The sequence below is a fragment of the Mustela putorius genome, unplaced genomic scaffold, assembly GCF_011764305.1.
Source record: "Mustela putorius furo isolate JIRA1106 unplaced genomic scaffold, ASM1176430v1.1 tig00000585_pilon_pilon_pilon, whole genome shotgun sequence".
NCBI lineage: Eukaryota > Metazoa > Chordata > Mammalia > Carnivora > Mustelidae > Mustela > Mustela putorius.
In genome coordinates, this window is record NW_025421424.1 from 5,751,530 (window position 1) to 5,895,708 (window position 144,179).

At 43.0% G+C, this 144,179-nt stretch overlaps 1 protein-coding gene and 1 long non-coding RNA gene across 4 annotated transcripts; one reads left to right on the forward strand and one right to left on the reverse strand.

The window, feature by feature from the left end:
- Positions 1-13,509: 13,509 nt before the first annotated feature.
- SLC22A15 (solute carrier family 22 member 15) lies at positions 13,510-93,031 on the reverse strand. Of its 3 annotated transcripts, none has more exons than XR_006607271.1 (12): positions 92,853-93,031; positions 77,562-77,774; positions 51,810-51,942; positions 51,025-51,189; positions 47,691-47,820; positions 41,857-42,072; positions 35,509-35,649; positions 33,215-33,300; positions 20,409-20,529; positions 18,872-18,948; positions 15,687-15,875; positions 13,510-15,363 (listed from the first exon to the last, which is right to left on the reverse strand). XR_006607271.1 is itself a non-coding variant. In XM_004771085.3 (12 exons), the coding sequence occupies exons 1-12, from the start codon at positions 92,937-92,939 to the stop codon at positions 15,274-15,276; spliced, it is 1,644 nt and encodes a 547-aa protein (XP_004771142.1). In that variant the 5' UTR covers positions 92,940-93,031; the 3' UTR covers positions 13,510-15,273. The 3 variants fall into 3 exon arrangements, 2 of the variants coding, with proteins under 2 accessions (XP_004771142.1, XP_004771144.1); XM_004771085.3 differs by having other exon boundaries at positions 18,876-18,948; XM_004771087.3 differs by lacking the exon at positions 41,857-42,072 and having other exon boundaries at positions 18,876-18,948.
- Positions 92,212-113,927, forward strand: LOC106003641. The gene is made up of 3 exons (XR_001176244.2): positions 92,212-92,483; positions 103,795-105,665; positions 112,202-113,927. It is a non-coding gene; the product is annotated as an uncharacterized LOC106003641 (long non-coding RNA).
- Positions 113,928-144,179: the final 30,252 nt, after the last annotated feature.

A 144,179-nucleotide genomic window follows, 5' to 3' on the forward strand; every position in this document is an offset into this window, starting at 1 on the left:
TTAATCTGAAGGGTGGTGCATAGAATATGTAACTGAATTTGTTTTCCTGGTCCATTATCTAAGGCTTCCTTAGGTTTATATGATTTAAATGCTGAACATACCCAGGGCAGAGCAAACTCTTTTCCTGAGAACATCCAAAGAATCCTCAAGGATCCTTCTCTCTCCCTTGTGGCCCAGAGCTTGGTGAAACCAGGGCCCCTGGCTTCCTCTCTGCAGTACCCTTGTAGAGGTCTTGATGAAACAGAACACACAGAAACACACCCTTCCCAATGACCTCTCTCACACTTATCCCTCCAAACAGGTTCCAGCGTGGGAAGAAACGAGATGGGTTGAGCAGGGTTAGAGTAAGTGATTTTTTATAATCCTTCTCCTCCTACCCCAGCCGGAGGGTACAACCTCCTCCGGACCCCAGCCGCCTCAGAAAAGTGGAGTGGGAGGAGGGAGACAGTTTCTAGGCATTCCTCATTGGGAAATGCAGATCTTCAAGTACAATAAAGGAGAGGGGAGTAGTTTTACAAAAGTCTTACCTCCTGAGCTACGTGATTACTTGCCAAATAAAGTGGTTCAGATAAAGATAATGTTTTCTTGAAACATTCTAGATCAGCTACATTTTTGGAAAAAATACGACACCATGAGAGTTTACTTCTTTTTTTTATCACTTTTTAAAAACATGTGTACTAAGTCCTTGTCTTAAAGGACTGTCTTTGGCAGTTCCTAAACGGTACCATTTACTGAAGCCCTCCTACTTGGCAGTTGGAATTGAACCTACATATTGCGTGGTAATCAGCACAACAGACTTACGATGAAGATGGTATTATTAACATTCCATGTAAGGAAGAAGAAAATGAGAGTAAGCCTACCTGCTTCTAAAACCATATTCATGTGGTATTATGAAGACTGTAAAATGTACTTGAAATATCTTTGAGGAATATTTTGATCTATTCCAAAGCTAACATTTATTACACATCAAATAAAGATGTTTAATGACAAATTGTGGGGGGGTAATGGTGGCAGTTGGGAAGGCCTAGTTGGTTTGCTCTGCGGTTTGAATTGTGGCTAATCTGATAAGAGGAGAGAGTATTTGTAAGAGAAAATGTTTACATTTCCCTTTGCTGTTAGCAGCAAGCTGTTTCTCCCCAGATGACAGGTTTTAGCCCGTTAATTAATTTTAATTATTGGCATAATTAAAGGCATACACTGAGAGCTTAGAAGCTATATGACTTAGACTTCCCTTGAAATCACTAGCAGAAATCTCAGCCTCAGATCTCACTTCTCAAGAAATTCCTCCTTGAAAAGGAAACCCTTCCTGTTACTAGCCAGTTTCCCAGACTTGGATCCCAGAGATTTTTTAATCCCTCCCCCAGGCCTTTTCACCTTTGCTGTACTTCAACCCTTCCCACATCCCATTGTAGGTCAAAGACTCTGGGAAGGCTCACTGGTTTGGCAACCCGCCCTAAATTTTTTTTTTTTTTTTAGGGTTTTATTTATTTGACAGGGCACAAGCCGAAGGCAGGCAGAAGGAGAGGGAGAAGCAGGCTCCCCACTGAGCAAGGAGCACGATGTGGGGCTCGATCCCAGAACCCTGAGATCGTGACCTGAGTCAAAGGCAGACGCTTAACCAACTGAGCCACCCAGTGACCCCTCACTGATTTTTGATAATGCCAAGCCTCTAACAGGCACACAGTAGGCCACAATAAATCTTTCCTGAATGAACTTGGTGGAATGGCAAGTTAATAGTAGCCCTAGAGTGAGTATCAAAAGTAATGCCGAAGGGCAACCGAAGAGACAAAAAGAACTTTTCTATCTCCTCTAGGAGATCATAACTGGATTTGGCCCATTAATGAAGAATCTGAATCTTGACAAGCTTCTCAATCCATATTATTATGTTTTTTCTCAATCCATATTATTGACTGACAAATGTGTTTCTCCATTCATTTAATTCTAAAGAAAAAAAAATCTCAATGGTTCTAAAATACAATAGCTAGAATATTTCTTAAAATGGTCTGCCTACAAAAGGAGTCCAATCAAAATGTCTGAGCCTTTCTCTAAAATCAAGAAGGCAAGAAACAACAAGTATTGGCAAGGATGTGGAGAAAATGGAGCATTTGTGCACCGTTGGTAGAAATGTATATTTGTGCAGTCACTGTGGAAAACAGTAAGGAGGTTCCTCAAAAAACAAAAAAATAGAAATACTATATGATCCAATAACTTCACTATTAGGTATTTACCCAGGGAAAAACAAAACACTAATTCAAAAAGATATATGCATTTCTATGTTCACTGCAGAATTATTTACAATCGCTAAGACACGGAAGCAACCTAAGTGTCCACCAAAAGACAAATGGATAAAGAAAATGTGTTGTATGTATATGATGGAATATTACACAGCCATAAAAAGATGAGGTCATGCCATTTGAGACATGGATGGACCTACAGGGTATGTTACATGGAATAAATCAGACTAGAAAGACAAATACCATATGATTCATTCATAAATGTAATCTAAAAAAATAACAAATGGGGTGCCTGGGTGGCTCAGTTGGTTAAACATCTGACTCTTATTTTCAGCTCAGGTCATGATCTTGGGGTCATGAGACTGAGCCCCTTGTCTAGCTCTGAGGTGAGCATGACACCTGCTTGGGATTCTCTGTCTCCCTCTCTCTGTCCTGCTCTACTCGTGCTCTGTCTGCCTCTCTCTTTCTCAAAAAAATAAAAAATAAAAAGTAAAAATTAAACTAACAAAAAGCAGATTCAGAACTGTAAGTACACAGAACAAACTGCTGATTGCCAGAGGGTTGTGCCAAATGGGGGAGAGGAAGAGGAGATACAGGCCTCCAGTTATAGAATGAGTAAGTCACAGGAATAAAAAGCAGAGTCTAAGGAATATAGTCAGTGATATTATAATTACAATATAATAGAACAGATGGTCGCTCTATTTGTGGTGAACCCAGCATAATGTATAAACTTGTCCAATCACAAAGTTTTATACCTGAAACTGTCACGTTGTATGTCAACTACATTCACACACACACACACACACACTCACAGTCTGAGTTTTGGTTTCAAGACCCATGTCTGTTCTCAGCTTAAATGTTCTTGCCCTGAAGCTTGTCTTTGAAAGAGAAGTGTCCCCTTTCGCTTGAATTAACTCTTTCATAGAGGCAGGCCCAAAGGGATAATTAAGTGCCTGGGTGTTGGCAAGAGACAAAGGGGGATCTAGACCTAGCACAGTCACCTACTAGCTGTGCCCTTGAAAAAGTTACCGAATGACACCAAGTCTATTATCTTCATCAACCGAGGAGGGATTATAAACCTCCTTATGAGTGTTGTTCTGAGAAGTATGACATCACCATAGAATGTATTTAATATGGTGACATGGCGGGCGGAATTTGATGCACAAAGGTTGCCATCCCCACTGCCAACATTATCAGCCAGCAGCTCATGGAAACAAGACCTGGCTAGAATCAAGAACCCTGCAAGAATCAGAGTAGTATAGCAATCCCTTAAGAAGTGAAGTCAGATGATCCAGGCTTTGCCAATTATTATTTGCATGACTTGGGAAAGTTACTTAACTGTCTTCTCATTCATAAAAATGAAATCAATAATATACATTCCAAAGTTTTCTTCTGAGGATTAGGTTTGCCAAGGAATATAAATTTTTAGAACAATGCTCAATATGTGTTATTTCTTTTAACTTAGAACCTAGATTAGAATACAGTACCTAGTAGATACTCAAAATATTTGATGAATAAATGTGATTTCTTTTTCGCTTCCTGAAATAATCCCTAGAATACTAGAAACTAGTTAAGGGAATCTTTTGATGTTTTGTGCACATCTTCCAGGATAAACTTGAAGCTATCTGGGGTGGTATGAAGTGCTTAAAAGAAATTGAGACACACAAAGCTTGGGTGGCCACCCCATTTCTTACTGGATGCTATTTTATGACACCTTTTCAATTAAACTTGATTCTATTCTTGTACTTAACTCAAGTATCTTGTTCCACAAGACCAAACCAACATAAACTTTACTCCTTGAAAAAACTTTCCCCCAAATTCTCAGCTGCCTCCCTAGGCCTCTCTCTCTTCTCATCAGCCCACTCCCAGCCTCATCCCTCTCCAGATGGACTGGATTGGGAAGATTATAAATTCTTTCAGTGTGGGAAATTTGTCTCTGTGTGAAGATGTTTGGGAGGCTGTTTACAAATTAATGAATAGCGCCTTCTGGGATGTTGCAGACTGGAGAAATAAAGACAACTATTTATTGTCCAACTTCCCCCTAAGGCTTTATTCCCAGTTGTTTTCAGGTATGTCTTCATCCCTTTGACAAAGCATTCCTCTAATAAATCAAAGGTGACCTACATATTAGTCAACATACAAGAGCCAGTCTTTCAGTTACCTAGCAAACAGAAAAACCTAGACATTGATCCAACTCCTAATGATTTTTTTTTCCCCTGAATGTACTGATGCCAGGAATCAAACTGAGACCTTTTCTAAACCTTTTACATGTTTCCATTAGATGGACTTTTTTTAGAAGACCTGGATGTTACAACATTGATGGTTATACCAAAAATTCCTTAATTTAGGAATTAAGATCATACTCTCTATGGGGGCAGGGAAATGTCTCCATTTAAAAAAAAAAAAAATCACCAAACTCTTATTCTGGGGCGCCTGGGTGGCTCAGTCAGTTAAGATCAGCCTTCAGCTCAGATCATGATCTCAGGGCTCTGGGATTGAGTCCCACATCAAGGCTCCCTGCTCGATGGACAGCCTGCTTCTCCCTCTCCACCGTTGGTATGCTCTCATGTTCTCTCTCTCTCAAATAAATAAATAAAATCTTAAAAAAAAAAAGAATAAAATCTTAAAAAAATTTATTCTGTAACAGGATGAATGGCATTTGGTAATAAGTCTATAAATACATGGACAAGATTATTATTATTAGTTTTTTATTATTTTTACAACACCACTGACTATATTCTCTCTGCTGTACTTTACATCCCCATGACTTCTTCATTCCGTAACTAGAAACCTGGACCTCCCACTCTCCACATCCCTCTACTCCTTCCCCTCTGCCAACCATCAACTTGTTCTCTGCATTATAGGGTCTGTTTTTGATTTTTGTTCATTTCCTAAATTTCACATATAAGTAAAATCATATAGTATTTGTTTCTCTGACTTATCTCACTTATCAAAATACCCTCTAGGTCCATCCTGACAACATCCTTGTTGTTACAAACAAGAAGATTTCATTCTTTTTTTTATGGCTCAGTAATATCTCATTTTGTGTGTGTGTAAATATGTATACACACACAAAAAATGGGATGTAAATATGTATACACAAACAAAAAGTATATACCACATCTTCCCATATTTTGACTATTGTAAATAATGCTCCGGGTGCCTGGGTGGTTCAGTCGGTTAAACAGCCGACTCCGCTCAGGTCATGATTTCAGTGTCCTGGGACTGAGCCCTGTGTCTGGCTCTTCGCTTAGTGGGGAGTCTGCTTCAGAATTCTCTTTCTCTCTCTGCTCCTCCTCCTCTCTAAATTAAATAAATGAATCTCTAAAAAAGTAATGTTCCAATAAAAAAGGGGTGCACATATCTTTTTGAGTTGGTGTTTTCATTTTCTTTAGGTAAATTCTCAGTAGTGGAATTATTGGACCAATATTTCTATCGGTATTTCTATTTCTATTTTTTATTTTTTCTATTTTCTATTTCCATTTTTAATTTTTTGAGGAATCTCAATACAGTTTCCACCGTGGCTGCACACATTTGCATTCCCAACAGTGCACGACGGTTCCTTTTTCACCACAGCCTCTCCAACATTTGTTATTTTGTGGACAAGATTACTTAACAGTCAACCCTTCTTTGCTTACTTCCATTTTCAAAACAGACATCTCTTGTTAAAGGGGATCATTTCTCTCTGGGATGTGTTCTATTCCTAATTCTAATTTTATACAAAATGGTGAGATTAGGTAGCAAGAAGATTAAAGTGGAATAAAGGTCTTTGTGGTTATCTACAAGTAGCTTTCACAGTTAAGCAATCCATAGATCCCCTTCTCAAGTTAATTCTGGGAAAGAACTATCCATTTGGAGTCCCTTACTTGACAGACCAGTTATGCTAATCTTGACTGTTTTGTGTCTGGGCATTCACTTAAAATGTTTAAATTTAAAATTAAATTAAGAATTAAGAAATGTTAAAATTCCTATTGTGTCACAAATACGTGCTCATTCTGGGATGAGTAAGATACCAACCTTGTTTGCTTTTGAATGCAGTGTAGCAACGGAGCTGATGTGGAGGAGTGGCGAGATATTTATGCATCCTTCAAAAATATTTGAATGCCTCGGACACAGGGGTCCCGTGTAATGAGCCAGCTTTAGTAAAAACTGAAGAAAGCCATGTACCTGGTTTTCATAGAGATTACGGCCTATGAGCGGCTGAAGGAAGACATCATCATTTATTAAATTACATGATAAGTTCTATAATGGAAAAGCATAGGATGCCTAAGAGCACATAACAAAGGTAGAGGTAATAACAGAACTGATTTTGATAAGAGACTGCTGGGAACTGTGAAGACACAGCAGCAAATAAAACTCAGAAACGAATTCTAGTAGATTTATTCTTTTGTTAGCAGTTCATTCTTTCAAACTGTAATTTAAAGACTCTTGGCTTAGCCAACAGGGTCAGTGAGATGAACAATAAATATACATTTGAAGTTCTTACCCATGGTCTGGGTCTGGCTTCTTTAACGATGATGAGGTTATTCCATAGAACTTAAAATTATACACTAATGAGCCAGTAGGTCCCGTCTGTCTACTTGGGAGCATGACACTTGACAATGCATACTTAAGTATATAATGTATATTTAAAACACCTGCGATAAACTACGTAATTGCCCCCAGACACCCACATTCTAACCCCCAGAACCCGTGAATGTTACCCTTTATGGCCAAAGAAACTCTACAGATGTGATTAAGGTAAGGATCTAGACACAGAGAGATGAGCCTGGATTATCTAGGTGGGCCCCGTGTCCTTATTTAAGACAGAAGCAGAAGATCAGAAGTAGGTGGCTACCTGGTCATAGAAGCAGACACTGGAGTGCTGAGCCAAGACCAAGCATGCCATGGACTCCGCAAGCTGTAAGAGACAAAGCATGGAGTTGTCCCTGGAGTATTCAGAAGAAACCAGCGCTGCTGACATCTTCATTTTAGCCCCTGAAGACTCATTTTGGAGTCTGATCTCCAGAACTATAATAGAACAGACTTGTGTTGTCTAAAACCACTAAGTTTGTGGTAACTTGTTAGAGCAACAGGAAACTAATACGATCCCCTATTACTTACGTCAACAAAAGAGGACCTTGGGAGTCTTTACAGAAAAGTGAGTGTGACTGGCGTTTCCTGACCACTTGTCTTTTCTGTTTCCATTCCTCCCGTAAAAGCAAAATACTCTTTGTTCTCTTCCTCTCCCTTCATTATAGTGTCCATTCAGAGGAAACTCCAATGGAAAGATTAATTACAATAAATAATACGGGAAGATTACTCAAAAGCGAACTGCTGCTCTCTGTCAGTCTCCTTCCTGATAAACTTGAGAATTCTGCTTTCCAATCTAGGCTGTGTTAGAGGCAGGTATATTGGAGACGTAATGGTTCATTTCAGATTACTGTTTTTCTATTTGTATTATTGAGATTAGTGTGTGTGTGTGGGGGGGGAGACAGGAGGCTTTAAATTATTTGCTGATGACAATCAATCTTTATTGCCTCAAAAAGGATCAGCAACGTAGTGAGATGCCCACCTTGATACTACCGGTATTCCTTCAGTGCCCACTGAAAGAATTAACGTGGGGAAGGGAGGTAAGAGAGGCAGATCACACTCCAGGTGTAGACAGAAAGACACATTCCAGTTTCTTCTTTTACATAAATGAAGCCATGAACATTTATATCCATTAACAGGTAACTCGATTGTGCAGCACAATTGGATGGATGCACACTGCCTATGATGGCAAACAGGGAAGCAAACATCCTGTAATATGAAATGCATCTATAATCATTAAGGGGGCTCTAGGAAGCCAATGGATCTGCTGTACCATCACCTGCAAGAACAGCTTAAAGCTTCCATGATTTTAAAACGCTAATGATCGACATGATGGGTATTTCACCAACTCTCCAGTGCCTCCTGGGGCTGAGTAACTCCAGTCCAAGTCTCGGGATCCACTCTTCCCCTGTGCTGAGCCCCAGGAAGGCTGACCTGCGTCCACTATCATCAAGGGGCTTTCTTGCGCATACGGGCTCCTCTTCCCTGGTTTCTGGAAGCTCTGCCCACATCTCGGTAAATCATTCATTTATTAGACTCTCCTCTGAGCTGAGTGTGTATTTTTGGCCCAACTTACACAATCATTTCATTCAATTTCTTGAAGTTATATTTTGAAGCAAAGCAATTCCGTCAGAATCTATTCTCTTCAAAATCAAATGTTCTGTAGGGTCTAGACTGAAGTTATTTTAATACTGATTTGGCTACATCTGCCTTTGGCAGTTTCAATAAATAAGTAATCTCTTCTAAGCTTTATACCACAGAGCTCTGGGGTCTCAGCTGAGAAGTTGTTTAAATGTTTCCACAGAAGCAAAGCTCTTTTTCAAAAGAAATTTCACCCTATAGAGAGGAGGGATAAATGAGAGTAACAATGAAATTTATTTTCTTTTTGCCACAGAGTATCAACAGTCTTGACTGTAAATAACACTCAAATCTCCCTAATTAGCAAGTCCTTCAGTCGCTCACTAAAGAACTTAACGAAGAAATGACTTTGATCTAGCAAAAAACCTGCCCACACTATTTTGTTCAAGAAAGTGAAGATCTGCCCATCTCAAGACATAAAACTCCTGTTTCATTATGTTCTCTGAGTATAAAATTGTATGCATTTCACTACTAAGGTATTTAATTTCATTATTTTCCTACTACTATAATCGACATTTTTATACACATCTTCTTGCACACATGCACTAGACAAGTATTAAGGCCAATATTAAGCTTATCAAATTTCACTTTTACCGAATCCACATTTTAATTGCCTATGAATTGTGAAATCACTTTTCGGGTCTTTACCAGTATTCTTTTCATTTTAAAGTAAAATAAGATATGGGGCGCCTGGGTGGCTCAGTGGGTTAAGCCTCTGCCTTTGGCTCAGGTCATGATCTCAGGGTCCTGGGATTGAGCCCCACATCCGGCTCTCTGCTCGGCAGGGAGCCTGCTTCCTCTTCTCTCTCTTTCTCTGTCTCTCTCTGCCTGCCTTTCTGCCTACTTGTGATTTCTCTTTGTCAAATAAATAAATAAAATCTTTAAAGTAAAATAAGATAGAAAATACAAAGTAATGTATGTACAAAGGGTAAGGATTATCTGGCGAAACTTTGTTTTTTATATAGATGGATATGTATGCAGATGTGGGTACTATGTGTGTCATAGTGTAAAACATTTTCCTTATAATGGGTTAGAAACAAAATATCTAAAACTATTCTGTGATAAATATCCAGAAGCACAGTTTCTGTATCATAGAATATGCACATTTTCAACCTCACTATTAACAATCCAATTGATGAATAAATTTAGCTTCTATGAGGATGTAAGCAAATTCCTTTTTCTTCATATCTTTAAAATTCGTTTTTATAACTTCCCACTCAATCTAATGGATTTTAAATATCTTAATGTTGTTTCAGTTTACATTTCTCTGACCTGCTGATGAAGTGGAGCATCTTTTCATCTGTGAATTGCCTAACAATATTTTTGTAAACTTCCTATTACTTTTCTTTCTGATTTGTAATTTTTCAAGAAAAACCTTAAATGTTATTAAAGATCAAACATCTAATAAATGACAGGGTCCTAATTTACACCTAGGCAATCTAATTATAAAACTCTTTTGCTTGTTATCCACTGAAATGAGGTACATTTCATTTTAAATTTAAAATTTCATTTTAGTTTCCAATTATTTATTGCCAGGCCATAGAAATACAATTGATTTTTATATACGGACTACATCCTGTCACCTTGCTAAAATCTCTACACCTGTAAAACTTTTTTTTAGATTTATTTATTTTAGAGAGAGAAAGTGGGGGGGGCAGGGGCAGAGGAAGAGAATTTCCAGTAGACTCCCTCCTAAGTGCAGAGCCAGACATGGGGCTCGATCTCACAGCCCTGAGATCACGATCTGAGCCAAAATCAAAAGTCAGACACTTAACCAACTGAGCCACCCAGACACCCACCTTGTACAACTTTTAGTTGTAGTAGTGTTTTTGTAAACTTTTTAGATCTTTCTATGAGGTGGGAGATGTTCCCTCTCCTCTGTTTTCTGAAACACTATGTAGAATTGATATTACTCCCTTGAATACTTGCTAGAATTCACAAGTAAAGCCACCTGGGCCTAGAGCTTTCTCTGTGAAAAGCTCTGTAACTATGACGTCAATTTCTTTCAAAGATAAAGGCCCTTCAGAGTATATATTTCTCCTTGGGTGAGAAATAGTTTGTGTCTTTCACCTAAATTATAAAACTTACTGGAATAAAGTCATTCATAATAATGTTATATCACCTATAGGATCTTAGTGATGTCTACGCTTTTATTCTTTTTTTTTTTTTAAAGATTTTATTTATTTATTTGACAGAGAGACAGTGAGAGAGGGAAAAAAAAGCAGGGAGAGTGGGAGAGGGAGACGCAGTCTCCCTGCCAAACAGGGAACCTGATGTGAGACCCGATCCCAGGACTCTGGGATCATGACCCGAGCCAAAGGCAGATGCTTTAACAACTGAGCCACCCAGGTGCCCTATGCTTTTATTCTTAATGTTGGTAATTTACTGCACTTACTCTTGATATATTCTGAATATTAATCTTTATCTCTTACAGAAGTTGTAAATATTTTTTCTTAACTTACTGCTTTTCTTCAAACTTGTGGCATGTTTAGTCATACAGAAGGAACTTTAAAATTCAGATATAATAAACATGTCAGTTTTTTTTAATGATTTGTGATTTTCATTTTTTGTCTGAGAAATCCATCTATCTGACAAGTCAGTCATAAAAACATTTTTCTGTATCACTTACTTTTTTTAAAGATTTTTATTTCTTTTAGAGAGAGAGAGAGAGAGAGTGTATGTGTGCACGTGCACCCATGAGTGGGGAGAGAAGCAGAAGGGGAGGGAAGAGAAGGAGGAAAGAATCTCAAGCAGACTCCATGTTGAGCTCAGGGCCCAACATGGGGTTCAATTCCCAGACCTGGAGATTAGAACTCCAGCTGAAACCAAGATGTGGATGCCCAACTGACTGAGCCACCCCTCTCCTATATTACTTTCTAATTGTTTTAAAGTTTTGCTTTTTTCCATTTAGATCTTTAATGCACTTGGAATTTATTTTTGTTATGGTGAAAAGAAAGGACCTAATTTTATTTTCTTTGATATGGAAACCGAGTAGTTCTCACAACAGTATTTGAATAGTTCATCCTTTTCCCACTGATATGCGATGCCATCTTTGAAAAATGCCCAATCTTTTACATGTTTGGTCTTGTTCTGGGATCTCTATTATGTTTGTTCTACTTATCTACTGCCACACCAATACTATAGATTCTTTACAAGTTTTGATATCTGGAAAGTCAAGTTGCTCTGCTTGCTCTTACTTTCCAGGATTGTCTTGATTTGGATCTTTAGTTTTCCGTATGAATACCAGAATTATTTTGCGAGGTTCTACATTAAAATATTGCTCTATCTAGATTCTATATTGTTTGATCTATGTTCTACCTAAAACCTTCTTAAGATTTTAATCGATGCTGCCCCTGTCAATGTTGCTGCTGAAATGGCCTCGGCAAAACCGAATGCCTCTGTGACATTGGACCCCAGCCGGAAAAACTGACAATCACAAGCACGGCCTCCATGTCACTCCCACCTTCCAAATTCCAGCTGTACCGGACTGATGGACACTAAATCACACCTAGAAGCCTCTGCAAGAGACTTTTATAGATACTTTTCTAATTTTAGAACCGATGATCTAGTAAGCATTTGTAATGGAAGAATAAGTCCTTTGGAAAGCTGTATTTTAATTCTGGTATTCGGGCACCTGGTGGCTCAGTTGGTTAAGCATCTGCCTTTGGCTCAGGTCATGATCTCAGGGGATTGAGCCCCAAGTTGGAGTACATGCTCAGCATGGAAATCTGCATCTCCTTCTCCCTCTATCCCTCCTTCTCCCTTGCCCTTCCCCTGCCAACTCTGTGTGTGCTCTCTCTCTCAAGTAAATCCATAAAATATTTTTAAAAAATAATTCTGGTATGTTAGTGACAATTATTTCAATGTTTTTGTTAAGAATATAAATCTAGGGGCGCCTGGGTGGCTCAGTGGGTTAAGCCGCTGCCTTCGGCTCAGGTCATGATCTCAGGGTCCTGGGATCGAGCCCCACATTGGGCTCTCTGCTCAGCAGGGAGCCTGCTTCCCTCTCTCTCTCTTTCTCTGCCTGCCTCTCTGCTTACTTGTGATCTCTGTCAAATAAATAAATAAAATCTTTAAAAAAAAAAAGAATATAAATCTAGATATTAGATACTAAGGGTACTAACAGTTTCTTCATCAATTTGACCTCCACAAAAATACCTGCCCAGATTATATTCTCTTAAACAGTGCTTCAGAAACTTTCATTTGCTTCTTATTTGTTGTATTTTACTTGCTCATTTCTAAATACTAAAGAATGTCTATACTGCTTGAAAGCAGCCAAATGACAAATACTGTATTTTCAATGGGCACTGGTTTTAACTCTCCAGATCAAGAAGCTACAACCCTGTTTCTTTTAACATATCAGTACCAAGATTATGAATAAGACTTTTGACCCTAGAAACTGGGGGTTTCCTATGCATCTTACATTTTTCTTGCTGCTTTTGAGAAGAAAAGAAATTTAATTTGGACTACAATAAGAAAAATTTAAAAAGATGCTTTTTACAAATCATCTGCACAAATCATGTTCCCTGTAAGTTAAAAGCTTTTCAATCATTTAATCAGGGCAAATATACACGGTACACATTCTCTACAATCACTGTTCTTTAACAGTTAATATCAAAAGGGAAAAAAAAAAACCTCTTCTTATAAAAGGTGGTAGAATGAAAAATTTAATAATTATGATTATTAAACTTCACCAAGATACCATCTAGAAAGAACCAGTGACCTTACTAGTGACAGCTGACTCAAGCAGCTGATAGCCTGCCTGGCCTTTTGAAGCGACATATGTATCCGCCCTCCCTTTTTCCAGTGCACAGCGGGGAAAGCAGGAGACCCAGGGATAGAACTAACGGAATCCTCGCTTATTTAGCCGGAAGCAGAGGGAATCCCGCTGCCAGCAGAGAGATGGTTTCCCAATTGGTCTTCAATTAGAACAAAGCCATAACACTGGTTGCCTCTGGGTGTTGGGCCTATGGTTTTTTTAAATTCCAGTTTCCAAATTTTCTCTAATGGGACCCATTATCTTCATAATGCAAAGAACGCTCTGATTGACCAAAGAGCACACATATGTTAGTTCATTGTTTTATTTTTAACACCCAGCCACTAAGAAGATCTTCTACGTGTCCTTTCTTCCTCTCCTGGTGGTGGGCAGGGTCTCCATCGGCCAGAGATAGACAAGCAGGATTCCACAGTTTGGGGGTGGGAGTCATATTTGCCTGGGATTTATAAAAATGATATTGCAAGTATCATTCACATCCACAGTTTTCGTGGTCAGAAACAGCAATATTTATTAGGTCCTTACTGTGCCTAGACCCCCCGTCTTCTGGACACAGCAGAGAGAAACAAACAGCAGCAGAGATGGCCCCTATGTATGAAGAGCTCAAAATAGCATCAAAGACATCAAGGACATAAAAATACTTTAACCAATACCAAGGTACAGACTGAGAGTGTAAACCAAGAGGTTAATGTGGAAGCAGCTGGGGAAGTGTCAGAGCCAGCTGGGGGGGATGCCTCCGAGACTTCCAGAAGCAGGCCCCATGACGTCTTCTCTTTACCTCCAGTGCAACTTCTTTCTCCGAGAGTTAGTAAAATGGGAAATTCTGAAGCCACAGTAAAGTTCCTGGTTGGGAAAGTGGCCTAAAGGCCTATTGCACCAACTTGTTGACTCCAGGTTAATACTCCTACTTGAGATAGCATTCAAGTTTCGAGGGAAACAGGTCCTTTCAGCATATGATTTTAGAAAACTATGTGTGACAGACTTATTTGAAAGTTGGCAGTACTTCATGAAAAAAAACCACACTTCCTATGAAATTACTTGCTTTCCACTCTGACTACAGAGGCAGGGACTGACCTGGGATTAGAAGTGTTCAAATTCTTAACGGTCGCCTAAGTGCCTCATTGCACAATGTGGAAAACAGAACGAAAACCCATGACAGATCATTTTCTTTTCTTCCTTATAAAAGCTGCCCCTTTTCAAGGGCTTGACATGTCTGTCACTCTGCGGCTGCCCTCCACCTTCATGAAGCTTCATCCCTTAGTGAGCACAGTTCTGAAGTGATTGCTGGTACTGGAATCTGAGATGGACCGGTTTCTCGAGTTGTGCCCAAGTCAGAACTGAGGAAGTGACACAGTCAAAGGGAGTGGACTGGGAGCTGCAGCCATACCTCTGGCTCTAAGAAAAATTGCTTCAGTACAGTTGGCTTTTTCAGGGGACGGTCTGTGGGGCTCAAGACACAGGGAACTCAAGCCAACCCTGAGCCCGGGGAAGCAAGGGGTGGACCCAGCTCTCATCAGTTAGGGGAAAGCTGGAGGCCTTGGGCCACACACAATGTCCTCTCTGTGCTTTTCCTCTGGCATGAAACTGGAATGTGAACACCAGTCGGCCTCGAGAGATTCCTGGCGAGGCACAAATGATAAGGGGTAGATGTCGAATATGGTATTAGGATGAAATCTTAAGGATGCTACTAAGAGGGCAGAAGGAATTTTACACGTCTGCCTTTAGGCATGATCGAGGATAAGCAACGCGATCAGACTTCCAGAAACAAATTAGCTTTCCACCCTGGCATGTGGATTGGAGCTCTCTGGCCAGAAGTCATGGTTCAGAAATGAACCTGAACTGCCGACTAATGAACAACGACTCGCTCAGTACAGTGATGTCCTCGCTCATGAAATCTCTTCTCCATCATCCTCTGTGCCTGAAAAAAGCGAGCCGCGCTGAGGATCTTCCGTGTGTGCAAGCCTGTACTCCACGACGCTCGACGCTTCCCGGGAACGCCTGCCTTCGCTAGAGGCGAGGACATCGTCTGCTTGGGACGCGGGATCCGGGGCCACTTCACTTAATCATCTGGGTTTCTTCGTCCGCATCGAAGAACTCTTCCTCTTCCTCACTCTCACTGCCTACAGTGTCGTCCTTGTCCTCAGACTGACACGGGAAAGAACCAGAATGGTCACATGACACCATGACATTTCTAAAATGAAAATGATTAACTAGCACTCAACCGACAAATGAATCTTTAGGACATCTTCTCCCCTAAGATTTTACCCTAAAGTGTTCTACGAAAGTGAATGACTCACCGGCCATCTTCACTTCTCTAAAAAACCAGCTGCTATTAACCCCACACCTTTGTTTTCCAACAGCTTTGCTTGGTTCTATTAAATGTAACCAGAACATTCTCTCCTCCCGCCCCCCCAAATTGTCATCCTCCCAAGTGATACTTGTGAATGATTAAGAAAACCACACCATACCTGTGGGGGATCCAAGGTCTGTAAGGACAACGCTTCCTCCCCCAGTCTCCGATATGAATACGCCTGAAGGTCAGAAAATGTCTCCAGCAATGGGCTGTTAAGGGTTTCTGGCAATAATAAACTCAGGAGGCCCGAAGTCAGGCCGGTGGCTCCAAAGATAATGAAGGGTAAAGACCACTGCACATATCTCTGTGGGGGCAGGGGGTAGAACAAAAACATGAAAACTCGGTATCCAGTCCCCAGCACGTGACATCAGCAGTCTGTGCCCGGGGCCTGGCCATGCTTACTATCCAGGTCATGCCTTCCCACTAGAATACACTAGAAGCCACTTCTTCCCCCATGGAGAGTTGCCCTGGAAAATCATGGAGTGGTTGCTTGGGCACGGAGACGTGGGGGTGAGTACACAGAAAGGCCTCAGAGGTATGCGGCTCAGAATGGAAGTGGGGGGTGAGTACTGCTTTCACTGCAGGCAACTCCCTTAGAACACAGGGGTCTCCACATACGCTTTGCTTGGGAGGTACCCCAAAGACGTGATCACCATAAACTTGAAAGTTCTCCACCCTCGTATCAGCCAAACCATCTCCCCACCCACCAAGCTCGCTGATTCACTAAGCACTGAGTAAGGGACAGGAGGGACTCATAGGGAGAGGTAGGGAGGGGGCTCTGGGATCAGGTTCATAGCAATCCCCAAAATGGGGAGGGGTGAGGAAACCAGAGATAAGGGAAAACACCAGATTGCCTTGCCCTAGGTGTCCCCGGAGGGGGTCTTTTTTATGGCAGTCACGTGGGATCTAACAGAGAATAACCAGACCCTTTAAAAAAAAAAAAAAAGTAAGCTGTTAAAGATGTTATCGCTGATCCTTACACAAAGGTGCTCTCAGTGGAGAAATTAAAAAGATTTAAGTTCCCTGGTTAGCGGTCAATAAAAGACCTACCCTAAAAGCTCTCAGGGGCAGCTCCCTCCTGAGAGCTTTTTTTTTCTCCTGTATCCCTGGTTAATAAAAAATATATCCCTTTCCTCTCTCCTCTGTCCACAAGATTCATTCTTCAGCTCCGCGAGACAAGGACCCCGCTCTCCCACGTCAGCAACACACCTGGGAGGACAAGGGTTAAAGGTACGAACGCCCTGAAAAGAAAAAGAAAACCCTAAAGAATCCTGGCACATCCATGCAGTTTGGAAACTACCCGAACCGGACAGGGAGATAACAGCTTTGCTTCAGAGATCCAACAGACATTCTAAGGAAAATGTACAGAGTTTCTAGAAACACAAACAGGTTCAAAGGTAACAGCACAGAAAACTGTGTGCTGCTCTCCAGCTACGGGCGGGTGGCTCTGGGGTCCTTTCTGAGCTCATTAACATTCTTGAGTTCTTATTAGGAGTTGTTTAGCTTTATCTTATTTGGGCTTCCAAATTTTGTGGATAGGACCACTATCCAGGTCATATCCTAGTTAGGATATCCTCTGCCTGATTTTTCAGAAGTAAAGAGATGATGGACAAGGCAGGGTAGGGGATGGAGGTAGCCTGGCAGAATCTCACTTCTGGATCCCACATGCACACACAGGCCCAACGCTGTGGGTGTGCTGCTGAGTCATGGGGGACACAACGCTCTCACCTCTTCTCAACTGAGCAGGAACAGAGACCCAGGGCTAGGTAGTCTAATGTTCTAGGAGAGCCAGACAGAGTCCAGAGATCTTTAGAGATAAACCCCTAATGTCCCACACACTTTACAGAATGGAACAAATCTATATTAGAGGAAGGGTCTGACCGTGTGAAATTAAGCAGGAGACATGTAAAGAGATACTCATGAAAAGGAAGTGTACTGCAAGTCAAAGATAGAAAGACAGAAAGACCAGAAAGATTGAAAGGAAGAAAGAAAGAGAACGAAAAGGTCACGGTGGGATTTCAGAGACACCCTCCTATACTAGGGAGACCAGGAAACCAAAGAGATGCTGTGAGAGAAAAAGCTAGTTTTCCCTTTGCTGCTTTTCCTGCTTCTCCGGGTGCTCAGACCTGCACCCCCACTTGACTTCACACAGGCTTATAATGCAAATCACATAGGTCCTTTTTGCAGGGGCCAAGACTTAATGATTTCTCTAGAGCAGATAACATCTCAGGAAGGACCCAGGGAGAACAACCAGGTGAAGCTATTGTATGCACATTCCAGACCACTGGAGACATTCTAGACATCTCCATGCCAAGACCCCTTGGCTCCAAGGAATAACACCGGTGCCCTTGTCTTTGTTCTAACCGGTTCCTGGATGCCTGGATGCCTGAGAGGACACGTACACCAGACCACTCCCAGGTCCCTGGACAAAGACGAGACTCCTCCAGTCACTCCGTCTGTATCTGGTCTCTCTGGATCTTCAATGAACTGTTTCACCTCCGGCCAGCTCACTTGACTGCCATGCTGCGTGAAGCCAAGGACTCTCTTGGCTGGTCCTGCAGGAACCCCCTGGTTCCTTGGACCTGGCCTGCTGGCGTGGCTAGGAGGTGGGGACAACAGCTGTCTACAAAGCACATCCAGTCACCCTTTGTTGAGTACCAGCTGGGAGGGCCACAGCAGAGACATGCGCAGGGGCTCTGTGGATTAATCCATCACAGAACCAGAACATTTCAAGACCGGAAGGATTTTCAGGGCAGCTGTTAAGTCTACCCTCTTTCTCTAGACTATGAAATTTAGAAAATGCTAAAAAGCTCTTAATAGACCCACGACTAGGCATGTTTCTCTTCTAATTTTCTTGTCTAAATGGTATGACTTTGGGCAAGTTATATAGCCTGTTTCTGCTGAATTTCTCCTCTTTAATAGAGGATAATAACTATCCCTGCCTCACATGGTTCTTGTGAAGCTTGCGACAGATGTTGAAGCGCTCGGCACAGAGCCCAGCACAGTGCAGAAGCTTCACAAATATTCACTGACTGACTTATGAATGGAGACAGGAAGGGGCATGCTGGTCTTAGCTAACTCTCCAATGAATGCAGAGAAGCAGACACTCAGAGTCTCAAGGGTGAGAGCATCCTGGGTCAGAGCCCCTGTTTCCTGAGTGATACGTAATCTAAAAGAGACAAGCTTCCCACTCGGAGCAGGCTGATCTTCAGTGGCAAATGTTTGTTACCATGTTGTAAGCAAAGGCACAAGTAATTCCAAAGCAGAGAATCCAGAAAAACAAAACCAGGAGGTACAAACCAACCAGTGAGGGGATGAAGGGAGCAATAATCCCACCAACTCGGGAGAACATAGAACAAGTTCCAAGCCCAACGTTCCTGAAAGGCATAAAAAAAGTGGAAAATCAGTAAGTTCTGGGGCGCGGGGGAATGTAAAGACCCTGTAATGGGCCATTAATAATAAATCCCAAGGTGGAAGCAGCATGGTCTCCTTTAGAGCAGTGAAACATTCTGAGATGCTGGAAATGTTCTGTAACCACACTGTCCAATATGAAAGCTGCTAGACACCTGCCGCTAAGAGCGCTGGAAATACGGCTAGTGGGAACAAGGAACTGGGTTTTTCATTTACTTCATTAAATTTAAATAGCCACACGAGCCTAGTAACTACCACACTGGACAGTGCAGTTATCACAGAGGACGGTGCAGAAATGACCATGTGAATATTTCTTGTCCAATGTTCTTAATGGGTTTTTGTGTGTGAGGTTTCCTATGAATTGATATACCCATGGAGAGCCAGAGTTTTATGATCTGAGAAGTCTGCCCATTTATTTAAATTCAACTAATTGACGATTCAAGGGTCAGGCATATGAATAGGAATTGAGCACATATTCTCAGGAAACCAGGAGCATTACCTTTGTGAGGAGTACAGCCATGCAAGTGATGGGAGGGAGCGGGAGTGAGAGTGGTTACAGGCGGGGTGGCCAGACATCACCCTTTCGCCCCAGCCTAATTGCTCTCAAAAGTGTCCCAGTTTGGACAAAATGGTCATCCTAGCATCACAGCTGGTAGCCAAAGAAAACAGGTCAGAGGAATAACTAGGAAATGACTGGCCCATCACAGACAGCCTGGGAAAAACTGGGGGGGCGGGATTTAAAATTAATAGGCAGAAAGAATCATTAAGTTTGCGGGGATGAGGGAAACATCTGGAATGATCTCTGAAAAGCCTGGGGAAGTGCTAAGCTAGGAAAGCCCTGCCTGGCCCACAAAGGCAGTTCTAAGAAGACTGAGCCACATCCCTGCCCTCCACATTTGGTTTTCAGACTTATTTTATGAGGGGAAACTTCAGACAGAGTATGTTCCCTTTGATAGGAGCGTGTCCTACTCATTAGAAACCACATTTATCAACTAGTATGGAAACCTCATCTTCACTTCTAAGTGGAATTACCTTTTTAACAATGTGTATATTTTGGGTGAAGATGTAGGTTCTGTGACAACAGGGACCAAGTCCCCTTGCCTGACAGGTGCCTGACACAGGATGGGTGACTGAATAAATCCAGTCCGCTGAAATCAAGATGGCATCCAAGCAGTCTTTGGGTGATGGGACGTGTTTAGTGTAGAGGACTTCTCTCACAATTTACATGAGGAAATTTAGCTCAAAATATAGCTACGTTTTCCTCAGCCAAGTGGGCCGAGTGCGGTCCACACAGGCAGTTTCTGGGCTTAGGTCAGCCTGCTGAACTGTTGCTGGCCCACCCTAACTATGGTCTCGGTGGAACGAGAACCATACCTCCGCTGTGGCTAGCGTCTACCGCAAAACATGCAGGGTGTGTGAGGCGCACCTGATGACCGTGGGGTACAGCTCAGAGGTGTAGATGTACACCACGTTAAAGGCCGCGCTGATCGTCAGCTTCCCGAGCAGAGACAAGGAATGGCTATTCACCACTGCAAACACACCTGTGTCTGAGGAGGACAAGGGTAAAATACCGTGAGGTCCTTCAGGGAAAAAAATGCCTTCGAGTGACACATTGACTTCTGAAGGAGCCAGAGATGCGAGTACGGATGGCGAACAGTGAGGAGGTAGTATGACAGGTTACCATTCAGGTTGAGTGAGCACACGCAACACATGCCTGCAAATATTCTCCCAGTGTCTTGCCCAACCCCCTGAAATCTTCCACAGTGGAGGTCATGGTGGGGATTAAACTTGCTTCCTCCTCAGTGACAGAGCTCTTGGAAAACTATCCTGTGGTAAAGCAAGCTTCATGGGGATAGTAAATCTTACCCAGCATGGAGGCTACTTGCCTCTCCTTCCCAACCTGGCTCACCAACCAGTGATGTGAAATGGTAGTTAGCATGACAAGCTCTAGTGCGTGCGGGGAAATAAGTCTGACGGATATAAGAGGCAGAGGGGAGGTCCAGGAAAACCACTCTCTTCAGTGTGCATTTCTTGGTATTCCATTGGAAGATAAGGAATAACCCCATTAAATGACTACCAGAGGGTATAAATCATTAATGTTCTTTAAAGAACAAGGCTCTAAATATGGAACTACTTTTAATTTTTCTTCCTGCCCAACTTCTTACTTGAATTACTAATCACTAATGATATTTCAGTTTCTGAATAGATAATTTCTTAATGTTACAGATATTTCTTAATGTTATCTCTTTACATAAAATGCAAAACTACAGGTTATAGCAGTTCATTTCCCTATCAAAAATACTATCAATTATCCTGTGGTTCTTTCCTTTATTAACATTTTTCTCCCCAGGATCTTGCAATGCAATCATTCCCTTTCAAACATACTTAACCTCTCCCTTCAATGACCCGGCAGACTCTGCTCTCAAAATAGCAATTTATTTTTCTGAGGAATAAAATCTCATTGACTGTGTTGTACTTACCCCCTTGACTAGCAGACATCTTCAATGAGTGACCAATTCTCCATTTCCCCAAATAACCTGCCCCGTAGCTCTCTACAATCTGGCTTCTGATAACACGCTCTCCTCAAAGTCTTACCCTTGAAGGTCAACAGCAAGGTCCTAATCACCAAAGTAATTGCCTCTCATTCTCCTTGACATTTCTGCCAAATAGGATATACTTGTCCCCTTCCTTGGGGCTGCTTGCATGGCCCACAGAAACCACTCCTTCCTTAAATAACTCAAAAGCAATATTCTTTCCTTCCTTTGACCTCCACTGACCCATTCAACTGGCATGCTTCAGACACACTCCTGGAGCTGCTTCCTTCTCTATCTTGTCTGCATCGAGTTACTTCAGGCTAAGGCTGGTATCCGGCTCGCGTCTGTGCCTCTCGCACCGTCTCCCATAGGACAATACTCTGCGGTGCTTGCTAAATATTTGCTGAACAAATTAGTAGAAGGACTACAATAGGGATTAATTTAGTGCAAAGAACCTGTGTTCATGCTCTCTCAACTTCTAAGGAGGGAGGCATTTAAATACTCCATCCTAAAATATGCTTCCCCTTCCTTGCCTGACTATGAAATAAATCTTCATCTACTTTAAAGATGGTGCCCTGAGCACAGCGGCCCAGGCACTGCCAAACCCGACCATCTGGGGCTTTCTCCTCTTCTGCCAGGCAATTTGGAAGAAGATGCTAGCTCTTTTAAGTACTGAATATATTATTTGAAGCCACGAGTGCTTCTGGAAAAAGAACGCTGCCTTTTGGCATTTACCACAAGATTCATGTCTGCGCTAGAGATCTAACAATCTCCTCCATTAAACCAATAATAAGGGCAATTCTTCAGTTATTTTCCAGAAAACTTAGTGTGTCGTGAAAAGGTATTCGGTAGCCTTGGCGCAAACAGCAATCTGCACATTTGCTTTACTGCAGATGAACTCTGGGACCGTTTTCAACCCGTACGGGATGGCATCTTTCAGAACTGTAGAGCGACGCTCTGTAACATCTTTAACAACAGGGTAGGAGATTGCTGTCCTGAAAATTGAATTCAAATGGCACACCACGGAAGGCTTTTAGCCAAACGCCCACAGACACCAAAGCTGCAAGAAGCCTTTCCCGTGAGACTCAGGACACTTCCGGCTGGAAGCCATCTGGGGAGCGAGGCTCCAGCTCCGTCCCCACAGAGCTCTCCATCAGCATCTGCTCGTAACTTCTCCTGCATTTCTGACACTGAAGTCCAGTCACCACCCGAACCTCAGGGAATTCACCTTATCCCCAGGTGGCCCGTGTCAATTTCAGTAGCTCTGTTTATTAGAAAATTATTTCTTATTCTTTCTGAGGCAGCTGTTGGGCAGTTGGTCAATCCTGAGTCAATGTTCAGAAGTGCTTGGCAGCCCCTGGGCTGGTTCCTTGGACATCTGACTTTGGTTCTTTATCTGAATATAAAATCAGATTATTACTGGCTACTACCAGCAAAAGTACAAAGTGTTTAAAAAAAGGAAAACTAGGGGTGCCTGGGTGGCTCAGGCGGCTAAGCATCTGCCTTCAGGTCGGGTTATGATTCCCTGGGATCAAGCCCCGTTTCAGGCTCTCTGCTCAGTGGGGAGCCTGCTTCTCCCTCTGCCTCCCCCTCTGTGTGCCCTCTCCCTATCACCTTGTGCTCTCTCTCCAGCTGCCAGCTGCTCTGCCTACTTGTGTTCTCTGTCAAATAAATAAATCTTAAAAAAAAAAAAAAGGAAACTAAACTCAATTATCTTTGAGGGGGAAAAAAGAGAATTCTCAGAACACTTGTATCTTGTATCCTTCAAAGCACTGAATTCAAGAGGTTGTAAGTTTATTCCAGTGATGAAGCTATAAGGACTATCTAGCTATCTAGAAGTTTCCTCAGAGTCTATCTGAGGTTGCCAGAACAAAAATTCTCAGCATGTTATAGTCACATTTCATTGATCCCAAATAGTAAAAATTCAACTTAATCATCTACTTCATTCATTGGATGATTATGAAATATTTTTGATTGCTCATGCATATGTTAAAAATCTTTAAGACAGCAGTATGCCCTCTGTTATGATACACACACAGGTGGGCAAAAGAACCTAGAATTCATTTACTCCCCTCCCCCCTCTTAAAGAAAAATACCATATATGCGTAAAGTTCTGTCACCATAGTTTCACCATTTCTAAAATTTCACATGAATGATATCCTTCAGTTTGTAGACTTTTGCGTCTGGCTTCTTTTCGTTAGCATGAATGGTTCTGAAATTTATCCATGTTGTTGTGTGTAATCAGTAGGTCACAGTTCAGTCCTTTTTGTCGTTGTTCAGCAATATTTCATTGTAGGAATAGGTCACAATTTGTTTATCCGTTCCTCAGCTGATGGGTATTTGGGTTCCTTCCAGTTTGGGACCATTATTAATAAAGCTACTATGAACATCTGCATCAAAGTCTTTGTGTGCATCTGTGCTCCTGCCTCCCTTGGGTAAAGGTGAGTCATATGGCACATGTACGTCTCCCTTTTAAATAAGCTGCTAATGTTTTTCGAAGGGTCTGTTCCAGTTTACACTTCTATCAGTGGGATATAAGAGTTCCAATTCTTCCTTATCATTGCCAGTGATGGTATGGTTGGTCTTTTAGATTTATTTTTTTAAGACTTTATTTATTTGAGAGAAAGAAAGAGAGCCAGGAGCAGGGAGAAAGGACAGAGGGAGAAGCACACTTCCCGCTGAGCAGGGAGCTCAACCTGGGACTGGATCCCAGGACCCTGGGATCATGACCTGCACCAAAAGCAGATGCTTAACTGACTGAGCCAAGCAGGCACCCTAATTTTAGTCATTCTAATAGGTGCGGAGTGGTAGATCTCCATTGTGGTTTTGATTTCCATCTCCGTAATGTTAAATAATTGAACATCTTTTCCCATGCTTATTGACCATTTTCTTATCCCTCTGGAGAAGTGTCTGTTCAAATCTTCTGTCCATGTTTTGTTTGTTTGTTTGTTTGTTTCTCATTATTAAGCTGCAAGAGTCCATTCTGTATTCTGGGTACAAGTTCTTTATCAGGTATATATTTTGCAATTACTTTTCTCAGTCTGCACCTTGCTTTTCTTTAGTTATGTCTTTCAAAAAGCACAAATTTTTCATTTTGAAGTCTAAGTAATGAATTTTTTTTTTTGCTTTGTGCTTTGTATGTCCTATATAAGAAATCTTTGCCTAAACCAAAGTCACTAAGATTTTTCTCCTACATTCTCTTATGGAACTTCTGTAGTTTTAGGCTTTACGTCGGAGTCTCACAAGGAGTTAATAACTGCGTATGAAGTGACAGGCAAGTTGAAGTTAAACTGCTTGCACACAGACATCCAATTATTCCAGCACCAGCTGCTGGAAAGATTATCTTTTCCTCATTGACTTGATTTGTCTTCTTTGCTAAAAATCAGTTGACTGTGTGCATTTTTCTCTATGTATGTTATAATTGGATAAAGCATTTTTAAAAGGTGATCAAAATTCCAGCCCCCCTCAAAAAATAAAATAAAAATCAACCGACCACATGCGTGGGTTTATTTCATACTAAATTCTATCCTATTATTTATACGTCCATTCCTACCTGACAATATCATACTATCATGATTAATGTAACTTTGTAGTAAGTTCTAAAATCAGGTAGGATAAGTCCTTCAACTTTATTTTTCTTGATAAAAGTTATTTTGGGATATTCTAGGTGCTTTACATCTCTATAAAAATTTTGATATTAAGTTGTCAATATCTGTCCACAAAAAAAAGGTCTGTTGGAAATTTTATTGGGTTTGACTGTGCTGAAGATAGACTGATCTGGGGTGAACTGATGACTTAAAGAAGATCTTCCAACCCTGAATGGTAATCTCTTCATTTATTTTATTATTAATACCACCAATTCATTTATTTAGTCTCTTCTTTGATTTTCTCTCATCAGTTTTGCATTTTATAGCTTTGCATAGGTCTTAAACATTATTTTGTAAAATTTATCTAAATATATCACATTTTTATTTTATTAAAAATGGTATTTTTTCAATTTTAAATTGTTGCTAATATATAGAAGTAAAATTGTGTCACAGGACTCTGTGAAACTCATTTATTAATTTTAGATTTTTTTTTGTATATTCTCTAGGATTTTCTGTGGACACTCTCAAGTAGTCTTGTGAATAAAGACAGTTTTACTTCTTCCTTTCCAATTTGGATCCCTTTAATTTCTTTGTATTACCTTACTGTATTCACTAGTAATTCCAGTACCCTGTTCCACAGAAGTGATAACAATGGACATCCTTGCCTTTGTCCTGATCTTCGAGAGCAAGTATTTGCTTTCTAACCATGAAATGATGTTAGCTGTAGGTTCCCCGTTGATACCCTTTATCAACTACTACTAGTTGCTGCTGGTTTCTGTAATGAACGGATGTTCAATTCTCATAAGTGCTTTTTTGACTAGTTTTGAAATGATCTCTTTTTTTTCCTTCTGCCTTTTTTTTTTTTTTTTTAAGATTTTATTTATTTATTTGACAGGCAGAGATCACAAGTAGGCTGAGAGGCAGGCAGAGAGAGTGACAGGGAAGCAGGCTCCCTGCTGAGCAGAGAGCCCGATACGGGACTCGATCCCAGGACCCTGGGATCATGACCTAAGCCGAAGGCAGAGGCTTTAACCCACTGAGCCAGCCAGGCACCCCTCCTTCTGCCTTTTTAAAATGGTGAATAACACTGCTTAGCTTTTGAATGTCAAATCAGCCCTGCATTGGGAGCATATCTCTTGCTTGGTCATGATGTATCGCCCGTGCTGTGCACTGCTGGATTCAATTTGCTAATATTTAGTTCAGGATTGCATCTATACGGGTCTGTGGTTTTCTTGTAAATTCTTTGTTTGTTTTTCGTATCAGGGTAATTGCTGGCCTCACAAATGAGGCTGGGGGAGTATTCCTTCCTCTTGTATTTTCTGGAAGAACATATAGAATGGCTGTTACCTTTTCCTTAAGTGTTTCAGAGAATTTACCAGCGAAGCCATCTGGGCCAGGAATTCTCTTGTAGGAATGTTTGTCCCGGCAGATTCAGTTTCTTGAATAGAGAGGTCTATTCAGCTTATCTGGGTTTTTTAGTATACTTTGGCAGCTTGTGTCTTTCAAGGAATTGACCCATTTTGCCTAAGTTGAATTTACTGGCATAAAAATGTTCAGTGTTCCCTTACAAATGCCGACAGGTTCTATAGGTTCCCCTCTTTCATTCCTGATATTGGTAATGTATGTCTTCTCTCTTTTTCTTATATTAGTTTGGCAAGAGGTTTATTGATTTTATTGATCTCAACAACCAGCTTTTGGTTTCATTGGTTTTTTCCCTAGTATTTTCCTATTTTTATTTTACTGATTTTTTGCTCTTATTATTTGCTTTCTTATGTGGCTTTGTGCTTAATTTGTCATTTTTTTTTTTAAAGTTTGTCTTCTATTTTCTTAGGAAAGAAGTTTGATCATTCATTTGAAAACACCTTTATTCTGATATATTTCTAATTAAATTTTCTCTAAGCACTACTTTATTGCATCCCACAAACTGAGATAGGTTATGCTTTAATTACTGTTTAATTAAAAACGTTTCCAGGAGGGCGGCAACCTGGTGGCTCAGTTGGTTAGGCAACTGCATTTGGCTCAGGTCATGATCCTGGAGTCCTGGGATCGAGTCCTGCATCGGACTCCCAGCTTGGTGGGGAGTCTGCTTCTCCCTCTGACCCTCCCCTCTCTCATGCTTTCTCTTTCTCAAATAAATAAACAAGTAAAATCTAAAAAAAAAAAAAAAAGCAACCCCCCCCCCAAAACAACAACAACAAAAAAAACCCACCAAAAACTATTAAAAATGTTTCCAGGGCACTGGGTGGCTCAGTCTGTTAAGTATCTGCCCTCAGCTCATAATCCCACGGGCTTAGGGCTGAAACCCCCATGGGGCTTCCTGTTCAGCAAGAAACAGCCGTTTCTTCCTCTCCATCTGCTACTCCCCCTGCTTGTGCTCTCTCTCTGTCAAATACATAAATAAAATCTTTTAAAAATATGTGTATACTTTCTAATTTCCTTTCTTCTTTGACCCATGGGTTTTTAGAAGAGCGGTTTTTAAAATCCAAATATGTGAGGTTTTCCCTGATATTTTTCAGTTACTGATTTCTAGCTTAATTCCACTCTCATAAAACAACTATTTTTGGAAGATTTCAATCCTCTTCAATTTATTGAAACTTGTTTTATGGCCCAAACGTGGTCATTCTTGGTGAGTATTTCATGTGTGCCCCAGAGGGAATGCATATTCTGCTGTGTCAGGGGAGAGCGTCTGTAAAATGGCAGTTAGGTTATGTTCAAACTCCATATCTGTAGTTACTTGCAGTCTGATTTTTCTATGAATCGTTGAGGGATCCTGAAATATCCAACTCTAAGTTGGATTTGTCTATTTACTTTTTCAGTTCTATCCAATTTTCATGTATTTTGAATCTGTCACTAGATGCTACACAATCAGTGCATTACATCCTCTTGATGAACAGACTTTCTTGTTAGGTGTTTCTAGCTTTCATCAAACACGGAAAGGATCTGACCATCTTTCCTGCAAATAATTTTTTCTTTACTTCCTCCTTCTTTGATTCCAATTACAAATACATTAGGCTTAGTGTTGTCCTACAACTCATTGATGCTTTGCTAACTTTTCACTCAATTCTTTGTTTCTGCTTCATTTTGAATACGTTCTTTCCTTTCTTAAAGACTTTATTTATTCATTTGAGAGAGAGAGAGAGAGTACAAGCAAAGGGAGTGGCAGAGGCAGAGGGAGAGTGGACTCTCCGCTGGGCTGGAAGCCAGATGTGGGGCTCCAGATCCCAGGACTGGAAGATCATGAGCTGAGCTGAAGGCAGGGGCTTCTTCTGAGACACCCAGGTGCCCCTTGCATACTTCCTTTTGTTATGGCTTTCACTGATCTTCTGTAACTAATCTCATCCACTGCATTGTTTTTCATGCAACCGATGCTTCATCTCTAGATATCACACATGTGTCTTTTATAGCCTCTGTTACTCAAGATGATCATGCTTTCCTCTATCTTCTTAAACATGGAATATATTGATAATAGCCGTTTATTAAAATTCTTATCTCCTTCTTCTATCGTCTGGGTCATTTCTGGTTTTGTTTCTATTGCCATGTCTCCTGATCATAAGTGGTATTTTCCTGCCTGGTAATACTGGCAGGATGCCATACACTGTGGATGTTACATTGCTAGGTCCTGGATTTTATCATATTTCTTTAAATACTGTCGCTCCTTACTCTGGGATGCAGTTAAGTTACTTGGGATCACTTTATCCTTCTGAGCTTTTTAAAGTACTTTGAGCGCAAGCAGAGAACAGCCTTTGGTGTGGGACTTCTTTGACCCAGGAGGTCTACCCAGAGCAGCAAACCTGGTTGAAAAGAACGCAATGTAGGCATGGCCTTGGGTTCCATGATTTGTCCTGAATGCTGCTTCCTGGCGGTCCTCTCGGGCCTCAATAGCCTCAGTAGCTTCCTCAAATGCATGCACAGATCAGTAAGCAGCCAGAAGACTCGGAGGCCCCTTCTGCAGATCTCTGGAGTTCTTCCTCTGAGTATCTTATTCCTCTCCAGTATATTTCCTAGCAAATTCTAGAAATCTTGGCCTCTCCAAGTTTTAATATTACTATCTTCTGAATTTAGGATAGCAACAGGATTTGCTGGGCTCCCCGTCCCTGCACCGTGATTCCGAGATGCTAAGTGAGGTCACAGGGAGCACGTGGTTTCCTTCCACTTGGGGATCACTGTCTGTCCTGGGCAGCCTATTGTCCAGTGTATGAAAATCAGTATTTTCTCTGGTTTTATACTTGTTTAAGGCAGGAGGCTAGCTGGTCTCCATTATGATCGTGGTCTGAAATTAAAGTCCCCACGGATTTTGTGGTCAATTCTCATACGGTATCTCCTGACTTTTATTGTTGTTGTTGTTTTTCTCTAATCATTCATTTTCTTCACCAGATTGTAAGCTCTTTGAGTCCAGGGACTAGGTCTTGTTTATGAATAGGGTCCTTCCTACAGGAGCACCAGAGAAGTCAAGTGACTAAAGAATGGGCAGACCAAGGTTGATAAAAGAAATGAGATATAAAGGTGCTCGGAGTAGAGTCTGAGGATACTCTTTCCACTGTGAAACTCGCTGATCTGGTCATGTGCTGTGACTCCCCCGTAGTCAGTCTCTGGCAGGATTGCTGCTGCCATGAACCTCCTTGCCAACGAGAGCCCAGCATCACTCTGACAACCCAAGTCCTTGAACCCTGGCCAATTCCCAACAGACCTCTCTACTGAAGAGTTAAGAAGTGGCTCTAATTAGGCAGCATTAATTTTCTAAGACAACAGCCTCACCATGTGCAGTGAATACTTTGGCTATAAAACTCTAAGAAGGCAAAAACAGCATTCCCCAAACAGCACAGATCGTAAAGTCAGACAGACCTGAAATCTGAATCCTCAGTGTGCTGCCTCCTTGCTGTGCCAACATAGACAAGTTGCTTGACCTACGTGAACTTTAGTTTTCTCATCAAATGCGGGTAATATGTAGTATCTTCTGTATATGAAGAGAACCCAGAATATAGTCAACTCTTCAGAAACGATAGTATTGGAGGTTTAATCAGGATCCTTTAAGCAAGGATAGAAATCAAAATGAATGATGAGAAATCTGTACAAAAATATTAGTGGCCACCTGGTCATACTACTCCCAGGGAGAACATTCACTTGGAGGCCAACCAATGTGCGAATATGCACCGGGCAAGACAATTTGCCTAATAATTATAAACCACAGCCTGTGGAATGCCAGGTCTCTTCTAGAGGTGTACCTGTATGTCTGTCTGCGCCTCAGACACAGAGAACCACAATCAAACACAGGTGCCAAAAAAAAGCTGGCAGGGACTGGGACACCTATGTTGGCAGAAAGAGAGTGAAGGTGTGTTTGGTGGGGAAAAGTGAGGGAAAACAGGTACAAAAAGCACTGAGAAGATGGTGCTAGTAGGATTTTTCAAACTATTAGTTCTCTTTCTTAATATATATTTATCAGAACTTTTGTAAGAAGTAGCTTAAGGCTCAGAACTTTGAACACACTGAGATTTAAAAGAGATCCACTGACATGCTTTAAGGAGTAAATATGAAAGCTTCAAAGAAAGTTTAAGGAACAAATTTTTCAGCTCAAAGAAGAGAAGATTCAGGAATAGCTGACTCTCAGAAAATATAGGAAGGATTATGCAAAAAAAGGGGGGGGATGGTGATGCTCATCTCTCTGTCTCCAGTGACGAAGCTCAGTTGTAGCGGAAGAAGCCCGTTCTCATGGCTATTAAAAATAGAAACAATTTTATAAGGATATAGTGAGATTTCTTTTCCTGGAAATCTTTAAAAATAGACTTGACATCCACTTTTCTAAGTATAACAGAGGTACATCCCCCTGAAGTACTCCTCACTCCATGTCCACCTGGGAGGCACCATCAACAAAGGGCTCACTTGAGCTTCTCTCTTAAAACCAATCACACGTAGGGACGCCTGGGTGGCACAGTGGGTTAAAGCCTCTGCCTTCGGCTCAGGTCATGGTCTCAGGGTCCTGGATTGAGCCCCACATCGGGCTCTCTGCTCAACAGGGAGCCTGCTTCACTCTCTCTCTCTGCCTGCCTCTCTGCCTACTTGTGGTCTCTGTCTGTCATATAAATAAATAAAATCTTAAAACAAACAAACAAACAAACAAACAAAAATACCCAACCAACCACACGTGAGCAGAGTGAGGCCAGGACTGGCTGAGACCACACACCTGCTTCCACTGTGGGCTTTTGCAGAAAGCACCATGTGCAGAGTGTTGGGCGGTGGGCTGATTCCCCGCAGTGCACAGCTATGTGGGAGGGGGAGAGACATGAACTGGCCCTGCTTGCAGAGGGTGACAGGTTCTAGGGGTGCTTATGGCAACAAGGAGAAAGTTTTGTCTACAAGGCGAAAACTAGAACTGGCCTAGGCCAGATAAAAACAACGGATTTCCAGGTTGTTTGTGAAAAACAAAATCTGAATCTAAAGCTATGATGATCTTGGGATGCCTGGGTTGAGCATCTGCCTTTGGCTCAGGTCATGATCCCAGGGTCGTGGAGGGCTCTCTGCTCAGTGGGGAGTCTGCTTCTCCTTCTCCCTCTGCCCCCCACTCGTGCTTTCTCTCTCTCTCTCTCTCACACACACATACACACACACACTCCTGTACCAAATAAATAAATAGATGTATTTAAAAAATAAAGCTATGATGATTTGAAGCCCACTGTGTTCTGTCAGACAAAGAGAACCAGGCCCTTGCTTCTGTAAGCCCACACCAAGGCAAGAGCGGAGGACTCTCCCTTTTCTGGCATTAGCAGATGTAACAATTTCTTTAGAGAGTCACAAACGGGCAAACTTATATCCTCTAGTTTGTGTGATTCCATGAACATCACACACCATACGGGTCACATCCTTGGTAGTGAACAAGCCTCCCTCTGGGATCAAGGCATAGAACTTGAGTTGGCGACCAGCAGCATAGTGTACCGGGAGCTACAGAACCAGAACACATAGCCTTGGGGTCTTTGGTGAGAAGCAATGACAAAGGAGAGTTTCCTATGTGATATGATGGTTGGGATGTAAATTCTCCACTATGGTCCGAGCAGCTGTCAAACCTTCCATGAAAACACCTCACCGTGATTCCCACCTGAAGTAAAAGCTCCGGGATGGAGACTTCTTAAGATCCCTAAGCCTCCCACACAGGGCCGCAGCAGCAACGTGTTCGTTATGACCCACTCCACACTGTTGGAAATCACTGGCCAACTCAGGTTTTGACAAGACAGCTAGTATGTGTCAGGTGTGCTAGTGCAAAAAAGGGGGGGGGGAAGGCTGAGGAGTGCCTGGGTGCCTCAGTGGGTTAAGCCTCTGCCTTCAGCTCAGGTCATGATCTCAGGGTCCTGGGATCAAGCCCCACATAAGGCTCTCTGCTCAGCAGGGAGCCTGCTTCCCCCTTTCTCTCTGCCTGCCTCTCTGCCTACTTGTGATCTCTCTCTGTCAAATAAATAAATAAAATTTAAAAAAAAAAAAGGCTGAGAACCATCCTTCTCTAACATAATTTCTACAGAGGGACAGAAGTCAAGTTAGGTAAGAATGCACAGCAAAGCTACAAATATTATAAAAATACCAAAGTTTCCTAAGGATGTTTTGTTCACAGTTTAAAAAAGACTGGGAACATGTCTATTGTCACCAACAGAGAACAGCACTCTTACTGTTGCTGCTGTTATGATCGGGGGGTTCCAGGGGTATAGCTGGATATGCCCAGGGTGCCAAAGCTGTCTCTGAGAACCAGGGACTCTGACCTCTGATCTATGATTGGCCAGAATGGAGTGTGCAAATCTGCAGCCCTGGACGGAGCTTCTCCCTCTGCAGAGCTAAATGGTCCTCCCCATCATCAAATAAACAACTCTAGCATCACCAGTGCTGCAGCCCAGACACCCCAGATGGTAGCTTAATCGCCTGAAAGAATTAATAGTGCACCTCTAAGCACATTATTCACCCAGAGAATAGTTCAGGCAATGGGAAGAATCTGGCCTATTATAGCCCACACAATCGCTAAATAATATGCAATCACAGAAATGAAGCATGGCATATGGTAATCTCTCTACTATATTGAGATTCATTGTAATAAAAGTGCTGTTCAAAACCCTTCTGTAGAAATCTGGAAGGCATACCTTTCTTTTCTGGAAGAAACATTATAATAAGACAAGCCAGTCCTCCTAGACACAGAAACGCCGCTAATGTCCGCTTCCGACCAAACCTAAACAACAGAAAGACGTTACACATTTCTCTTGAGGATCTTATAAATTCATCTGCTTTGTCTCCTAAACCTTCTTCCTGAAATGTCCCTGCTTTCATTATATATGCTTATCGTTGCTTAAGGAATGGGTGGCAGCTGTGACTGACCAGGACATAAAATATGGAGCCATCACAAAACCGGGGAAAACTGGCCGGATGGCAGGACCGAATGACGAGTGGGGGGGGTGGGGGGAACACAGAACCATTCTACCGACTTCTGTGAGGGTTCACATGCTGAATGCTCTCCATCTTACTTAGTCCTCACAATAAACCTGTAAGGCATGCGCTGTGCTCTCCATCTTCCAGAGAAAGAAAATGAACCATGGAGACCTGAGTCTTTAGCTCACTTCTTCTCGTGACCTGAATCTCTGGCAGCTCATTTTTAAAATTTTATTTAAAGTCAATTAATTAACATATAGCGTATTAACAGTTTCAGAGGCAAAGGTCAGTGATTCATCAGTTGCATACCACACCCAGTGCTCATTCTATCGAGTGTCCTCTTGAATGTCCATCTGCCGATTATCCCATTCCTCCCTCCCCACCCGCTCCCCTCCAGCAACCTTCAGTTTGTTTCCTATGATTAAGAGTCTTTGATTTCATCTTCTTTCATTTTTCCTTCCCTTCCGCTATGTTCCTCTGTTTCGTGTCTTAAATTCCACGTATGAGTGAAATCATACAACTGTCTTTCTCTGACTGACTTACTTCCCTTAGCATAATAACCTCTAGTGCTATCCATGTCGTTGCAAATTTTAAACACTGTAAAACAAGGCTCTCTCTCTTAAAAATACACACTGGAAAAAAAAAATTTCTTGTGAGTAAGTCAGAATTAAGTGACATGTATTGCACACTTCATCAAGGGAACTAATTTTCGAAGAATTGCTGGAGGCTTGGATGAAAAGCACTGGTATTAACGAGACTCCCTTCACGAGTGGCCTGTGACTCGCCAGGTCCCCTGTAGGAATTGCCACAGTACTTATAACCTGTATAATAATTCTACCAGGGAATTTTAGAAGCCCAAGTTTAGGGATAAGTACGCAAAAGCTTACCTGTCCAAGCCATCATCTGTCAAAGTCATCAAAGTAACACGTGGCTGAGACTAGATCTGAACTCAGTGGTAGTGGCTGGGAGACAGGACGACACGTGGGTCTCCGGGTCATTGTGCCTCATTTAACATCAGTACTGAGAACCTTCCAGTGGACAGGTGCTACGCCAGGTGGGCATGGGGGATGCAAAGCCAGAGAGGCTGCTTCCCAGGACGACACCCTTCTAAACCCTTTGTAAGGGGCCCTCAGAGGTGGGCAAGGAAGGTGTGACAACAAAAGGGAGGGGCGTCTGGCTCACTGGAGGTGATGGGGACAGATTTCTGAATATGCAGCCTGACTCGGCTCTTGGACCCTGGTGACAGCAAGCTCAGTCCTTAACAGAGGGGGCAGCATAGATGACCGAGACTGCCCCCAGAGAAAAGCTGAACAGATTCTACACCCACCCTTCATAATGCCCTGAGCCCACCACCCATGACAACAGCCCCAAGGGTAGTGCAAAAGGAATGCTGTTTGGGTGAAAATGATGATTTCTGGAGAACGGGAAACAGCACAATCCAGCTGATTCACAGTGAATGGGATTTTCAGTTGCCCTGGTCAGGGCTCAGTAACAGAAGCGACCTAATGGGGAAACTGAGGAAATGGAGTTCTCTTATTATAAAAGAGAATTCTTTTAAAAAGTAGTAAGATACCCCATGAAAAAGTAGCAAAAGCAGGATGAATTCCTCCCCTCAATGAAGTCGAGTGGGTCTTAAGAGGTAAGAAAAGTCTTTTCAGGTCCTCCAATTCTATGCTTGTGTAAGAACCTCTACATGATAGGGGCTGGGTCGACCGAGCTCCTTCTATACAGAGCCAATAATCCTTTCTCTTAGGGATAACAGACTACCCACAGACTATCCAAAACCCGGTGGTAGTGCCTTTTAATACTGGATTGAAAATCCACATAAATATGAAACCCAAGCTATATCACACTAAAAAGTGAATTCCAACTGCATTTAGTCTGAAAAGAATTCTAATCACCCTGGAGTGCTGAGCGGATACTGCCTGTCGACAAAGACAATGATACTTAGGTATTTATGGATATGAGAGTGTAATCCTATGTGGGGCCCTCCATACTCAATTCTACTCACCATTTCTGGTTAATTAAGTAGATGCAGATAGGGTAAGACGGAATCTCTATGAGGCCAGACAGGGCCAGGTTGGCATAAATATTTCCGCCGAGATCCCCTGTGCTCAGAGTGAGGCCGTAGTACACCAAGCTGCACACGAACCTGCAGTTGGGGTGAAAGACAAGAAGGCCAACAGGAAAAGCACGTGAGAATCTGCTGGAGAAGGTCCAGTCACTGGTTCAGTATAATGTCCTCTGTCTTAAGCAATCAGCTTGGCGTTCCCACAGACCTTTCCATCCCAACCTAAATGTATTCTTGGAAGTGGTTGAGTGATGCCTAGACGCTCTCTAAAGCAGATGTGTAGCTACTCCTGGAAGAATGCAGGCACCGTCTGTCCTTCCATCAAGCACACCTGCATTCAGCAGAAGACAATGACTATTCTCGCTTTATTTAATCCAGCAGTTTATAAACACTGGCCGCAGGCGACTGCTGTGTTATTGTCCAAAAGACTCTAGGAAAGAGCTCCCGAGGGGAAAGTCAACAGGGCATGGTGTTGAGAGCATGTGCTGAGAAGTGACCACCAGATGGTCGGTGGGTCACCTGCAGGCCAGAGATGACTGGCTCTCCAACCTCCTGACCAGGTTCTCGACCCACCCAGACAGGAAAGAGAAAACCGGGAGCCCAGCGGAGGCAGGATCCTCCAGGAGGGTCAACTGAGGAAGGACCTGCGTGCTGTTTCTGCAACACTTGGGGATAGGCTCCTAGGTTGCAGGCACTGGGCTGGGAACAAAGGAGCTGGGGGAGGGGGTTGTAAGCCGACCAAAGTGCCACCCTGAAGCTCCAAATCGGGGCTTTCTCAAGTAGAGGGAAGAGAAGAAAACAAACACCTGTGCCTAGGAAACTGAATTATTAAAAACAAAATGAAACAGAACAGAACAAACAGAAACAAACCACCAAAAGTAGGCTTTGCTGGTTCTATAGATGCATTTTGGAAACTACACATTTTTTTTAAAAATTTTTTTATTTATTTGTCAGAGAGAGAGAGAGGGAGAGAGAGTGAACACAGGCAGACAGAATGGCAGGCAGAGGCAGAGGGAGAAGCAGACTCCCTGTCGAGCAACGAGCCCAATATGGGACTCGATCCCAGGACGCTGGGATCATGACCTGAGCCGAAGGCAGCTGCTTAACCCACTGAGCCACCCAGGCGTCCCTTGGAAACTACACATTTTTATACAATATACTACAGGCTTTGGAAGTCCATCAGTTTTCACATTTTTGCAATTCACCTGATGGGTGTTTATTACAGGGAAGTTTCTGTTGGCTTCCCTTTTGTTTTCCTTAGAAAAAGTCGGATGAGCTGTTGCTACAACAATGAGATCAAACAGGAGAGGGGAAAGCTTTCTCTCCATCTTGCCAAAACAGCCAAATGGGCCAGGTGCCCTGGGCTATTAAGAAGGCTCTGCAGAGAGCAGGAGAGGGACGGGAGCAGAGGAGAGGGACCTCTGGAGCTCGACTGCTTAGAGGGGCCTCCCTCCCTGGCAAACAGCTGGCCGCAGCAGCTACATCCCATTATAGCTCACTGCGTGGAGCTGTCACTCGTGTACTAAGGATGATGAGCGGTGTCGAAGCCATGACATCATATGTAAGGATGCAAGGTGACACTGAGCTGTTTTGCCTGTAGCACCTACCTTGTCTGCAAGCAGTAAGCTAAACAAACATAAACCCATGCAGCTTTCTGAAGTATTTAAAGAATCCTATCTTCCCACAGTAGACATCCTCCTCTGCTATGCATTGTATGCAGCAGTGTGTGTCTACTCTGCACTTAAAATAGAAAGCACCAGGGGTGGGGTGGGGGGGCTCAGTGGGTTAAGCTCCCACTCTTGATTTTAGCTCAGGTCTTGATCTCAGGCTCGTGAGATCGAGCCCTGCATCCTGGGATTCTCTCTCTCTCTTTCTCTCTGCCCCTCCATCCACCCTCTCCAAGCTCACTCTCGCACATGCTCAATCAATCAATCAATCAATCAAAGAGAAATCCCAATGAAGTCGTTCCAGCCGTGGAAACACACATATTTAAACACAGCTGGGATGGCAGCAACTCAGGCACAAATAAACAAAACCAGTTGAGGACACGAGAGGTGAGCAGAAGCTGCCAGTAGTGGGTGAGCACGGTGGGGGGGGGGGGAGCATGGTCGGATGGTCCCAAGGCAGGGACTCCGCTCGCAAGGTTCCTTAATGGCAAGTTGGTCATTGGGATGCGTAATTACAGCTATTAAAATCATTTCAATCCTTCTTATGGGCCCCAAGCAAAATTTAGAATGCTTGCATAATATTTAACAGTATAGTTAGGGCATCAAAGAACTATTTAAAAAGGAACGAGTGTGGGGAAATAACCAAAGGAACAGATGTGAACCCGTGGAGGTACCATTTTACTCCCAGGTAAGGGCTGCCTTCAAGGGCAGACCCCCAGAAAAGACTTCAGAATTTTACAGCATCTTCAAAAACAACAGCCGTTATGTGGAATGACACTGTCTCTATAATTACGTATTTTAGCATTTGGAGCCCAGGGGGAAGAGGTTCATTTGAGAAGAACTCCTTTGGCTGTGTAAGATAGAAAATAAACGGATGTTCTCCCCAGTTCCCAGTCTACTTTGTTTGTCTGTTTTTTATCCCCTGGAGGCCAGAATCCAAAAGTTAATCTGCGTCAAAAAAACCAAAAAACAAACAAAAAAAACCCCAAATCCTAAACACAAGAAGTAAATTGTCCTCAAGAAGTAGGCAGAGGGTTTGACTGTCTATATGACATGCAAATGTGGAGTTTTATAGAGCCCAAAGCACCTGAATATATTACGTAAATGTCTGGAATAAGCCGAACTCAGAGGAGTAGCTTCTACACTGGGTTTAGTTCCCCTAATCTCCATGTCTCCAACCGTGCGTCCTCTGTTCCACATTTCTTCTGCATCTGGGATATTCCAGCACGGTGCTGGGTCTGTGGGGAGGGCGGCAGAGGGGATGCCCTGGCCCCTAATCACAGAGGTGGCAGCCTTGCCTGGCTGGGTGGAAAAAGAGAATCACGATATAGCAAAATATATTCACAGCTTCATCCTGTCCATCTGCTGTTTTCAACAGGTTTACATTGAAGATCACTTTCATATAAAATGATTCTCCTTAATCCCCACATGAAAATGTAGGTTTCTACGCAGCCTGCATGCAAATACATGCCAACCACAGCAAGACAGTCCTTCGAGCTGGTAAATACGCTGTTCACACCCAATCCTGGGCCCAATCTACAGCAACCGAGCACAATGGACGAGCATACCTAGGAGATACTGTGGGTTCTAGACCACTGCAATAAAGTGAGTATTACAGTAGAGCAAGTCAGGTGAATATTTTGGTTTCCCAGTGCATAGGAAAGTTATGCATATACTATATTGTAGTCTGTTAAGTGTGTAAAAGCATTGTGTCTAAAAAAACAATGTAGATACTTTAATTTAAAATATATTATTGCTAAAAAATGCTAACCATCATGTGGGCTTTCAGCGAGTCATCATCTTTTTGCTGATGGACGGTCTTGCCTCGCTGCCGACGTCTGCTGGCTGAGCAGGGGGTTGGGTGCTGAAGGTTGTGGTGGCTGAGGCAATTTCTTAAAGTGAGACAAGACTGAAGTTTGCCGCATTGACTGACTTTTCCTTTCATGAGCGATTTCTCTGTAGCATGTGATGCTGTTTGATAGGTAGGACTTCTTTGAGAATTGGAGTCAGTCTTCTCAAACCCTGCTGCTGCTTTGTCAACAAAGTAATATTCTAAACCGGATGTTGCCATTGCCAACAGTCTTCCGAGCAGGAGTAGATTCTGTCTCCAGAAACCACTTTCTTTGCTCATCTGTAAGAAGGTGACTCTTCATCCGTGCAAGTCCGATCATGAGATCACAGCAGTTCAGTCCCGTCTTCAGGGTCCACTTGTCCTTCTCATTCTCTCGCTGTTTCTGTCACATTTCCAGTTACTTCCTCCACTGAAGTCCCGAACCCCTCCAAGTCAGCCACGAGAGCTGGAATCAGCTTCTTCAAAACTCCTGTTAATGTGGATATTTTGACCTCTTCCTATAAAACATGAATGTTCTCAATGGCATCTAGAATGATGCATCTTTTCCACAGGGTTTTCAATGAACTCTGACCAGCTCCATCGAAGGAATCACTCTCTCTGGCACCCATAACTTACAAAGTGTATGTCTTAAATCATAAGATTAGAAAGTTGAAATGACTCCTTCATCCATAGGCTTCAGAACAAACGTGTTGGGGGGCATGAAAACCGTATTAATCTCACTGCCCATCTCCCTCAGGGCTCCTGGGCACCCACGTGTATTGTCAGTGAGCAGTAATATTTTGAAAGGAATCTTTTTTTTTTTTTTTCTGAGCAGTAGGTCTCAGTAGTGGGCTTCAAATATTTGTAAACAGATTTGAAAACAGTGCTGCCATCCAGGCTTTGTCGTTCCCCATAGAGAGCACAGGCCCCAGCATGTTCACGGTTGGTGAGCACTGGCTTCCATTTTAAGTCACCAGCGGCATTAGCCGCTGTCAAGTGTGTCGGACTGTCCACGTACTGACTCTTCTTCTCCGACAATAGAAGTCCTACATGGCATCTTCTTCCAAAAGAAGGCTGTTTCACCGACATGGAAATCTGTTGTTTAGTGGAGCCTGCTTCATGGGTTGTCTGAGCTGGATCTTCCGGAGAACCCGCTGCAGCTGCCACGTCAGCACTTGCTGCTTCTCCTTGGCTTCTCTGTTACGGATATGGCTTATTTCCTTAAACTTCATGGACCAAACTCTGTGAACTTCAGACTCTCCTTCTGCAGCCTTGCCCCCTCTCTCAGCCTTCACGGAATTGAAGAGAGTTAGGGCCTTGCTCTGGGTCAGACTCTGGCTTAGGGGAATGTTGTGGCTGGTTTGATGTTTTAACCAGACCATGAGAACTGTCTCCTAATATATCAGCAATAAGGCTGTTTAGTTTTTAATCATCCATGTGCTCACTAGAGTAGAGCTTTTCATTTCCTTTAAGAACTTGTCTTTGATGCATAACTTGGCCAATTGTTTGGTGCAAGAAGCCTAGCTTTCCGGCTACCTTTGGCTTTTAACATGTCTTCCTTGATAAGCTGGGCCATTTCTAGTTTTTGAATTTCAATGAGAGACATGTGACTGTTCTTCTCACTTGAACACAGAAAGACCATGGTAGGCCTAATTAACTGGCCTAATTCTGATATTGTTGTATCTCCAGAAATGGAGAGGCACCAACGAGGGACAGAGCTAGAGAAATGGCCAGTCAGTGGAACACCAGAACCCACACAACATTTATTAAGTTCACTGTCATATACAGATGTGCTTTGTGGTATCCCCGAACAATTATAATCGTGACCCCAAGGATTACTGATCACAGATCACCATGACAAACAGGATACTAATGAAAAAGTTTGAAATACTGCGAGGATTAACAAAAGGGAGCAAATACTGTTGGAAAATGGTGCCAGCAGATTTGCTCGATGCAGGGTTGCCGCAAACCTTCAACCATGAAACACAGAGTATCTGAGAAGCATAGTAAAATGCAGAGCGCCTACACAGTATGACCACACACGTCTACTTCATGCCCTGTATGAATTGCCCGTCCACTTTCTTCCCTTCAGCTTCATTCTTTAAGCAGAGTCATCTTGAACCATTCAGTGCGATTCACGTGAATGCTGAGAGCATGCTGAGAGGCGGGTAGGAATAAGCTACACGAGAAAATCAGATTCAGAGACTATCTGTTCACGCCCTGATTTGCACAGGTGGTTCGCAGTCCATCATTTCACACTCCCGGGACTCCATTTGTACAAGGAACAATACTGTCCACCCACCGGGGAGTGAGCGAGCGAGCGAGCGAGAATGACACACAGAGTACAGGACGGGGCATGACAACTGGACTGTGCTAGCCCACCAGCCTGCTGCTAAAACCAAAGGTAGATACTGTAAATTCCTATTTAGAAATTCTTCTAATCTGCTTGCTTTCCTCTTTTTTGGCAGGGGGATGCGGAGGCTGGTGGTGTGGGTACTTAAATAGTTACATGAAAGAGCTCAGGAGCAAAGATGTGTTTCTGCTGTCTATTTACTCAAGTTCAGTAAACCTGCCATCCATACACCGTCCCTCCTCGACCGGGAGGGTACCATGAAAGCGGAGCGGAGCGCGACACGGGCGTCAAGAGGCAGAGGACCTGTTCTTGAGAAAACCACTTCAAGCTGACAAATCAGGTAAAATTTTCTGTGAGCCTAAAGAAGGAACACATCATCAACAGCTCTTTAGCAACCTGAGTTTAAGATTGGGACAATACCCCTCGGGAATAATTACCAGATGAACATCAGGGTCAGTGTGTGCCCCAAGAGGATGCGGTAACGGAACAGATCCAGGAAGCTTCCGGTCTCTCTGTGGCTCCTGCTGGATGGGTAGGTTAGTGAGAACGTACACTTGAGCTTGCGGTTCCTCCTGGCAATGAGGTACAGAGCCGCTTCAGCCTCTCTCAGTCGACCCTGGGAGTATAACCAACGAGGTGATTCAGGAATGAATCTGAAAGAGATGTCAGTAAAGGCTGTATATTCATACAGGAAGGAGACAATTCGCCTAGGAGTATGTGGACTCCCTCACCACAACCAGATTCCTTGTGAGGGTTAAAACTACCTCTCCCAGTGACAGGTGAAAGACAGAGGGGCCACTTTCAACAGCATGCCGGGTCTAAAAGGCAGCGGCTTTATGAAAGGAAACCAAGAACATACTTCAAAAACAGTAAAAAATAAAACAAAAAACAAATTAAAAAAGTAAGCAGTATGCATTTCCTTTTAAACAAATTTAAATAGATGAATGGCAAGTTAAGGCTCAAATACTGAGTGACACCAATTTTTCATAAAGCATGGGTCATAAAGCACTGCCCCCTTTCCCTCCAACTTCCCTGCTTTCAGAATTGTTGATAAGAGAGAGGGTTCTTAATCCTAGCCAAGTGTGAGAATACTACTACAGAGATGGCAGGTGTTTAAGTTCTGACAAAGCCTCATAAAGAAGATAATTTTTATTGTCTCGTCAGAAAAAATAGATTTTTAAAACATGATTTTAATGTAGCAATATGTTATTAAGAAGGCAGAGATTATTTGAAGACTCTACATAAAATCAAACAGGGTTCATCACATCTCAACTACTTTCAAGCATTTCCTGCTTCAGAATGCTCCAATCGGTTGACATGCTCACTTCAATATGCCCTCAGGGTATTTCCTGCCCCTAAGGCCTTAAAGAATTAAAGTCATCTTCTGGTTAATTTCCAGGTACCAAATAATTATTTTCTGCTACAACTACGAAGTATTGAACAGTTATATTGCCACTAATATTTTCCAGTAGTTTTAAGACTTGGCTCTCTGATGTGCCCTTTTCCTCTGCACACTTCTTTTTTTTTTTTTAAATATTTTTATTTATTTATTTGATAGACAGAGAGAGATCACAAGTACGCAGAGAGGCAGGCAGAGAGAGAGGGGGGAAGCAGGCTCCCTGCTGAGCAGAGAGCCCGATGTGGGGCTTGATCCCAGGACCCTGAGATCATGACCTGAGCCGAAGGCAGAGGCTTAAACCACTGAGCCACCCAGGCGCCCCTCCTCTGCACACTTCTGTGAACACGGCTAGAGGACTTGTCAAAGACAAACGGGGAGAGGAACAGTGATACCTCGTTTACTAAATATAGCATCGAGTACCTTTTGGTCTAATGTGACATTATTTGCTTAACATGAAGCTTCTATCTATGAGTACCACTGGCCATTGAAGATGCCTTCTAGAATTCTCCATGCCTTCCCATAGGCATAGTGACGTGGTAACAAATGCCATGGAATTTGGAACTTCGTGGACAGCCAGTCCATCAAGAACCACTTACTAAGCACTTTCATTCTGTATCCAGCAATGCAGTGGGTGCTCAGAGGAAACAAGAAGGTGGGAATCGTCCCAGAGCTTTGCTGCTGGGGAGAGAATATTCGTGCACATCTGATCGTCAACGAAAGCAGGGCCACAGACCTTCTACGACAGCCTAAAAAAATCCCTTGATTTACAGCTTCATTACCATTCGATTATTGTTACTAATACACAAGCAGATGATCAAGCAAAATAGTGTTCAGCTGGAAGTCAGGTCCGCTGATCAACTAGTGGTTCCACTGGCCCTATTCACCAGGCAGCTGACGAGCCACCATGTAAATCACGTGATGGACTCTAAGTCCGAATACAAAGAACATAAAAGAAGCCTACTATGATGAGCACAGAGAGTAGCCCTGGGAGGGAAGAGGAACTGGGACACCAGAAGTCTGTCGTAATGAAAATTAAAACCGAGGGGGACGGGGAGGTGAGAGAAAAGAGACAAGGGAACCGCCAAAATACTAACAGTCACTATCTTTGGGTCACTTAGCTCACTGCCCCCTTTCCCTCCAACTTCCCTGCTTTCAGAATTGTTGATAAGCATTAATCATGTTAGAATGTTTGTAAACTGCTGTTACATAAATGTTTACATTACTGGTAAATGTTTATAAATCACTTTAGTACTTGAGAGATTGTCACGCTTTGGAAATTTGGAAATTCATGCATAAATAAACCATTTATGCATGGAAAGGGTCTCTCTCACACACGAACCGAGGACCTCACACATCCCCACACTTGGAGAAGCCAGGAAGCTCCCTTACACAAAGGCTCACCTAGCTGCCAACGGATGGACTTGGGAGTATAAATTCCAACGTGTGCCGATTCTGCATAACAAACAGCAAGACGTGCTTTTAAAAGAGCAGTCTTTGAACATGCTGACCACTGCATGGTGCTAGGGCCCTCTTTGGAAGCTACAGGGCTAATTTAACAGTGCTTTCTCTACTCAAAACATGTCCTGTGAATTTCTCAGAAGGTAGAAAATCTTTGTAAATTATGGGGCTCTGATTTGTAGAGTAAAACTGTTTAAATCCATGTATTGTGAAAATGAGGATTTTTTAAACTATGCACTAATGTTTCTAGTAAAATAAAATAAAAAAAAGCAAGGTAGGACCCTAAAATAATGAGTTTTTCTTGTGTTACTGACAGCTATTTCTGAAGACTGCAGCTGTTTTTGTGCCCACATCTGTCCAGTGGACCTGAAGGCCCTGGGCATCGGTGTTGGGGGACACGTTGACGGAGCTGAGCAGCCTCCAGGGAGGGAGCCCCTTGTGCAGAAGGAGCTGGGCTCCAGCATGAGGTGGAAAGAGAGCCCTCAAAGGGCGTGGGGTTAGTGCTGGAGAATTCAGAAGCCAAAACAAATGACAGGCAGCTGGAGGTGCGTTGGGGAGAAGTTTGGAGGGGGTGGCATTTGAGCAAACCCGGAAGGCCAGGAGTTAACTGGGAAGCCTGGAGGGTGGGGTGTGGGAAGGGCCGGGGCAGCAGTGAGAAGGGCAAGGCAGACACGTAGGACAGGACACGCTGATGCAGAAACCGTAAGCAGATCGCTGTGCTCAGGACACAGGATATGGGAAGTGGGCCGAGACACGATCAGAGGAGATACACTGCAGGTTGACCACTGGAAGGCCTAATGGAATAAATAGATATATATTTCAGGCTCACAGGCTCTTTTTTCTCTATTTCCTGTTTTTTCCTGACCTAAATTCATTTCCCAGGGTATGGATGTCCCCCGCTAGCACTGGGGCCATAACAAACTCAGACCACATTCAGAAAAACAGGCAGGGGCGCCTGGGTGGCTCAGTGGGTTAAGCCTCTGCCTTCGGGTTGGGTCATGGTCTCAGGGTCCTGAGATCGAGGCCCGAGTTGGGCGCTCTGCTCGGCAGGGAGCTTGCTTCTCCTCATCTCTCTCTCTGCCTGCCTCTCTGCCTATTTGTGATCTCTCTCTGTCAAATAAATAAATAAAATCTTCAGAAAAAAAAAAAAAAGAAAAAAGAAAAGACAGGCAGAACAGCTCATGCTCTCCATCAGAGTCGCTCTAAAGGAGAATTATTAGCTATTTAAAAAGAAAATTCAGGGACGCCTGGGTGGCTCAGTTGGTTGGACGACTGCCTTCGGCTCAGGTCATGATCCTGGAGTCCCGGGATCAAGTCCCGCATCGGGCTCCCAGCTCCATGGGGAGTCTGCTTCTCTCTCTGACCTTCTCCTTGCTCATGCTCTCTCTCACTGTCTCTCTCTCAAGTAAATAAATAAAATCTTAAAAAAAAAATAAAATAAAAAAAAGAAAAAGAAAATTCATTTGTTAACCCACATTTACATGACAGCTTATTAATACAAGGATGATACTAGGCACTCATTTATTCCAAAAATTTGTAATACACAAACTAATAAAATGTTGTCAGTTTCCCTTTATGGTAGAATTATCTCGTTATTTAGTTATTCATATAACTAAATGCATTTAATACATTTTGCTTTCTAAATACAGGTAAACTTTCTATTATACTCATTCTTTAAAGTTTATTTATTTAAGTAATTTCTATACCCAGCGTGGGGCTCGAACTCACAACCCCAAGATCAAAAGTCCCATGCTCTTCCAACTGAGCCAGTCAGGTACCCTACTATTATACTCATTTTTGCACTTAATTCTCTTATTTCAAAGAGAATACAAAAACAGATTTCAGTTCAATCCTCAATCTACCAAATCTCAATTAGTAGAACTTGAATAAAGAAGGACTATATTAAAGATGCATCTGAAGGGAAATTCTACCACAGATAACCCTCACTTTATGGCACAGAAGCTGATACCAGCTTCTGAAGATTTTATTTATTAACTTTAATGATTAATTTAATGATTAATTTTAATGATTTTAATGATTAATAGTAGAGGTCTGATACTTCAGGATAAAGCCCTTCATAAGCACATTAAAACTTCTGATGAGATAAAACTAAAAATTCAAACTTCTTTTTCTTTTAAATATTTTATTTATTAGAGAGAGAGAGAGAGCACACAAGCAGGGAGCAGGGAGCCTGATGAGTAACTCGATCCCAGGACCCTGAGACCATGACCTGAGCTGAAGGCAGATGCTTAACTGACTGAGCCACCCAGATGCCCCTAAAATGTCAAACTTCTTTTTTTTTTTTTAAGATTTTATTTATTTATTTGACAGACAGAGATCACAAGTAGGCAGAGAGGCAGGCAGAGAGAGATAGGGAAGCAGGCTCCCTGCTGGGCAGAGAGCCTGATGTGGGGCTCAATCCCAGGACCCTGGGATCATGACCTGAGCCGAAGACAGAGGCTTTAGCCCACTGAGCCACCCAGGCGCCCCTAAAATGTCAAACTTCTTAAAAACATCATTAAAATGATGAAATAAGAAATGGAATAGTATTACTTCTTTGTGACTAAAGATCAGAATGTAGTATAGTATTTATGACTGAAACGGGGCTTCTAGGCCCCAACAAGATGGTCAGTATTTAATGTTCATTTTATGAAGAACTCTGTAAATGTCTCTTAAGTATTTGTTTTATATTTGTTAAATAGCCTGAGGCTATTTAGGGAAGAATATTAATAAATAATACCATTCTATTATATATTATGTAATATATATCATATAACGAACGCTATCAATAACCTTATTAATCAAGTATTTGCTACGGGACGAAAGACCTGGTAAAAGGGTTCCCAGTTGGTGCCTTGCCGTACAGTGTTTAGAGCATCACGGTAATCTCTGAGATAGCTGTTTGCAGCATCCCGTCCTGACCAGGGAATCACCCTTTTACTGCTTTAAGCCCGTCCAGCCAAAGGATTTCTCCCGTATATGAGAGTCTTCCTGTGTCCACAGTAGAGGCCCTGAATTAAGAGTCACCTGAAGGATGGACAGGTACAGCTCCACACGGGCCACGAATGGACTGCGATATCCGCAGCATCACACCTGAGCCGGATGCCTAGCCCTCGACCTGACCCAGCCTGAAGATCTTCAGGCTCGAGGCCTTCGGCTTACCAAGTCAATAACTTGAAGGTTAAAAATGCAGGCTATGGAGAGGTGACTTGACACAAGGGACACCTGCGCCCTGAATTAATCAAGCACCTCTTCCCAGCAGCTGTCCGGCACTGGGGTGCTTGTGGGACAGCTCTTCACCAAGGTCAGCTCAGGCGAACTCCGGAAAGGGAATAACGCCGCTCATTGACCACGTCCTCTTAAGACATTCCTTCCGTGTCTTAAATTAAACCTCTAAGAGAAAACACTACTCACAAAGACAGAAGGAAGACCACCGTTCCCTGCAGGTTCACCAGAATGGCGAGGGTCCTCCAGGAGCGGATGAAGTACCCCAACAGGGCATACTGGGCAATGCCGACCGCGAAGAAGAGGCCACCGATTGACCCTAAGTCCGGGAAAAGACGCCTGTTACTGGGGAAAGCACCTTCCATACCACCCTTCCAGTCCCGAGGCACAGAGGCAACGCCTTCCTGGGGGGTGGGGAGGCGTCAGCAGAAAAGAACCTACACACACAGCAACTGTCAGACGAGAAAAGTGGCAGAGGCCAGTGAGTGAGGGAACAGGAGGAAGGACAGGCGAAAAACACAAACCACACATGGTCAAGATGAATTTTAAGGGTTTGCCCAAGTGCTTTCTGCACCCAAGGCTGTGCGGACGTCCACCTGCGCATGCTCTGAAGCTCAGAGAGATGCTTTGCTGGCTGGCCCGACAGTTTTTAGGTCATGAGATTATCGAAATGCTGGGACTTCATCTTATCAAATCTTCCTCTTAAATCACAGGCTCCTCCTCAGCTCTCCCTCCTGCCCTTCCCCACTGGGTGTATCAGCACCAGATACATGACATTTTATAGCTCTCTATTTCTTGTCTGTCTCCACAAAGCCTGGATTTTTGCCAGCAGGCTTAGAGGAAAAAAAAAAAAAATCACCCATGGGATTGTGAAAAATTCTATGTTTTTAAAAAAATAAATGCTGAGATGGGTATTAAGTCCCCCTGGCTTGCCCGATATACGTGTGAATTTACACCTCTGACTCACTTTCTATAACTGCTACTACCACGTGTGTAGCAGTACCCGCTACCATTTATCGTGCATTCTACTTTTGACATATGTCGCCCTACAAAGCAGGTACCGTTAGAGCCATACACAAAGAGGAAACAGCACAGAGAGGTCAGGGGTGCTGTCTAGGACACGGAGCTGTGCACAGGGTGGGGTAAGCCTGCGAGCTGTCCTCGTCCTCCCTCTCCATCCTCCTACGGAAAGGCAGGCTTCTGTGGGGAACGCACAGCAACAGGACCTTGTTGACCTTGCTACAAGAACTTTCTACAAGAATTCTAGAAAAGAACCATGTTCTTGTTTTCTTGCCCAGGGATGATCAATTCTCTAGCCATAATGACATGTCTACTCTGTGCCCTAGTGAGGGAAAGGGGGGAGCAGAGGGAAGAGTGAAGTGGCAGCACGTTCAGCACACCAAATCCAAACATGGGGTCTGATAACGAAGGAAGTGGGGATGCTATGATTTCCCTGGAAATTTAAGATAATCAATAGCTATTACAGCTTCATTACAGGGCATCAGACAGCACCTGGCTTCCAAGAATAACAGTTTCTGTCATTGCTCAGAACAGCTCCGAACACTTGGTATCCACTGACAACAATGTAGTCAAAAAGAAGACAGCCCACAGAATGGGACTGTTCCAGAGGGACTGAGTTCAGACCCTAGTTCTGCCACCTACTGCTGTGTGACCTCAGGCAAAGCACTAAACGTCTCTGAGCCTCAGTTTTCTCGAGGGTAGTTGTTAGTTTAGGATGAAATAATGCCTGCTATACACATATACAAATACTAGCTATACTATCCTACTGTGATATGGTTATAGCTGTCTATACCCATCTATTACCCTCCTTCCAAAATGCCACTGGGAAGCCTCCCAGGGTGAGTACCTACTATAAGATACTGTCTACCTAGCACCCTATCTAATTCCAAGAATACCCCTTCCCTCTTCTAGAGAGCAGACCTCCTCTTCCTTTATCCCTGTGGTTCAAGACGGGGCTGCCCACCACAGTTCCACTTACTGCAGGGCCTTGGCTGGACCAGTCCAAGTTCTGAGCCCAGATTTTAAATACGACACTTGGTAGTAAGAGCTGAGGGCTACAGGGGCCTATCCCTGACTGCACAGAGAAAGCTTCTCAGGGAGGACTGGGGACAGAAACAAGAAGCATTGGACTTCCTGGTTCTGGGCATCTCTGAGGCCTAGACCTTCAGGGGTTTGGTTATATTAACCACATAATTTCCCTTTATATACAGAGACTCATCAGAGTTGAGGCTCTGTCCCCTATAATCAGTAAGAGTTGGTATCGACTGGGTATGGTAGACAAAAGGACAGGATCTGAATGCGTCTCGTTTAATGACCGTAAACGCTGTGATGACACTACCACAGACAGAGGTCCCGGAAGGTAAAGGTTTTAGGAGAAAGAAAGCAATAGTTTTTATTTGAGGGTCCAAGTGACATTCAGATCTCATATCCAGCAAGAAGCTGCACATGTTTGCCTAGATATGACAACAGAGGTGGTGTGGAGATGCAGATATGGGAAGGCTCTAGGTTATTTAGTCAAAAAATTAATTAAGTGAACATTTCAAATCACTCCTTTTTGCATGTTATAATTCTGGAGTGTCACCGGTGGTCTTCTGTTTACAGGCTATTAGATATTGATCCTATTTGTCAGATTTCCTGTTTCTTTTAGATCATTTTCAAGTGTGCTACGTTTGTTTGTTTCACACTAGTAAAAACTAAATTTCAGTAGCTTAGACCTCATTTTCGTAAATTGTACTAGCAATCCACCCAGTTGCAAGCAAAGCCATGAGGTCCTGCTGATTCCTCTTTCTCTCCCCACTCTGACCCTTCAGCAAGTCGCTGCCCCACCAAAATCCAGCTCACATGGCCCACTTCCCTACTCCTCTCCCCACACTGTGTTTGAGCAAGCCCCCATTGTGTTTCACAGGCCAACCACAACCACCTCCTCTATGGCTCTTCAATTTCTCCTCCTCCAATGGGCCATTTTCCACACCTCTGCCATAGCTGTCCATCTGTATCCTATCTGATCCTATAGCTCCACTATTTAATTCACCCACTGGCTTCTTACTGCATTTCAAATAAAAACAAGTTTCTCATTTAGCCCAGCACTGGCCCGATATCAACTGGTCCTCCCAACTTGTCTCTCCCCTGCCCAGGAGATAAATATTTAATAAAATACAGTAAGAAGGCACTGGGAAAGGAACGTCTAGGCTTTCTTACGTCTGTGCCACTTTTCAGTTTAAGGTGTAAACAGTTAATATCCTTCTGAAGAAAGTGACACTCCTGGAACAATCTGGAGGCAAGCTCACCATCTATGAGGCAGGCCCCAGGGGAGACTGTCTACAGAGCAATATGAATAAAATGACTTGTTCAAGGTCATAGAGAACAAACTTTGGAAAGCAAATCTAATGGTGAGATTTGTCCAAGTCCAAGTGCATTTTAGCCTCTGGGGTTCAACCGGCTCCCTGAGAGGTTTTCCGGGGCAGCTCACCATGTCTGTCATGTGCACGGAGTGAAGCAGTACCTGCGAGTGCCCAGTAGGCGGTGCCCACACATTCATTCAGCAGGACGAAGGCCACCAGCGACATTCCTCCGTTCATCACGCCCACCAGGAAGCGAGTTATTGCAAAGATCGCATAGGAGGGGGAAAACCCATTTGCAATAGCAAATAAGATGTCAAGAGCAAAACCTAGAATTAGAGGAACAGCAGTCAATAACCCAGACATAAAACAGCATTTGATCAAAGTAATAAATTATACTAAATTTACACCTGTAAAGATAAATCTCTGTAAACTTAAATTTTTCTAAGCTATGCTTTTATAAAAAAACATTTTCTCTTAAAAACTATAAAGAAAAACTAAGGTTTATCTTTGTTCGTTACAAGTTGATAATCTGTCACTCATGCACAGTTTTCAATTATTCACCACAGTGTGGGAAATGGAAAAGTCCCAGCTCAGGCTTAGCTTGTTAAAAGAACTATGCTGGTTCTTATAGAGCATATTTGAAATGAACCAACAGACAAGATACAAAGAAACAGATCTCATACACTGGCTCAGTTATCTTTAGAAATGTGGCATAAGTTAGAATTCCAGAGTTGCCAAAAGGACCATCATCTCTGAAAAGCTTAGGTGCAAATACGTGGCCTTCCCCAGGTATGCTGCTGGTGCCTTGAAAGCGCTTGGCCAGAATCAATTCTGGCTACAGTGTGGCCTCGTGCTAGTATATTAAAAAATCAGTTCTGTTTTCTACATGGCAACATTAAAGAAGTAAGTCCTCTTATTCAGTGCATGAACACTCTTAACTGATTACCTGTGAGATAGACTTTTTTCCTTCCAAAGCGATCTGAAAGCTGACCAAAGGAGATGACTCCCACAAACACACCACTGAAGAAGAAAGAGCTCGCTGCACTGACTTTGTAAGATCTGTTGGCAATTAAAAACCACTAAAGGAAGAGAAAACAGAAAAGACATTGAGATCATGGGAAAGATGGATGGACTGTTAGCTATTAAAAAAATACAAATGCACAACCAAAACTTGTACACTGGAAACTCTCTACCGCAGAGTGGTAGAACACAGTGTGGTAGAACATCTATTCTGGACAATATCCAAGGAGGTTTTGTCTTCAGAAACACTAGAAATCATTATTAGTATAATATGTTCCTGTAATACACATCTTAATACAGCAGTAAATATGGTATATAATAGCTACTCTTATTTACGCATGTCCCTCCTTACAGATCTTGAGAGAAGGAGCTGTGACCATCCATTCCCATTTCTCTGCTGCCCTAATATACTTATAGGACATATATGAGGCAATCAATGAATAGTCCTTTTCACCAATAAGTTAACGGGTTTTAAGCCCCTTTAGCATTTTTCTTAAAAATTTGATCATAGAATTACCATATGATCCAGTAATTCCACTTCTGGGTATATGCATAAAAGAAGTGAAAGCAGAGATTCAAACAGATATTTGCACCCTAGCATTCACGGCAGCATTATTCACAGATGTCAAATGAAGGCGAACCAAAATGTGGTGGATACACACACTAGAATATTATGCAGCCTTGAAAAGGAATGAGATTTTTGGCAAGTGAGGTCATGATGAACCTTAACCTTATGCCAAGAGAAATAAGCAGACAAAAAAAGACAAATATGGTATGATTCTGCTTATGATGGGTTATTGTGATTTATAGTAAGAAATCTCTATTTAATGTTCCTGAAACCCCTGTAATTTCCTACAGAAGAGTCATAGGGGCATCTTTGGTTATGATATTTAAGTTTTGATCCCAGTTCCTGAAATAACTTCAGAGTGTTAAAGGAGAAATGGGTGTCCTTTGTTATTTATAACAAGCCTCTTTCAACTACACTTGAGTTTATTTAATGAGGTGACTTCTGAAAAGCCCCTTAGATGGGGGCTGGTTGCTGGGGAGCCAACTCCATGATTAGACTAGGGCTGGAACATTCAGACCCATGTGAGAGGGAGGATCCCTGCCCTGCCCTTGGGGGAAGGGAAGAGGGACCGGAAGTTAAATTAATTGTCAATGGCTAATTATGTAATTATTTATCAATGATGTCTATGTAATAAAGCCTCCCTAAAAGCACAAAGGGATAGGGGTTTGAGAAGCTTTCCAGTTGGTGAGCAGAGTGGGGATGCTGGTAGAGTGGGGCCCAGGAAGGGACCGGAAGCCTGCTCCCCTTCCCACATGCCTTGTCTTGTGCGTCTCTTCCATCTGGCCGTTCCTGAGTTATCCTTCATGATAAACCAGTGATGTAGTAAGAGGTTTTCCGGAATTCTGTGAGCTGCTCTGGCAAATTAATCTATCCGAGGAGGAAACTATAGGAACCTCTGATCTCTGGTCACTCAGAAGCACAGGAAACAATGTGGACTTGCAACTGTCATCTGAAGGCACGCACAGGGTCAGCCACGTGGGACTGAGCCTGGAAATTAGTGGGATCTAATGCTACTTCCAGGTAGAAGGTGTCAGAACAGAGTCGAACCGTAGGATACCCAGCTGGTGTGGCATAGCTGTGTGACATGGGAACCCACCACACTTGTCCCCACAAACCCCACCTCACACATCTGGCGGAGGGAAGGGTCAGCAGTGAGACAGCAGACAGTGACGGAGGCACGGGAGGAAGGTGGTTCCTTCAACAGGAGATGTCAAATCCAGAGACTGCAAGTCAAATAAAGGCTCCCAGGGGTTGGGGGATTGGGGAGTTGTTTGATGGGTACAGATTTTCAGTTTGGAAAGTTCTAGAGATGGACAGCAGTGATGGTTGCATGACATGAGTATATTGAATGCCACTGTACCTTTAAAATAGCTAAAATATTACATGTTATGTTATGTATATTTTACCACAATAAATAAAACCAATCCCCCTTCACAGCCCCCTCTCCTGGAGTCCGTAAAGACAGGCTCAGAGAGCGTCCCAACATGCAAAAAGGTGCCCGCCTTGGCTGTCCCTTCATCTCTCGGACCTCCCTTCCCAAGCTCCAACAAGCAGTCATTAAGACTCAGAGCACATCTGACTTCTCTCGTATTTCCTGTCAGACCGTGATGCTGAAGATCCTGACCAGACAAGCTTCTGGACATCTCTCTGCAGCAGTACCAGTAACAAAACTCATAAAACGAGGACAATAATATTCACCGGAAAATAAATGAGGATAATGCCCCCTCCCTAATGCAGGACTTGACTTCTAAATTCCCCCATTCTCCACACACAGTTTTTTTTTTCTTCTCAGATTTTATTTATTTATTTGAGAGAGAGAATGAGAGAGAGAGAGGGAGCACGAGAGGGGGAAGGTCTGAGGGAGAAGCCGACTCTCCCCTGAGCAGGAAGCCCAATGAGGGACTCGAGCCCGGAACTCCGGGATCATGACCTGAGTCAAAGGCAGTCACCCAACCCGCTGAGGCCCCCAGGCGCCCTTCACACGCAGTTCTTAACGAGGTTGGTTAACTGCTTTTCCCAGCCCCTCGTGGTTGAGAAATCATAAACTGTGGTGTCACTGCTTTTAGAAATAGTAATCAGGATGTTACGGCTCCCGGTGGAAGTCATGGTACAAATAAGGGACGGAAGCAGTGTGACAAAAATCTGAGAAATGTTCAGACAGTTTTTCACTCAGGTATTCAATAAATTGATTCATTTCTATTGAAGGTTAATGACTACACTAAGCACTGGCAATACAGATGTGGAAAAGCTGGACATGGTCCCTTCCCTCAGGGAGAGTAAGTGCCAGGAGAATAAACACAGAGGAAGAGACTGGGAGGGCACCTCTTCAAATAAGGTATTCAGGGAGGGCTTCTCTGGGGAGGTGACGTTTGCTCCTAAATGATAAGGAGTGACCCTCTCCTCCAGAAAGCTGTCCAAAGAACATGAGAATAAGTGCCCTACCCTAAGGTGAGGCACCCCCAGTGCACCCCCAGTGGGGGCAGTATCATGAGGCCAGACAGGTGCACTGGTGTCAGATCACACAGGGCCTGGACCACAGTGAGGAGCTGAGGTGTTATTCCAGTGCAAAAGGAAAGTCCTGGATTATTGGATGTAAGATTCTAAGGATCACTATGGCCACTCTTAGGGAATGCATTACAAGAGACAAGAGAGGGAGCAGGGAGGCCAGCGCACTAGGTCAGGAGACCATGGCAGCTTGGACGACGGTGGGAGCAAAGGGGATGGAGAATTATAAGCACTTAGGCTGGATTTTGAGGGCAGAACTGGCAGGACTTGCTGACAAATGGCAGATGGTGAGGGATGGAGAATCAAGGGCCACTTGGTGGATGACCTTTACTGAGATGAGGAAGGTGGCAAGAGGAGATCACGTATGTGGTGGGAAAGAAAGAGCTTTGTTTGGACTTGAGGTTAGGATGTCTATGAAACAGCCAAGAGATGATGCCAAGCAGATATCTGGACATGAGTCTTGAGCTCCAGGGAGAGGTTATGAGGTTTGAACCTATAGAGAGGGAAGAGGGTCAAGACTGGGGACCAGGACGCTTCCAAGTTCAGAGGCTGAGTAGGAAAAACCCATTATAGAAGACTCGTAAGTAGGACTCAGGGAGATAGCCAGAAAATGCGGAGGAGTGCGGTGTCACAAACGCTCTAGGAAGAAATCTGATTCAGGGAGGAAGGGGTGATCAAGCATGTGGAATGCTGCTTTAGAGGTCAAGTAAGATAAGGACAGAGATGAGCGGTTATATTTAGAAACAAATGGACACTTAAAAATAACAATTTCAGTGAAGTGTGAAGAGAAGCCAGATTGGAGACAGGTGAGGAATTGGAGGAATTGGAGAATTGCTGGCAGCCGCCGTTTACAAAATGGTTTCCATAAGTTTTGCTGTGAAGAGGAGCCAAGAAATGGGACAGTGGAGGGACAGGTTATCTGGGGCAAAGATGATTGGCTTTTTTTGTTTTTATTTATTTATTTTTTCAAGATTTTATTTATTTATTTGACAGACAGAGATCACAAGCAGGCAGAGAGGCAGGCAGAGAGAGAGAGGAAGGGAAGCAGGCTCCCTGCTGAGCAGAGAGCCCGATTAGAGGCTCGATCCCAGGACCCTGATCAGGATCATGACCTCAGCCGAAGGCAGATGCTTAACCCACTGAGCCACCCAGGAGCCCCTGATTGGCTTTTTTAAAAACATGTGTGCATGTTGATGAGAACAAGCCAGTACAGAAGATATTCTTGCAGGAGAAAAGTATCTGGAAAAGCAAGAAGGGATAGGTTTGAGGGTACGGCGTAGAGAGCTCAGCCTTTCACAGAAGCTGGGAGATGTCACTGCCAAGTAAAACGAGCAAGAGAGGAAAGCAGAAGGTGGGCTCAGCAGTAGGGAGCGAAGAAACTCCCACCTGGTTGCTTCATTTTTTTTTTTTCTTCATTGAAATTATCAAGTGAGGTCACTGGCTGAAGGAGAGCAGAAGTGGACGGGGGGATTTCAGGTTTCAGGAGGAATAGGACTAACTCCTCTCAGGAGTGGGACATGACCCATTCAAGGGAAATGCAGTGGGGTTGCCAAGCCATGGTAAATAGACATTTAAGCTCTGTGGCTACTAATTTTGTGAAGACGCTGTTGGGAGTTAAGCTTCCATGGAGCTGGAGACTTCCAAGAAGTACTACAGAGAGAGAGAGACGCACCAGGGCTTTGTGGGGATTTGCAAAGGAGTGATTATTATAATGGAATATGTGCTATTTATGGAGAAAGGGCAGACATAGGGGAATGGTGGGTAGAGAAATAATGTCACCATCAGAAAAATCCCCTACACCATTAACTTTCCTGGGCTTCCCATTCTTGCCCTAAACTGAAACTTGGTGATCTCCTGCAGAAATCACTCAGTGAACCAGATCCCTCTCAGCTGGAGGCTGCTTTCCCTTCTACACCCATGGACCTGAGAGCCTGGGACGGGAGAAGACAACCAAAATTTCAAAATCATCAAATCACCTGAAGATCACATTACTAGATGGTGTAATCCACTACCCTTCTAGAGCTGACAGAGATGCTAGCGTGTTTTAAAGTAACTACTCTTCCTCTCTTCCATCGTAATAGTATGTTGCTGGCATATGGCTATCCAGATTGAAGACTAATGTCCCAATCTCCCTCACAATTAGGTATGACACATTATCAAGTTCTGCACAATGAATGCCAACAGAAGCACCGTGTGGCAGGTGCTTTGTCTTAAGACTTTGTTTTAAGAGACAGCTAATTTACCTTTTGCCCCTTCTTCCTTTCTCTCCTACCACTTAGAATGTCTACATAAAAGCTGGAGCTTTACCTGGGGCCATGATGAAGAGTGCCACATATTTGGAATGGAAAGTTAAAAGTTAAAGGAGCCTGGGAAACTGAGAACAATGGGGCAGCACCAGGGCACTGGCATATTTTTTAAGTTCTTCAGATGATTTTCATAGGTAATCAGGTTAAGAACCCCTGTCCTAGACCTGGTCATCCTCAACAGCTGTTATCATCTCTAAAATCCCGATTTTGAACATCCTACTAGCTGTCCCCCCACCCCCTACTCTTCCAACTCACTTCCCCCAGTACCCTACTCCAGACATGCTTGAACCTCTTCAAGACCCCTGGTTACCACACTCTACAGTAAGTACGGCCTGAGTCAGCAAAAAAAGATTAAATCATGGTAAGAAGATCTGTATAGATCTTCTTAAGGATCTGTATAGAAAAGGGTAAAGTATATTGTAAATTTTCACGTAAAAGAGATGAGAAGAGTTCTGAAATTTGAAGGGGAAATTCTATTTTGTGAAAAATTAATTATTTTGGGTTATAGACAGTTCTGTTGTAGAATTTTCAACTCGTGAGAAATGTCTGATGACATTTTTCCAGTGGAAAAATAATCAAATCTTAGATATATGGTTGGCCTAGAAAATGGAGGATGTATTTGTCACAGGGATATTCCTTCTCCTACAATGACGAATAAACAAGGCCTCACTGTACTCATTTTTAATACCTTGAAGTTCACACAACTTCTTTTTATGTTTTTCATGGTGTTAGTGTCTGCTTTGGTGTTTGCATGCCTTTCCAACGTAGCCAGCACCTTTAGCTTTGATTATCCCGCACCTCAATTTTTGCTCATCTGTTTATATGGCCAAGATGTTTAAGCTCATACTGATCTGTCTCCTGCTTATTTAATAAAAAACGGCTAATGTGTCTTGTCAATAATCAACTGTTCTGTTGACCACATCTGCAGAACTTCTCAAATCCATGAAAAAGGTCATAATAATCATCCTTCCAACAACCGGAAAGCTGTCAACTTGGATGGCAGTTTTAGGAAAAAGTAGCCTACGGGATGTTTGACTGACAAATTCCAAACTCTGATTCTTGGGCTGCCAGTTTCATGTGTCAAAGTGATTTCTAGTAATTGTTCTTCATGCCAATGCTGATTGGGGTAATGCACTTCCTATTTCTCCTGGAATACATTCAAGAATGGGCAAAAGAATCTAAAGCCATTGTTAAATTTTTAAAAAAGCAAATTAAAGCGTGCAAAGAACTCCCCGACTAATGCAGAACTTGCTGACTAATCCAGGTAAACTGGGCATGGTGGATTCAGAAACGCCAAGTCAAGGACTTAGGACAGTATGTTTATAACCAGCTTTCCATGTACACCATCCCCCAACATGTGAGATTTCGGTTTACAGTTTTGTTTCCAACTTCTAAAACCTTTCCAATATACTTTATGTATTTATCACATGCCTATCACATACCTATTATTTTGTCAAGGCTCAGACAAGATACACTAGGACAGTGGTCCCTGTAGTATTTCAAAAGATGTACTGGAATGACTTACTTTTAAAGTTTTGGAAAGAGGTCACCCGTCAGACTAGACTCAATTGCTAGCACATGTTCTTGTCCCTTTGGTCGATACTTAGTACCAAGGTAAAATCCAAACCAGGGTATCACCAGGACATTGGAAACTAAACTATAATAAAACTAAATGTGACGACTGTTACATTCTTGAAAAATGTGCTTTTTATGAGGCTTTAAATTGTAAAATTTATATAAGTCATTTGAACCCTTAAGTGGCTAGAGATTATTAAAGGGATGACTTTCCTATTATTTTTTTAAAATGACAAGCCAAATTCTAAAGCTAGAATGTCCTTTTTATAGTAATTCATATCAAATTGAAAAATCACTTGCAAATGGAAAAAGCTGGAAATCTTCTTTCCCCATACATTAACAGAAGAGGAAGAACAGAAAAATAAAATACTTTCAGGATGACCTAGCTAAATCTATTTTTATCTTGTAACCAGCATCTGTATTTTTGATCATAAGATTATCAGAATCATTAAGTTCATAAGCCAGGCATGTATTATACTGTATTCTCAAAAAGGATTTGAGGGGGCTAGAACTAAAGTCATCGGCACAATCATTCACTCATCAAAAGAAAGCAGACCAGAGGGAAAATCAGGTATCTGCATCAGGTGTCTTAAAAATAAAAGATGAAAGGAACACAGATATGGCAAATGCTGGTGTTGAGTAGAGCCAGATGCCACGCAGAACCATCCAGCTCTTAAGGAAGAGAAAAAAGGCACACAAGCAGAAGTGAAGAGTGTTGACTACTGACTCGGCAGGAGGGGAGCATCAGGAGGTTTTTTAATATTTGGACTCTTACTGCTCAGACGTGAAGAATAAGACAGCACTTCCGTAAAGTAGGTGGATATCAAGAAAAGGTGCTCCAGTTACAACATGGAGAGTGGAACAGACACATCAAAGGTCTTTACGGTGATCCAAACCAGCCTGGATGGGGCGGGGGCTTCAGAGAAGAGAATGGATTCAAGCTGGAAATCGAGACATGGGTTGAGCTGTCCAGAATAGCTCTTATTTGACACCGAATAGATCAATCACAAACTGAGTGAAGCTTGAAGGTAAGTTCTAAAGGAAGTAACAAAATGTCTTTTAGCATCTCCCTTGAAATCATCAAACCTTCAGCTTTAAGGAAATGTCAGAAGTCAAAGTAGTAGCTTTTCTGAAATGGCAGATATAGGGAGATATAAAAAAATTAATTAATGCTTTAAAGTGGACTGTGTACTTACACAATCCTAAAAACAAGATTAACACCAACGGATGAAAACTATGTATCAGAGATATATCAAATGGGAAGGCTCAGCACCTTACAACCAGATAATTAAAAACTAACCACTGGAGGGGGTGATGAACCATGAGAGACCGTGGACTCTGAGAAACAAACAGGGTTTTGGAGCAGGGAGGGGAGTAGGGGCTTAGGTGAGCCTGGTGGTGGATATCGAGGAGGGAACGTATTGCCTGGAGCACTGGATGTGGTACATAAACAATGAATCTATGAAAAAATAAAATAAAATAATAAAAATAAAATGTTCTACCCCAAATTCCCCCACCCCCAAAAATACAGTATTTAAAAAAAAAAAAAACAACCAACTTTCACATAATATTCTCCCCTAATCCCAACAACCACCTTTTATAACAGGTATTATTATTATTATTCTCATTTTATAGATGACGCAGCCATAGCTCAGACACAATCACCCTAGAGAAAACCAGGGAGCCTGCGCCCGATGCGAATACTGGTCTCAAAACCACCTTCTCTGAGTACCATATGCTTGAATTAGCTAAATCACGTGTGCCTTGTGCTTGGGAACACGAGAGGGCTAGGAGTGCAGAGAACTGAATAATGCACTTAAAAATTAGCTTCCAAAGTGTTTTATTTGGGGGGGGAGGGATTTATCACATTCCACAGTATAGGTTTTAAACACAGATACCTACCATTTCTATATTTTTTAAAGATTAATTAATTAAATTAATTAAAACAAGTCTTATTTATTTAAAATTAATTAAAATAAATCTTTTTTTATTATTTGCACATTTTAAAAATTTTATTATCTTATTTTATTATTTGCACATTATTATTTGCATTATTTTTTTAATTATATGCACAAGTTGAGAGGTGAGACAGAGGGAGAGAATCTCAAGCAGACTCCCCATTGAGCACAGAGCCAGATGCCAGGCTCGATACCAGGACCCATAAGATCATGACCTGAGCCGAAACCAAGGGTCAGACATTCAACCGACTGAGCCACCGAGGTGCCCCCCTCAAATTTCCACATTTTTAATTGAACTACTATGTATTATTTGACATCCTCATATACCCACATGGCACAAAAACGCACCCCCAGCTTGTTTGCTTTTTTCCCTCTGCTGAACAGCACGATGCTATCCCTTCCCTAAGGCACCAGAATACAGATTATGAGATACTTTTTAAATGGGTCATGAAAGAGATGAAAAAGCAAAAGGAACCCCCTCTTAAATGAACTCTTGAGAATTCAGACACATATCCAGCCTCTGCCTGAGCAACTTCTCACCAGCTCTGTCAATGTCACAGATCTGTCTGGCTCTGCTTCAGTTTTTTCCTGTGACCTGAACTGTGTGTTCTTCCCCTGCCGCATCCTGCCAATGTATGGTGACATTTCATGGAGTAAGAGTTGAGAAACATGCAGTAGCCACAGACCACTCTAACGGAAGAGAGAGTGCATGGTATATAAAAACCGTGCACCCTAAGCAATCCGAGCAGTGGTCCTCTCCCTTCCTGAGGAGGCTGTGTGTGCCTGTCCTTGTTTGGGCTCACAGCAGGTGAAGACAAATGACGCCTCACTCACAAGTGAATAATGGAGGCCACTGGCATGCAGAGCCCCGGGGAGGGCACAGCTCCCCACAGGAAGGCAAACATCCACCACCCCACTTTTGTGTGACACCTCCAGGAACTGGCTGCCCTCGGCTCAGGCTGTGCCCCCAGCCCCACCTCATCCCCAGTGAGCTCCTATTCACCCTCCCCGGCCCTACCTGACCCACCGGAGCTGACCACATTCTCCATCCTGCCAGCAACCTACTTTTGCTTCAAATAACGGTGTTCGGTGAGCTACACGTTACTTGTCTCTCACGTACAATGGCGAGACCTTCTTTCAGACATGCTGGCGTCTAAGTGCTTATGAAACGGGGCCAACACTCATGATGTGTTTGCCGAACTCTTTCTGTAACAAGAGTGAGGGCTCTGGTTTACAGGCATCTTCACATCCAATGGCTCAATGTCATGACCTCGCGGATCAAGTCGTGAGCTTGTGCACAGGCAGAGCAGGAACTGCCTCCCGCATCCTCTGGGAGCCACCGAGGGCTGTTCTCTCGACAGGAAGAATGAGGGAGATCTGGAATCAGAGGGGTTTCCTTTTTCTGTCTGACATCTAGAATCCTCTGGCTTTTTCTTTCGCCTCTACATTAATGAGAAAGAAAGCTACAGAGAAAAAGAGCACCCACAGAACTACGGCAGTTTTCTGGTTAGAAAGGCAGCATCTGTGCCCCTGAAACATACTTCCCAAAGCCTGTGGGACAGAAGCAGTGTGGCCCCTGCAAGCCCTTTCATGGGCCCAGAGATAGCCCTCTGAGAGAAGCAGGGAGCAGGAAGAACAGTGCCGTCAACAACCCACGGAGCATCATGGAGCCTGCAAGCCAGGTGGGAGCCATGGCAGGTGTCTGAGGGGGCACCCAAGCCCCTGGCATGGCTGCTGGGTGTCTCCTAAAGGAGAACTGTTCATGAGCCTGAGGCCCACCACTAGCCCCGACTCAGACCTCCCTGCGGTGGGGGACAGACCGCATGGCAGAGCCCACTTGATCCTAAAGAAGAAGGAAGACAAAGGAAGCTCCCCCCGGCAGCCCAGACAGCCCAACCAAAACGGGCAGACAATGCACGGAGCTCTTTGCCATCCCCCATCCTGCTTTGGTAAAAACCAAGTCGGAGGACAAGGGCCAGAGCCTGACCGAGAACCTCAGCGTGTCCGTGTCTCGAGGGTGCAGGGCTGGAACAAGCAAGTAACGGCGTTCCCCATGTGCCTGCAGGCCATTCCTCAGGGAATCTGCACGCAAGCAGCAGGCAGCTTATGGCTCTCTGGAAGATTCTCAGGGCTCGATAACAAGCCCGACCCAGCGGCAGCCCTCCCCCGTCCTGTTGCCCCATAAACATATTCACCGCTTCGTACGGGAAGATCTCACTTCAGGAGAAAATCAGGTAATCAGAGGCGTCCAGTGACTCGGGAGTGCTTGGACAGGCATTTCAGGGATGGTTTCACGGTGATTAACTAACTTGCTTCATTTCAATGTAGTTGTCACTCTGAATTACCACTTAATGGGTGAAGTGTGCAGGCTATAACAATCAGTGGTACTGGCATAAGGAAGCAAGACATTAAAAAAAAATTAGCCCCTAAAGCCATTATCGCAGTGAATTTTTCAAATAGTTTTAATACTCGGTCTTTTGACCCCAGGGTATGGCTTGGGGAAAATATATTAATCTCAAGATAATAATCAGTCAATTTCAGTTCTTCAGTATTGACGATGATATTAAAGATTCCAACCTTACTCTTTTTGGTTGCAAACATTAATTAAGCATGATAATTGTGTGCCTCCGTGATATTTGGTACTTTCTGAATGAGTCAGAGCTCGGGGAATAATTTGAATACGGCAGACAGCAATTTGCTACATAAATTCACCCCGATGGCTATTAGCTCATTTTAAAATAGTCAAGACTTCTAGATCAGAGGGGTTCTTTTTTGCATTAATACCAAGTTAATCACATCTACATAACCTTTTATTCACCCTTCCCCAAACCCTCCATGAATAACTTCTGCAAGCCCTGACCTGAATGTAATAAGGGGCAGGTGGGGGGTAGCTTATAGGGAGGTAGTTTTAATAAACGCATTTTTAACACAATCTCCTCCAACTATAGGGTTTTATAGGCTCTATCTTGATACTTATTTTCAGGGGTCTTATGTGAGAGGTCAATGGGCTTTACTTTGCTTTCTTTTTAACTCTCATTTTATACTAAATAATTTCCATAAAAACCATATAGTGTCTATAGACCACGCATCTGTATATTAAGGATATTTACCAACTAATGGATAAGCTACCAATGGCTCCAGAGCCAGTTTCAATGTCACCACTTCGGAAATTTGAAGGAGATCCTGAGGAACTACAGAGGTCATGAAAACTGAATTAATGCTAGAAATTCATGAAGGGTTTGGTTGGGGACCACATCCACTGAAACAAAGATGAGCTCAACAGGGGGTGCAGAGACAAGCAGCCCTTAAAAGCGGAGGCTAAGGAACAGCCCACCTGGCATGGCTGGACCCAGCGGTTCCTTGAGCCTCCTTCTCTTTATTCTTTACCCCACGCTGCTGCTCCTGTCAGTTTGGTAGTGGCAGCAGGAAACGCAGAAGCCACCCATACCACCTGCTTTAAACCACTCCTGGACTTGGAACACCGCTCACACAGGGAGGGCTCCGATGTCCTAGGCAGAAGGAAAGTGCGGGAACTCGCACAGAGCTCACACACCCTGCATGCTGGGCATAAAGGTACGTGAGCCGGACACTTCACTTGTGCCTTGAAATAAAATGCAATGGCTTTAAGGAAAAGATGAGCACTGCACTAAAAATGTAAAGCAGACAAGCATCCTCTTGGGTCTGCCTGAGGAGAGACGTGGGTGGCACCGGCTCCCGCAGGGCAGCGGGCTGCTGAGCCCGATACAGGCAAACCTCCATGGAGCTCGGGGGCTGCAGCTTGTCAGACCTCATTCTCCCTGGCTATTTTTGGTTCTATCAGTAAACTGCCAAGTTTCTTTGGGCTTGACAATTACTAAAGCTTAATGGGATCATTACTACTCTGGTAGTATTTGTGTGTTTTTGGTTTTGGGGGGTTTTTTGGGGAGAGCTGAGGGGAATTGCTAGCCAGAATCCTCACCGGATGGAAACAAACATCCTGTAAGTTGCATGATCACCTTGGGGAAGGCAAGCTAGCTGTGGAGTAAGATTCACAGGTAGGCTCATTCCCTCTTTCCTTCTGCTTCGGTCACATGCCCCCGGAATCTGTGGCCAGGCTCCTCCATTTACTGTGTAACACTGAGGAAATCGCCAGCTATTCTGAGCCCACACATTCTGGTATGTTTCCATTTGCAACAAACATCATGACTATTACCCTTCCTCCTTAGAATTCACTGTGTCAGAGGTAAATCCAAACAGGTGATGGGCAGCCCAGGGTAGGTATTTATTTGCTCATGTGCCATTGTCCTACAGTCACCTGGCTAATCTTTGTTCCCATCAATCCACTGACCCACGCTTGCACCCACTCCTCCCATGAGGAGCCAAGCTCCTCCCCCTGTTCTGCATGGAGGTGCTTCCGGGCTGCCCAGGATGGTTGGCAGCTGCTGGGGGACCCTGGAGCCCTGGACCCCGCTCCTCTTCACTGACAGCAGTGAAGCACCTAGCTCTTTTTTTTTTTTTTAAGACTTTATTTATCCATTTGACAGACAGAGGTCACAAGTAGACAGAGAGGCAGGCAGAAATGGGGGGTAAGCAGGCTTCCTGCTGAGCAGAGAGCCCAACGCAGGGCTCAATCCCAGGACTCTGGGATCATGACCTGAGCCGAAGGCAGAGGCTTCAAACCACTGAGCCATCCAGGCGCCCGCACCTAGCTCTTTTAAATCCTGAAATGCCAGCTGAGATATCATTAAACCTAAAGGCTTCTGTTATGGGGGGACAGAAAAAGTCTGAAAATCACTGAGATAGTAGAAAAAATATGAGCTCACTGAACCCAGACCAGTGACTTATTAAATATGTGATTTAGGGCAAATTCTTTAAATTCTCTTCATGCCTACTGTTTAATTTACAGCTCAGGGCTGTTAGCAGGACACACTAAGCAGCAAGCAGGGAAGATCTCTGGGAGAAGCCTCTCACAAGAGACCAAATGAAAAGGTAGTCACGGTTATCTGCCTCTTTCCTGTCCTCTCCCTACCAAGCCTCATGAAGCTCGTCTGCAGCTCCAAGCTCTCGGTATGTAATGGTCTCACTGCTGGTGAGGATCCCAAGGGGACCGTGGGCTTCTGTCTGTACCCCTCCATCCACAGAGTGGGCAGCAGGCCACGACCACCCTTGCGAAACATCATGAACCCACGCAGGCCGGAAGCAGCTGGTTTAGCATCCGGGATGCTCCAAAAATAACTCACCCCAAATCATGATGTCAGCATCCCCATGGAGCATTCCTTGGAGATCCCACAGAGCAGTGGTGTGCAGACATCCCCAGCTGTGTAGCTAGACCACCCCACTCCCACCTGCACCTGCCATTCTGGACACGTCTTGGGGCACCTGTTGGAGACTGAGGATCCTTGTCTGCACAGAGAGTATCGGTGCCTTAGAGATCCACCCGAGGTAGGTAACTGCCTGACCTCCTGACGGGATGGGAGCCCGAAGTGTGCCTCTCCACCCTGGGAGGAACATGGCGGGCATCGATCAATCTATAATGACAGACGTATGATCCAGATGGATAGTGGCATATACATCCAAGTATTTGTGCATCTCGGGAATGAGAAAGGGCAGGTGAGTAACAGGAGGAGGGTGAGGGGGTGGGGAAGAAAGTGAGAGACGAAGAGAAAACGAGGCAGAGGCACACACCGAGAATGAGGCAATAACATGGGAGAAAGAGACAGAGACAAAGGCAGGACAGAGAGAGTGAGTGAGGCAGAAACACAGAGAAAGGCAGAGAGAAACAAATGGAGGGCAGAAGAGAAAGCCAGAGAGACTCAGACTGAACGAGGTGCGGGAAGAGAGACCCAGGTGCCAAAAGACAAAATGATAGGGACCGGGAGAAAAAAGGAGAGAAAAGAGAGAGCAAGGGAGAGGAGAGGAGGGAGGGACGGAGACCAACACACAGTCCCAGTGTGACAAAGAAGCCAGATGGCAGAAGGACAGTGACTCACAGATGCGCCCCAGCTGCAGGACAGACAGGGAGACAGGACAGGAGGGTAAGCTGAGGCCATTTTAGCCCACCGCCATTTTTTTCTCAAAGCTGCTTTAAACATCAGCCCTTGCTGGGAAAGCATTCCATCCTATTTCTCCTGCATCTACCAATCTTTATCTGGGGAGCAGTAGGTCTCTGGGCTCCCTTGTCTCCATATTCAGTCCCCAGCCGAGCGCTGTTAACGGGTGAGCCCCTGGGTGCCGGCACAGGACGTGACCTGGGGACCAGGGTGCCCTTTCCCGCTGTTCGGGAGTATTGGGTCTGATGGCACTCTCCCTCCTTGGCTGGCACAAGTTTTCCTTAGCATCAGGCAAGCAATAGGTGCTCAAAGAATATTTACTAATAGTGGTGTCCCTCTGGTAATAGGTAAAAGGGCTCCCAATTATAGATTTCGGTAGTATTAATTTAATTCAATGCCATTGAAATGTACTGAGGTCTGCTGTGCTGAAGCACAGTGTTGCTATGGGGTCTGATTTACCTCCCAGTACGAAGCACAAACTATGGTATATTCTGCAGAAACATTACTTAGCTCCCAGGCAGGTGTAGGAGCATTCTAGTTGAGGCTGCGCTGTCCAGTGCTGGTCAGCTGGCCTTCTCTTAGAAAGCCCATTCTCCACAGAGAGCTCCTGCAAGGACTTCCATCATCCAAGTCTCTATCAGCCAAGCTTGTTTGCTTCTATCCGATTAAAATAGTGGCCTGCTGACTAGCAATGATGACTGTAAAAAAAAAAAAAAAAAAAAAAAAAAGGGCGATCTCTGGAGAAATTAAAGACATCCAACATACATGAATTAGCTCAATATATTTTAGAGACATTCACTGCCCTTCTGTGAATTTGTGAGATGATCCACGGTACTCTGTATTCTTTATACAGGAGTGATGCCCTAGACTAAATTCCCCCCTTGGTCCTGAGACAGTATGAATTCTGGAAGAATCTGTCTGCTTGCATCTGATGGGGAGAGGAAGTATCAGTACCTCCCTATGGAAAACTGAGAGTTATTCTGTAGTGACCTGTTGTGTAAACAGCATTCAGAACACCAATAAAACCACAGAGCTAGGACTTCTAAAGCATGCAAGATATTTTATTCTGTGCTTCTCTGATAATAAGAATTGAGTTAATAAATATTTCGACATGTGGCAGAATTTGATCTTTCATTGTAATGTGGTAATGGGTTTGTTAGAGGTGCAGACTTACCGCTCTCACCCACTGCAAAATCCTATGAGGGCAATAAACAGAACAAAGGCCTTTTGGAGAAATGGCTAATTCCACAGTTGGAGTAGGGGAGATGGAAGATGAATCTGGAATATCTTTTATGCCAAAAATTTTTTAAGTGCTCAAGAAAGCCCAAAAGTGATGGGAACATCAAAAGGACACAGGAGGACTTTCAGCTCCAGGAAAATGGAATAAATGTACTTTTCCCTATTCCTCCCACTACATACAACTAAAAACCCTGGACATCACATACGAAACAGACATAAGACAACTCTGAAAGATGGAGAGAAGATCAGCTAGGACCCCGGGACCCAAGGAATGACCCAGTGGTGAATCCCTGGGCTTCTCTCTGCCTCACATACCCGATCCAGACTCGGTGCTGGAGAAGACAACAACTCAGAAATGCCAAGAGGAACGACAAAAGAAGCCCCTACCTAGAGCATGCTTGGTAGTGCCTTTCCAAAGGCCCAGGAAAGGGGCAGCCCAGCAGGGCAGAACATTTTTTAGACAAGAACTGCTTTATGCCAACCATTCATCACCGCAAAACAAAAACAAACCCAAAAAGAGCTATGGCTTCAACCCCATTCACAGGAACAAAGAAAGGCTAAGTGGAGAACATAAATATGCCCCCCTCCCTGGCTGGGCAGTAACAAGTCACCCTACTTCACTCCATTTGTATGTTTCAGAAAAAGACAAGCAGGGAGCTGGCACTTTCATTCCTGCTGCCTACAGTGAGGAACCCTCCATACCATCACCACCATCACACTATTCAGTGTGAGCACCTGGGAGACTGGATCTCCACCACCACAAGGTAGTAACAAGGCACCTCTCCCCTCTTTCTGTGCCAGAGCTGTGTCCGAGAACAGAAGATTTAACTAAGGCCCAGAACCTCTTAACATAACCCCTGTAACTTTGGGTTTCAAACAAAAGTAATTCGTGAGGCCAACAACTGGGAAAATCTCAAAGTAGAATGAAAAAAGGCTGCTGAGATGCTGGAGAGGTTAGAACTATCTGAGAAAGATGTTAAAGCTGTCATCACAATAATGCATCGAGGAGCACCCATGAACATGCTCGAAACATATAACAAAATAGACTCGGTGAAAATACAGAAAGTCTCACCAAATAAAGAGAATATATTTTAAAAAGAACAAAATGAGAAGTTTAGAACTAAAAAAAAAAAAAGAAAAAAAATGAGTAGGTTCAACAGCAGAATGAAAGGGACTGATGAAAGAATCAATGAATTTCGAAATACAGCAACAGAAAATATCCAATATGAATACAAAGATAAACCAGACAGAAGAAAACGAACAAAGCTTCAGAGTTCTTTGGGGCTATAACAAAAGAACTAATATTTCTGTCATTGGAGTTCTGGAAGGAAAGGAGAAAGGGAGATGGGCTAAAAAAAAGGGGTACTTGAAAAAATAATAGCTGAAAAGTCTCAATTTGTCAGGAACCGTAAACCTTAGCTCTAAGCAGCTCAGTAAATCCCAAAGAGGATAAACTTGTAGAAATCCATACCAAGAAACATCATAATCTAACATCTAAACATTAGTGACTAAAACACTAAAAAATCTTGAAAGTAGCAAGAAGGAAATGGCACTTTCCCTATAGGAAAAACACAATTCGAATAAGAGCATATTTCTCATCAGAAATCATGGAGGCCAGAAGAAAGTGGCACCGGAGTTTTTAAATGTTGAATGAAATGAACTGTCAAACAAGAATTTTATTACCAATGAAAACAAGAGATGGGGAGAAATCAAGATATTCTTAGATGAAGGAAAACTAAGAGAATGTGTCACCATCATAATTACTCTCAAACAGTGGCTAATAAAGGTTCTCTAAGATCTTGGAACATCAGGAAGGAAAAGTTGAGGTAAATACAAAGACTTAGCTTCTCTTTAGTTTTCTAAATGATGTTTGATGGCTGAAGCAAACATTGTAACACTGTGTAATGTGATTCTAAAGGTATGTGGGAAAATATCTGGGACAATTATAAACAGAAGAGGGCAAAGGAATGTAAAGTGAGGTAGAATTTCTGTATGTCACTCAAACTGGAGATCTGACAACATTGGTAGACTGTTATAAGTTATACATATATAATTCAATGCCAAGAGCAATCACTAAGAAGGCCATACAAAGAGATACATGCAAAAATACTACAAATAAGTGAAAATAAGATACTAAAAAATGGGGGCACCTGGGTGGCTCAGTGGGTTAAAGCCTCTGCCTTTGGCTCAGGTCATGATTCCAGGGTCCTGGGATTGAGCCCCGCATCGGGCTCTCTGCTCAGCAAGGAGCCTGCTTCCTCCTCTCTCTCTGCCTCCCTCTCTGCCTACTTGTGATCTCTATCAAATAAATAAATAAAATCTTTAAAAAAAAGATACTAAAAAATGTTCAAGTAACTTATACAAAAAGGAAAAATTAAAGAAAAAACAGAGAATAGGAAACAAACAAACAAAAAAACCCGGAAGAGGTAAGTTCTAGCATATAAATAATTATATTAAATGTAAATTATCTAAAAACACAAATAAAGACAGACAGTGATGGTATGGATTTAAAAATTTGACCCAATTTGGGCACCTGGGTGGCTCAGTCGGTTGAGTGGCTGCCTTCGGCTCAGGTGATAATCTTAGGGTCCGGGAATTGAGTCCTACGTTGAGCTCTCTGCTCAGCAGGGAGTCTGCTTCTCCTTCCCACTCTTCCCTTTGTGTATGCGCGCTCTCTCTCTCTCTAAAATATATAAAATCTTTTTAAAAAATGACCTAATTCTATGCTGTCTACAGGAAACTCACTTCACACATAATGATATATGCAAGTTGAAAGTAAAAAGGGCAAAAATACATTATCATGCTAATGACATTAATTGAAGAAAGCAGGAGTGGCTACATTAGTAGCAAACCACATTTCATAGAACATAGAAAATTACCAGGGACATATAGGTATATTACAAAATATAGAACATAGAAACATAGAAAATTACTAGGGACATAGAGGTATATTACAAAATTATTCTTTAAAAAGTAAACCCACCAACGGGTGCCTGGGTGGCTCAGTAGGTTGGGCCACTGCCTTTGGCTCGGGTCATGATCTCAGGGTCCTGGGATAGAGTCCCGCATCGGGCTCTCTGCTCAGCGGGGAGCCTGCTTCTCTCTCTCTCTGCCTGCCTCTCCGACTACTTGTGATTTCTCTCTGTCAAATAAATAAATAAAATCTTAAAAAAAAAAAAAAGTAAATCCACCAAGAAGATAGAGCAATCACCAAAATGTATAGACTAAACAACAGAGCTATAAAATATATAAAGGAAAAATTGGGAGCAGTATAAGGGAAAATCCAGCAAATCTACAGTAATAATAGAAGACATATACACTCCTCTCTCAACAATCTCTAGAATAACTAGGCAGAAAATCAGGAAGTATACAGAAGAAATCAACAATACTATCAACCAACCAGGATCTAATATTTATCAAACACTCCACCCAACAGCAGCAACTGCTTCAAGCATCAATGGAACATATACCAAGAGAGACCACAGCCTGAGTCATAAAAGAAACCTCAACAAATTTAAAAGAATTGAAATCATAAAGAGTGTCCTCTGACCATAATGAAATAAAACTAGAAAGCAAAACCAGTAAGTTAAGAGGAAAATCCCTCAATACTAGATAATTAAACAAGAGGCTTCTAAATAATCACTGGGTCAAAGAGGAAGTCATAAGGAGAAAAAATATACATTGAGCTAAATGAAAATAAAAATACAACATATCAAAATTTGTGGGACACAGCTAAAGCAGTCCTGAGGGGAAATTTTATAGCACTAAACACTTAAGGAAGACTTATTAAAAATCTAGGCTACCAAGTTTATAACCTAAAAAAGAAAAAGAAACCCAAAGTAAGCAGAAGAAAGGAAATGATTAAAGGTAAGAGCAGAAATCAATACAATTAAAAATAGAAAAATAATAGGGAAAAAATCAATGAACAAAATCCTGGTTCTTTTATAAGATCAGCAAAATTGACAAACCCATATGACAGACAAGTAATTAAATCAGAAAGAAAAGACACAAATTACCAGTATCAGGGCATAAGAGCGGAGATTTGATTCAGACTCTGCAGACATCAAAAGGATAATAAATATAGTGAACAATTCAACACACAAAATCTGACAATTTACATTGTAATGGACAATTTACATTGAAATGGACTAATTCTTTGAAAAGTACAAACTGTTACAATTCACAATTCAAGACAAACCATTTAAATATCCCTATAATCTGTAAGAAAACGGAATTCATAATTTTAAAACTCCCAAAAACGAAATCTTAAAAAAAAAAGAAAAAAAAAAAAGAAGGCCCAGATGATTTTACCAGGAGTTCTATCAAATATTTAAAGAACACCAATTCTACCCTGACACCAAAACCAGGCAAAGGTACAAAAAAGAGAAAACAACAGATCAATATCCCTCATGTATACAGAAGCAAAACTCCTTAACAAAATATTGGCAAATAGAATTCAGCAATATATAAAGAGGATCTACCATCCAGAGATGCAAAGCTGATTCAATATTTCGAAGTTAATTCCAACAATCCACCATAGTAGAAGGTGGAAAGAAAAACCCCTATGATCATTGCAACTGATGCAGAAAGTTGCAAGTTGATTTATTTGACAAAACTCAATACATGTTCAAAATTTTTAAAAAAATTTGGAATGGGGGGCCTTCCTGAACTTAATAAAGAACTTCTGCAAAACCTACAGGCAACACTGTACACTAGAAAACCAAAGCTTCCCTCCTATGGCTGGAAACATGCAGGGATGTCCATTCTCACCCTCCATTCAACATAGTGCAGGAGGTTCTAGGGGGGAGCAATATGGCAACAGAATGAAATAAAAGGCATATAGACTGGAAAGGGAGATTTTTGACATGATTATCTAGAAAATCCCAAAGGGTCTCCCAGAATTCATATGTGAGTTCAGCAAGATCACAAGCTACAAGAAGAACATGTAAAAATCAACCATATTTCTATTTACTAGCAATGAACATGTGCACACCAAAAATTAAAATATAATACCATTTACAGACACTCCAAAAAAGAACATATTTAGGTGTAAATCTAACAAAATACATACAGGACTTATATGCTAAAGACTACAAAACACTGAAATCAAAGAATCTCTAACACATATAGTGTTCATATATTGGAAGACAAAACATAGTAAAGATGTTAATTCTCCCCAAATTGATGTATATAGGTTTACTGAAACTCCTATCAAAAATCCCAAAAAGATTTTTTGTAGGTATATAAAAAATTATTCTAAAATTTATATGGAATGTCCAAAGAACTAAAATAGCTAAAACAATTTTGAAAGAATAAAAAGGAATTAATCTACCCAATTCCAGAACTTATTATATAAATAAAATAATATAACTCAACTGAGAATCTGCAGAGAATTATGCTAAGTGAGAAAAGCCAATCTCAAAAGGCTATATACAATACAATTCCATTTTTATAACATTCTTGAAATGACACAAGTATAGGAGAACAGATTAGTGGTTACCAGGGATTTGGGACAGGCTGGCAAGGAAGTGGTTGTGGCTAGACACACACACACATACACACACACCATGGGGGACCCTTTTGGTGATGGAAATGTTCTGTGCCTTAGCCATATCAGTGTCATTACTCTGGCTGTGATATTATACTATGGTTTTGCACAATGCCATTGGGACAAACTGGGTAAAGGTCCACAAAATTTCTCTATAATGTTTCCTGCAACTGCATGTAAATCTACAATTATCTCAAAATAAAAACTCTTATTTATTAAAAAAAGGACACAAAAGCCAGCTTGAAGATGTTCCCACTGATAACCTGGGGAAAATTTGAGCATCGAAATAATTAAAGACTATAAACAATTATAAATAATTGAAAAGAACAGGAATCCATGAATACATACTAATGATAGATACGTAAAAAATGTAAGTAGGTAGATAGATACACACAGGCAGGCATACAGACAGACAAGGGCTTTTGCTTACAGCTGAAAGCAGAATGCCATGGAAACCTTAAAAAAAACAAACAAACAAAAAAAAACAAGCTTACAGATACAGAGAACAGATTGGTTGCCAGAGGTGGGGGCTGGGAGTGGATAAAGTAGGTGAAGGAGTTCAAAAGGTACAAACTTCCCAATATAAAATAAACAAGTCCTGGGGATGCATGAGGACTACAGTTAATAATATTGTGAGTGCAGATCTGAAAGAGGCTAAGAGGCTAAGAGACTATATCCTCAAAGTTCATAAGAAAAAATTTTGTAACTATATATAGTTACAGATGGATATTAACTAGATTTTGTAACTATGTACAGTGATGGATGTTAACCACTGATTATTTCACAATGCATAAAAATATGGAGCATGTCATACACCCCAAAGTGATACAATGTTATCTGTCAATTACACTTTAAAAAAAAAAAAAGGCAGAATGCCAACTGGCAAATATGGAGGAAGAGCTACAGTAAAGAAACCGCCATAGTCTCGCTTGGCTTACAAAAGATCATCCAAAGATGCTAAATTTGGGGTGGGGTGTTCTGAAAAGGAATAATAAATTTGCATATTCTTAAAGTAATTTTCCATAGATTGTCCCTTGAAATGAAATGACTATTAACTACACAGGGGAGAAATCAGCAATCCCTGGAGTGTGTCAAAATTATTACCAAAAAGGGGCAGATGGATACATCTGGATACACCCAGACATGATCCAGAAGGACACAACATTACTTATTACTATTCTGACTTTGGATGCACAACCTTAATGAGAAATCATCAGAACCAAAATGAAGAACATTCTCATTTTTAAAACAGAGGGGGTATGTCTTCTTCAAAGGCATCAATCTGATAAAAGGAAAAGGCTGAAGGTGACAAGACCCTAAGAGACATGACAACTGTCACCTGTGACCCTAAAACGGAAATGAGTATAAGATGGGGGAACCTCTGCATCAAGGACCGTATAGGGTCAAATGACAAAACTGGGTATGGGTGGTCTATTTAATTACAGAATCAATCAATGGGGGTGCCTGGGTAGCTCAGTAGGCTAAAGCTTCTGCATTCAGCCCAGGTCAGGATCCCAGGGTCCTGGGATCGAGCCCCGCATTGGGCTCTCTGCTCAGCAGGGAGCCTGCTTCCCCTCCTTCTCTCTCTGTCTGCCTCTCTGCCTGCTTGTGATCTCTGTCTGTCAAATAAATAAATAAAAATCTTTAAAAAAAAACAATCTATGTTAAATGTCTAGAAGTTGGTAGCTATAGTATGGTTACATAAGAAATGCCCTTTTTTAAGGATATACATGCTAAGGCATTTGGGCATAAAAGAACAACAGTAATGTATATGGAACTTTCAAAAGGCTTAGAGAAAATTGAGACGGTAATGATTCATGAAATTATAGGATATAAGGATATTCTCTGTATGAGTGTTGAAATGTCTGTCAGTTGGAAATTATTTCCAAATTAAAAAAGAAATTAAGTTCTTTGACTACTGTTACCTATCAAAAGGAATCAAGAAATGTGCATACCCATTTGGATTGGATAGGTTCTGGAAAAGTACAGTAATTAAGAGCATAGGCCTCTGAGTTCAGACAAATCTGGGTTCAAATCTGGCTTTGCCCCATTAGCTGATCTGACCTCAAGAAGTCTCAATTTCATCATCTGTAAAATGGGGAAAATAATGTTATCACATAAAATCATCTTGAACAAGAAATGGGCTGAGGGCTATAAAATATCCCAACGCCTACATGCGGTCACCATTCCCCATGGCTACTTGCTGTCTCAGTAGGTTAGTGGTGGTGGTATCTGGTTAGCACCTGCGGTGATGGCGGCTATTGCTCTAGGCCACGAGATACAAAGATGACCAGACCGTGTTTTCTGACCTCAAGGGACTTTAAAAATAGAGTTGAACCACAATCTACAGTGTGTAACGTAAGTGCAAACAAAATGGCACCGAAGAGGAAACAAGCATATTTTACTTCTTCTGGGAAGTGGGTTGGGAAGGACTACACAGGGGAGCTGACAGCGAAGGTGAGCAACCACAGGTAAGGATTTCACGTAGTGGATGCAACGGTGAGCAAGGATGTTCCAAGGTGGGTTACCTACCGAGGACACAGGTGGGCCAAGCACTCAGGGCCTGCGTGAGAAACGGGGGAGGCAGAGGGAAATGCAGATGGGGCCTGGGCCAAGCTGTGGAGCGGGGAGGGCCTTGAACGTGCCACTGCGATGGAATGAGCCTCTCTGCTTCCTGCGTGCAGTGGGAGAAGCATGGGAGGTCCTGAGTGAGGACTGGGTGACAGGACTGGACTGTTGTCATAGAAAAAGACTGCCGAGGTGGTAGTTTGAAAAATTAATCCAGTAATTATTCCTTCAAATGGAAACTCTGAAGGAAAGGCCAAATAGTGCCTTCGTGGCTCTTCTGTTTTTTAGCACGTCCCATCCAAATGGTGGTAACTAAAACAGTCAACAGTGGGTAAGACTAGCTGATACCATGGTGCAGACACACACACACACACGCACACACATACAGACACATGCACGCACACACACACACACGCACACACATACAGACACATGCACACACACACACACACACACACACGCACACACATGCACACACGGGAGACCTATGTGCAGACACGCAGAAAGGAGGCACACGGGATGCGGGCAGGCCTTCTAGCAAGCAACCCAGGAGCAGTGCAAGGGAGCAGCCAAATGGATGTGGGGGAGCTACCCAGCACGGCAGTCAGCACTGAGAGCTGGAAAGGGTTCTGGAGACCCTGTGCGCACCAGGCTTTAATCCTATAGTTACTGGATCAGTGGGTCCAAGGGCTGGGCCAGGGTTGCAGTGGCAAATGGATAGCTTGTGGGGAGCATACAAAGGACCGAATATTCCCACTTCTTAACACCCAAAACACATGCTAGTCTCCTGAGCATGAGCCCTGCCCCTCTGACCCCAGGGTTTCCCTTCACTGACTATCCAGCCTCAGCTTATGTCCCTCAGGATGGCTTAGAAGCCACTGTCCTTACCAGAACCATCTTGACCACAGAGCCCCCTTCAAAGTAAAGCTTCCTTCCCCCACACAGTGGTACCCTCTGGCTTCTGTGTTGTACGAGGAAGGGGCACCATGGGGTCTACACCACACGAACTGTGGGTGTTGTGGATGGTCATCACACTTCTCTCTCTTGACTTTGTTAACTTAGGGGTAGGTAAGAAAAAAAAAAAAACGAAAGTTTTAATTCACTTTTTCAGAGGACACTCTCTCTTCTGGAGTTCATGTCTTACTTCACCTAACCGGTTTGGGGAGGCTCATGATTTTCCCGTTTGTAGCAAGAAGGAAAAGGAATGTGTTTTCCTAGGATAGTCTCCTTTAACTCTCAAATTTACCAGGCAGCTACTTGAAGATGGGGCTGACATGAAATCAACCAGACAGGCAAGTGGTTCCACGTGGCCCAGGAGAAAGGTGCATCTCGCCACGGGAATGGGCCTGCCTCTGTTTCCCCTGTGGCCCCTCCTCCCTTACCTCAGAGGCGATGGAGGTGAAGCTGCCGCTGAAGTGCACGTGCTTCCGGACCTCGCTGCCGTTGGCCGTGAGCAGCCAGTCCCCGAGCGCACGGTCGTCCCCTGCTGACCGGTTGCTGTGGCTCTGATTGGGCAGGAGCTCCGCCAGGTCCCAGTGGTACGAGGGTGTGGCCCCCACCAGGGCGATGAGGATGGCCTCGGTGGCCACGTATAGCTGAAGGAGCAAACACACAAACCCAGCTGTGTCGGAATCACCATCAGCAGGCTGATAAGCCTCAAGAGATCTGTGTCCTGCTTTTTGTGTTTCTCTGAGCTACAGACAATGGGGCACATCAAAGCAAAGGAGAGAAACATGAGAAGGAAGCTTCCTCCTGATCCACCACTGACAGAGTCATCAGCGATCCCCCTTGTAAAGCACCCAAGGTTTTTTCCAGGGGGATCTCCTTCTGCATTTGAGGTACTTCCAATGCTCAGGAAACAAAACACTGATGGTTCAATGCCATTAGCAAAGGTGGCTGGGGGGGGGGGCGATATTACTAGCTGTGATTTATAACACTGACGACATTCCAGCTACTTCCCCGCAACACTCCACCCTCTGTTCAGATAAGCAGGCACCAGAGCCCACAGTATCATGGTCTTGGATTCACAATCTAAACTATGTCTTTTGTAGCACAGTCAAATGTCTCAGAAAACAGCATATATAGAGAAAATATAGTTATATACATAGTAAAAAAATATATACAGTATATCCAAGGAGTATATACATTATCATATAGAGTATATACAATGTGAATATATGGAGAGAACATACAGTACAAGGAGTATCTCTACAGAGAAAAAGTATATAGACAGAGTATATATATCTAGATAATACAGAGGGTGAGCACCAACAAAAACACTTTATTAGAGCAGGTAATCATAATATGTACTTGAGTAGGTACTATTTTAAAACACAGTATGCAACTTGTAAGATGTAAAGAAATCCAAATTCCAGAAAGAGATACTCACTTTATAACCCTTAGCCCTCCTTAATCATTGTTTAATCTAAAGAATGATTTTCCCAAGGGGGGGAAAATTCATTCAAGAAATCTTTATAGAGCACATATGCCATTTGTCTTTGATTGTTCTGGGCCTTATAGCTATTCACACTAGGGTTTATAAGCTGTTGAGCCCTATGCAGTCTTTTTATGCTATGAATTTCCATTTATATTAGTTCTTGTTGTTGGATGTTTATTTCAAGCTTCAAATGAATTAGGAAAACACAGAATTCGTCTGTTGCAGTGAGAACTATCTCCCTAAGTGAGGCACTCTTATTTTAAGAAATTACCCCTATTAACTTAGAACCTGGCTTCTTAAAATACCTTTAAGCAGAACAAGTGTTTATGAAATACAAAGCTGTGATTTCTCCACAACCTACAGTAACAGCCCCACTGGATGGATGTGTTGACTGAGGCTCAAAGGAGAGAAGACTTGCCAACAGCTTCGGCTCCACCCACCAGGGAACCCCGAGCTTCTTCCACATCACTCTGGAGGGGCATATTCAGCTGTTAAATGGATAAGCCAAAACGCCAAAGGCAGAATGAATTATCATAAGCAGATGATGGAATTACTGTCAAGGAAAGAGAAAAGAAGTCATGACATGGGGTGTCACAGCGGAAAGCTAATGTAAAACCCAAGGTGTGATTTTTGCACTCTGGGAAAGCCTGTGAGACGGAAGGCAGCCCCAATCTATTTTGGAGGCAAGTGACAGTGAGCCTCCTGAGATGTACCAAGCCACCACGGGTCAGTCTGCATGGGTGATTTATTGTGGAATGCAAAGGAAATCATGTTTCTGGATTTCTATTGCTTCCTGGCCCCTATCTACATCCTATTAAGGAAGTTTTGGGAGAAGCAGCCATCAGTTTGCAAAAATAAAAACCTGAATAATTATAAGAACAGAGAGATTACACATTTAGCAGCCACTCTAAGTACAGAGCGCTTGCATCGTTTTAGTAACTGCCCCTCCTTATTACAATCTGCTGGACTTAATTGATGGGTAAAGAAATGAAAAAATATGGGGCAAGGGAACTCTGGAACTGAGGCAAAACCCATGTTCAGAACACAGCCTTCAATCGGGCAAAGAAAACAAGTTATATTTTCTCTCTAAATGTGCTATTTTCTGCTTTTGGTCTTACCATTTGCTTCACCTGGAAAGCACTTCACGAGGTTCAGCAGAGTCTTTAAACCTTCCCTATTCTCCCAGAGGCACCTCAGGTACCACCTCCTCCCAGCTTGCCTTCCTCTCCAGCCCGCGGGAAGCCCTCTCCAGCTTCTGCCTACCCCCTCAAAGCTCCATGCTCGACCTTTGTTAGAGACGTATCCCTTTCTTCACTCCATGATATTGATGTGTCTGCTCATCTTATTTTTCCTACCAGAATATTCCATCCCTGACGACAGCATCTTTGTATGATCCAGCCCTGAGTTTCCAAAGAAAACACCTCAGGGCCTGATACATGGTAGCACACACTCAAGTGACTGACTGAATGAATAAATGAGCAGGGTAGAACACTAGAACAACAGCTAACACTTCTCTGATGCTAACTACGTGCCAGGAACTGTTCACACATCATATATTTTATCCAGATTGTTCTAAGATGAGCCACAGTCTAGGTAAGAGGGGAAATGCTCAAAGGGTCCTAAAACCTGAGGTGTGTTTTCTCATGGAAACCATCACTCTCAGCAATAGCTACAGTGTGTAGAAAGTAGTTCAGAAACTACATGCGCCCTGATGTTTATAGCAGCATTATCCACATTGGCCAAATGGTGGAAGCAGCCCAAATGTCCACTGGCAGATGAATGAATGAAGAAGATGTGATATGTGTATAAACACACACACACACACACACACACACACACACGCACATGCATGCACACACAGAGGACTACTACTCAGCTATAAAAAAGAATGAAATCTGGCCATTTGCAACAATATGGAAGGAACTAGAGAGTATAATGCTAAGCAAAATAAGTCAGAAAAAGACAAATACCATATGTGGCTCATATGTGGAATTTAAGAAAGAAGACAAACAAGTAAAGGGGGGAAAAAGGGGGGAGACAAACCAAGAATCTAACAAACCAAGTTAGATTCTTAACTATAGAGAATACACTGATGATGGTCACCAGAGGGCCAGTGGATGGGGGATGGGTGAAACAGGGGATGGGGATTGAGGTGGGCCCTTGTGATGAGCACCAGGTGATGTATGGAAGTGCTGAGTCACTCCTGAAACTAACATTACACTTTATGTGAACTATAGTGGAATTAAATTTTCAAATTTAAAAATTAAAAAAAGAAAGCAGGTCAGATACAAAGAGGTGGTGCTGATATGTAGCCTGATTCACAGAAGGGAGCAGTGATACGTCGTTCATCAGGATCCTCCCAGCAACCTGTTGCCCCAATAAGCACTTTCACCTTCTCATCTTCTCTGCCCTCCTTCCACCGCTGACAATGTTGCCAGTGCCTGCCCCTCCCCTGCACGCACACGAGACCTCCACCAGGGACCTCCACCACACACCAAGGGCCATGGCTTTCTGGCATCAGAAGGGTCAGGCATATGCAGCTTGGAACTCCACGATGGCGCTACCTGCTTCTCTCCCCCAAGTCCGGAGAGTCTCTCGATCGGGTCTCTTCTGTTACTCTACGACAACAGTGCACACGTTCGTCCACATATTCCTACCTAATGATGGCACCCATCAGCAGATGAGCCTGAAAGCCACAATCAGAAACCACCACCCAAGTGCCTTCAGAGTGGAGCCCACCCCATCGCAAAAAGACCATTATCTTCTCCAAGGCTACCTCCAGGGAAGAACGAGTGCCCAGATGGCTGCACTTTCCCCCCCTTTCAATGTCATTATACTTAGAAAAGTGACTAACATGCACCAGGGGACTGAAATTTTTGAAGTTGCAAAAAAAGTGAAGGTTTTAAAAATGATTTTATATTGACAGCGTTATAAGCTTTTATAATACTCCGGAAACCAAAAACATCCCCCATCAATGATCTCATCAACAACATCTTGTGCTGTGAAGTCATGGTAAATATGACGTTGATGTTTTAAGCAGGAAAAATGGACAACAGAGCAATTAAGTGAATCATTCGAGGTCACGTATGACACTAATAGCAAAACCAGGATGAGACTGAGAGTCATCTAACTTTGAGGCCAGAGCTCCTCAGAGGAAAAAACAACCAAACCAGGAAAAAAATCAAAGATGACTTTATTGTTGTCATTACTGTTAGTCTTTTCTGCACGTGGACTCAGTTATGTAATTGACTAAGCCAGTAGCATGACCTGAGCAAGTATATCATGGACAACAGGACCAAATGCCCAGTGCCCAGCACCAATTGGGTATTCAATAAATATTTGTTGGGTGACTACTGATACCACTTATTGTTTTTAATTTAAAATATTTAGTTACTATGCCCTGAATCACTGGTATCTCAAGTCCTATTTCTTCCCAACTCTAATTCATCCATGTAGTGCCACCAAATAGGGCTCCCTAAGACACTCCTCTTGAAGCTCCTCTGCCCAAACATACTGATGGATATGTCCCAGCATAACTATCTTAGCGATAAATGTCCTAGCATTCCAGATCTCCACTGTATGGCTCAGTTGCTACCTAATCTACATCCCAGCTTTCTGTAATAGCCTACTTAAATCCCCAAATGTGACTTTTTTTTAAAAGATTTTTTTTTTTTTATTTATATGTCAGAAAGAGAGAGCACAAGCCAAGGGAACAGCAGGCAGAGGGAGAAGAAGATTCCCTGCTGAGCAGGGAGCTGGACTCGGGACCCAGAACCCTGAGATCATGACCCGAGCCGAAAGCAGACAGCCAGCAGACTGAGCCCCCCAGGCGTCCCGGCAAATGAGACTTCTCATCACATGGTGTGAAAAGCATATAGACTCTGTAGTAAACTTTGAGCAAATCAAAACCTCTCCAAACTTCCACTTTTCTTTCAGTGAAATTGAACACTAGTAGTCCATCTCTTTATCTCATTCATTCATGTCTAATCAACCTGTTCTGAGGTTCAAATGGGAGGCTTCTTTAGCCAGCCATAAACTGTACAGCCCCATACAAATGGTGTCTCTCGGCGCACCCCAACCTTACTGGGTGGGGTCTGATCCTCTAGCCTGAGGGAGACCTGGCTCCACACCTCTTGCAGTTCTCATGAACACAAGGCTGCAGGTCTGGGTCCCAACTTCTGTAGCAAGGACACAGCCGTTCTCTCTTGGACACATTTGTTCCTAGTTTTGTGGTTTGCCACCTGAAATGACTTTCCCACTTCTCTGTAAACCCAAGCTCCCAAGTTAAGCTCAAGCTCAGTCTTTCTGAAGTCTTCAACAAACCACTCCAGACCACACGGATGGCTCCCTTCTTCATTTCCAAGGCATCCATTTAGTGGCCACACTGTTGCTGGGGAAATGTTATTCTATAAAATTATTTAACAGGGTAGATATAGTGAAATTCTAATTTGTTAATGATGCTCTCCTGAAGGAAAGAAACCCTAATTTACATTTCTATATCCTTCCAAGTAAACCCAACACATCACTGCATATATATAATACCTATGATGTATTTTGTTAACCAATTCCTTGCAGAATGGTGTGGGAGGAAAAAAAAAATGATGATGGATGACAACCCATTAATCCCAGGATCTAATCCTGGTTCCAACCATTAATTAAGACTTTGGACAAATTAAGCATTTGGGTAAACAGTGATTTAACCTGCATCTCTTTTCCTCTCTCTCTCAATCTTTACCCCAAACAAAATGGGAATACCACCACCTGACCATTCCTTCTGTTACTTCAGCTTCATTCTTAAAAAATTTGAGTGAGTAACAACACTTTGCAACACACTGTATTATGAGCCTCGGGCAATAACAAGGACAGATAAGAAATAATTATTTCCTTCTAGGCAAATGCACTGGCGTCAGGACAACACATACAAAGCTACAAACATAAGGCTGATTTTTGACAAATGCGGTATTAGCCATGGTAGAAATGAGGTTAATGAGAACATAAAGTGGATGGGAATTCCAAATGGAGAATAAAGAAAAGGTTGCAAATGTGACGCCTGAGTGCAGTAGTAAAAGGCTAGTAGTGGGTTAACTGAAACCAAACTCAGGGGAAGGAATTTTTAGGGGAAAAAAAAAAGTCAACCAGAGTCAGGAAAGCAAAGAACCCATGTTTAATGTTCTCTGAAGAAGTATTACAGGATTAGCTCACCTTTTCCCAAAATTCGGTCATCTGAATACCCCTCTGAGGGTTTTATGTGCTCATTTTCTATTATTTAGGTGATAGCCTTATAAATCGATTCAAATTTTTTCAAGTTTTTACTTAAATTCCAGTTAACAGGGTAATATTAGTTTCAGGTCTACAATAGAGTGATTCAACACTTCTGTACATCACCCAGTGCTCATCATGACAAGTGCCTTTCTTAATCCCCAATCCCTATCTCACCCATTCCCCACCCTCTCTCCTCTGGTGACCATCAGTTGTTCCCCAGAGTTAAAAGTCTGTTTCTTAGTTTGCCTCATTTTCTTCCCTTTGCTCATTGGTTTTGTTTCTTAAATTTCACATATGAGTTAAATTACATGGTATCTGTCTTTGATTTATTTTAAGTTAATACTCTCTAGCTTTGTCCATGTCATAGCAAATGGCAAGATTTCATCCTTTTTATAGCTGACTAATATTCCATTGTGTGTGTGTGTGTGTGTGCGTGTGTGTGTGTATTACATTACATCTTCTTTATCCATTCATCAACCAATGGACACTTGGGCCGTTTTGACTAATATAGATAATGCTGCTATAAATATCAAGATGCATGTATCTCTTTGCATTAGCATTTTTGTATTCTTCAGGTAAATACCTATTAGTACAATTGGTGGGTTATAGGGTAGCTCTATTTTTAACTTTTTGAGGAAGCTTCATACAGTTTTCCAGAGTGGCTGCACCAGTCTGCATTCCCACCAACAAAGCAAGAGGGCTCCCCTGTCTCCATACTCTGGCCAACACCTGTTATTTCTTATGTTGTTGATTTTAGCCATTCTCTGTGAGGTGGTATCTCATTGTGGTTTTGATTTGCATTTCCCTGATGATGAGTGATGCATCTTTTGATGTGTCTGTTGGCTATCTGGATGTTTTCTTTGGAAAAATATCTGTTTGTGTTTTCTACCCATTTTTTAATTGGATTATTCATTTTTGGGGTGTTGAGTTTTATAAGTTCTTTCTACAGTTTGGATATTAGCCCTTTATCAGATATGTCATTTACAAATCCGATTCAAAAATTTTAACTTAATTTTCAGAGAAATACAATTTTATATCAATAGAGATATGATTAGCTAGATAGAACTATAAAAATAAACACCATGTCATAATGCCAAGTGTTGGCTAGTATGTTTTTATTTAAGGTGGGCCACAAGAGAGATTTTCAAGCAAGATTCGGGGGGTAGGGGCGAAAGCAAAGGAGCAAGGGAGCAGCCATCTTGTTTTCTTGTTCAGAAGCCTGGGGCAGGTGCTTCTGCGCCTCACATACATTGCTACTTCCTTGCTGGCTCACTCTGTTGGTGCAGCAGGGCAGCTGGGACTGCGACTGAGCCACGCTCCCCTGAACGCCCCCACAGCATCTCTGACTCCTGGGCCAGGTGTGTGTTTAGTTCCATGATGGAAGGCAGTTGCTTCATCAAGGCTGGAGGCAGTGAGAATGACATTTCCAATGGTCATTTCCAGTGGCTTCCAGATCACAGTTTCCCTTCCAGACTGCCTTCCCTGCAGACTTCAAGCTCCAACAGTGGACACAAAGACAGCAGCCTTTACAGGGACTGCTTAGCCAGCTCCCACAGTTGCATATTGTCAAATTTCTGTAATAAATTATTCACTGACTTCATGTATAATCCTATACCTATAAATACATATGCTACACACACACATATGCACACAGACGTGGGTCCCCATCCCAGGAGTTCTGCTTCCTGCCTCTCTGGTTGAACTGTGACTGACACCATCTTGAACAAATATGGCCCAACATTAGCACTTACCAAATTTGGAAGTAGGTACATGTGTGGTTGTGACATTATTTCCTGTATTTTCACTGGAAATGTTTCATATTTAAAAAGAAGTTTTAAAAGAAAATGAGTAATAAATACAATGAAAACAGAAAAAAGTCATTACATTCCAACCAGGCAATGTCTTCTGCCAAGGACTGACCCCTTCTACAGTTCTTACTTGTAGTTCATTCCCTTTGTTAAAATAGAAATACTGGCAAATGTTTTGGGAGGTGCTAGCACCAAATGAGACTTTCTTCTTAGAAACAAGACAGATTAAGTAAGAAGGGAAGGAATAACCCTCTCATTTTATAAGCTAATGCTATATTTAATACTACGTTCATATACCACCTAAATCCTCCATGCCAGCCATTCTTTGGGACACCAGAGAATGCAGAAAGACAGAAGGTTAACAATGACGAGAGGACACTTGTAATGACAAGCACCAGATACTAAATGTAAGTGATGAATCACTGAATTTTACTCCAGAAACCAATACTGCACTGTATGCTCACTAACAAAATTTAAATTAAAAAAAATTAAAAAGGAAAAATTAGAAATGACTGATGGGGTAACAGAGACTCCAGAACAAAGGTGAGAGGGTATCCCTGGAAGGAGGGGACAGGTGTCTTCCTCTTGGACACCAGGAGAAATATAATGATAAGTGAGGATCAAAATTAATTTTGAAGGAAAAAGAAGGTACGTTTAGGAAGCTTACACTTCTATTCCACCCATAAAGTTGGAACAAAGAACATCTGGGGAGAAAGTGAGCAAAGTAGTCAGGAGAAATTCGAGCTTGGGAAGCATGGTCAACAGCCAAGTAGGAGAAGTGCGTACCAGAGCCAGACAGTGGCCTAAGAGCATGGGTTTCAGGACTGTGGAAAAGAGGAACCAACCAGCCTACGTTTGCAACAAGAGAGAATGAAATAAGCAAGTTCCAGTACAGCCCTATGTTGGAACACTGTGCCCTAGCCTTTAGAAAATACGTGATGGCTCATTTATGAGCACAGCAAGGCATTCACAATACTGTTGAGAGACAAAAATCAGGTTAAGATCCAAATTTATGCCCAAAAGGCAAACGTATGCATTTGTATAATGAAAAGTCTGGAAGGAAATCTACCGAAATGTGAGCACGTTTCATGTCTGGATGGGCGAAGTTCTGGTGTGTTTTATTTTTCCTCTTTTCTCTTTTCTATATTTTCCTTTTTGTACAATCACCATATACGACTTGATGAGCATCGTAAGATTCCTGAGTGCAGATGTCAGAAGTCTGAGCATTTGGTTAAGGAAACCAGAGAGGAGAGTCCTGAGCTGCATGTGTCCTGGGGTTTGCTGGCTCCCCTTCCTAAGGCAGCCTGTGACCATGGTGATGAGCCAAGCTCCTATTCTGCAGACCTCAAGGTGACACGGACACAACACCAACCAACTGCCAGGCACTGGGCAACTTTAAGAAATCCTGAACTTGCAGAACAAATGAATTAAACCTTCACAATCCAGCCATTTCCCAGAGCACAATTGTGCTATGGGCTAGTGAGGGCTCACCTACATGAACTCACTTGGCCATCTCACAGCACAGGGTCACAGCATTCCAGTCTACCATTCTTTCTGTCACACAATGCCTGTTTTCACACTTCCAATGACGTGTGTGTGTGTGTGTATGTGTGTGTGTGTGTGTGTACTGTCTTATTAAGGGAATATCTTCTCTGTCAGGGCCCAGGCTAAGCAGCTGTGCTGTGGGAGGCCAAGGCAGGCATGCTGCTGGGGATCTGGGTGCTGGACAGGTGTCGAGCTGGTTGCTTTCCAAGGCACATCCCAATTCTTGAGATGCCCAAGACTCAGAGGAGCTTGCTATACCTCTCTGGGGCTCCCCGTATGTCCAACAACTCCCTGGATGGAAATCTGGTCTGATCAGTTTGCAACTTCATCTGCTTTACGCCAGGGGGCAGTGTCTGTCTATAGACAACAGCTTTCCTGAGGCCAGACTTGGGGGGCAACCATAGCTCTGGTCTCTCTGAACTATGGTGCCCCACTCATCTAAAGGGATGGAAGAACACCAGCAAAGGTTCCCCGGATTATCACCCAAACTCACGGCCACTCTCTGAGGGCAGAGAGAACTAAATCTGAGGGTGAGGGCAGTGTTAACCCTTGCTCAAAGTAGCAGAGAACCCTGGTAGAGGTTCCCTTGTTCTGGAGTCATGACACAGCAGCTCCTACTAATGCCCTACGTTCTCATCATGGCTGACCCCCTGGTGCTGGTGAGAAGCCCCTGAGGCAGAAGGGCTGGCCCTAATGACTAACCCGGTGAGGTCTTCACTAATATGGACGGTAGGAACTTCATTACCTGCTTGTGGTGCAGAGGCTGAAACCACCTCAGAGACCCCTCACCGAGAAAAACCTTTCCATGAATCTCCCGGGGAGACTCAGACACAGAGGCAAAGGCACGCAGGTGGGACACATTCATTGTGACAGTGGTTCCACACAGAGTTTAATAAAGCACCCTGAACAAAACTCCCTCTACTTCAGGCTCCTACATGTTAAACTCACAGACCACAATTCCCAGGGCTAACTGGTTAAAGGAATAGCAACAGGAGAGTGGATGGTTAATCTCATACCGTGAACTGTAGCATTTCCTTCTAAGTAAGCACATCTTCTATACCACATTGTTTTTTTTTTTTTTAAATGTAACACAGAGAAGCGAAACAAAATAAAATTCATGAACCCGCCATCACAACTAACTAGTTTCATTTTATTATATATGCTTCAGATTTTTAAAATACAATATTATGAACTCAGAGCAAATCTCCTTGCAGCCCACCTGTTCCCCCCCATCCCTTCCTCCCTGGAGTAACCAATCTCAGAATTGGATGTAGAGCCTTCTACTCTATAGGTTTACACTTCTTCATTGCCCATATACATTCATAAACCAAATATGGTATTGTCTCCTATGTTTTTACAAAGTTTTATGAAGTTATGTGTCACATTGTATACACCCTGATGGCTATTTTTTGACTTTAACGTTGGGTTTTAGAAATCCATTCCTGGGGCGCCTGGGTGGCTCAGTGGGATAAGCCGCTGCCTTCGGCTCAGGTCATGATCTCGGGGTCCTGGGATAGAGTCCCTCATCGGGCTCTCTACTCAGCAGGGAGCCTGCTTCCTCCTCTCTCTCTCTCTGCCTGCCTCTCTGCCTACTTGTGATCTCTGTCAAATAAATAAATAAAATCTTTAAAAAAAAAAAAAGAAATCCATTCCTGTAGCTATTTATAGATCTGGTTCATTCACTTTAACTCTCACTTTCTATCAAATTTATACAACACTTTAAATATCTGGTCCCTTTCCGAGACACATTTAGGTGGTTACTCATTTTTGTTATTACAAACGGTGCTGCAATAAACATCCTAGACAGATCTCCTTGTGCCAGGTTCAAGAGACATTGGGAGGACACACACCTGGGAGTCCAACGCTTGGTTTTAATCGTACTAGGCAATGCCAAATAGTTCTCTAAACCAGTAGTTCCCATGTCTCATTTTCATCACACCTGGACTGTAAGACTATTTCATGTTTGCTAATCTAGTAAGTGTGAAATGATATTTCATAGTCATTTGAATATGCCTGTTCCAAATGGCCAGTGAAGGTAAACATCTTTTCACGTGTTGACTGATGCACTTTCCTCTTCGGCAACACTACCTGGTCAATCAGTCCTCTTTCTAAGACACCATGGAAAGACATTTATTGCATGAATGATTTAAATGCACTGATAGCTCCAGGATCTAATAAATAAGGTTGGGGTTATTATTATTATTATTTTATTTACATTAAAATAATGCGTTCCAGAATACCAGATGCCTGTACCTTAAGCTCAGGTCCACAGTGTCATCACAATTTTGCTGGTGAAACTAATGCTTGTTACAGATTACATGTTGGCTAATGGATGTTTTAAATTCTGTGCAAATCAAACTACAATCTGTGATTCGTAATCCCTAGGAAGATGAACGAGCTGGAGTTGATGGCTCAGAGCAAAGAAGTAGGATCCCTTTTCACTTTGTGTCTAAAAGAATCCTAAAACAAAAAATTGTATTCCAACACTCCTCCTCTAGACAGCCTAGCAAAGAAATATACACAGATGCAAACACCAAATAATGATGATGGCGTCAAGTCTGAATCACTGTCAGGAAATAGAAACAAAGTACGTAGAATTATTCATATTTACGTACCACAAATAGCTCTTACCCGAGGGAAGGCACATATATCTGGAGAGTAAGAATTTCTCTAACTGCAAAACAAACTATTACTGCTTGTTCATAAGACAACTGTTTTTACATAAGGCAATTATTTTTTTCCTTTAAGCTTTTGGCTCATGTATTTTCAAACCACACAGCACTATTATGAGGGGCATTTGCATCTTATCATATGAAGAGAAATCTACAAAATCTGCCTCTGTTCTTTTCATATCTGAAAGTTGACCATTACAGAGATTCCAAAGATTGTGGTTTGCAAAGAGTGAGAAGATGAGTCTCCTAGCTAAAGGAAACTGGATATTGACATAACTTTTGATGGGCCACATGATGCTATCAATAATCCAAGAAAACAGCTAACCTAAAGATCTTTAAGAGTCGGCTTTGTAATGTGGTTTTGTCCTTTTAGTTTGCACTTGGGTATGTTCGAAGGAAAGGGAGTTAAACCACTAAAAATAATACTAATGGCCCCAGAGGGAAGAAAACTCAAGAGGATATAAACTTGCCATCTCTGGCCCTCTGGTTCTGTGTTTCTCAGCTGGGGATGGTCATTACCAAACCACAGATGCAGGAAAGGCTCCTGCCGTAGCAGAGACTCTCTGTCTGGCAGTCTGATTCTCAACATGCAGCGCTCTCGGGCAGGGCTCCCTCTCCCTGGCAGGGCTGCTGCACAGGTGATCTCTACGTTCCTTGGGCAACAGGAGACCAGGGTTTTGGGTTTTATTTTTTATTTTTTTTAAGACTTTATTTTTTTAAGTCCTTGACACCCAACATGGGGCTCGAACGCACAGCACCAAGATCAACGTTCCACCAACTGAGCCAATCAGGCGCCCCAGGGTTTTTGGGTTTTAAAGCAAACACCAATCTCCCATCTAAGCCTACTCTGAAAAGGGCTTAATTTTTTTCTCTGTTGGAAGAAGCAACCTGCATAAGACGGTGAAAGCATCATGGTACAACTGTGTAATGGGGCTCCCAGACTCCCACTCCACAGGCCAACCCTCACCAAAACCATCTCTAACAACAGACTTGGTAGAGAGATCTTTGGTGATCATTCACTCTCACATCCAGGATGGCTCTAGGTGACCCCAGGACCATGTGGATTACATATCTTAAAGGGTGGTTAAGTCCTCAGAAACAGGTACTGCTGGGAAGGATTCACTTCTGCCTGGAGTGACGCACCTACTCTGTTGGAACAGAAAACGACAGGGCACCTTCCAGCTCACACGTAAAGATAAAGCCACTCATTCCCACCACTCTCAAGACCTGGTTCTTTGATGGTAAATACTGACCACATGTCAGGCAGGCATCAGGGAACAGTCATGTTTTCAGGTTTCGAGTTCTTTGGTAAACACTCCAACCAACTGGTTCAGCCATAAAGAAAAGTAAGTGAGGGAAATAACAGGTCCTGAGCCCAGATCAGTAGCCTTTTTAGTGCTGCACACCCTCAAGGTAAACTTAATTTCTGTAGGCCTGTAAGAAGATAATGACAGCAGTCAGAGTGTAGGGATAGGGGCAGGGTTGGCACTGTTCGGAAAAGGAGTCCTGTGCCGGGAATTCTCAGTTAGAAGAGGAAAGAAAAAGGATTTTCTCAAAGAAAAAGTACTATACATGAACAACAGGCATCACTGATACAATTCTATTTTCTAGGTATTAAATATTCTTTTATGATTTAGGAAAATAGTTTTTCTCCTGCAGGAAAATTACTTTTAAAGCTGAAAGAATGAACTTAAAGGAACTTCAGAATATTGTATATTGGTGAACTGAGAACTTGCTTTGCTAGAAAAAGGACATATACCATCTATCTGTCCATCACTGGAACAGCTCTTCTGGCTAGTGATAGAATCAACTAAACTTGCAAACATTTTAACAGGAAACAGAATCAGAAAATAATCTGTACCTGCCCCCACACCCCCATCTGCCTGTTGAGCATCGCCTTCTGCCAGGTTTAAGCAACTGGCTGGCCGAGTGGTGGTTTGACTCAGGACTTCCTGGTACTTTCCCTAGGATAATTATCATCACAGGGTCATTGAACTTATTTACCTGTCCACCTCCCTCAGTGCCTAGAAGGCAAGGGGGTTCCATGCATCCATCACTGTAGTCGCTGCTAAGCACATAGTAGGTAGGCACTCACTAAATATGTGTTGACTAAAGGAGTAGTGCAATGACTGACTCACAGCAGATGGTAATAAAGAATTTGTGAATGAACTGCTTTTAGAATATTGGGAGCAGTAATTGATGTTAAATGGGCCATTTAGACGGGCAAAGGAGGAGTAACTCTTGCCTGGCAAAGTGTATCTATAGTGACCTTGAGCATAGGAAACCCGCATTTTTAGGCTGGGTGGGGAAGCAGTCCAAGACTTCGGTACAATGAAGAACGGTGTAAAATGGCATTATTCAACTTAGAAAAGTCTCCGCCGGAGGTTGGCCTCTGGGCAGAATGACCCAGCAGAACTTAAAGCGGAGAGGAAGCAAGCCTCTGCACGGAAACCTTCCGGCCGGGAAGCCCCCTCGAATCCAGATACCCAGACCTTCAGGAGGCCGCTCTAGACCGGACCTTCTCAAGCCTGAGATCAGAGCTCTCTCCGTGCTCCAGATTCCAAGGTGACGTAGCCACAGGTGAGAAACAACTCCCTCGCGCATTCCCTTAGTCCAGGTGACCGCGGAACTGGGCATCATCTCTTCCCCAGCTCAAGGGCTGAAGTACACCCCCTCCTCTTTCTCCCCCGCCTTCTCCCACTCGAGGTGGCGGGATGGGTGGGCCTGGCGGAACCGCCCAAGGGGGCAGGCTCTGAGGCTTGGGCGGGCACCGCTGGCCAGGCCCACCGGCGACCTTGGCGGACTGCGACCCAGGCCGGCCCACGCGCGGGGCGGAGTGGGACTCGCGGCCCCTCCGGGTTTGCGCGGACGCGGCGCGGGGGCGGGGAGGATGGTCCGCGGGAGGCGGGGAAGCCGGGTACTGGCGGCGGGGAGCGGCGGGGGACTCACCTGCAGCAGCACGGCCAGCAGGAAGCACAAGTACATCTGGTAGATGCCCATCTCCCCCACCGCCTGGAACGCCTCTTCCACCTCCATGGCTGGCGGGCCCGGCAGCGCCGGCTCGGCCCCGCTGAGCAGAGCCGCAGCGGGAGCGGGGTCAGAGCGGGAAGGGGGCGGGGGCGGGAGCGGGAGCGTGCGGGCGGGGCGGGGCGGGGCGGGGCGGCGCGTCTGCGCGGGCGGGGCGCGGCCCCAGCTGTACCGGGCCGCGCGGCTTTCTGGTGGGGTCCTGGGTCCAAGGGGGCTGGCTGTGCGCGCCGCTCTCGGGGCGAGGGAAGAGGATGTGGGCTCGGGGTGAGGCATCCTCGTGGATGGAGAAACACGGAAACAGCGCCAGCTGGCACCCGAGCCCTCTTGGGGCGGGGGCGCAATAACTGGGCGACCTGGGGGCGGCCCTGAATTGTTTGTCCTGTTGCCCAAATCCGGGGGGGGGGGGTTTAGGGGCGTTGTGGAGCCGTCAGGGAAGAGTACTGGTCAGTCTTTCTTTGCAGTCCTACTCTGTGCTAGCTTTGTAGAGGTCACCGGTAAACAAATTCTTGCAAAGCTGCGAGATTCATTTGCAAACAGAAATAGGCGGCAGGGAAAAAGGAAGTACAAAAGAGCGAAGGTGAAGGTGTGGGACAGGAGGTGATGGATGCCAAGGTGTTTGAAGGATCAGCAGCATTGGCGAGGCAGGGCAGAGTGACCGGTCGCCTGCCTTAAGTCCCCCCATTCCCGCACCCGCTGAGCTTGGTTTTAACAGCTGCCTACAATTCCCTAGTCGGAGCCATGACCCCCAAACACAATGTGGACTGAAGAGGTCACCAACTAATGTTTTATTTAGGCTTTCACATCTAAGAGAGTGAGATAGGCCTACGGTTTTCTTCCTACTGTCCTCGTCTATATTCGGCAGGAAGCTTACAGTGGTTTCCTGTAACAGGTGGAAGTGTTTGATAAAGCTCTCCTTTAAGCCATTCGGATTGGCTAGTTTTGCAGGGCGATCCCATTCATTACAGAGGTAGATAGAAGGAGATACTACATAAATTTTTATGGCTTTCTTTCTTTAGTTTTTTTTTCTAAAAATGTTTCTACTTTATCAGTTGTTATTCCTGTTCTATAATAAACTTGTTCAGTTTGTTCTCTTAAGGTTTTATAAAATCGTGCTCTGGCTCTATGCCCTATTTTTCATTGTTAACACCGTTTATTGTTTATTTTTCACTCTTATCAGTCATGCTACAAGTTTATCTTTAAAAAAAAAAAAAGTCCCAATTTTTATTTTGCGGTTTTTCTTCTTGTATTTGTTTTCTATTTTGTGGATTATGTGAATTCTTTTCCTCCTTACATTTGTTACTGTACAATTCCCTTATTAGCTACATGACTTGAAAGTTTAGCTTATTTGCTTTTATTTTTACTTTTTTAAGAATAATTGTATTTCAGGTTATGCATTTCTCTTTGTTCTGATCTACAAGTGTTGTCATGTGGTTTTGTTGCTTTTAGTTTGGAATATTCCATTCCATGCACTGTCCGCTTTAAACCAGTGAACTATTTGTTAAGTTTCTTTCTTTCTCTGTCTCTTTCCCTCCCTCCCTTCCCCGCTCCCTTTCTTTCTTTCTCTTTTTTTTTTGTTTCCAAGTAAATGTTATTGCTATTTTTTAACAATCCTTTTATTGTTGATTACTAATTTAATTATTTAAATGCTTTTTGAACAGAGATGATATTAAATCTTGCAAATTGTTTGAGGTTTCTTGTGACCAAATATGCAGTCATTTTAGAAAAAATAGGCTGAGTGTGTTGAAAATATTCTCCCTGTGTTTGGGTGTAAGTTTCTCTATAAATTAGATCAAGCTCATTGGTAGTATTCAAATAATGTGTATTACCACTGGATATATCAATTTTTAATGTGTCAAAATCTTCTGAAGTGTTTATCATTTTTGAGTTTTTATCAAGATCTTTTTATTTCTGTGGGTTCATAAAGGTACCAGTTGAATCGTTCCTTTTATCATGATAAAATAGCTCTTTTTTAATGCTTTTTGTCTTGATTTTTATTTTGTCTAATGTTAATATTGCTGCATCCAAGGGTTTTTGGTATTATTTTTCTTGTAATTTTTATTTTCATCCTTTTTTGTTCATTATGGTCTAGGCATGTTTATGGAAGGAGGGTCTTTTTGTCCATCCAATTTGATAGTCTTTGTCTTTTAACATGTGAGTAAAATCCATTTATACTTATTGTGAGTGATATATGTGGAATTATTTCTACCATTTCATTTTCTGTTTTCTGTTTCCCATCATCTCATTTTTCCCCCTTCTTAGCAATCTGTTGGAGTCCGAAAGCCATTTCACCCTGCCCTTCTCTCTTTTTGCTATTTGGGGACCTACACCATCATCATCATGATGATTGCACCATCATCATCATCATCATCATCATTATTATTTTGGTAGTTACACCTATATTTTTAACATCTACATGACCGTACACTCTTCTACAATGTTCATCGTTATTTAAAATTACCTCTATTCTCTTTTCAAACTGATAGGAACCTACAAAAGATTCTGAAAGGATGCAGAACAAGTCTGCCCAAAATATTTCACTTCCGCATGTTCACTCTTTTTAGCAGAAGGCAGTAGAGGCACAGCAGACTCAAGAAAAATTTTCCTCTCTTTTAAACTACCTAAAAGAATCTAGATTGGAGGCCTATCCCAGAAAGAGAATGATTACTAAAGGATAACTTTTTAATCTGAAAGACTTATTTGTATGGCAGGATAAACATCTAATCACCAAACATTTGCTCTTCTTACTGTCCTATGAATTACCCTTTACCCCTTTGAAGTCCCAGGCCCCTATCCCATTCTTTAGTTCAGGATAGCATATAAGCCCCAAAAGCCCAGCTTGTCCTTGGATATCATGTTCATATTCCCTGTATGAAAAAAATTAAATGTTTTTTTTCCTGTTAATCTACCTTATGTTATTAGACCAGCCAAAGAACCTAGAATGGTTAAAGGAAAATGTTTTCTCCCCAACAATTCCAAGAAAGCTTTATCTGAGAAAACATAGGAGGACATAAAGATGTTATATTCTGGAAAACTTTGTTAGGTGACTCAAGAAGTTACTGTTGTGGTACTAAACCATTGATGGAGAAAATTTGGAAGTGTTTTATTAAAAAATTTCTATTCTTAAGAAAAATTAGCCTGCACTTGGAAATAATAAGAAAGTAAGAAGACGACTATGTGTGCTTCTAATGTAGTAATGAAGCATCATTTAACAGGCCAACCACATGGTTATTTAATACTCTAAGAGAATTTACCTGTGGTTACTACACAGGTTATTACTACCTGTGGTTACTGTGGTTACTACAAATTAGAGTCCAGATACTCTGCAGTTCTATGTAAATTTTTGTTTGGTAGAGATGTAAAGATTATGTTCAACAGAAAAGACAACCTATTATTTAATTACCCTATAAAACATTCACTAGTTTTGTACAAATCTAGAAATCCCATTTTAACATACTTATTTTTTTTCTAGAAATTACCAGTGCCTCAAATTACCAGTGCCTCAAAGGTGTTCTTAGCACCAGCTTTTCCAGAGTACTGGTTCTTTCATCAATTGAAATAAAATATTTGACATGGGTTCATTCTCTATTGGTAAGAGAGTCACAGTTTAGCTTTTGAAAATTTTTCTTTGACATTATGATGTATGGGGAATGAAAAATTATAAATTAATACTCATATGATATACAGCTAACTTAAATTGTTAAGTAGAAATTGGGTAAGTTTAGTTTATCTTCTTAAAAGTTTATATTATAATTCATCTTATATTAGATGTATATGGACATATATGCTAAAAGCAGTTGGGAAGTGTGAGAACAGAAAGTATAATCTGCAGATTGTCAGAAATAAGATCTGATGGAGGAATCTGATGGAGAAATAAGATTTGATAGAGGCCAAGTATGCAGTGCTAAGGAGCTTGAACTTTCTCTTACAGGTGATAGGGAGCCACTGAAGTGTTTTAAGCTACAGTGGTATGATTTTTAAAGATGACTTGACAGCAGTGTTAAAAGCATGTAACACCAGTTGAAACACTGCTCTAATGGCCCAGGCAAGAACCAAATGAGGACCTGAGGGTTTAAACCAGAACAGTAATAATAAAGATGGAGAAGTGAGGTCAAATTTAAAGTAAAATTTCAAAAATTAATAGTGACTGCATTTTGCACAGGCAAAAGAGAGAGAACTCAGAAGCGACTCCTGTGTTTCTGACCTTGATGACTCGGGAGATGGAGGTACTCTTAACTGAGGTAGGGAACACAGAGGTTGGAGTAGATTGGTAGTGGTGGGTTGCAGGGCCTAGGACAGGAATGGTGGCTCCGACTGACGTTGCTCTTTTAAATGGTCGTTGCCCCTTTAAGATTCTGCCCTTCCCCCTTAACCCACCCAGACCCCTGCTGGATTTCCTTGCCCTAATTTACTGTCAGCACCAAAGCTTCTGAGCATGCGCTGAAGAAAGAGCTGGACTAATTAAAGCTCTCCTGAGGCTCAAGGTATTGCATCTGTGGCTCTCAGCAAAGAGTTCCATTTTGAGAGTGTATTTTCCCCATCTGACTATTCTTTTCTCATTTTTCTTAAGCCCTTTCCTACTACAATCTTGTAGTACCTGAATCTTTATCAGGAATGATGAGCATTGTGGGGGGTTTTTTAATAATAAAAAATTAAAATAATGTTTAAAATAGGGTGTCTGTCAATAAACACTTTGGAGGATTTGAGGAGAAAAGCCGTAAACTTTATCTGGTAAATTATATGAAGCATTGAGGCAAAAAGACTCAATCTTTATAATCTTTCTAAATTATTCTAAAAGCTGCACACCTACCCACTGTATCATGTCTTCTGCTCTATTGGTAATTTGGTGGGCTGGAGGGCTATTGAAATTTGGTGTGCAAGATAAGACTTCATGCATGTCAAGTGTTGTTTCAAGTCCTGGGAAATCAGTGTCGTAGATCCGCCTAAATATACCAAAAATTATTATCTTCCTTAAAAATCTAAAGAATATTTTCCCTTCTGCATAAACCTTCATGCTGTGATAACCTTTCATTGTTAGTTCTTCACGGCAACACACCTTCATAAAGGTAACCGAAGTTCAAATACCTCTGTCAACCTTAAGTTGATATAAACACCACAAATATGATGGGAATAACCAGATCACAAGGAAGCCTCCCTCCTGGGAGGAAGGAGCAAGAAGACTGAGGGAGGAGAAGCAAAAAGCAGATGGAATTGGCAGGGAGATGAACGTGTCTCCATCAACCAGCCCCCCAAACCAACAACTATCATTCAGAACCATTGTCTACTAGTATAGACAAGTATATACTAAAATAAATCTAAATTAGTGGAGAGAAATTGGCCATTCCCATGTCTTAAACCTTAGCAATACAGGAAAAGAGGACCGGCATTAAAGAGAGCCTGTGATGTGATGAGCACTTGAGGTTCTATGCAACTGACGAATTATTGAACTCCACATCTGAAATTAATGAGATACTATATGTTGGCTAATTGAATTTAAATTAAAAACAAAAGCAAATGAGGATAAGTAGAGTTAGGTCTAAAATTCAAGAGGTTGGTAGAGGGACATGAAGTATGAGAGAAATCAGCCATTAATTGTGTGTGAAGTTAGACAGTAGAGTGTTTTGCTTGCTGAGTCCAATTTTACATGCTGTCCCAAGAGGCACTGAGCTAAGATAATAGGACATTCATTTAATTCAACAAACTCATTCCTGAGTGCTCAGCTTGAATGAAAATGTTCATGTTGTTGTTCCTGGGGCTGCTGCTACTATTTCTTACATGGGAGTCACCCAACAAGGGAATACAGCCCGAAACGATGAATTTCCTTTACTCATGGGGTCAATTAACTGGGACTACAACGCAGTAGGATGGGTGAACATTTAGCCTGTACAAGGACAAGTGCTTCCATGTTGCCCCAGATTAAAATCTGGATGTTCTTGGAGCTGTGTTCACCACCTTAGCTGTTGAGTGTTGCTCAAAGCTGATGATAACCTGCACATGGAGAATTTTAACCACAACTGGTTCTTCCAGTTAAAACCAACAACTGACGTTGCTTTCAGAAAATAGTCAACCAAAGTAGATGTCAGAGAATCAAGTGTGATCTACTCAATCTTAGATAGGAGAGCTCGCCAATCCTAAAGCATTCCAAAAATGTAAGTATTAGATTCATTCGACAAACACTTGCTGAGCAACTCCTCTGTCCTGGGGGATGTTCTGGGTGTGAGGAATACGGCATTAAGCCAGCAGCGCCTCTCCCTCTCCCTCTGCCTGGGCACTTGCATTCCAGGGAAGACTTCCTTCTTGGCTGCAATTCTGGATGGCTGGGGTGGTGGAGGAGGAAGTGGCAACTATGTAAATTGCATGCTGGCTCTACTATCTGATCATGAAACCAACCCCAAATCCAAACGTTACAATGTGGATAAAGTAAATCATAAAGCACTTTGCAATCCAGTCAATCTTCTTCAGTCCCTGTATTTATCTGCCTTAAGAAGAATGTAACCAAACGTCATCTCCAGTAATGAAAGTCACTCAGTAGAAAGTTACAATAATGCACAAATTCACAAAAGAATCTGCCTGATCTTCAGAACCAAAGGAATCCCTGAATCCCTCGTTTACTGGCATACAGCTATCTGAGCCAAAAGATCATAATGCATTTTCAACAATATAAACTCCTCTTGATCATCCTCATTTGTGTGAGAAGAGTGTCTTATGGACAGCCGAACAGAACCAGTCAAATCCTCTGTCAGTTGTGTTTTCCAGCGCAAGATTTTGAATATTCTCGGCTTCATTTTCCGCTCTTACCAGGGCTGAGACGCTTCTGTCACCTTTTTTTTTTTAGTCACGTGTTCTCCCGCAAATCTAATGCAAGTGAATGGTTTTTCTCAGGAAAAGGAGGATGCAGGAGAGGGCGCACTCACACACGTATTTTGAATACAATTTTTTTTAAAAAAATCACCTAGTCCAACCGCAACATGATAGAAATCATGAATTTAAGGCTATTGGACATTAGATAATATGTTCAGAATGATTAAGGAAGGTCGAGAAAGTCACATGCTTGGTAGAAAGGTACATGAAAACCCCAATTCTCAAAAGTTTGGGCTTTTTTGTTTTTTAAAAACTACCGGAGGCTGCTCTCCGGTTACAGGCCCCATCTCTGAGCAGTTTTTTCTTGCGTGGAAATATGAATATAGCACAATGTTATCTTTGGAACACATCTGAGCTCTGATTCCTTTGTAAACAGTAAATATGCGCCCGAATCCACAGTGATGTTGAGGTTGGGGGCTGAACAGGACCTGCCTGTCTCCCAAGCCGGAGACTTGAGTTGGGTGTGTGTAATAACTCAGCAACGTGACTGCAATCACAAACACACACAGAATGAGTTCTCCTCTGTTGTGTTTGCAGCCGAAGAATGGAATCGTGTTACAGCTTTCCTTTTTGTATTACTCCTCACTCAACAGCCATTCTGCTTTTGACCTGGGAAAACTGGGCCACAGAGATGCTGCACCATCAGGCATATTTCCTGTTGGGCTGTGAATGTCTAGCATATAGCTGATTCTGATTCACACCTCCTTAAGTCCTCTACCAATCCATGAAAGGCTATTTTGTCTCTTTGGTGCACTGTCCAAGCACCTTCTGCAGACAAAACAGCAACTGGTTCTTTGGGTTGTTGCCGGGAGATGACGATCTTCAGTCCCAGTGGTCAGTGATGCCTTCTCAGTCTGTCTGTTAATTGGCTGTGTTGCTAATGATGTGTCCTTGTCATGACAGTGTCCTGGTGACCAGCCTTCCTTTCCTCTCCATCTTCCTCCCACGCCCATACATGGAGGGTCAAAGGAAGAAGTAAGATAGGTGAAAAAAGGCGGGATTTTAGGAGTGCAATGGCTATGGCATAAAATAAAACAACCCAAGCAATGAGAGATACTTGAATAAAGATCCCTGAGTCCTTTGAAGTCTATGTCTTTATTTTTATCCCTGCTTTTTCCCAGCTGTGTATCTGTGAGATTAAAACGTGCTCGGTTGCAAGGAGATGGGTGTCCCTTCGAACAACGTACAATGGAAAGATATTTCCAGAGTTCATTTGGTTTTTACTTTGTGGGATATTAATACAAGCCCATAACCAGACAACCACTTAAGCAGAGAAGTTTCCTCTTCTGTGGTGTGGCTTGCACAGGGAGTAGGCATTCTGATGGAGATGTCCTATTGGAAGCTGGATGCAGAAGGCAAGGATGGATGTCGTGCTGGGGCTCTCTTCTGGCCCCGCCAGCAGGTGACCAGCTGGCACCAGAGACAAGCATGACAGCTTGGTGCACTCAACTGAGACCCACGTTTCTATTTTCCTTCATCCAGGGAATAGCTAAAAACACGATCTCTAATTCCCTTACTGGCATGGGGCAGTGCAGAAATAAATGAGCTTTGAGTTAAAGATTCTAAACAAAAATATGTCCAAACAATTTTCAAGCTGACACTTGGTAGTCGTGTTTTGAGAACTGAGTGATCTATGAACCAAAGTCTTGTGGGGCCCATGCATTCTCCACCCTAGAAACACACTTAAAAAGGCTGATGATACGAGAGACTTCACATTTGAAAATTCAGCCTTGAGCGCAGTGTTTATGGGATGAATATCTTTCTGGGAGACCTATACCATCTTGATGGGGATGCAGAGGTAAGCGAGAAGATTCGACCCTTCTCCTTTGACCATAGATTGCCTGATTTGACCTAGAATCAGCACAGCCATGCTGAAGACTCACAAATATTTCAAATGAGCTCTTCAATCCTAATGCTTTCCTTTTCACTAATAGTTCCTTTTTAATTTTAAGGGTACCTTAAAAAATACCCTTAAAGCTCCCAAAGGATGGTTAAAAGGAGGGGAAACAAAAAAAGAAAAGAAGATAATATAGCCAGCAATTAAAGAGAACTCTGGAGGCACCTGGGTAGCTCAGTCGGTTAAGAAAAAGACTCCTGGGGGCGTCTGGGTGGCTCAGTGGGTTAAAGCCTCTGCCTTCGGCTCAGGTCATGATCCCAGGGCCCTGGGTTTGAGTCCCACATTGGGCTCTCTGCTCAGCAGGGAGCCTGCTACCTTCTTTCTCTGTCTGCCTCTCCACCTACTTGTGATCTCTGTCAAATAAATAAATAAAATCTTCAAAAAAAGAAAGAAAGAAAGAAAGAAAGAAAGAGAAAAGGACTCCTGATTTTCGACTCAGGTCATGTTCTCAGGGTCCTGAGCCGTGTGTCGGGCGCCATGTTCAGCAGTCTGTTTCTCTTCCTCTCTCTCAAATAAATAAATAAATCTTTAAGAAAATGAGAGACTGACCTCAGGTTCATATGAACCACAAGGCAGGTGCACCTGAGACGCAAGCAACCTGCTCGGCCCCTCCGCCCTAGCCAGCTGCTCTGTGCTCAGAGACCCGGAAGTCCTGTATTTGCTGCAAACAATGTCCTTTCTGGGCCAGACTGCACTAGAACTCTATGGCAGTTGTACCCACCTCCCGGCTTCCCAGCACCTGCAAGGTCACTTTATTCCTTCCGGATTATATATGATATGTTTCCCAAGACCACTTGAAAATTCTTCCGTACAGGGAAACAAAAGGAGAAACTTACATGAAACAATATCTTTCCTCCTTAGAAGCTGTCTGGCTAGTTGTAGCTGTTGGGAGGGTGGTGTGGGATCCAGAGGTTAACTGAAAAACAAATCATGATGGGATTGCTTATATTTTCATTTTTTACAGCTTCCACTTCTCATTATATGTATGCTTTCCTTTAAATACAAGGGCGTATTTGTAATAACTTTTGAAGTCCTTTTTTGCCAATCTGCCAATTCTGTTATCTCTTCCTCGGTGGGTGTGTTTGTCTTGACTGATTTTTCTCCAGATTGTAGGTCTTAAATTCCTGCTTCTCGTATATATTTTTTTCTATCGAATGCTGGAAATTGTGAATTTTGGTCATTGAGACCTGGAGTTTGTCTTAGTTAAAGGATATTAGGTTTTATTCTGGCAGGCAGTTAATCTATTTGTGCATCAGCTTGACCTTTTGAAGCTTTTTCTTAAGCTTTGTTGGAGCGGCTTTGGAGTAGCCTTTACCGCAGGGCTAATTTAGTCCTCCAACAAAAGCATGACTCCTCTGAAGTGTCTGGTCCTACCCCAGGTGTTCATTGTAGTCGCTTCACACCATTTGGGCTTTTGCCTTTTCTATATCCTGGAATTGCTCTTTATGGGAACGCCAATAACTCTGACATCCAAAGGAGACTTTTCTGTTTCTGTCTTACTTGATCTCTTGGTAGTGGCACTGAACGCTCTTAGCCACTCCCACCTTCTTCAAACACTCTTTTCTTGGGACTTTGTTTCTGTACCTTACTTGTTCTGCTCTTACCAGCAGCAGTTTTGCTGGCACTCTTTCTACCTAATCTTTCAATATTCCTCAGTGTTTCCCTGAAGCCCCCTTCCCATTTCACTCTACATTCTCTCTTTCTCTGGAGGATCTCATGCTGCCCCATGGCCTCCACTCCCATCTAGCTTACAGGGGAAAAAAATTGTGTGCGTGTGTGTGTGTGTATGTGTGTGTGTGTGTAGGTGTGTGTGTGTGTAGGTGTGTGTTCTCAATTCTTGACTTCTTCCACCCTTCAGACTCCCCATTACCAACCTCACCTTCAGTATCTCTTTTGGGACATTTCAAACACATCATGTACTATAGTGACCTCATGATTCTAGCCCACTGCCCCACACCTGCTTCTCTTCCAACATTCTCACTTGTGAAAAGGCATTACCTAGTTTCTCATGCAAAACAAACAAACAAACAAAAAACCACCCGAGTCATCCTTATAGCCTTGCCCTTGATGTATATGAATACCAAATACAATCATTTTTTTCCCTTCTAGATATCTGCTGAATCTGTCTCCAGGACCCCACAAGAATCTGTTGGCCTGCACACCAAGAGTGGTTCTAGAGCAGAAGGGAGACACAGCAGTGTTAATATGGCAGGATTGAAACAATCTCAGAGTGTTGTCCACAGCCAGATGGTTTGGGAAGAAGCAGAACATTTTCTATATCCGTGGAGAACAGATTAGACATGGTATAGGGAAGAGGGGACCCGAGGAGTTTTCAAGATGGGACCAAGAGGGTGCAGCAGAAGGCCGGGTGAACCTCTGACCATGGGTCAAACAGGACCAAGGACTTCCCAGTATGACAGGATCAAGGAGACCAGATTGTTCACAGCATACATTCCTCCCCAAATTCAGATCAATACCAAGGAGGTGGGAAGACCCTCAAATTGACTGAAATCAGATTTCTAACTTCAAGAAGAATGGGAACTTGACGATGAAATGAACTTCACATATATGCCAAATAATATTCTCCTTCTTTGCAAAGGAATAAAAATCATACCCAGTACAGGAACAACGTCACTGATAAAGACTTGCTGTTTGCCCTACATTGTGAACAAGCGTAAATGCAAAGAGGAAGTAGGCTCTGCAGTCAGGCAATGTTCATTGCCACCATCCTCAACCAAGCCACGGTCATCCCTTTCCTGAACACCAATAATCACCTCCTTAGGATTCTCTCACCTAAATTCTTGCTTTCCTCCAATCTCAAATTTCCATACCAAAATAGGAGTGATCTTTTTGGTATGCAAACCTGATCCTATCACTCTTCTGCTTAGAACCCCAATAGCTTTTCTTCATTTTTAGAATGAAGTCCTTATCCATTTACCGGGGTCTTTGAGGCCCTGCACTGTCTTGCCAGTTACCCCTGGGGCACCTCGCCTTCATTCTCCTGCACTGGACCTCTCCTGGCTCCTCTGGGGTGCTAATTTACAGGCCTCCCTCTGCCTGGAATGTGCCTCCTGGGTCCCCTGCACATATCCTCGATCCTTCAGTTCCTGGCTCCAAGGCCACTCCTCCCCGCTTCTTCCTTCGCCCCAGTCAGTCTGGGGGCTCCTCGAGCCACTCACATTTGCTCCCTGCCCCTTTACCTCATTGTGCTTGACCACCTCCCGGCTTCTGTTCTCCATGAGGGCAGGGCCAGGGTCTTTTACCCTCCATACCCAGGGCACTTGCTATGCCCCAAATGGAGCAGTCTGGCACAAAAAAGATTGCAAGAAATGCTGGGTGAAGGAAAGGAGTCCAGAAAGCGAATTCGCACCAACGCATTAACAAAGTGTTCAGGTGCTGGCCTAGAGCATATTCTGATACATTTAAAGCAGCCTGTCTATCCTGGAAAAGCTTGAACTCTTGACATATTGCTTAGGGAGGCACGTCTGAGCCCCTGACACTTCCAGGCTGCTGTTCGCTAGGAGGAAAGGCAGGCGACCTTCTACTATTACCTCTGAATCCCTAGGTGCTTGTCCACCTGCTTCTCTAACCTGCCTCCCCTCCCACGGTGCTCAGCCCACAGGGGTTTTCTGTTCCTGAAACCCACTAAGTTCTCGCCATACCCAGGTCCTCGAGTGCCCTCTGCGGGGTGCTCCCTTCTCCCCCACCTTGCTTGTCAGGAAGTGAGCTCCTTGACAGCACCAGTGCGGTTTCTGTCCGGCTCTGCTGGCCCCTGTCGCTCTGCGCAGTCCCCTCAGCGCTCTGTCTCCGCAGGGGCGTTGGACTCCAGGTGGTGATTTTACGCATTTGTATATTTACTTCCTTCAACTCGTGTTCTCTACTACGCTGTGAGTGAAGGCGGGGAGCACGTGGACCTTGCTTCCTACGTCCTGCCAGGATCTAGCCCAGGTCCTCCGGCATAGTATTTGGGCAAATACTCAGTAAGTATTTGTTGAATGAAAAAACTGATGTGTATAATACACCACAAGCTGACAGACGGCTATTAACTCTCATACCATACAGAGCTTCACAAGGAGAATCGGGATGCTTTTGTTAAACTGCGGAGGTTTGGCAAGTCAGACGTAAAAGTAACCCCGAAGTTGTACCTCGGGGGTTCCCTGGAACTAGGGGTGGAAGGTACTGGGAGGCGGAGGGCAGGGGCTGGAGAACCCGGAGCTGGAGAATGGGGGTGACAGGAAAGCTGAGGGAGCAAATGCTGTTTGGAGCATTTAGCCTTAGATTTGTATTCTCCTGAGACCTTTCCCTTCGAGATTTCTATTTTCCATGCTTTAAGCCTGCAAAAACGAATGTGAATGAAGGGAAAAATTATTCAGCCCTGGTTAATTTTGTGAAGTCACTGGAGTTCTATTTTAGTTTCCCATTGCTGCATGTAACAAATAGCAAACTGCCACCCAGGTAGTCGCTGAATAACCACGGCAATTTACTCTCTTCCAGTCCTAGAGGCCGGAAAGTCTGGGAGAGTCTAATGGGGCTAAACTCCAGGTGTCAGCAGTCTCCTTCTGGGAGGGTCCAGGGGAGAATCTGTTCCCAGCCCCTTCAGACTCCCAGGGGCTGCCACCGACTTGGTTTGTGATACACCTGTCCAGTCTCTGCTTCCTGTTCACACTGCCTTCCCTTCTGTGGCCAAGTCTCCATCAGCCTCCCTCTTGCAAGGACATGTGTGGTTATATTTAGGGTCTACCTGGATAACCCGGGATCCTCTTCCTACACCACGGATAATCTTTCTCTCTCAAGATCCTTAATTTAGCCTACCGCGGGTCCATCTCAAATTTGAATTTCTAGCCTACGACATCTATTAAAAAGCAGGTGCTCTAGAGGCACCTCGGTGGCTCAGTGGGTTAAAAAGCAGGTGCTCTATTCACTTGGTGTGGGGGTTATTTTTAGATTTCTTTTGTCAAAGATTTTATTTATTTATTTGACAGAGAGAGATCACAAGTAAGCAGAGAAGCAGGCGGGTGGGTGTGGGGGGGGTAGCAGGCTCCTCGCTGAGCAGAGAGCCTGATGTGGGGCTAGATCTTAGGACCTTGAGATCATGACATGAGCTGAAGACAAAGGCTTAACCCACTGAGCCACCCAGGCACCCCATGGTTTATTTTTAGAACTCAACAGGTTCTTTATACTTGTTTTATTCTTCAGAGCTCCAGCGATTTTCAATGCTGAACAAACTTTGGTTCTAAGTGGTAGCGCCTCTCAAACTTTGGTTCTAAGTGGTAGTGCCTCTCAGTGCCTTTCTTATTGATCAAAACTTTATTTTTATAAGCAAGAGCAAATATTTCATAAACCAACAACACAACAGTCTTGTTTTGCATCAGGAATCTCTTTGGAAAGGCAAGTGAAAGTAAACTTAAATAAATATTTGTCTGATTAAAGATCTGTTCTAGAGATGTCAGAAAAAAAAAAAAATACCCAGAGATTTCTGGTCGGCAAAGTGCTGAGCAACACGTTTTCATGTTTCCGATCTTAGCAGACCCAGTACCCCCCTTCCTCCTAGGTGAGGGAAAAATTCACTGCTGAGGATCTTTCTTGTGCTTTTCTATGTTGACTTGACTAAACTGGTGCTTGAAAAATCAACTGAAATGAGTTGTCGCTCCAGGCCATTTTCTCCAACTCCTGAAAACCTGCTAAACTACATATCCCCAGGTAAAAGGCAAATCATCCTTAACTTAAATGATCACTCCCCAAAGGCACATAATTCGAGACAGCCTGAGTCAGGAAGCCTGCAGCTGCTCTTTGAAGGAGACCCTAGTCTCAGGCCAGCAGCAAGGAAGCTGCTTCTAGAAGGAACCCCATTCTTCTCGTCCTGGTTGCAACAGACAGGTGTTTGTGACATTCAGTGCAGTGCCCTGCGACAGGAATATGACCTAAGTGGTGTACTCAAATACAGAATTTAAATTTCTCCTGTAACCACATTAAAAAAAAAAAAGCAAAAACAGGGATGCCTGGGTGGCTCCATTGGTTAAGCATCTGCCTGTAGCTCAGGTCATGATCCCAGGGTTCTGAGATCGAGCCCCGCATCTGGCTCTTGCTTGGCAGAGAGCCTGGTTCTCCTCCCGGCTTGTGCTTGTGCTTGTGCTCTCTCTCTAATAAATAAATAAAATCTTTTTTTTTTAAAAAAAGGGGCAAAAAGAACAAATGAAATTACATACAACGATAGTTTAATCAAATATAGCCAAGACATTATTTCAACATGAATCAATAAAATAATTATTGAGGGATTTGTACAATCTTTAAAAATGTTTTAATAGTAAATCGTGATTCTGGTGTGTTATTTTTACCTTCAGTGTATGTCAGTTTGATCCAGCCACATTTTGAGGGTTTGGTAAGCCACGTGTAGCTAGTAGCTATAGTGTTGGCCTTTTGGGGTGACTAAGAAAACTGTACTTGGTCAGTAGTGACACTTCACCGTTAGATGCATTCCTTTTTTTTTTTTTAAGATCTTATTTATTTATTTGACAGACAGAGATCACAAGTAGGCAGAGAGACAGGCAGAGAGAGAGGAGGAAGCAGGCTCCCCGCTGAGCAAAGAACCCAATGCGGGGCTTAATCCCAGGATCCTGGGATCATGACCTGAGCTGAAGGCAGAGGCTTTAACCCACTGACCCACCCAGGCACCCCTAGATGCACTTCTTGACTCTTTTTTATACATTCTGGTTTTGCTGTATTTTTGCTTATTGGATTTCTTGTTAGCTGTTAGTCTTGGTTTATTTTCTTCAATGGGGAAATGCGAATTTTCTCCTAAGGGGTAGAAGCTGGAGAATAAGCCATGCACTGAAAAAGAGACAAAATGTCCAGAATGTGATCTAGGCCCTGAAAGACAGCACATGGGTGCTGGGAGGGTGACAGAACTAATGGCACTGTGCCTTCAGTGCCTGATGGATAAATGGCCTAGGGGGAGGTGTCTCAGTGTCCTGTCTCCAAGGATCCAATTTTCTTGATTTCTGGTGATGAAACAAAATGGAGCAGAACTGGCCAATGTGTCCAACCCTCCATTTCCTTTGGCAACCTTTCTTTAGGCTCAAAGAATTCCTACCTTGTAGTTAGAATATAAAAAGAGTTAATCTAGGATATAAACCACCAGCAAATGAATGAATGGAAATATAGCTATGTAAAAATTGCAATAGAATGAAATCTCAGTTAACATTAAAATATCTGATCCAAATCTGAATATTTCACATTTATGTTTCTATGTTTTATATTTATGTTCACATAATATGTCCACATGGCTGTGGACATTAATAGTGTCTGACTTTGATATTACTAAGAGGAAAAAATGGACGTAATTATAGGACAAATAATCATTGACTGATGAGGTGCTTTTATATTGTTTTGTTCTTCTAATCTGACTATCTATTAGTAATAGTATACTAAATGTACAATGTTCCTTGTTGTGGCCTTATTAGAGAATAAGATATTCCACTGGAACAACAGAAAAAATGAACACTTTTCATAAAATCATATAGGTCCTCCATTTAAGCTCTGGGTCGATTTCTTGATATTTTCGCTGAAACCACTTTTCTCAGAGCTTAAAGATCACAGCTGAGGCATGGGAGAAGGATTCTGATCCCTGAAAAGAGGGTAAACCTTGTTTCATCTCTCAGCCTCAGTCCTATGGAAGCCAACGAAGGGAGAGAGATGTTGACAAATTGGCCACACTGTCAAAACATTGAGAGAAACAAAACAAATAAAAATATGGAGAGAGGAGGGAAAAAAAATAAACATAAGAATAAAGATAGAATGTGACTTTTGACGCTTTCTCATAGTTTCTATCTCTGCTGAAATTCCCTCCTGCTTCTTGTTCTCCTTTCCCATTAGATCCTTAAGGGTAATAATTGTAGTTCTTTAGGCTCCTTGCCTGATCATTGGACCATCTGGATCATCTCTGAGTCAGGATCTTTGGTTGCTTTGTCCTGCAAATGTTATTACCCTTTGATATTCATATGTCTTATAATTTTTGGTTGAATGCTGGTCATTGTATGTAAAAACACAGTCAAGACAGAGATAAATAGTATTTATGTCCAGAAATAGGTATGCTGCTTTTTTTCTGACAGTCCCTAGAGATGGAGGCCTAAGTCAGTATAGCCAGGAGTTGAGCTGAGTTTGTTGCCTTCAGTACATCACAGGATTTCTGTTCAATAAAGAAAATCTAAGCAAAGGTAATTAAAAGGTGATAAATTGGGAGAAGATATTTCCAATGTCCACCATACCTAAAAAAGATCAGAAACAACTTCCAGTCAACAACAACAACAAAAACAGGAAACCCAACAGAAAAATGGGCAAAATGTATGTCTAGACAATTCTCAGAAGAGGACATTGGGATAGCTAACAAATAGATGAAGACACGCTTAATCTCACTTTATGGAGAGGTGAAAAAGTACGGCAAGGTCTGCTGACATAACAGTGAGGAAACAAAAGCCCTCATGTGTGCAAGGGTCAACATTCAGGTAAGCAACCAATTCCTGGGTATACGCCTCTGGGAAACTCTTGCCCATGACTGAGAGGAAATACTGCTCAGCAGTAAGTGCATATTGAGTGAAAGTTTGAAACCATGTTCATCACAACATGGTTTTTGGTTAAGTGGAGTTGAAGCAACCCAATCACCTCTTTCTAGAAGCACAGGAAAGTAAACAGTAGGGGAGGGATGTATTTGACAACAGCTAACACTGCCCAAATGGTGGCAGTGTCCCAGGCAGTCTTTTAAGTGCCTCCTGTGTCTTAACACAATTATCTTGACAACAATGTTATAAGTGTTTATAGTACACAAAAGAGGTTGAGTGGGATCAAGCCAGAGGTCATGCAAGCAGTAAGAGTCAGAGCTAGGTTTCAACTCAGGCATCTGGCTCCAGCAGCTGACGATAAGGGGCTGCCTGCCTTCTGGACTGTGTCTCTCTCCCAGAGCCCTGCCTTGTGGTCTGATCAATTCCCCCGCTTTCCAGCTTGTCTTTTCTGTGGAACTTCATTTCTTCTTCAAGGGGAAACAGTTTTCCGTCTAGCAGATAGGAGGACAACTTAACTAGGCTCCGAGTGATTCTTCTCCTACCTAATTAGGGAAAGCATATCCTCCTAGGCCTTTCAAATTCTTATGGTCCTGTGGTGAGGTGCTGGGACTCCAAGCAGCCTCTTTCCTAGTCTTCTCGAGGTTCATTTTCAAATAACCCAAGACAATACGGCGATTGCCTCCTCCAGCTCCCTCTGCCCTGTGGTGCAGGTCACATTCAGCCCTCACAGGATCTTCCAGAGATACCCTTTATGTATCTTTGTGCACACAGGCAGGCTTGAGACAATGTGACTGTCAATCATCCCAGTGGGCTGTGTGGCAGTGAGTCCCTCAGAGGTGACTTCAGTCTGGAAAGCTATTTTTGTCTACACTAAAAACCAGACTGACTATTCCCCTTTGGAATTGTTTTCTTATTTTTATAAAATGTTCCGTCTTCTCCTTCTTTGTGTATTGACTGTATGTTTTGGCCTTGTCTCATTTATCACTTGCCGGCGTGTTTCCTCCCCTGAGGTCTTCATGAGCTGGCCCCTTCATGAGTTGGTTGTGGCTAGGGAATGAGATGGCCCAGCTTGGTAGGAGAGCGTCTAAAGAAATCACAGGTCCTGAGCCAAACACTGAAGTCGGTAAGTGCCATACACTGTGGCCTGCCCTGTGCTGCATTTCTTAGTTCATTCTCGGGACCACCCTGTGAGTTGGGTCAAATTGTCCCAATTTGCAGACACTGAAGCTCAGGGAGGGAAAAGGCTTGCCAAGGGTCCCCTGAAAGGTTGCAGATCTGGGATTCAGCCCAGGTCTTCTGGCACAACTCCCTCAAGTCCTCCATTCTTTGGCGGCATCTCTGATTTCCATGCTCTAAATAGCCAATTAATTAACCTCAACCTAAATGGTATGTTTCTGTATTTAATTTCCTTTTTTCTAAAAACAAGTTACCTATCATTTGAAACACTGCCTTACTTTAGAATATTCACTGGCCTAGTGAAGATTAATTAGCAAATGGAAATTTCCTTCCCGGAAAAAAAAAAAATCACTCGATAATAAGAAACACAATCCAGTTCTTTTTGCTTGATCTTAGCCAAAAGGCTGAGAAGTGATAAAATTCAGTTCTTTTGAAGCCAAGCTCTGTTTCTACCAGCCTGGCTATTCTGCTTGGGGAGGAGTCTCCTTTCCGTGGAGCAGGTTTGTTGATTGACTTAACAAGCGCTTCTGTGGTGTACTATGTACACTATGCATAGAATGTATGGTGTACTATGTAATAGGCACCATTCAGACCCTTTTCAAATATGAACTCTCTCTTACAGCAGAAACTAATGTCCACATCTTCCAGATGAAGAGACTGAGGTTCAGAGAGATCTATTTCTAAGTGGCATAGGCAAGACTTTAATGTGAGAAGTCCAGAGTCTGGAGATTTAAGTGCTGCACCAATTTCCCCTCTTTGCTAACTCATAGTCTGTGTTCTCGCAGGCAAAGGAAGACAGCAGCCCATAAGAGGGAATAGAAACAGAGAGGAGCCAGGAGACCCGTCTCTGTGGACCGGCAAAGAAGCTTTGGAAGCCCCACAACCCGAGATGGCACCACCCTCTGTGTCTCCATCAACTCCTGAGCTGTTCCAGGGAGGGTATCAGTATCGTGGGCTTAGAGAGCAAGAGAGGCCCCCAGTCTTTGTTAGCTGACGCCTCTGGTCTGAAGCAAGTTCATGTGAAAGAGGAACATGTTAGTCTTTGAGGTAACAAATCTAGGAAATGGACACTATGCCTTTCCTCACCCACCACCTGCCTGGTTTTGCAGATCTGGGGTGCGTGTCTGGACCACCTTAGTCTGAGTACAGCAGGTAATACTGAATCAGAAAAATACCTTTTATAAGGAAATGACCTGTGTGTTGAGTTGATAGTCGTGAAATGGAAAGAGAAAGAAAGAATTCCATTTTGCTTCTGCTTTTAGAATATATAGAATGAAAAATGCTCTCAGTTCTACCTTAATCCCCAGAGGGGAGCAGAGGAGTTATCAAAGCCCGGGTCTCAGCCCACATCATCAGGCTCTTCCCTTCCGAGTCTGCTTTGAGGTCTGTCGAGAATCCCCATGGCTTGCTTCCATTTCGCTTCTCTCCAGGTTCCGGCCTTTGGAACCATGAGGCAAGTCACAGGAAGAAGAATGGAGTAAAACCAAAATGAGGAAAGAAAAATTAGTTTGTATGCTTCCTTTTTAAAAAGTAGATAGAATGAGAGTTTTGAACAGGATCATGTGATCCCCACCAGAGTTTCCTGGGAGATGCAGATTCCAGAAGCCGGGGGGCCAGGTCTCTCTTTTGTTGTCTCTGCTTTCCAGCTTCTCTCCCCTTCCCTGTCCTCTCTCAGAGCTTCTGTGCGTGGCTCTGCCTATCTGCTCAGTCATCTTCTCTCTGCCAACCAACTTCCCTGCCCTTTATTTCCCAGGGCATAGACTTTACCTCCTCATAACATCAGCTTTTGTATGAATTTTCTAATCTGTTTGGCATCCAGCACCCTTCACTTCAGCTCCACTGCTCACTCACTCCCTCTTCCCGCTTCCCGTTCCTAATTCCTAGGAGAGCTCTCTGAGATGCCCATCCTTTCCGGACAGGCTGTATAAGCCACAGGCTAGTCTGTCTCAAAATTGGTGGCCTTTAGGCCAGTTGTCCATCACCCATCAGCAGTGGCAATTAGTATTAAATGTGTCTGCCTGGGCTGCAAGGGTGGATGGTGGTGGGAAGTTCCTCTTAAAGAGCATGTGGGTGGACACGCCCCATAAAGCAGTACAGGACAGGCAGGGGAAGCCAGTTAAAATGAGCACACTGCCTGCAGCCACACTTTCACGGTAACTTCAGTGTCCATGTCACTGACCTCCTTCTGCATTAAATGGTGATCAGTGTCTTTATGGTCCTTCCATAGACTCCAAGATAGATGCTTTTGGTATTATGGCTGAGCAGTCTTATAAAGATGGGTAGGGGGACATCTGTTGTTTTACCCTCTGAGAACATAAAGAGATGAAAATAATGATCTGCTACACAGAAGAGAGCCCAGGGCCTTTTCCCTAAGGCAGACCTGGGTCATTTGCCACGTGTACCAAGTGTGACCAGTCTCCAAACAAGCTTTCTTATCTGCAAACATAGGTAGCACAGTACAGTCTTCTTCATGGGGCTGTTAGGAGTTCTTTCCTTAAGAAGTACTTTTTTACAAGAACTTTTTTTTCCTTTTAAAGTCTGATTTGATTTTTTTTAAGATCTTTTTATTTTTTATTTGACAGACAGAGATCACAAGTAGGCAGAGAGGCAGGCAGAGAGAGAGGAGGAACCAGGCTCCTCGCTGAGCAGAGAGCCCAATGCAGGGCTTGATCCCAGGATCCTGGGATCATGACCTGAGCCGAAGGCAGAGGCTTTAACCCACTGACCCACCCAGGCACCCCTTTTACAAGTACTTTAAAAAAGATTTTATTTATTTGAGAGATAAAGAGAGTGAGTTAGAGAGAGAGAATGCACATAAGCCAGGACAGGCAGAGAAGCAGGCTCCCCACTGAGCAGGGACCCGATGCGGGGCTCGATCCCAGGACCCTGGGATCATAACCTGAGCCAAAGGCAGAGGCTTAATGACTGAGTTACCCAGGCGCCCAACAAGTAAAGTATTTTATGTACTAAAGTACTTTTTGTAGTACCTGGCTCAGATTCAATACTCAGTAAATGGTGTTTGTCAGCAGCTATACCCCCTCCTGAGGCAAGTTCAGTTGGCAAGCCTGAACTTGACTGTGGAGGGGCCATGACAACAGAGACTTGGGAAAGTCTGAAGGGTCTATAGTTCGGTAAAGCATATTTATTCTCTGGCCATCTTTTAAAACCCTTGAGAACACCAAAAAGAACGACAACCAAAAGAGAAAACCTCTCTTCATTTTCAACCTACTGATTAAATAGCCAGCGTATCCGTCAGACACCTTAGCTACAAACAACTGAAAGCAGTTCTTGCAGGTAGAAGCAGAAGGAAGGTACCCCACAGAGGTACTGGGAGCTCACTGACTCACTGGGAAAGCTGGGGAATTAGGTCATGACTGGGGATGAATGGAGGGGGGAAGGGAGAGCCACAGCCCAAGGGACCACCTGCACAGTCAGTGGGGGTGCCTGGGCCAGCACTCCACCAGCACCGGACCTTGATGCAGCCACAAAGTCCTGCTGGCCTAACAACTGCGAGGACCAGCTGCAAAATACGTTCTCTATTCCGTGGTTTGGGGTTGTACTTGTTTTTCAAGACTTTGTCTTTTTCAGAACAGTTACAAGTTTACAGAAAAATTGAGAGGAAGGTACAAGGATTCCCCGTCAACCCCGTACCTGCACACCTGCACAGCTCCCCGTTATCAACACCCCCCACCAGAGGGGTGCATTTGTTGCACTGGACACACCATTATCACCCAGAGTCCCTAGTTTACCCTGAGGCTCACTCTTGGGGTTGCACATTCCACGAGTTTGGACAAACATAGGATGAGATGTATCCACCATTGCGGGATCGTACAGCGTATTTTCACTGCCCTGAAAATCCCTTGTGTTCTGCCTCCTGGTGTCTGGTGCTTGGCTTCCCTCACTTCCTCCTTGCAGGCTGGGTGGCAGCCATCTTGATGCCATGCGGGGTGGGGGGGGGCGCTGTCAATCAGCCGAGGGGGGAGGAGTGGCAGGCTGGAGAGACATTGCTGACTGGCTGAATCCACCCTAGAGGCCTCCCACCAGCCTTCCCATGACTTAGGTTGTCGTGATTTAAATCGTTTTTAAGTGTACCGCTGTCGTTGCTGTTTAGAACCAGACGAACCCTGACATATTCCCCTTAAATAGTTGGGCTCAAGCACACTGACCTACAGCAGAGCTCTTTTTTTTTTTTGCCTGTTGACCATTGGCATGAGGAGCCTAAAATGGCCAGGTGACAGTCTCAGCTTCTGATTCAGTGGGACTACTGCTTTCTCTCCCAGGGCTGTTCCTTCTTTGGATTTATAATTCTCTACATCAGTGGGGCCCTAAGTTATGGGGAGCATAAGCAGAATTTTACAAGTGGTAGGGAGGCATAATTCCTGCTCCTACCTTCCTGATTCCCAGATAGGTTTATCCTCGCCATGACCGAAATGGCACCATATATTGGCAGCTGGTTTAGAGAATAAACTTTGTCCCGTAAGGGGACGCTCTAACCTCACCTGTTTTAGTTTCCACTGCCCTCCATAATCAAGCCTTTGCCGTACAGTTCCACTCCTCTTTGTAGACTGTTTATGGTAGTGGTTATGAGCACAGGCTCTGCAGCTACCCTGCCTGGACTCAAAGCTCAGTCCCCCTTTACTAACCAGGTGACCAGAAGCAATTTAGTAACCATCTTTAGAAATTGGTGTCATGATGTAATTACTTCAGAGGGCTTAGTCATAAGGGTTAAATGAGTTGGCACATGTGAGGCTCTAAGAACTGTGCCCAGAATATACAGATGGTCCCTGATTTATGATGGATCAACTTAACAATTTTTCGACTTTACAATGGTACAAAAGTGATACACATTCAGCAGAAACCATACTTTGAAATTTGAATTTTGACATAGTTTGAAATTTGAATTTTGACCTTTTTCTGGGCTAAGGGCATGCTGTACGATCCTCTCGTGACGCTGAGCAACAGCCGCTCACAGTCATCCACATGATCACGAGGGTGAACGGCCGATACACTGACCACCATTCTGTCCTGCACAGCACTTCAATTTCTCATTTTCAGTAGAGTGGCCAATCAATTACATGAGATATAAAAGACTTTATTATAAAATAGGCTGTATGTTAGCTGATTTCGCCCAAGCTTAGACTAATACAAGTGTTCTGAGCAGGCTTAAGGTAGGCAAGGCTAAGCTGTGATGTTTTGAAGGTTAGGTGTATTAAATGCACTTCTGACTTAAGATATTTTTGACTTACGATGGGTTTATTGGTACATAACCCCATCGTAAGTCAAGGAAGATCTGTAAATGTTAGTTGTCATTACTATTCTATAAGGTCAGCTGCTTCTGGGTAATGGGAAATAAATCCTGTGAATATCATCGCTTTACTTCTTTCAGAGAACAGCAAAGTCTTTGGTCAGAACCAATGCTCCGTGGGATGCCATGGAAGTATGTTAGGCACCTTTGTATCTAACAAGGAGGGCAGAATCATGGTGGATAGGGAAAATAATTCTGAACTCAGAGCATAGATCTACTCTAGGGAGGACAGATTTCTGATTCTGCATTTGAAGGCTGGAGTCCAGTGTTACCAGGGAGGGAAGAGGGGCGTGTCATTTGGGCTCCTGAGGATATGGTACCATATTAGGACTCCAAGTTGGTGAACACTGTGAGCCAGCTGGGCACTCAGAAATAGCTAAAGTCAACAGCAGGAGAGAAGGGCAGCTCATGATGTTAAGCCTAGGAATATTTCTGATTCTACCATCCTAGCCAGTGATGGTTGTTCAGGTGCCTGTTAGACAAGCCCTAGAGTACTGAGGGGAGGAAGGTGACTAACTCACAGAGCAAGTAATTTCAGCCACCTGATTAAAATTTTCCTCTTTGGAAGGGACTTTTGGGTAAATATTTACATGGCACACTGATAGACTCATATTTCTGGACACTTCTCAGGGGTCTATCATCCACTTCTCCAAACCTTCTAGTAATCAATCCTCCGATCTTGTGCTTTCTTAGTCCCTGACCATCCAATCATATCACTGGCTACTGTTTATAAAACAGAATAGATCCTGACCTCAGGCCACATTTCCTTCTAAGAAAAGTGCACTGGTGTCCCTCTTGAAATGCTGCCTTCTGGAAAATCTGGGGATTTTCTTTCCCAATTGTCTTTTAGGGCCACCCCAAATAAGGCTGTTATGCTGTGCCATCCACTTCCACTGATGTCACTGTGACATGGAGAGCCATCTCTCAAAAGGACTTTCCCCCTCCCCTCCTCATCCAAGACCATGGGACATCCAAGATCATGGGAGTGGATTGAAAAAGACCTGTCGTGAAGAAGGTTCTACTCTTGTGACTCTCATATCTTTAGGGTCTTTCAGCCTGCCCTCTACATGACACCACTTCTCCTGATATACGGAGCTGCTAGGCATGCACAGTTTATGGCCAGGAGAGGGTCAGCTCTCAATGATCAAAGATAGGCAGGCAAGGTTGCTGGGAAAAGCATGTAAATGAAGGTGCATAAATTTCAGAAAAAGATAATAATCCCTTGAATTATACAGCAGAGGCTGGCAAACTTTTCCTGTAAACAGCCAGAGAGTAACGATTTTGGGCTTTGTGGGCTATACTCCTCTTTGACATGATAGTGTTAAAGTCGGCGTAGATACTATGCATTTACGCTCATTTGTATGGACACTGAAGTTTGAATCATATATAATTTTCACATCATAAAATGTTATTCTCTTTCTCAGCCTTTTAGCAATGTAAAAAATTCACTCTTAGTTTGCAGGTCCTACAAAATCATACAGTGGGAGGGATTTGTCCTGTGGGCCAAATGTTGCCACCCACTGGTGTAGGATATTAGATTTCACAAAAGGATTTCATATACTCAAACATAACTCACTTGTTTCTGAGACCAACCCACTGAAGCAGGTAGAGAAGAAATTATTGGCCCCATTTTACAGAGAAGGAGAAAGTCTCAGAAGGACAAAGCAATGTATTATGGACCACAGTTAATCAGATTAGATCTGACCTTAGTCTCCAGAATCTGCTACTCTTTTATTTTCCATACTCCCAGATAGATACTCACCTTTACAACAAATTTTGAAAAAGCTATCAGCGCCTGGAGATGTATACCCAAGGAAGGGGCTGCTCCCATGGGTGCGGGGAGAACTCTCCTAACTAAGGCTTTGTTAGTACTCTGTCTATGTGACGTTCAGAAGTGGTTTGTATTCACTGCAAGGTCTGAGAGAGAAAGAGAGAGAGAGAGAGAGAGAGAGAGAGAGAGAGAGAAATATATCTCCTGCTGCTCTCTAGCTCCAGAAACTTGACCTCAGGAAGCAGGCCCCAAGGGCTTTGAACCTCCTCTGAAAGCTCTTGTTACGGCAGCCCCATAGTGCACCCGGCACATGCCATCTTGGGACCACCTGGTCTGTGTTTTTTACTTTTTTCTATCTATTATGTATCCCAAAGCCCCAATACAAAGAGAAAAGAAAAAAAGAGAAAACAAGAGAAAGTGAGCTGCATCCTGTGGGTTTGGGTGTCACCCACACTGTAGAAATCTGAATTTTTTACTTGATACAGTGCCTACATGTTGGGGCCCATGATTAAAATACCAATTTCTCCTCAGATGTGGACCTCCAAGTCAGAGAATAGTGTGATTTTTTCATTCAATTAAGAAATTATTTTACATTCAAAGTTAACAACTTATTAAAAAAATAAAACATTAATAAAAAAAAAAGAGTCTACGATATATAGTGTATATATACTGTGTGTGTGTGTGTGTGTATGGTATAATTATATGTGTCTCCAAGTAGAGCAATATTTAAATGCATAAGGACTTGGGTGTTAAGTTTGCCATAACAAAATACCACAGACTGAATGTTTAAATATCATTTTCTAACAGTTCTGGAGGCTGAGAAATCCAGAGTCAAGGGGGTAGCCTTTCTGGCTCCTGGTGAGAGCTCTTGTCCTGACTTGCAGATGACCTGCTCCTGGCTGTGTCCTCATGGGGAGAGAACCCGAGTGCTTCGGTGTCTCTTCTTACAAAGGCACTAATCCCATAAGACCAGGGCCCCATGCTCATGACCTCTAACCCTGATGACCTCCCAAAGGCCACATCTTCAAATACCATCACAATAGGGCTTAGGGCTTCAACATATAAATCTGGGGACAGGGACATAAACATAACAGACACCACTTTCAATAAAGTTTAAGAATATAAACATTGTTCCTTTTCTCTCAAACTTTGGGGAAAAGCCATCCATCCATTCATTGATTAGCTGGTTATTTTAATTTTATTTCTGAGCAACAACTAAGTGCCGGATCTTCCATTTTTCAGGGATTGAAATCCTTAGGACTCACAGAGCTCACTGCAACGGAGCAGACAGCATTTTACTGCCTTTCTCATTGGTTCTCATTATCGCCTATTCTTTTTCATGTGTAGTTATTGAATAAGTTCTCAAAGAGATTTTAAATATATTGTCTTAGATCTCTACCTTTCTTCTAATGTGGCTCAACACACAGAAAGCAACAACTGTTATGGGCACCCCATGCTTCCCAGTGTGACTTCTCAGCAACTCTGTTTTTGCAATTAGTTTTTACCTCCTCAAAGGAGAGGGCCTCTCTGCCCATGGGTACTATATTTGGCTGTTAGGGGTTTAATAATTAATTACTTGGATTTACAATTTTTCTCCTTATTAAATCTAATAGGCACTTATAAGGATTGATTCAGATTTTAAAATAACCATATTCTTTCCCCAAACAACAAAAATTTTAAATATACAATCTATATTACATTAGAAATTATGTTTAAAACAGAAATATAAATTGGTGTCCCATAGTCACCACCGCCTTGATAGAAACAGGGTTAGAAACTCCAGCTCTGGGAGGTTAATGAAAAGGGTTGTTATGGTTCTTCCCTACCAATGTGAGAAAAAGGAGAATGTATCCAGACCACAGCCCTTCTCATGTACACAGATCACTAATTCATTCCCTCCATCTGTGCTCACAAGTCTCCCCGCTGGTGCTTCCCAGCTGTGGTGTCATGGCGTCAGTCATGGCACACTCTTGGGCAGAGTCGGCTGTAGGGAGCATCAAGTGTACTTGTTATTTATATGGCTTTTAAGTATGTAGATAATTTTCTTTTTCCATAAATTAAGGTAGCTTAAGGTATTTTGCAATGCCGTCGCTGGAGGAAATAGGAAGCAGTAAGGCACGACACGTAAAAATACTCTGGTTCTATACTCCCTAAGCTCTCAGCCAAGCTACACCAAAGACAAGCTGAACTACTCTAGTCAAGACAATTGAAATTAATAAGCCTCCATTCTTCATCTATAAAATGGGGGTCATAATAGGATTGTAAATTATTTAGATCATAAAAAATTTCAGCTGTAAATTATGAGAATTAATTCAGAACATGATTAAAAGAGTAGAGCATGTGGCATATAGTAAATATTCAATAAAGTGAAGCTAAAATAACACTATTTTCAAAACTACTACTACTGTTAATTATTACTATTTTATTATTATTGACAGACCATCTAATGCAGTCATTAAGAAAGAATGTTCCAGTTCAAATAAATCTGGTCAAGATCTAGGACTGCCACTTACTAGTTCTGCAACTCCAGGTAACTTGCTTAACTGCTATTAGCCTCTGTTTCATGATATCAAAAAAGTACATGGAGCACTGTGGATGTTACATGAGCAATAAACCATGGGTATAAGAAAATATAAAGTGATGAATAGTAATTGTTCAATAAATGTTATCAGTGATGATAATGGTAGTGCTTTCTTTAAAGTGGAAGGGAGAGAGGAACTGTGTTTAGGAAAGTCAGATCCACAAACCATTTGATTAAGAAAATGTATTATTATTGATAAGGGAATGGCTATCTTAACTGGTTTGAGACATAATGAGTATATAAAGATGTAACAACTCTTCTCACACAATCCCAAACATCCCTATGTATAGCTCAGAAATGGAAGTTGATTGCTTAATGATATAAAGAACACTTGATACTGAAGAAAGGAAGGAAGAAACACTAGAAATTATGCAGTCCAAATCTTTAATTTTTTAAGTGAGGAAACTGAGGCCAAGGGAGATAAAATGATTTGGCCAAGGTTAAGATCAGGTACTTAATTTTAGTACATAGTCAGTAAGACTTGGTTAGAAGAATATGTAAGAGAGGGATCTAGTTTGCCTCTCTGTCTCCATATTGGCACAACTCTAGGTTTTTTTGTTTTGTTTTGTTTTTAGTATTTATTTGAGGGGGACAAGGGTTAGGGGGAGGGAGTAGGAGAGAGGGAGAGAGAATCTCAGAAAACTCTGATGCACGGAGCTCCATCCCACCCCAAGCTCATCACCTGAGCAGAAATCAAGAGTCAGATGCCCAACCAACAGAGCCACACAGGTGCCCTGACTTTAGACTTTTGATTAAAGATTGCACTGACCCATCAACTGAAAACTAAGAGAGGAAGAGTTATCAGAATCTTTGAAGCATCCAGATGTTTCATCTGCACTTTTTAGTATACAGATTATAAGAGAAGGAAAATTAGTATTTACTAAGTACCCACTAAGTGCCAGTCACTTTTATATAAAAACATCTCACATGAACTCCATAATAATCCTTGAAGAAGATACCCATCAGGGTTCGGTGCAGAGAACAGAAACTTCTTTGACTATTTTAAATAGAAAGGGAATGTGTAGTATCTACAAAAGTACTGGAAGGCCTCAGTGAGCAAGCATCAGACAAGACCACCAGGAATAATGGCTCCCCAACACCACCGTTGAACTCACCCACCATGGGAACTGTTCTCTCGACTGCAGTAGTAGTTTGGAAGCTGCCCCGCTACTTCATGCTCTCAGAGCCTTCCAACCAAGCCAGGCATCTGGGACAGGACTCCAACGACAGCTGGCCCCAGGGCTGTGCTGTAGGGGCTAGATCCTAGCAGTAAGAGTTGGAGCCCTTCAAGCCTGTTTGTCCATGATTCCCAAAGTTGGCTTGAAGGTTGTTCATCAGACTGGTTGCAGCCAAGTCACATCAAGATCTTTAGCTGCAAGGAGTCTAATGAATATAATTTTTAGCTTTTTAAAAAAGGTTTTGCGAATCAGGAAGCCATATTGGAAGGAAGTTGCAACAAATGTCAAGCAGGCTGATACCCATTTTTGTAAAGCCAATATTTTGAGAGCTTACCCAAGGAAGGTTGCGTACCAGTTCATAAAAGGCAAGAGATTCAAATTAATACCCTCTGGCTCTAATGCTGTCTGTGCTTATATCCTTAGCAGTATGTTGGTATCTATGGTACATCTTTTACCACATTGGGTAAGTTATATACTCACTCACTTCCCTTGATTCAGAGCTCCCTTAAGGTAGAGACATGTTGTGGTTGATTATTACATTCAGGGCCTCCCAAATATTCATGGCCTTGTTCAATCCCTTCCCACACCAACTCTGGGCTTGACCACGTTATTTTCTTTGGCCAATGAGATATCAGCACACTTGACGCAAGCTCAGTAAGGCTTTGTGCATGAGAACACTGGAACCACCATGTTAGGAAGTCTAAGGTGCCATCTTGAGGGCGAGAGAGAATTCCAGACCCTCTGCCATCCCAGCTGAGCCCAACATGTACAGACCCCCAACTGAGTGCCGTACCATGAATGGGCCCACACAGAAGAGCAGAAGAACTGTCTAGTCAGCTCACAGAGTCATAAGAAATAATAAACTGTTGTTTTTAGTCTCTAAGCCTTGGGGCTGTTTGTGTGTGGTAATAAATATTGAAACATAACTCATTTATTATTGTGTCCATATAATACTTATTTACTCATTAATCCAGCAATGATTTAATTAGCATATGCTATATAGCACAGACTGTGATAGCACGGGGAGATATAAATGAACAAGACAAAAGGCCCTGCCACAGAGAAGCATTCAGTAAGGGATATGGAAAAATAAAGATATGATTATAGTACTATGACTTATGGACTCTCTGAAGGGTAAACTCTGGGTGCTGTGGAAGATCCTAGCAGTGACACATAACTCAGTCCGGGGACAAAGCATCGTAGGAAAATGCCCGATATAGACACTCACTGTATATTTATTTTTTGGTTGTTATAGATCACAGAGAAGTTCAGCTATTTGACTAATGTCACTTGATTATTGGGACTAATGTAATTTCTCCTGACTCTCATTTGAGGGCACCCTACTTAAAGGTTGCTTATTTATATAGGTATTTTTTGTTTTGTTTTGTGTTGCCTACAATGGAAGTACATTCTCACCAATAAGAACGAGAGTCTTGTGGGTCCAATAACTGAGCTTTCTGTGGGCATAATTTTCTAAGATTAGCCTACTTTCCCACCCAACAATTCCTTTTTTTTTTTTTTTTGACTATGTATTTATTTAGAGAGAGAAAGAGGGAAAGAGGGAAACAGAGAGCACGAGTAGGGGAGGGGCAGAAGAAGAGGGACAAACAAACTGCCCTCTGAACTGGGAGCCCAACCAACGCAGGGCTCCATCCCAGGACCCTGAGAGCATGACCTGAGCTGAAGGCAGACGCTTGACCCACTGAGCCACCCAGGGGCACCCAGCCCAATAATTCTTTATTAAAAATTTAAAAAGTAGAATAAATTATTAAGTAGCTAAGATTAAATGCCCAAAAAAAAAAAAAAAAAGTGTTACACTGGAAAGCTACCTTTATAGAGCAGGATTTAAGAAAACTAATATTGAAACATAATTTGGTGCCTTTTAAACTTATCTTCAATTATTACCAGTCACGGATAATCTGTTTTCCTCTCACCAAAACCTGAACGAACACACAAATTCTAGCCCAAAAGTGATCGGGCCAATGAAATGGCTGCTTTGGAAGGTTCTGACCTCTCAAGAGTCCTTAGTGTCACACAGGGGGAAATTAGTACATTGGAAAAGGACAGACATAATTAGTACCCTTATTTTAGTTAAGAGACATGCTTATACATTGAAACAAGACCACCAGTCTAGAGAAAAGTCCTCCAACAGGCAATGCAGTTTTAATTAGTTGAGTATGGAGACTAATTAATATGCAAATGAAGAGCTTACCAATATTAATCATCTGTTTTACTAGGCAGCTTTTACTAAAGAGTTTCTAACGAGTTTGCAAATTAAGTTTCTTTGACATTAAAAATCAGCTAAACGCCTGTCTGAAAATAATCTCTTCTAACTCAAAAGCAGGAAGGGGGGATTTTTTTTTTGGATGAAAAGCAGCAATGTTTAAAACCAATTCCCATGTTGGCAAGCACTGTGCAAGAGTTCGATATCAAGCCTTTCCAGGCTCTAATTGAAACCATTTCGGCAAGAGAGACACCAGAAAACAGTTGGAACGAGAGACAAATAGGAGTCATGGTGATTTAAAGATGCATGACCTAAAAAGCTACATCGCAAAATTTGTTAGTGACCGGCATTGTTAAAACCCAAAAGAGATTGAACACACATTTTTTAAAACTCCTCTTTATGGCCTTACACATACTACTCTGGTTCTCTTTTCTTGCAAATGTTGAAGATTGGGGTGGACCTTGGTTTTCAGAGATGATTTGAAATATGGGGTAGATTACCAGATGTTCCTGTGATCACTTCTGTTTTAGGATTCATTTTCCTTTGGTTTTATCTGGAAATGCAGGGGTTCAGGCTCAACTGTGTTTTCAATGTTTTCAGTGTGTGCTAGCTCCATTATTGTGCCATTCAGCCATTAATACAAAACAATCCCATACAAGTTAACAGGATACCTTTAAGTTCCCTTCTTTCAGGCAGAATGTCAGAAAAAAAATTCCATAAAGGAGACGATAGACCAAATGCACAGCTGAAATACACAGTTGCCCCTAAAAAGACGTTTTCTGTCCCACTGCATCTCTACGGAGAGTCAAAGGAAGCTTTGAAGTGATCCACTTTCAATCAGCTCAGTCTGCGTTTCTTCTCAAATTTTGCATCTCTGCTTCCTGCCCCACCCTCTCCCCCCCTTTTTTAAAGATTTTATTTATTTATTTGACAGACAGAGAAATCACAAGTAGGCAGAGAGGCAGACAGAGAGTGGGAGGGAAGCAGGCTTCTGGCTGAGCAGAGAGCCTGATGCAGGGTTCCATCCCAGGACCTCTGAGATCATGACTGAGCCGAAGGCAGAGGCTTAACCCACTGAGCCACCCAGGCGCACCCCACCACCCTCATTTTTAAGTAGGATCCATACCCAGGGTGGAGCCCAACATGGGACTTGAACTCAGGACCCTGAGCTGATATCAAGAGTCAGAAGCTTAACTGACTGAGCCACCCAGGCACCCCTGCCCCCTTTTCTGTAACTGTCAGCTGAAGGTTACCCTATCACGGGCTGGATACATTCATTATCGGTACTCTTTCATTCATTAATTTGTTCAACACTTACTTCTTGATGGGGTTGAACCTAGGGGCTGAGCACCTCCCACCGTATCAGGGGCTTGTAGGATACAAATATATATGATCAGCAGGCTCAAGGGGCTTAGAGTCCGAAGAAAACAAAACGTGTTCCTAGTAAGCCCAAAGCAGATGAATGACGTGATGAAATAACGCTGTGCTTCTCATGTGCTTGCTGCAAATGACTGAACAATCGTATAGAAACACCATGACTTGATTTCTGAAAATATATTGCAGAGACAGGGAGATACGTGGGAGACAGGGAAATACAACTGATGATTTAGTGGTTTCAAGTTTAAAGTGGCTAATGCAGTGAGCACTAGAGATTGTTCTCACTTTCTCCACCTTAGGAAGAGACCTTTCTTCCGTCCATAGATCTGTTTACTCACTGAGTAGCAATGATGATGAGCCAGTGAATGTCAGTTGCCTAAAGATGGTCAGTCCAGGAGCTCTGGATGGTTTAGTTCAGTCTCCGTTAAAATTCTGGCTTGTCCGAAGACTTATTCTTATGCTAAAAGTCACGGTTGGTGGAAAACACTGTTAGGTTCAGATTCATTGAAATTCATGGCAAAAAAAAAAAAAAAGGAAAGTCCTTAATCAAAGGCCCAAGATAGATTTTGCAAAGAAATATCCGCCAGAAAATTAATCCAAAACGCACTTTGGTTTGGGCTTCTGTGCAAGTGTGACTTGGCGGCAGGTCTGTACTCGAGGTTCTGGGAGTGCAGGAGTGGAAAATGGAAATGGCTCATCCGCACCTGCCCTTTCTCCAGAGATTTGGCTCATCCTCTCCCATGACACAGAAGGCCAGTTTACACTCGGAAAGAAGGCTGCTGGCCACCCCCTCCTGGATGCCCACGCTCCAGCAGCCTGGTCCGCAAGTCACTGTGGCTGAAACTTTATTGTTTTACAGATAACTCTATGATTGGATATGGGATGTATCTCTGTGGATGGTGTGAATTCTGAGCTTTCACTTTAGAACTGCTCTGCTTCACAGAACTTTCTGCAGTGACAAAAATGTTCTATACATCTCAGTCTCTGATACAGTAGCGGCTAGCCACTTGTGGCTATGGAGCCCCTGAAATGTGGAACTGAAGTCTTAATTTTATTTTTAACTAATTTTAATGGAAATAGCCACCTATGGCTAGTAGCAACCACAATGGCCTGCACAGCCCTTATAAAATGACTTCATCTACTTGGATTTCTACAAATAGAAGCGAATAAATGACCACCCTAGGACAATGACAAAGTTTTGACTTAGGAACATGAACTAATTCTTTTATTTTTGACATAAACAGAATGAATAAGTGTCTGAAAGATTTTTTTGTTGTTGTTCCCAGTATTCAGATGGCATCTCGGGCTGTGTCTCCTCAATATCCAAATATCAAGATAAAAAGAAAATAATTTAGAAGACTAGATTTCTTACCCCATGATTACCTAGGTGTTTGGAGTATCAGTAGAGAACTATAGTATTAGACTCGTTCTTGTCTTTGGTCAGCATTTAAAGGCAACTGAGAGTTACGCATTCTGATCAAGGGAATTCAAAGGAAAAATATTCAGGCTTTCTGCTTTTGATAAAGAAAAGTAAAGCTTTAACATCAGCTGTCTAGATTGAATATGTAACTGACCAACTACTTGCTTTTTTCCCCCCAAGATGCATCTTTGTCTCCCACGCCTAGCCATGGACAAATAAGATTGCAATGTACTTGTCTCGCATCTTAGAAGCAACATTAAGGTCCTCTAACCAGGACAAAAAATTCTGAAAAGAGAAATACAGTAGACACAAGTAATAGTAATAACTTCTAGATAATTAACTTTAAGGGTTGTTTAGATTGAACTCCTGAATAACTTGATGACATGTCTACACTGGAGCTAAATCTGCCATTACTTGAAAATTACGGCATCAAGTACTGTTGATGTGTTCTAATGAGAAGAAATGAAGACAACCAGCTCTTGAGGGTATGGTGATAGGACACTAAACACAGCTAATACAAAGCAGCATTGAATCCAAACAATTTTATTTTAGGTTGCATGATGTCCTGAAATTTAATGCACAGCTCCTGTCTGGGAGAACGTGCCCCCAATATCTGCAATGAAGTAGAAGCCACTGGCGAGTCAGTGCATCTGATTCGGAAGAGGGGAAGTAAGCACCCCTGAGCCCCCTTCCTCTGACCCATGTTGGTCGGCCCTCCACACACAACACACTAGCATTTTGTCACTTTTAAATCTGCCACTATCCATGAATATGGTTTAGACTAGACTGGAAAATTTAGTTTTTTAGGTCACCAGAGGCTTCCAGCAAATTCCAGGCATGAACTTGAGAGCAGCTGCTCCCCTGGTTGCATGAATATGGCTCCTGGCAGATCAACCCACTTGTTTATACAGCCTGCCTCACTTCACAGGATTCTTGTGAGAGTCAAATGACATCCCTAGAGAGTTCGACTCCTGCTGTATAGAAAGAAGCGTCGGATGATCAAAAATACCCGAATTCTAATCCTGGGATTTGGCAGAATTGGGGTTTTCTTTTTCCTATCTGCAGAGTGAGGTTAGGGGTGTCTGCACCCTGTATCTCATGGAGTTACTGTGTAAATTACATGAGACACTTTGTGGTTCCCATTCTGTAGAGACTAAAATTTCCGGTCACCGTTTCCCAGATGAGATTCATTGACGTTTACCTCGTCCCTCAGTCACCGGTCGCACAAGGAGGCAAGATGATTGGCTGGGATTAGTGCCGCAGTCTGTGGGGTGAAACTGAGTGAAATGAGAAGAAGCATCAATGCCCCAAATCCGTGGCCTTGACTTCATTAGGCAGGCGCCATATTCATCACTGTGACCTATCTTCAGTGAAATGCAGCCTTCTGACCTTTTGCCAGCTTAGCCCTGCTGTCTGCTGTCGGCAGCTGAGGGCCCTGCCAAAGGGCAGGCGGAGGGAGCCCCCATGGCCCACATTGCAGATGATCTCGGGCACATTTTTGAAGGACTACAAAATAAACCCCCAGTCCTGTAATTTTAGTTCAAAAAGCAAAAAAGCTTCTAGATAACGAGCATTTTGCTCTGATAAGAACTGTGGGATTGATTAGGTTCAAACTGTTAACAGACATCCTTATGGTTAATGAAGCAGCATTGAAAATACCTCTTGATTCTCTGGAAACTTAAATCATACAAAGGCAGGAAGGAGCAAGAAAAGAACCGGAGGTGGGGTAGAATAAACTGTCTGCTAGTTAATATCCACAAGATAATGAACAAAAAATGTTTGTCCTTTGAAAAGTTAATATTTATTGAGAGTTAGCTCTGCAGTGGCAAGCAATAAACTTGGATGATTATTGTTAAAACATTCTTTGGATAACGTGTTTTTCTGTGACTCTTGAGTGGGGGACGGAAGATTCTGCCATTTTAATTCCTTTGTTAATGTCTTTATGAATGCAATTAACACTTCATTCACGCTTCTTTGTTTCTGGATCCCATTAGGATGTGGTTTATGCCAGTTTCTCTCTCCCAGGAGACAGCCCGCATCACACCACACTTCCCTCAGCTGTGTGGCTGAGCGCTGACAAACTCAATTTACCAAAGGCAAGACTGAGTTGACACCATGCTGTGGCAGTTGTCCTGATGGGAACAAATGACTCATTTCATTCCAAGGTGCAACCCACCTTCTCTGAAAAGCACGCTTGTACACAGAGTAGGGGAGACGGAGACAAGGAGGTAGAGAAAGCTTCCTGGCTGACACAAAGTAACACCCGGCGGGTCAAGATGCTAAGCACTAACTCCTTACAAAGGAAAGCCTGCTATTGGAGACACCACAGGCTGTCTTGAGGTAACACCGCCTCTCTCAAACATTTGGAGGGAGCTGATTAGGTAGAAAGTCAGGGAAGAGCCCGGAAGTAGGGGACACAGTCTCTCCCCCTCTGGAGCGTACACTGAAATGACAGGCAAGAGATACACATCACAAATGTATCAGCAAGGGTACAGGCAGCGGAGCTGAGCTGTGAATGGGTGTAGACCATAAGAACATTCGGAGTTCAGGCCTTTGTGCCATGGGGAGTTGGGGGGTGGGAGGGAGATTTTCTGAGGAGGTGGGACTTGCCTTCCAAGCAATTCCCCCCTGGCCCTGCTACGGAGTGCTCCTGGTGCCAGCCAGCAAAGACGGGAGGGTGGGGAGGGTGGAAAGCGCTGCAGGCAGGGAGGGGAGAGACAGGCATTAGCGAAGATGCAGAGGTGTAAAGTGAGTAAGAGGGTTCATGTTCATGAGAAATTATTTTCCCTTTATATTAAAGTCTCTCCTCCGATTGATGGCATCATTTCTATTTCAAATATCAGTGTGATATTTGCTCAACAGCCAAAGGCACTGCGGATGAGTATATCTGAATCTTACCAAGATCCTGTACAGAAGGAGGTGGAGGAGGTCTGAGGGGACGTCAGAGACAAAGGAAAGAAAGCAGAAAGGAGGCCCTGCCCCTCTTTGGGGTGACACGTTTCCTAAATGAAAAAGAATGAGAGGCCCTCTCCCTGCGCCATCATTTTAAGTTTGGTTGTTTTGTTTCTGTTTCTCTGACAAAGACAAAACAGAACAGAATTCTTAAGAATCAGTATGAAGCATAAAAATTACCAGGAGAGGAAGTAAAACAGCCTATAGCCCCCAGTCATCCGTGCCTGCTCTTCAAGGTGTGCGAATAAATCAAAGGATTCTATTTGCGGTTTTACCATGACTTAATGATACGCAGATTGCTTGTTTTCTCTTCTCTGAGTTTCTCCAAAAATCCAACACACGTTCCATTAGTTCTATACATCCTGACGACCAAGACGGCTCTCCTGTCTTTTTCAACCAGACCTGGGCCGTATTGACTCTAATAAGGCCTGTTTGCATCTCTGTCTATGGGCTGCCCTAGATAGAGCAGTAAAGCATTACCCGCCACAGTCATGCCCCGTACCATTTTTGCTTTAGGAAGTGTTATTTTTGTTTACATTTCATTATATGTGACGGCTCTTTGTGGGAAAAATGGCTGTACTACAATGTATTACAAAAATCCTGTACTACAAATGGTTCCTGGCCAAAGAACGAGTCACAGGAAACGTTACCACTGATCCTAATCAAAGGTTCAAGTACATGGGGTCATCCGAGGAGGAGCTGTTCTTCCTTTTCTCTAAAGCAAATAGGTGTCAGTGGTTAGCTGCAGAACTACTCTCTGATTTATTGTAAGAATAACAACTCATTAGAATTACTAAGTTAATGTCCAAACATTGAAAAGGGAAAGAAAAAAAGGTGACACTCTGGGTATATGGAGGTGTATAAGGGGGTACCCTGGGGTTTAAAAAAAAAAAAAAAAAAGATCTTTACCAGAAGTGAAGTCCTGTGCTTATGTATTTTGTTTTTTTGTGGGTTTTTTGTTTTGTTTTGTTTTGTTTTGTTTTACAGTAAAAAGTCACTCCGCGTTCCCTGGCCTCAAGCCACTAGGTAGCTATGTAAAACATACACAGGGTCTGTGTTTTGCTGCCTTTGAGAAAGATGTAAATGTGTGAATATGATGGAAGAGGTTTTATTTTCTTTCCTCCCTCGCAGGAATGGTCTGACAGCCCCAGGCTGGAGAGTGTGTCTCTCCCAAGTGCTCTGTCACCCTGGTAACCATGGAGACCATGACGATCGATTAGATGCCATCTGATCTCAACCTCATAAAAAAAAAGGCAGCAGATGGCAACCAGGCCACTAGACCTGTCTCAAGAGAGACGCAAAGGAAGAGAGAGAAAGGGAAGGAAGGAGGGGAGAAAGGAGACTGGTGGGGGCGGATTGGTGTGGGGAGAAGAAAGCACGAGGCAGCTCTGGGAAATGAACGTTTTAGAAAAAAAAAAAAAAGTAGAAACAGAAACAGAAAGCAAGGAAAGCAGAAGTAAGGGAAAGAGGACATACGTTGAGAAAAAGGAAATTAAACCTGACCGTGCAACCCAAGTCCCTAGTGATGGTGGGAGTGGGGGTGGGGGAAGAACCCGACAGAAAGCAATGAGCACTCTCCTAACTTTCTGCTTGCCTGAGTAGGGCTCAGAATGCTGTGGCACCTGGGCCCCTACGCCTCTCTGGGGGGCACTCACAAGCTCGGGCTCCGGGCTCTAGGCTCTGCTCTCAGTTGGGATTCGATGCATCTGCCCAAGAATGCTGAGGCTGGGCTGTCAGAATGCACACCCCTGAGCAGACGGGGTCTCCCTAGGGCCTGTCAGATGGCACAATGCGATGGGACCTGCCACCCCATTGCCCGCAGTGTTCTGCCTACCTGTAAAGGAGCAAGTGAGGGTGCCTGGGTGGCTCAGTGTGTTAAGCCTCTGCCTTCGGCTCAGGTCATGATCTTAGGTTCTTGGGATTGAGTCCCGCATCAGGCTCTCTGCTCAGCGGGGAGCCTGCTTCCCCACCTCTTTCTGACTGCCTCTCTGCCTACTTGTGATCTCTCTCTCTGTCTAATAAATAAATAAAATCTTAAAAAAAAAATAAAGGAGCAAGTGATGATCAGGTCAGCAGATACCCAAGGTAAACAGAACACTTAAGTCAGTGCTGATAACTCAGGCATCTTGGCCAATGGTCCAAGTAATACGATGGCTAGTATTGAGAATGTGTTGATGATGGTGTGGCCATCACACAAGGTGCTAAGCACCATAGATTATTTTATATAGGTTATTTAATGCAAGAAGATAGCAATGCTATGAGACAGGTGCTGTTATTATCTACATTTTATAGATAGGAACTGGGTTTGGAGAGGTTAATCCACTTTCATTAAGAGCACACCTAGAATGCAGAATGCAAGTAAAAGGTGACTTGTATAGGGAGAGGTTAACAGTTCACTTGTTCTTGCTTTTTTCTTTCCCTTTCTAAATTTTAAACTTTTTGCATATTACAAAACATAAGACATGATCAGTGTAGAAAATGGTTTAAAGTAAAAGAAAGCAAAAAATCCTGTTAGAGATTAGAGTGTGTTTTGTATGCTACAGAGCATTTTCTGTAGGTATATACATTTTCATGGGAATATTGTTATATGCACACACATATAGAGAGAGAGATCTCTATATAGAGAGATATAGATATATATCTACCTCACATACTTTTAACCGAATATAGTATTAAACCTTAAATACCATTTTGTTAACCTGCCCTTTCCCAACAATATATTACGAACATCTTTCCCTATTTTTAACTACTCTATTTCATCTTATTTAATGACTACACAGCATTCTACTGTTTGAAGGTAACATACTTTATTTCGCTACTTCCTTATTAACTGATTTCTAGGTTTTTGCTACTGTAAAAAACACTGTGGTGATCATTCTTCCACGTAAACCTTTTTTTTTATATTCCTCTGATATTTCCTTTTGGATGAAAACACAATTGCTAAATCAAAGGGTTTTCATAAAACTTTTCAGTGGAAGCAGAATATATATACACCACATGAATAAATCTTCGGTATATAGCTAGTCCAATTTTACACACGTGTGTACAACTCTAACCTCTACCTAGGTTCCATGTATTAAGCATTTGCTGATCCCCAGACTGTGTCTGGGGGTCCTTCCTATCAGTAGCTACTCCGAGTCCTTGAACTGCGTATAAATGAATGACAGGGTGCGTACTTCTGTTGTTTCTGGCATCTGATGTCTGTGATAGTTATCCAGGCTGTAGTCTACGGCAGCAATTTACTCTTTATATTGTAGTGCAGTATTTTATTTTTTGGATATATTACAATTTGATTCATTTTGCTGTTGAAAGACATTTTGACCATTAGGAATAAAGTTGCCATGAACGCTTCTGTACTTGCCTTTTGGAGGACACACACACATATTATTTTGAAGCAAACTAGAAGTGGAATGAGTAGGTCACTGGGTAGGCATGCTTAGCTTTGAATGCGGGTAAATATTTTTTAAAGGGTTTTGTTTGTTTCCTTCTACAGTTGACACTTGAACAACACAGGTTTGAACTGCACAGACCCACGTACATACAGATTTTTTGTAGTAGAGTCTGCTGTAAATATATTTTCTCATCCATACAATGTTCTTAATAAAATCTCCTTACTCTAGCTTACTTTATTGTAAGAGCACAGTCGATGATACATAATAACATACAAAGGATGTGTTCATTGACTCCCTGGGTGATAGGTAAGGCTTCCGGTCAATAGTAGGCTACCAGTAGTTAGATTTTGGGGGAGTCCAAAGTTATACATGATTTTCAACTGTGTGGGAAGTGTGGGGCTGGAGCCCTTAACTCTCACATTGTTCTAGGATCAACTGTACTTTTAAATTGGCCTCCAAACAGTTACACTGATTTGAACTCTCCAGCCATCCAGTGTGATGAGAGCATCCCTCCCTCACACCCTATTGACTGCGGCAGGCTTTTCTGTTCTTCTTACTCATTGCCAGTCTGAGTGATTAAATGCTATTGGATTGTTTACATCATGTTTGATAACGAGGTATGTTAAACAGTTCTTGCCATATTACCAGACATTCTTGTTTCTTCTTTCATAAATTGCCCTTACATGTCATTGCCCCATTTGGTATTAGCTTCAGAAGAAGGCAAAAAGGTGAAACATAATCCATATGGTCTGTACAAATTCACTGGCTTTGTCAGAAAATGCGTTGACATTTACGACCAGAACAAATTTACATTCTTTGCATAAGTTGACATCCTCCTCTATAGATTTCAGAAGGAAGCTAACATTTACAGAACAACTCTTATTGAGCACACTGACTTTAGGACAGCCCTATTCATTTAATTTTTTTTTTATAACTTCATTTAATTTTAGTAGTAACATTTAATTTTCACAAAAGCTCTAAAAGGCACTTAATATTCTGCCTATTTTTACAAATGTGGAAATAAAGGCTCACAGTCACGCAACTATGAAAGTGGAGGAACTGGGATTTAAACCCAAGACACTTGAAGTCCAAAGTCAGTTTTCTTTCCATGAGATACCGTTGCTCAGGGCAGTGACTCTCATTTTTATTTTTTCCACTTTAGAAACTCTAAGAGCGTTCCTGAATTCCATCCTCAACACACAGATACTATTCTACCGTATTTGTTGCTTGACTATCTACAACCCCTATGTGATTTTTCATTCTTTTTTTTAAAAACTCTGTACACTGGATTACCACTTCATATGGCAAAGATTTTTGTAATATTTGTTATCTGGAAAGTGTAAATCAATCTTTCCTGTACATGGTTGATCAAATTTATCTTTCATTAATAATTTAGAAAAGTCTGTGAGCTCCTTATCTCATTATTGGTACCACTGCAGAAATGTTCAATCTTATAGTCAATTTGGGGAAACATTTTGTCACATAAGAGTTTCAAGATTTTAGAGCATTTCCAGGATTTGTTCTTTGGTGCCTAATCTTGAATGTTTTGAGTCAGTGGTGCTCATTCTGAAAAATTTGTTGTCAATGTCAATGTCTTCACTGTAGTAGTAAATGAGTTTTGGTATCATGGTCAATATGAAATTCTTGTCAAATCATAAAGAAATTTAAATATTTTTCAAATATGTTCACATAACTCACTCTTCATTAATTGGATCATTAAATAATCTAAGAGCCAATTTATTATTTCTATTAGCAATTTATCTCTTTCTCGTAATGATTTACTACTTTTGGAATCTTCTATTTTTTTGTTACAATTTACATCTAGATGCCAGAATAATTTCTATTAACATCATTAGAAAATTTATGAAAAATGATTTTGTTATATGGTACAAAACCACAAAAGTATATACCCCATCTTCACGTGTATTTCCAATAAAAGAAAACTCCATTTTGACTAGATGTCAATGAAAACTGAACGTCTTGTTTATAACAGATTTTCCACAGACTCACTTCTGGCTCCATTTCAAACATTTCTTTCCTCCACTGGGTCACTGAACACATTTGTACTGTGATACAACATTTAGATCTGCCACTTTATGTGAAGACATCAGCTGTGTTTCCACAGTAGGTTGTGGGAATATTCCTGAAATCCACTCCCACGAGAGGGAAGCTAGAAGTATCGTTACGTAAAAGTGATTGGGAATCACATAAATTTATCCTGCCAGACCAGAACTAACATATTTCCAAGTCTACTTGCCTTAGCTGTCCCCCTTCAAATGCCCACAAGTGACTGATGCCACCTGCTAGGAGAGTAGGTTGGAGTAGAGAGAGACAGAAGTCTGACCTGTCAAGACTAAAAGACCTGACTTTTACAAATTTTGCAAATACATGTGACAAGTGAATGCACTGATAGGGTTCCTTCTAGCCAACTGAGGGGCACTAATGCTCACCTTTCACCAACTGTGTGATAAATCCACCTCTGGAGATTTTCTTCCCTCCTAGAAAAGTCTGCTCTTGGTAAGACTTGATATCGATCATTCGTTTAGTCACAAATGTTTATTTTGCATGTATTGTGGATTAGAACCTTTCTAGTTATAAGGGATAAAGTAATAAACAAGACAAAAATATCTCTGGCCTCACAAAACTTCCTTTCTAGAAGGTGTGAGACAGACTTCCTGGGCCAACTTTTTAGTACTATATTTGTGCTCTCAGGGAAATTTGAATTTGAGGTTCTTTATCTCTGTCTTTACTCCTGAGGTAACATAGCAAACAGCAGATTTGGGGGATGTATTTCAGATGGGGATGGAACACTTTTCTAATTCCATGAAGCCTTTACCCCCCCCCCAATTCCTTAATGCCTTCCATTTTTATTCAGGCACAAAACTGACTTTGGCTCCCACGAATTTAAATGACTTTCCTCCATGCCCTTCCACTGGGAACTGTATTGTTATTGTCAGAGCTTCCAGAACAGTGTCCAGTCTCTTGACCAGGGCGTTTTAAGGGCCATTTTAAATTGTACGCTGGGTTGTATCTGCTTCACGCTCTACAACAGGTCTTAATGCTGAGGTTGAGTTCAGCCCTGGTAGGTAGCTAAGAGTTGCCACTTTACCATCATATTCAAACCATCCTGACTGATGACAGTGCTTTAGGTTCAGCGTTAAACTATTTGGTAGTTTAAACCCTTTGCGTGGAGAAGGCGGCCATCTTATCTTAGTTCTATCGCATTGGGTTTTCCTTCTTTTTATCCAGTAGTGTTACATTCTTTCTTTCCATAGGAAACATGTTTTGTTCTTTCTCACCAGTACTACTTAGAAGTTTTTAGTTTTTAACAACTCGTATTAGTTAGGACCCCTTTCCTGCCTGGCAGTGGGTCTAGATTGCCCTTGACCAGATCAGACCCTCCCCTGGAGCGAGTGGAGGTGGGGAACTGGGTTTGGATCTGCTTCCCTGGAGGCCCATGGGCTCCCTGGCAAAGAGGGTAACACCAGACAGCGCCAGAGCTCGGAGCAGCAGGAGGACAGGAACAGATTGGGCAAAGGGCAACACTGCCCGCCACTTCGGATGTCATTCTAGTGGCCTCCGTGAGATTCTGTTAATTTCTGAGCTTATTCCTCCGGTTTCCGGTTAGTAAGATCAGGCTCAGACATGCCAGGTGATGACTATAAAAGAAGTTCATTATGTTTTTTCGTTGAAGAGAATGACGTAGGATGTAGTACATACATGACTAAAATAAGTATAACTTTTTTTTTTTTTAAAGATTTTATGTATTTGACACAGAAAGGGAGATCACAAGTAGGCAGAGAGGCAGGCAGAGAGAGAGGGAAGTGGGCTCCTTGCTGAGCAGAGAGCCCAATGCAGGGCTCGATCCCAGGACCCTGAGATCATGACCTGAGTCGAAGGGAGAGGCTTAACCCTCTAAGCCATCCAGGTGCCCCAATAACTTATTTTTTTTTTTAGCCAAAGAAGCTGAATTTTAGTGTTTTGAAATAAGTCCACAGGCTTTAACTGCCAAAGTTTCCACGGAGAGGCTGGAGAGATTTCATGGAGTAGTAGACTGACCACATGGAACCAAGCTTCCTTGATCCGCCCCCAATCCCCCCGAGGTACACCTATGAGGTGGTTTGGTTTCACTTGCACTTTGCGGAATCTTGAGCCACTGAGAGGCTTGGTTGGACTCTCTGGTTCTCTACCTTCTGCCTTCAGGGTATTTTCTTTCTTAAGTCAAACCTCACCTGGCTACTGATGTTTCAAGGACAGTGGCTCTTCTCCCTCTCTCTTCTTTGGGGGTGGGACAGAAATGGGCTATACAGGAATCTTTAATTTTATGTAAATGACCTACCTTTCCTTCTTCCCCTGGGGTGTTATAAAAATTAGTGTTCTAAAAACATTTTTACAAAGTGCTCCTTTGAGATGCAAAGAAAAGTGCTATCGCGCAGCAGGTTCTCCGCAAAAGCACTGAAGTGGGAGGAAGTGGAGAGGGGGCGGGGTGGAGAGTCTTACACACACCTCTGGCATTTCTCAGGTATTTGGGAAGTCAAAAAATATATATATCCTTATAAATATTATTTTGGTTTTCACCATCAACCAGTTCACAGACTGGGCCTGTGTTCCCTTTTCCCACTTGACTGGTTGTTGAGTTAAAGAGGGTGCCTCCATGTGGGTCCTGCGTGGTTGGATGGTTAAGCATCTGCCTTCGCCTCAGGTCATGATCCCAGAGTCCTGGGATCAAGCCTCATAAGGGGCTCCCTGCTCAGCGGGAAGCCTGCTTCTCCCTTTCCCACTTCCCCTGTTTGTGAGTTCCCTCTCTTGCTGTGTCTCTGTCAAATGAATAAATAAAATCTTAAAAAAAAAAAAAAAAAAAGAGAGCGTCTCGATAGGCAAGGTTAGCACAACAGAGTGGTGTTTGTGGAAACTGACAAAGTGATAAACTAGGTTTGTATTTATTATTACCAAGGACACTTTTAATGTCCTTTTGATGTGCTAATAGTCCTTCCTAAGGAAAATTATGCCAACTAACTATTAATTAAGTCAAGAGCAGCAGTCCCTACTGAACTACAATATGCAGATTTGCTGATCCGGATGGACTTGAGCCAGGCAGTGGACTTCCGGCTGCGCAGGGGCTCTCAGGGGCCAGCTCTCTTGCATTTGTACCCTTCCAGAAAGGGCTAAGGGAACTTCATGTCCATTGGCCTCCCTGGGCTCTCAGAGTTGCCTCCGTTGGTGGCTCCGCACACAGTGCTCCAGCTCACCAGGGAAGATCAACTATAGACCCAAATGAATCTGGGGACTCAGGAGGGAACTATGCAATCTTCCAGACATGCTTTGAATTCCTAAATTGTCACTGGAGTTCCTGTATGGCTTACAGCTCTTAATGGAAGGGGAAGAATTATCACATTAAAACCCAAAAACCAAAAAGACAAGGTGAGGTCTTATAACCTGAATCCTGGCTGTCTGAGCATGTTTTACCTGCCGGCTACTCGTGATCCTAGGAGCTACCATCTGTAAATATGGTGTGACCATTGCTAGGACTATTACTGGGCTATTGATGTACATTCTGGCCCAGGATGGGCCTGACGACACGTGTGCAGAGGGTGGGCACACACAGAGGGCAGCCATGTTATGTCTTGGTTCCAGATGTGCTCCAGTTGCGTCCCCAGCCCCAACCAGCCCTCGCCCTCCTGGACGCTTGGTTGCACGGGCAGTGTCCATCAGCTGGCTGTGCGCTCTGCTGGGTGGGGGACTTTCAGTAGCACAGCTGCAGACAGACGTCATGATACATGTGGGGTTTTTCCCTCTCGCCCAAAGTTTATTCCCTCCCTCCCCAGAAGAATCCCCGTTTGCCAAGCTTTTAATTTTTAGGTCAGTCTTTTTCTTCTCTAAAACCTCACTGAGTGTTGCATTTCTATTTCACAATGTTCACTTCCCATGGAGACCCTCATGACTTCCAAGTCTTGAGCTGGGCACCTGTGTCAAGTTCTATACCCCTGTCTCTGCTCCATCTTCATCCAGCCACAGAAGGAGATGAGTAAAAGCTCTTCCCTCTTCCAAGAGTATGAACGTAAAAAGGCCATGGAGGCTGCCCCTCCCCCCACCTCCAGCCAGCAGCTCCCTTGTTAAGGGAATGGGAAGACCCTGAGGCCACTACTGGAGATGGATTCCTTTGGCCTAATTAAGGTGTTTCCTCTAGTTAAAATGAATCTTTCTAGGAGGGGTCACTTCAGCATAAATAAGTCACCTGGGCCTTCTAAGGAGGCTTCTGAAGAAGCAAAGGATGTCAGGAGATTAGAGTGTAAGTTCCAGAGTGGGAATGGTAGGGCCATGCAGTGGGGCCATGGTGGGGAAAAGGTCGAGGGAGGTGGATGGCACAGGCAGGAAGAATATGTTCTCAACTGATAAATCTCCTTTGACTTCTGCTGTTGCTGAGGGCTGGTCCTCCCTAGGTCCATCCTTCTGGATGAAGCAGGGCCCTGAGACTACAGGTGAAGGGCTTGCTGGCCTTGGGCCCTAATCCACTTTAAGACAACTGGCCTCAGTAGGATTCCTGGATTCTGCAAAATCATCAGCTAACCAAATGGAAAAAACAAACAAACAAACAAACAAACAAACAAAATCCCCCCAAAACCTGGGCTTTCTGGTTTGAGGCATTTATTTGATTTCCATTCCCTTTGTTAAACTGACTAGTTATTCAAGGAACTGACCAAGTGTGTCACTGAGCAGCCTGACTGCTTTGCAGATCGGTTCTTTCGTTCTTGTGTAACAACAGCTGCAAAAAAAACCAGTCTCTTTTAGTGTACAAGCAAGACCTCTGGGATTATGGCCTTATACCTAAGAATGCAGATGCTGGGGTCATCAAGGCCTGGGGTTAATTTTTTGGGAGCCCCTCATTGTCAGCTGTGGATCCACTCCATGCTCTAAACTTTTCATCTGCAAATGGGGGGACAATAGTAACACTAACCTTGTAGGTATATATATATATATAGATTGTATTTATTTGAGAGAGAGAGAGACAGCATGAGCCGGGAGAAGCAGGGAGGAGAAAGACAAACAGTCTCCATACCAAGTACGTGGGGCTCCCCCCAGGACTCAATCCTGCAAACCCCGAGATCCTGACCTCAGCCAAAATCAAGAGTTGGATGCTTAACAGACTGAGCCACCCAGGTGCCCCAGTTTGTAGAGTTAAGGAAGAATGATCCTGCACATGAAGGGCTTCCTCAATGCCTAGCAAATACTAAACATCCAATAGGTGCCTGTTGCTCTTTTTAACATTAGGGTAAGGCCAGCAGGCCTGCTGCTTACTAACTAGTATCTTGACAACCAGGAAGACTTACGGCATCTTCCCAACAAGTCTAATTTATATCCAAGTAGTGTCCAGCGAGGAAGACACAACTGTTTGTAGAAGTGGGGGCAGAAGAAAAAAGGCCCCTTTCTCCAGTGTCCTCTAAACCATCATTGCCATGTAGGAAGCAGCACCCACACTGCGTGTAGCCTTCTGGGGGAAGGAGCAAGGACTGGGAAACTGGTGAACTCTGAGCTGGATCGATTCCCAGTTCACTGCTCTCAGGAACATGATTTGTGTCCACACTACACGTATAGGTGTATGGCCCTGGCGCTTGTACATTTATACACACACACACACACACACACACACTCATTTCAGGTTGGAACACCACTGCATTGAATGCATTTTTTTCCCTGTCTCCCTTCTTATCTCTTACATCCTTTGCAGTCCATTCGGGCATAATTATTATTGCTTTACTGGCTCGGTTCTGCAGCTCTCTAGAGTGGAGCAGATGTCGACAGCTCTGAAAGATCCCATGCTATTACACCGCAGAACAAATGAGGATGTCAGAAAAGGCTCTTCAGTCTAACAAGAAAACAGAGGAAAGAGACAAAAAGAATAAAGCCTTTGGAGACCAGCAGACTCGCTCTGATTAGATCTTATGCTAACATGATGCCCACTCCGCGTTCTAACAGTGATTTAATATGTTTAAACGATACCGGGGAAATATGTCTTGGGGAAAAAAAGAGAAAGGAGAATTTCTTCCCTGGCAGGCATGATTAAGATGGTGTGGGCTCCCCAGGAACACACAACCGCAGCGGGAGCCTGTGGAGGGCAGGCCCAAGCATATTTGCCTACAGTTCCGGATGGGGTCTCCTTAACGCTGGGGAGCTGCCCTCCCAGCACGCAGGAGCTGGCGAGCTGCTCGGAGGGATGGCTGGCTGGTGCAGGACAGGGTGGTAGCCTCACTGCCAGGCCACTGTGTCTTCTCTTGATATGGGAGACCATACTTTAGAAACATTACATCTAGGGGGCCATCTTCATTTTCCCCAGAACAAAGGTAGCAAATACTCTAGATTTTTGGAAGCGCGGGAAAGGGAAGGCTCTGATCAGACTGAGGGACCGCAGTCCATGTGTTTTAGAGACAGTGTATCGGGTAGTTTACTCACTGAATGCCTCCTTCAGTTCCTTGCTCTGAACCTAGTCACTCATTTCCTATCTGTAATTCTAACGATTAATGGGATAGTTCTTTCACTAGACCGCTGCAGAACAGAGAGAATTTAGGAGGGCCAACTCTGGGATAGCAGAGATGGAGGGAGAGGCTGTTAGGTACAGATAAAATCCGACGGTATTGGAAAGTGCTCTCTGATGATCTGGCAGTAAATGAGAAGACACACAAAGAGCACAACGAAGTAGTGCACACTTCATGTGTTTGTTTCCTTATTTGTTCTTAAATCCTTCCACAGTGGCTCCAAGGCAGGGGCCTGGCAGCTTCTGTTATGTGAATAAAGAGTAGCACATACTTAAAACATCCCCAGAGAACAAACGTTTAAAAAAATAAAGCAACTCCCCAGAGGGGAACAAGGTATTAGTGTTCATTGTTGAAATGCAGTAAGGTGAAAACCCCGGGATGCTTCTCTGGGCCTGAAGATGGCTGGGCTCTCTGGTCCAGATGTTAGGACCTATCTAGAAGCACAGAAGCCCTCCGTGGGAGAACTCAGAGGTCACCTGGTCCAGGGTTTGTCCTGACAAGTGACTAGTTGGCCTGTGCTGGATGTCCCCGAATGACATTCCCCTATGAGGTGGGACCAGTCCATTGTCAGAGTGCTCAAGTTATTAGAAAGTTCATGCTTGCCTGGATCTAAATATGCCTCTGTATCTTCCCCTGCTTGGCCATGGCTCTGCCCTCCAGGACCCTGGGAAGGAACAATCTAACCTGTTATACATACCAAGGCAGGGATTCTAACACCTGCTGCCTTCTCCCCTGCATCCCTCCCACGGTGACCCGGCCCCAGTCCTTTCTCATTCTTATGGCTCTGATTCCAGGTCTGCTTAGAGATGTCACTTTTAGAAGATGAGCTAATCTACAAAGCCTAGCACAGTTCTCTAGGGACAAACTAAAGGGCCCAAAGACAGCATGGAGCTCCTGGTTTAGCCCAAGTGGAGTCAGAGTACTGCTTTCACAGCCTGGTTCTTGTATGTGATTTTGGACGAGTTACTCAATCTCCCTGAGCTTCAGTTTCCTTATCTGTAAAATGGATTAACAGTAGCCCCTGAAAGGCCAGTGAGCCTAGATGAGGGAATCCATAGAAAGATGTTTGCCAGATAGCAAACACTCTGCAAATGTGAGCCATCCTTTTGGAGGAAGAAAGGTTACTGCCTCCATTATCTTCGACCCACCATCCTGTTACAATCTAAGTTTACGGTGCACTAGTCTTTCATTCTGAGCCAATAAACAACTGAAACATCTCTATCATGTTCCCATAGGCTACCATCAAAGCACATCTGCTGCTTATTCCATCTTATTTGCTTGTTTATTTTAACCAAGTGCAGGACTTTACATTTATCCCCATTAAATATAATCTTATTAGATCTGGTCCGTTGTTTCAGTCTGTCAAATCTTTTTTGCATCCCAATTCTGCCATCCAACATATTAGCTCGCTCTTCCAGCTTTGTGTCACCCACAAATTTTATCACCAGGCCATCAATGTCTTCATCCAAGTCATTAATAAAAATAGTTAACAAGGCAAGACGGAGGCCAGAAACCTGTGGTGGGAAAGATCCATTCTCCAGATCGTCATCAGTCTATTAATTAGTACTCTACATTCAATCAGGTACTCATCTACCTGACCTGGCTACCTTCAGCTCCTGCCCAGAGGTGCATCTTGTCTTCAAGGACAGGGACTTTATCTGCCAAACCTACTGCTGCAGCCCCAATGCACTCTGTTTGCACAAAAACCAAACGCCAAAAACCAGTCTAGCAACTCTCGGAAATGTGCTAAGTCTGGGAAGACACACGGACTCTCCTCGCCTCTCACCTGGAGACCATGTCCATTTCATCTGAACAAAGCTCATCTAAACTGCCTGTCCTTTTTTTTTTTTTTTTTTAAGGATCACAGGGGCAGGCACCTGGGTGGCTCAGTTGGTTAAGCGTCCAACTCTTGATTTTGGCTGAGGTCATGATCTCAGGGTCATGAGATTGAGTCTCACGTTGGGGTTCTGTGCTTGGTGTGGAGCCTGCTTAAGACTCTCTCTCTCCTTCTCCCCCTGTCCCTCTCCCCACT

Coding starts and splice junctions, on each gene's coding strand:
- SLC22A15 (XM_004771085.3), bottom strand. CDS start 92,939: ATGGAGGTGGAAGAGGCGTTCCAGGCGGTGGGGGAGATGGGCATCTAC. Junction 51,943..77,561: donor TCACCTCCATCGCCTCTGAG/GTAAGGGAGGAG, acceptor CTCTTCCTTTAG/TGGTTTTTAATTGCCAACAG. Junction 35,650..41,856: donor CTGACCCTGATGTTCATCTG/GTAATTATTCCC, acceptor CCCCAACTGCAG/GTTCGTGTGCAGCTTGGTGT.